Source organism: Gossypium raimondii, chromosome 10 (assembly GCF_025698545.1).
Source record: "Gossypium raimondii isolate GPD5lz chromosome 10, ASM2569854v1, whole genome shotgun sequence".
Lineage (NCBI taxonomy): Eukaryota > Viridiplantae > Streptophyta > Magnoliopsida > Malvales > Malvaceae > Gossypium > Gossypium raimondii.
In genome coordinates, this window is record NC_068574.1 from 17,567,673 (window position 1) to 17,711,851 (window position 144,179).

The following is a 144,179-nucleotide window of genomic DNA, read 5'->3' on the forward strand; positions in this document are numbered from 1 at the left end:
AAAACGTAAAGAGCATTAAAAACGGGGCTTGGAATCACTTACTATTGAGCTTGGAAGCTTAAAAACCCTAACTATGGCTTCCCCCTTGCTGATTTCGTTCACCATGAAGAAGATGAGCACATTTTGCCATCTTTTTCCCTTTTTAATTCTTTTTATTACTAAATGACTAAAATGCCCCCATTTAAAAAAATCTATTTCACCCATTTCTTATGTCTATTTTTGTCCATCAATTAACTAATGGTCTAATTAACATATAACCAATTTATAATTTCATAACAATTAGACACTTCTAACATGTAGAACTCAACTTTTGCAGTTTTTACAATTTAGTACTTTTGACTAAATTGAGTGCCCAAACGTCGAAATTTTCGAACGAAATTTTTACGAAAATCTTTCGTAAAATTGTAGACCATGAAAATATAATAATAATCATATTTTATCTCGTCGGATTTGTGGTCCTGAAACCACTATTCCGACTAGGCCCAAAATCGGGCTGTTACAGTTAAATATAATATCAGTGGTCTATCCGGATTAGGTGGTCACAGTACTAGAGTATTGGACAAGTACTATTTTATCTTGTCAAAAGCTTCTTGACATTCTTCGTCCCATACACCTGGATTATGTTTTTTCAGAAGACAGAATATGGGGTCACATTTCTCGGTTAGTTGTGAAATGAACCGGGCAATGTAATTCAGTCTTCTTAGGAAACCCCGAACTTCTTTTTGTGTACGTGGTGGGGGTAATTCTCGTATCGTCTTGACTTTATCTGGGTCGATCTCGATTCCTTTTTCACTGACTATGAAGCCTAAAAGCTTTCTTGACCTAGCTCCGGAAGTACATTTTGCTGGATTGAGCTGGAGCTGGAATTTCCTCAATCTTAAGAACAATTTTCTCAAGACTTCCACATGTTCCCTTTTCTGTTCTGGATTTTGCAATCATATCGTCGACATAAATCTCAATTTTTTTGTGCATCTTGTCATGGAACAAGGCTACCATGGCTCTTTGATACGTTGCTCTCGCATTCTTTAATCCAAATGGCACCACTTTATAGCAAAATGTTCCCCATAGGGTTACAAATGTGGTCTTTCCTGTGTCTTCAGGATGTATCTTTATCTGATTGTATCTGGAGAAACCGTCCATGAAGGAAAGAGTGAGTAGCCTACTGTATTATCCACCAAAGTGTCAATGTGAGGCAATGAAAAATTATTTTTTTGGGTTGGCCTTGTTCAAGTCCCTATAATCCACACACATTCGTACTTTTCCATCTTTTTTAGGGATTGGGACGACATTGGCTACCCATTCTGAATATTTGACCACTTGTAAGAACCCAGCATCGAATTACTTTTTGACTTCTTCATTTATTTTTAGCACAATATTAGGCCTTATGCTCTAGAGTTTTTGCTGAACTGGCTTGCAATCCTCTTTTATAGGAAGGCGGTGTACTACATTATCAGTGCTTAACCCGGTCATATACTGGTATGAGGTCTCGTTGAGGTCTCGTGGTAATGTCAGTTCCAATCTTCACCTATTTTTCTTCTTCCAAGCTCATAATTTCCATTGATTCCTTTTGAGGTAGGATTTGTTTATGCTCCTGTTCTACCATCCTCAACAAGTCCGGAGATAAGCCACAGTCTACGCCATCTTTAAAGTCATGAGATCCGTCTAAACACATGTCTTGTTCAAAAGAAAATTCTGAGTCTGTAGCAGTGTCACTCATGTCGTTGATATCTAGGGACCTATTGTAGGTAAAAAAGAATATACAAAAAATGTATGAATTTAAGAATAATTATTTGTACAATATAATTATGATTGTAATGAAAGAATGATTTGGAAGAAAATCTCCAAAAGAATGAAAGAATAATTACTCGTATGGAAAGAATGAAAGAATATTTGCTCAAAATGAATGCAAAGATGTATTTCATTAAAATAATGATGTTTAGACATGAGCCTATTTCACAAAGGGGTTCTTATCACTTCTAGGCTAAAAGTAATAAGAATGTTCTGAACATTACTCTAGGTAAGCTCTAAAAATTACAGGAATTCTTCTGCTGTTCAATTGTTTAGCACGCTCCCTGGTTCATGAGGGCGGATATCTAACAAGGTCCCTCATTTAGTTACTTCTTCGTATATGGCATTAATGTGAACATTTCCCAACATTGTGCATATGCTTCTCTCTTCTTTAATTTCTTTACAGAACTCTATCTCTTTATTGTCTATCATGCTTTGAACCAAGGCTCTGAATTCCATGCACTCTTGGATCTTGTGCCCCTCTTCGTAATGGAACTCACAGTAGTTCCTCATCTTTTTGTAACTTCATTCTGAAATAATTGACCCCTTTTTTTACCATATCCTTCTAGACCCATCTCAAAGGAGTTTTTATTTTTGCAATGTCTGTCTTGATTCTTCTCCCCATGTCTTCACTCATCGCATTTACCCTATTATCGATATGATTGGGTAATGGAATTTTTGCATTAGATGGGTCATCGAATTTGACAATGCCCATATTGATGAACTTTTCGACTAGATTTTTGAAAGCAGTGCAGTTTTCTGTCGAGTGCCCCGTGATTCCTACATGGTATGACGCAAACTACATGGTATTCGCATTGGGCGTTTACGTCATACCATTTGGGGTACAGGGGTTGTATTTTAAGTAAAAAAGAGAAACGACATGTGGATTGAATAAGCTCTGATACAACTCCCTATATGACATCGAGATTGGCATAAATTGGGGCTTTTCAGCGTTTTGCTTCGTGCCAGATTCTTTCCTTGATGAAATTTGTTGATCAGCAACCACTTTTCTTGGCTGATTTACAGTAATTGATTTTGAGTAACCCTTATTATACGCACTTTTGTTGTTCACCTCATTTTCCTTTTTCCTTAAGGCTGACCTTTTGTTACTCTCTCCTGCATCTATCTTTCCACTTCTTATGGCATTCTCGATCATTTCTCCATTCATGACTATATCTGAAAAATTTTTGTGGCGCTTCCTAACATGTGTGTGATGAACGGGGCTTTTAAAGTGTTGATAAAGAGCGTAGTAGTTTTTTTCTCTAGGAGCGACGACTGAACATGGATGACAACCTCCCTCCATCTCTGTGCATATTACCTAAAACTCTCACTAGGTTTTTTCTCCATATTCTGTAAAGTAATTCTATCAGGATTCATATCCGTTACATGACAATACTGCTTCATGAATGCTTGTGCTAGGTCCTTCCACGAACCAATCCTGGTACGACTCAATTGGTTGTACCATTTGGATACTGCCCCCACCAGGTTGTCCTGAAAGTAGTGTATTAGTAGTTGGTCATTATTAACGTATCCAGTCATCTGTCTGTAAAACATGGTGATGTGAGCTTCGGGGCAACTGGTCCCGTTGTACTTTTCAAATTCTGGTATTTTGAACTTGTAAGAAAGTACTAAGTCTAGGACCAAGCTTAGATCTTTAGCGTCAATTCCATGATGACTATCAGTGCTTTCCATTACTTTGAATTTTTCCTCCAACCATTTACACCTGTCCTCTAACTGTTTTGGCAGTTCTGCCTTTGCTTTTTACTTTTCTGCTACTTCATCAAAATCGGGAATAATGAGATTAGTTGGGTAATCTTCTAGGTATGAACCTGATCCAATTTGAAAGTTCGTTGGCGTAGAAGCACCAGTCTGAGATTGTTGAGGCCTAATTGTGACGGATGGTCTCCGAGGGTACATTTCAGCTTGGGTCTGTGTGTTTGGTGGAGTAAAACCTGGAGGATAGAGCAGTTCCTCATTATCCTCCCTAGGATTGGCCATGGGGTCTTTTCCTTTATCTATCCCCTCAGCCAATAATTGGGTCAACTGAGTCATCATGTTTCTTTGAGATTCTAGCATTTTGTCCATCATGTCTTCTTGGATCTTAGCTAGCTGCTCTTGCATTTGCATTTGTAGCTGGTCTTGCATCTCCCTTTGAAGTTGTTCAAGTCTTTCTAATCTTTGATCCATGTCTTTTGTCTTAGCTCGGGTACCGTAACAATGTTTGGTTGGTAGGTTTTTTGTCGGTTTCCAGATTAACTGAAATGATTTTAACAAATTAGAATTTTTTGGTGGACTTTAATGCATATGATGTAATGTAATGCAAATGCATGAAATGAATGTAAAAATGCGTCAATTCTGATTCAATTCCATTTAGAAAACTTTACTAGAAAACAAAATTCTTTACATAAAACAAATTAGATATATGGCTTTGCCTTAATACTCAAAACTTTAATTTTCCTAAGCAATGAAGCTAGCTCCTGCCCCCAGTCTGATTCCAGTTTGTACTTTACACTCAGTATATCGGCCTGTACTGCCAAAGTCTGTAAGTGATTAGCTACCTCCCGAATCTGAGTCACGACTTTTCCCATAATGTGATATATGTTTCTAACTTGGTTCTGAAAAAAATGAAGCTGTTCTTTCTGACGCTCTCCACTTGTTTCAAGGAGTTCAATCCGGATTTCACAGTTTTGTAATGTCGCCTCTAATTCTTCCACTGTCCTTTTCGTTTCCTCGATCTTGCTTAAGCTCGCTCTTAGCTCCATCACAGAATTACGATTTCGATAATGATGAAGAGATTTTTCCAGTTCAGCTACTCTAGCTTTTAGTTCACCCTTTTCATTTCGAATTTTTGACAAAACCTTCTCTAAGGCCTCGTTTCGTGTTTGAGCCTCTTGAAATTTCCTTTCCCACCTACCAGCCTTGTTTTTTTCCTCCCGAATCTCTTAATGCCACTGTTCTGAAGTTTTCCCTAACCCAACGATTCTCATCGATAAACGCAACTTCTTATAATTTATTTTCAAGCTGTCCAAATCCTTTTCAGCCTTATTTTTGCCCTTTCTCAAATTTTCGGTTTCTAGCTTCTGAACATAAACATCTAATCTCTAGTGTAGTTTTTCCTCCTCCAACTGTTCTATCTTTTTTCCTAGCTCTGAATTTCTCTTTTCAAAATCTTGTTTTATGATTTCTATCTCAGATGGGACCACTTGTAGATATTCCTCCATTGATCGAATGCCTTGTTGACTCGGCCCGGGAATGTTGTCATTGACCCTCTTACTCCACCGGTCCTACAACAAATCTTTTCATCTGGTGAGTTTGATTCCAAGCGTTAGACATTTCTTGAATCTTTTTTTTGTAGTTATCACCCTTATAAGAAAACTCACACTGAACCAATCCTTGTGTTGCCAGTATGAACTGTCTTGATCTATATCGTCTTAATACGAGCAAAGGAGCATATCCGACAGCTCCCCAAATTCCAAGTAAAGGGACCCAATCGTAGTTTCTGTATCGGTGCAGAATCTCATCGAGGACCATCCAAGGAGCTCTCCATTCGACATCTTCATCTTGAAGATTTAAAGGATCATTATCCATCTTTCCTCTGTAATGTCATCGCGCCTCGGTGTCGCCGCTAATTCCTTCAATGAAGAATAATTCTCAGAGAATACTCGATAAGAAACTTTATCTACTTTCCAGAAATGACTGTAGAACCAAGCTAACAAGAGTTGTGCACATCCAATGAATCTTCCTTCACCCGTTCTCTGACATGCATTCAAAGATCTGAATGCTTCAGCCAAAATTACTAGGATAGGCGTGACCCTCCTATCAAGTTAGTCGAACAAATCTGAAACTGCCTCTTCTATGTGTCCCAGCGCTTTAGGAAAAATAATTAACCCATAAATACTCAAAGCAAAAACATCGACCTTTTTCTTGGTACCAGGGTGTGCCAAAATCAGATCTCACAAATTTTTCCAGGGGATACATTTGCTTTCTCCTTTTTGTTTGATCCATGCCGCGACCCATTGCTCGCTCATTCCCGTGATATTCATTAACTTCTTTACAAAAGTCAAGGCATTGACGACTCTAGAATAGGCTTTATCTGCTTGGATCCTCGGGTAACGAAGTAAGGCTGTATACTCCTACATAGTTGGCACCAAGTCTACCCTCCCAAAGGTGAAAATGCTATAAGCGGAATTCCAAAATTGGGCCAGAGCTTGAAACAAATGCTTGCCTATATTGATATCAAGCAAATAGGGAAAATAACCATAATTACAATAAAACAACTGTTTGACTTCATCATCCCATTGGGATCATATCTCTTTCAACTCCTGGAGATTGTTCTGAGTTACGCTGATATAAGTGAAGTCCCATAATTCTGATGTGAACCCCTTCGTCAAACTATCACCTTTCTCAAGTTGCATTTTCTCTGACCATATTCAGACAACCGCATTATCTTCCATTTTATCAAGGAATTCATTCTCCATGCCAGGCTCTCTATTTAGTAATTGAACGTGAATCGACACCCTTTTTTATGATGAGAATGTCATGCAAATACAATTAAAAACAAACCAAGTCAGTACATTTAAGACTAAAATTTAAAGCAAGCAAAGAATAATAAACAAGGCACCTACTTGGTCGATTATTTGTGGTTTGGTGCAATTCTACCTAGGGTAGGTTCTTATAGTTCACTATATGCAGTTTGGTTTTAAAGAAAAGGTACCTGAATCGGTAGATTCCTTGATCCTCACCCATTATAGGCTCATACGGACCAAGTTCAATTCAGGGGAATGCACTTCCCTATGACTATACGGAGATGAAAATCTCACAAAGGCATAGGTACGGATGTATCCTGAAGGTAATCCGCTATCCTATACGGAGGTGAAAACCTGACAAAGGAATAGTTTCTTACTCCCACTTAAAGAGGGTACAATCGAACGATTATGCAGTGCAATATACAGTGATTTTAAAAACTTGAACTCACAAAGCAAACATACCATAATGATGCAGACCATAAAAATGCAATGAAAGGATCGTGGATTTAAATCGAATTTTCAACTTTCGAATAAAAGATAGAAAATAATCAATTTGTGGCTTGACTCTCAAAAAAGTCCTCAGTGGAGTTGCCAAGCTGTCGAAACCATTTTTAAAATCGATCGGCTTTTATTTTTTTTAAATGAAAATGGGAGTTGCCACCAATCCTTTTTACTTGGGTGTGATCGGATCACCTCATAATTTAATCATTTTAATAAAATTTTAAATTTACTAAAATGATAATTTTTGGTCTACAAAATCCAAAAAATGGGTGCGGGAGTCGGTTACGCTCAAGGAATGATTAGCACCCTTAATACACCCAAAATTGGCACCTAGTTGATTACATAACGTCTTAAGGTCGAAAGTTGAAATATTGAAAAAGATTTTAAAACACGATCCCCTTTTTATTGGTGTTAATTGTAAAAACTCTTGAATTAAATTGAAACGAGCATCAAAGGCCCACTCGTCCCGCGATAACAAAATGACGCATCCTGTAAGTTAGGATGCGACATTTGAACCCTCGAAAATAAGCTTGCCTTGAATTTTTATTTAAAACTTCGGTATTTTAAACCTTGAAGGATGCTTGGTTGTTTGGATTTAACGAGAAAATAGAAACCTCGTAAGTTAGAGTACGACTTCTTGAATCTCTAAACAACGAAACATTGCCTTATTTTGAGAAATTTTGGATGATAACAAGTGTTTTAATTAAGCACGATGTATTTTCATTTAAAACGGTGATTTATGAATAAAATATTGAACTAATGAACGACAATAATATGAAAATGCGAATAAATAAATTATGGTACACATGATGACAATAATCACGAGATACACATCACCCTAATACCGATATTTGCAATCAAAATAAATAATAAGATGAGTAACAATCAAAAGGAATACTAATAATAACAATGACATAAAAAATATCAACTCGAACACGAAGAAAAACATGAATAAATACATAAAATAATATTAAGGAAAATAAGTTATAAAATGTTTAAAATGGAGGACCAAATATTAAAATAAAAAATATGTGGGATATAATTTAATAAAACATAAAATAATAATGCATGATAATGCATGAATGCAATACATAAATATAATACATAATAATATATATATATAAATGTAATACATAAATATAACAAGGATAAGGATATTGATGTTTAAATAAATAAATAAGGTAAATTAAGTGGAATTGAATGGATAAATAAATAAATTAAATTAAATCAGGGACTAAATTGAAGTTGAAACTAAAATTTGAGTTAAAATCGCGCCTGAAAATACAGCATGGGACCAAATTGTAATGCGCAAAAAAGATAGGAGGGCCGAACGGGAATAAACCCATTCCTTGGACACGCGTCACTTCCCCAAGGGGTTAGCATGCCAGGGACTGACTTGAGAAGTTAAACAAATTCCATGGTCAAATTTAAAATAAATAAAAGAGTGCACCAAAGGACTAAATCAAAACAGACGCAAAGCGCGGAAGGGCTATCCGCGCAAATAGCCCATTTACCAGAAACACGTAGATCTCCCCCGGGTTGGGTCGTACGCGGGTCATAGGGCTGAAATGGCGATGTTTTTGTGCTTACCGTTTGGCCCAAAACGGCACCGTTTCGAGTAGGTTATAAATACCAAATATTTTTTAAAATCCTTATTATTCCTTCATTTCTAAAAAAACAACAAAAAAAAACTTTCTTTCAAACTCTCTCCCCTTCCTAAAAATTTTCCAGAATCTGGTCACTCCATCGTGAGGCCATCGTGGCGATCGCCATTGATTATCCATGACAGTCTGTCTTTGTCATGATGGTGAGAAAATCAAAAGAAGGCCATTTTTGGGGCTTTCGATTCCCTTGGCCTAAAAAACATTGTTTTTCATTGGAAATGACAAACCTCGTAGCCACGGCGGAGCAAAAAGGTATGTTTTCGCCTTTATTTTATTTTCTTTATGTCTTTAAAAAACAAAAACAAAAATAAAAAATGAATCTAATGAAGTAAAAGTAAAGACCTACCTTCAAAAATGACCTATATTTGAACTGATTTTTCTCTGTTTTTTAAATTCATTCGTAAGTAAAAAAACATAAAATCGGGAAACTTTTTATAGCCCGAAAATACCACTTATTTTCTATTTTTGTCTTATTTTTTACACTGTTACTAGATTCTTCTAGCTTGTTTGTTTTGCAGGTACAAGGCTGTTAGCCAGCTGGCGTACGATGCGGTGCACGCAGGGGAGGCGGCGGCAGTTAGCGCAGCGTCGGCTAGGGTTTCCCTCTTTTTTTTGCTGCTAAAAATGTTTAGTTTTTGGGCCATATTGGACCATTAGGGTTTTTTGGTTATTTGGGTTGAGGTTTGTTGTAGTTGGGCCTGGTAATTTGGGAATTGTAACTGGACTATTAGTGTTTGTTTTTTTATTTGGTTTTTATTTGGTTTTGTTTATTTAATCTGCATTGGCCTGGGCAGAAATTGGGTTTTACAACATTCATTTTCAAATGATTCCATTTCTAGCTCCATTTCAGAGAAAACCATAATCATTCTTGAATGTTTCTCGTTTCTCTTTTTCTATTCATTCCGTCCTTTTCTCTTCAAACACGCAATTCATTTCTGGTTTCAACGAGCTAGTAGAGGGACCGATTGGACATATGTAGTTAAGGCTGAAAATGATTTATAATTAAGTTCTCGCTTATTGTCTATTAATTATAAACTCATTTAGTCACAAAGTCAACCCACTATAATATCGTGACTAAGCTTTCACTAATGACATACCATTATGAAAGCAACTCGATCAGTGCTCGTCCAATGTCCTTGTCATAAGTGTGTTACCCTTATATGATATCCTTAATCTCTTTGGGATAAATATGTTTTCCCAATATGATCCTATTTTATCTCATGGTGGCCATTACATCTTCCTTTATGAAAAGTCAATTATTATCAAATAGTAATCAAATCATTCATCATAAAGACGAACGATTCATGGTCACGTTTACTTTTATCAACTTTGTAATGCCAATGAAATTATATCATTTACCCATATCTTGGGCTATGAATTCCATTGTTGTGAAGAACGTTACATCAAAGTATACGAGTCACACATACATAATCTATCATCCACTCAGGATTAAGGTATGTCACACTTTGAACGTCACAAGTGAATAAATCCATAAATTGATTCAGGATTTATTTTTCTTCGTCTAGTCCAATGTACTGTCAGTTCAGTCAGTCACATTTATGTCTCTATCTTCTTGGAGTCATCCACTGTGATACCCAAGATAAGGCATCTCCCCAATTGGATTTGATAGACGACATATTAGTCTTTCAATCGGTTTACTCATTTTCGATTAGACTAAGGACATGGTTAGGTTTTCCTACGAATATAAGTTGTCTTTTCGTATTACGATCTGACTACGTAATACCGCTTAGTATTAGTTTAAACATCAGACAACTAGTGAGCGAATATTTGCTTCTATTTTGCTTTACATACAAAAACCACATGAGGACAATTATACAAATTATATTAATATAATCCATGAATTATTTTATTAACCAGTTTGTTCGAGAAAATTATATGTTTACAAACGAATATACTATACTCAGGGAACTAGATCTAACACAATGCTAGTTATGTAAATTGAAAAAGTTTTCTTGCACTATATTGTGGGTATGATACCATTTGAGGGAATGGTGCTAGACACAAGCACCACAGATAGCTCACGAACTCTTTAATATGAGACATTCGAGGTTTCAAAATGTGGTTGAGAAGATATTTATTATTTTAAAACAGATATTTCTCATATTAACAATATCACCGTAGTATAGCATAAAAAAAAGGTTTAATTGTACTAGCATGTTGCATAATCCAAAAAACATGCACTAGAAAAATTAGATAAAGTTGTATATGATGTTGTATATGATGATTATTTTCTTACTATTCTTATTGTTAATCATATTATCAACTACTTTTTACACTAACATAATGCAAATTACGATTTGATTTAAAATTTTGTTACTTGTTTAGAAATTACTTTTATCATATTAATATTTTTAAAATATAAATTATATAATTGTGTAATTACAATTTGTACTACCAAACATGAAATAGGAAATTACGATGTGGTAAATAGAAAAATTTTAATATCAAGGCAACTTATAATATTCAAAATTATTTAAATCCAAATTTATCTTTGATTTTACTTGTTAGACATGTATGAACATGTTAAGAATTTCAATGTTAATACTCTATCCTTTTTTTTTTTGAAATAACAGTTGGCATCCATTAGTAAAATAATGGAGGAGGAAAAGCAAGGGGATCCAAAACGTTACCCCAAACAAATATTTGCTAACAACAACCAATAAAGAAACCCAAAACAAAATTTAAACTAAAACAGTTCCCAAAGAAAACAAAAAAAAATTAGCAGAAAAAGAAAAACCAAACAACACAGCAACTTCCCCCCTTGAAACCTCAAAGCCATGGATCCAGATGAAAGTCCTCTCTAAAATTCTTGCAACTACACAGTTGCATGAATCGTCTGTAAGTTCTCTTAGAGAGAAAATTTGGAAGCATCATCGGAGTAAAAAATAACATATTTCGAAACCCAAATAGAGAAATCAAGTTTATATCTTTGACATCCAATTGGACCAGTCCACAGTCGTCGTTCGTTCCACCACCTTCGGCACCTCTTCAACCCAATATCGTTCTTCCGAGAATCTACGTCCTTCCCTAGCCATACGTGAGCTGCAACATTTGCTTCCTTTTTTGCATGCAGAAAAATAATCTCGTTAAAAAACCCCCAAATTTCCTTTTACGTCTTCGAGAATCGGGCTTAGTAATGATCTATCAACTATTTAGGAATTCAATTTTTTGATAATCGTCAATGAACCCCCTTCAATTTGAACATGTCGAAACCCAAGGTCAATCGCAAAGGAGACTACTCGTTCAAATGCTCTGGCCTCAACAATAAAAGCATCTAGAATATCAACATGTGGGTAAGTAGAAGCACCATAATCTGACCCATTTCATCTCTTGTTAGGATTCCCGAGATAGAAGTTTTTAACACTACATTATAAGAGGCGTCGAAATTTAGTTTTATAAATCTCAAATCTGGTGGTTTCCAGAATGTTTGCTCAGGAGAAAAATTAATACAGTTCGCAAAACTCTAGGGCATCAATTTCTTGCAAATATATTGACATGAACCCTAATAACTCATTCACTGTTTGTCGGATACCCTCATAGACCAATCTATTTTGCATAAACCAGATAGCCCAGAAAGCAATTGCCAATAATTTTCCAATTCTGTTGTCTGCATTATGAAATGTTTCGACTAAACATGTTTTATAATCTGAGTATTTCCATACAGGGAGCAGTACAACCTTTAGGACGTTCAAGATTTGGCATGTAACTAAATAGAACCACAGCAAATGGTCAGCTGTTTCCCCTTCCTCCTGACACAGGGAAAGTATTTATAATATGCATGTTGCGTTTGTTTAAGTTACCAAATGTAAGAAGAAAATCATTGTACATTTTCTACAAAGCTATCTTTAGTTTTCCTGGTATTTGTAATGCTCACATTTCTGTATGGAACATTACAATAGCTTTTGTCAGATGGGTAGGATAGGCTCCCAACATTTGTAACTTTTCACAAATGAGCACCGTGTACCCACTTTTAACAGTGTAATCCCATGTCCCTTCATGCTTCCAAACCATAGTGTCTAGTGGTTTCGACTTAGAAATCGGGATAGCCAGAATTCCTTAGAATACCTTATATCAATGGTTTGACAATTATTCTTCCATCACTAGGCCTAGGAATCCAACGGTCATTCCAGATATTCACTGATTCACCAGTACCAATGCGCCCACCTAACCCCTTTTCAAGTAATCCCCTTGCGCTCAAAGTGCTTCTCAAAGTAAGAGAAGGGTAAGTACCCAATCACTACACCAAAATAGGCTTTTAGCGGCGCTTTTTTAGGCCTTTAGCGGCGCTTTTTATCGCCGCAGATACTTTTAGCGGCGCTTTGAAAAGCGCCACAACAGACGCCGCTAATGAATGCGCCGCTAACTTTAGCAGCGTTTTTAGAAATAAACGCCGCTAAAGGTGTTGGTCTATAGCGGCGCTTCTAGCACAAAAGCCGCTGAAGACTAAGACCTTTAGCGGCGCTTTAATGGAAGCGCCGCTAAAGACCCTGATATTTAGCGGCGTTTTTTGGAGAAGCTCCGCTAAAGATCAAGGTCTTTAGCGGCCTTTTTTTCTCAAACGCCGCAATAGACCCTAATCTATAGTGACGCTTTGACCACAAACGCCACGAAAGAACCTAATCTTTAGCGGCGCTTTCCCCTCAAACGCCGCAATAGACCCTGATCTATAGCGGCGCTTCGACCACAAACGCCACTAAAGAACCTAATCTTTAGCGGCGCTTTCCCCAAACGCCGCTAAAGACCATGATCTTTAGTGGCGCTTTTTCACAAACGCCGCTAAAGACCCTTATCTTTAGCGGGCTTTGACCAAAACGCCACTAAAGGCCAACACCTTTAGTGGCGTTTTTTAAAAACGCCACTAAATTTGGCGATTTGTAAAATAAAATTTTTATATTTTCACCTCAGTAAAAACAAATCAAGAAATCATATCTAAACCACCAAAAGTAATAAATCTATATATTAAACAAATAATATAATAAATATCAATAAATAAAATAAAATTCAGTATTATTCTTACAAAATGTTAAAAGTTAAAATGATAATTAAAAGTCAAAATCAAGTATATTTACACGATAGTCTAAGGAGTCACATTGCATGATTTGAAACATCTTCATCATACTCTGAAGTCTGTGCTGGAGTTCATCAAACTTTGACGCCGCTTCCTTTCTTTGTCAGAGCCTCTGCTTCCCTCGTTTTAGCCTCTCGCTTTCTCATTGCAACTGCATTCTCTCTCGCCGCCTCTTCTTCTCTTCTTCAGATCCGCTTTAAGTAAGTCATTGAGTTCTTCATACTTTCGTTGAACCTCAACTTCTCTCGCCTTGATCCGCTTTCAGTTGTAGTGGAGTTCTTCATATCTTTTTGCACCTCACTTCTCTCGATGTTGCCTCCGCTTTAAGTTGTGTAATTTGCTCAATTGTTGTCGCTTGCATCCGAGCCATCCGGTCTCTTAACCTCGAACTTCACTTCGGCCGACTCTCAAGGCATATATTGTTATGAGCTAGATCCAAAATATTGGGATGGGTTAACAAAAGATCCTTGAAATCAAACCCGACCATACCTTTCAGGACCCAAAACTTCAGTGTTAATCCGGTTACCAATGTCGTCAATATGAACAGAACTATCACTGGAAGCAATCGCTTCGTACTCCGCCTTTTTATCCTTTAATTTTTCCTAAAAAATAAATCAAATAGTTAGGAACGCAATATATATTAAAAAACCCAATGCAACATAACTTAACAATATTTGCATTACAATAATGAAATAAATCATTAGAAAATAAACACTATAAATAATTAAAACAAGTGAAATTGTATTAATTAAGCAAACATACCATAATTTCTGCAGCTTCAAGAGTCATAGGGTTTCCATCTTTCTTCCTATGTGTAATGTCAAAAAGTTTAAGGCATCCAACTTTTTGACCGGACGACAGTTCCTACAATACAATAGTAAAAATATTAATGTAAGTAAGTAATAAATATCTGCCAATATTAAAAAATTGAAAATACCTCTGCATGAGCTACACATGTAAAACTTTTCGACCCAGCTGTGTGAGTGAATTTTTGTTGCTGCCTACTTTTTTTTCCAACTTCTTCACGATCCTACATTATGAAATTATTAGTACGTTAATTAAGAAATACTATACACCAAAATAATTACAAAATTTTATAAGTTACACATACCTCTCCTTTCTTCGAAGTCCAAAATCTAACGACCTCTTCCCACTGGTACCTCAGCATTCCCGGCGGGACATTTTGTAATCTCTTGTCGAGTGTTGTTTTTGTCTTAAAATAGTTTTTCTTTAAAGTGCTCTTATGGTCTCTCCATCTTTTTCCCAATGCCTTCTTTACATAAGCATCGGAGACCTCTAGAGCAAATCTCACCTACAAAAAACACAACTTAAGAAAGTAAATGTAAACGAAACTTAAACCCAAGTATTATAAATGACATACACGTTTTGTTACCTTAATGTTATCGAGAGCTTGGTTATTGTTACTCTCAGGCACTTTATGCCATGACTCGAAGTTAATTGGCAACATATTTGCATTCCGTGCTAGAATGCCCATGTATCCTCGCTAAAAGCGAGCTTCGATCCAACAGTGACCAAAGCTATTATGGATACTTGGACACGCTCGATTGGATCTAGGTCGATAAATCGCTCAAGATCTGCACGTCCGCGACCTCTCCACGCCCCACCAGTTTCATCCGAAAAATAAAAGTATTGTAATATACGAAATTTAAAAAAACAAACAAGAAGTCAACACACATGTAAATTAAATGTTAAATTACTTTGAACTTCTATAGGTTCCTCGTGTAACCTAACATTCAAGATCCAATAGCGATCTGTTGTTCGGTCTTTGTTTGTTTCCACGAGTTTGGAGTACCTTGAACAATGCGGTGCGATCGCACTTTTCTTCTAGGCATTTTATCGCAATACAAATAAATTAGTTGAAAACTTAGTATACAATTACAACAATAATATCATATATAAAATAGTTGAAATATCATCATTCGTAGATGTAATTAGATAATCGTAAAAGCTTACTACATTATAATTCGTAAATCTCTTCATCCGTATCCTGGCGGACCCATTGAAATTGTGTACTAGTACTAGGGATGTTTTCGTTTAAGTTCTGTTCTGGAAATGGCAAAGTTTGTGTTCTGTCGTCAATGTCATCTCTACTTCCACTGCCCATGTCAAACAAGTCTCTAGGGATGTTACGGAGTACAACGTACCAACCCTCATCAGTTGGGTCTTTTGAGTAAAAAACTTGTTTGACTTGAGAAGAAAATACATACGACTCATCAATCAATTGTTGTCCTGTGTGAATCAATCGAGCGAAGTTTACAATTGTGAAACCAAATTGATCTTGCTTGATTCCACGTGCAGATTAACATCGCCCAATCACCTCGAAATAAGACAACTTTCCATTTGCCGTAGTAATCCAACTCAATTATGTCGAAGAAGTCCAAAATATTCCACATTTCCTCCACAGGATTATTGTCCCTAGCACTAGCATAACTTGTAATTGAGGAATTAACCTCTATTCCACAATTTTATGTTCTCCTCAATCTCTCGCGATATTTTGTATGAAATCTGAATCCGTTTATGAGAACGCACTATATCTTTTAACCACCGATTTAGACCTTGGGAAAGCCATTTAACTTCGTCGGTGACGTTCTTCCCACTCCAAACCTATTGAATGGAAAGTAAACCGAGTAATTAAAATGTTTTGAGTAAATATTATTATTTGTCGGTGAAAGCTCCAATTACATACCGCTTGGCTTAACCATTCATGAAAAGATTCGTAAACAACTTATTGATATCTCGATGTTGTGTTCTTGGGAGAGCGAACGAGATCTCAATATTTGTTTGTACTCACTATGTTAAAAATATGTTCGATTGGTTAGACTATAAACAATTTTTAAATGATGAATATTTATCAAATTTCTAGAACTTACTTGCGTAAAGGTTCCATTGATAAACAGAACATATCGATGTGCTTGAACCCACGATAAATCATCTAATTCTGCAATTTCAACTTTATTGATTGGTTCTCCAAAACTTTGGAACAAATAATTATCGGCAAAGTTATGATCCGTGAGTCCAGCATTTCTATTTGGTCTGTTCAACCTTGTTTCAACATCTTCCAAATATCTTGAACAGAAGGTTATACATTCCTCTGCCAAGTAGCCTTCAGCAATCGATCCTTCTGGATAACGCTTGTTGCGGCAATAAGACTTTAATTTGGATAGGAACCTAAACACGATATACAACATTATCAAAAGTTGTAACTAAAGGCATATAGGTGAATGAAGGAAATTTTTAAAAATTGTAATTAACACCTTTCTATGGGATACATCCATCGATAGAAAACGGGTCCGCCAAGAATTGCTTCATGCGGGAGATGGATTATCAAGTGAACCATAATAGTGAAGAAGAAAGGTGGGAAGATTTTTTCCATGTTGCATAAAGTTAAAGCGGCTCGATCCTGTACCTTCTGAAGTTCTTGAACATCCAAAACTTTGCCACAAATGGCTTTCATTATATTGGATAGTTCAATTATACAAGACGTCACCTTCTTCGAAATACAACATCGTAGAGCAACTGACAGTAAATCTTGCATCAAGATGTGATAGTCATGTGATTTTAGCGAATATAGTCTTCGATCTTTAACACTAACACATCGAGATATATTAGATGCATACGCATCCGAACCTTTATATCCTTCAACACCATGCGAACACTTCTTTCTCTGTCTTCGACATTGAGAAAATAGAAGGCGACAATCGATATTTACCATTTGGAAGTGGATTCGGATGAAGATCGGTCGAATTCCATCCGAACTAAATCAAGTCGACTCTGAAGATTGTCTTTTGATTTTCCGTCTACATTCAAAATTGTACAGACAATGTTCTCGCAGAAATTTTTCTCAATATGCAGAACATCAAGATTGTGTCGTAAAATGTGGTGCTCCCAATAAGGCAACTCAAAAAAAATACTTCTTTTTTTTCCACAAGTCCGCCTCATTAGGATCATCCTCTTCATCGGAGTATCATCAGCTTCATCATTTGATCTTCTATTTCTTTGCGTGTTTGCCGGTTGATTCATCTTCCCATAACTGAAATTCATATCTTCCAACATTAACAAGATTTCAGATCCACTTGTCTGCGAAGGAGCTTCTCTGAACTCTTCAGTACCGTCAAATGCCGAACTCTGAGATCTAAATCTATGATTTTTCGGTAACCACCGACGATGCCCCATGTAAGAGAACTTCTTCCCATTGTAAAACCATTGCGAACATGTTTGTGCAGCACAACAACGGCACGCATAACGACCCTTGGTACTCCAACCGGATAAATTGGCATAAGCGGGGAAGTCATTAATGGTCCACCTCAAAGCTGCACGTAAATTAAAGTTCTCCTTTCTCAGCACATCGTATGTCTCGACACCAGCCCATAATTGTTTTAACTCTTCAATAAGTGGTTGTAAATAAATGTCGATATCATTCCCGGGCTCTTTCTCTCCAGGGATAATCATAGATAAGATAAGGGAAGATTGATTCATGCAAATCCACGGAGGCAGATTGTAAGGAACAAGCACTACTGGCCAAGTATTGTATGCAGTACTCATGATCTTGTAAGGATTAAATCCATCAGATGCTAGGCCAAGCCTCACACTCCTGGGATCGCTTGCAAAGCTTGGAAATTTATTGTCAAATGATTTCCAAGCTAAAGAATCTGCCGGATGCCTTAATAGTCCATCATCGGTTCGTCCTTCATGGTGCCACGTCATTGACTCCGCTGTCTTCGACGACATGAAAAGCCTTTGAAGCCTTGGTATCAGCGAAAAATACCGCAAAATCTTGACCGGCTTCTTTCTTGGCTGTGCATCATTTTCATCGCTGTTCCCATCTTCTGTGTTTCTATTCATCCAATGGGATTCGCCGCATACATGACAGCACTGTTGGTTTCTCCGATCGCCCCAGTACAACATGCAATCATTCGGGCAACTATGGATTTTGTTGTACCCAAGACCTAAGTCTTTTGTCATTTTCTTCATATCTTTGCATGACTGAGGGATTTTTGCAAACGAAAACATTTCTCTCAAAAACTCTAACAGCATTGTCAATAAGTTCCCGGTCCACCCTGCCAAACATTTTAACTGGAAAAGACGAATGCAGAAAGACATTTTTGAAAATTTCGATCCCTCATATAGTTTTTCGTTCATCTCATTAAGTAGCGCGTAGAACTTTGCCGCTTCTCCATTCGGCTCTTCATGATGTACACTTCTTCCAGGTTCGGTAAAAGCATTTCCACCGAGATTACAATCATCAAATGGCACAAAGTCGGGTGGGAACGACTGATGGTAAGCAGTACTATCATAAGATACATCCATCCTTGAAGAGGAAGTATTAGGCGGGCATTCTCCATGAAAAAACCATTGTTTATAACCACGAACAAACCCATCAACAATTAGATGCTCGTATACAACTTCATGATAATGCCAGTTTATGTTGACACACTTCTTACACGGGCAAAGAATCATGTTCTCTTGGCTTGCATATTGAAATGCAAAATTTTGAAAAGTTTGTACTCCATTTCGATAACCGTCGCTTACCCTTGACAAATTCATCCAAGACCGGTCCATTTCTTATTTCTTGAAGCCTAATCTTGACAATAAATTGCACGGGTAAGTTATGTATTGTGTAAGCTATGTAAGTTGTGTATTATGTAAGTTATTATTATGCTTTAAGTTATGTAAGTAATGTATTATGTAAGTTGTGTATAATGTTAGTTATCAAAGTTATGTATTATGTAAGTTATTTAAGTTATGTAACATGTAAATTATGTAAGTTGTGTATAATGTTAGTTATCAAAGTTATGTATTATGTAAGTTATTTAAGTTATGTAACATGTAAATTATGTAAGTTGTGTATAATGTTAGTTATCAAAGTTATGTATTATGTAAGTTATTTAAGTTATGTAACATGTAAATTATGTAAGTTATGTAGGCTATGTATGTTAAGTAAGTAATGTATTATGTAAGTTGTGTATAATGTTAGTTATCAAAGTTATGTATTATGTGTTTCTATTTAAGTTATGTAAGTTGTGTATTATGTAAGTTGTGTATTATGTAAGTTATTAAAATTGAAATGTAGGATATATATCCATACCATATATGGGGTGATATATTAAAATATAGGTTTTAATATTTAAAAATAACATTTACAATTATTTTAAAATTATAAAATTCATTTCTAATAAAATTGAAATATAGGTTATATATCCATACCATATATGGGGTGATATATTAAAATATAGGTTTTAATATTTAAAATAACATTTACAATTATTTTAAAATTATAAAATTTATTGACAATAAAATTGAAATATAGGTTATATATCCATACCATATAGCTAAATTTTTAATATATATATATATATATATAAAGTTTAAGTAATGTAATATATTTAAGTAATGTAAGTTATGAATTTTGTAAGTAATATATTTAAGTAATGTAATATATTTTAGTAAGTAATGTATTTAAGTAATATATTTAAGTAAAATTTAGTAATCAATATATTTAAGTAATGTAAGTTATAAATTTTAAAATATATATTAATAATTCATTGACAATCATTGACAATTCAACGACATCAATAAATTAATCGATCAATTTATTGAATAATCATAGATTATTAAACATTAACATTCAATCAATTAATCACATATAACGTCGATAATTTATTCATTGACATAAAATCGAAAATCGATAATTTATTCACATTAAACCGAATAAACTAATCGCCCATAATTTATTCAATTACTCAAATATAAAAAGTGATTTAAGAATCATAATCTGAAATTTAATAATTTGTGTAATTTTTTTTCTTGGGTAAATGATACGTACAAATATAACAAGCATAATTTAAAACTAGCATAACTTGTAATAAGCGGCAAAGTTACACGTAAATTAATTTGAGCTAGCAACATATAAAGCAAAGATGATAATTAAAACCGATACCCACAGCTTTAAAACCAAAAATCTTAATTAAAACTCCGCTTTAAAACTAAAAAAAACCAACTCAATTAAACGATAAAGTGAAATATAACCAAATCAGAAATTTAAACATTTGGAGGTGCTTTTTTAAGAAAACTATCTAGGAAACATAGAAATAAATACCTCAAATTTCCTCAACTTCAAGCAAACTTCGCAAAAAAAAAAAAACACACACAAACAAGTAAATTAGTACCAACAAAAGCAGAAAAAAATAATGAAGGAAACAAAAGAATATTTAACTAAATTAAGATACAAATCTAAATTTGAATTTTAATTATCACAACAATCGAACAATACATAAAGACCAATGCGTAACAAGACTCTATATTTCTTCGAATTACTGTATGAAATATTTCCATATCAAATTCACTTAATTATTCATACCAAATATTAATATCAAATATTTAACAACTTTGATTCAGATGAAATATCTAATATCAAATTCACATCAAAGAACATTTGACAAGAGCCTCAATTAAGCAAGACTAACCAACCATTCTTTTACAAATTATGAACATTTGACAGTAGCTAAGCTGCTGTCTACAGCCTGTCTACAGTCACAATTTCGGCAAATTGCAGCATTGAGTCTCATAACCCACAAGATATAATTAGTTACATTTAACTAAATATGAATAAAATCTACTATTAAATAATATATGTTGCTATCGCAAAACAAGGTAGAAAATAGAACATCTATTTGCATATTCATTCAGAAAATCTCGCAAAACAGACTAGAAATCAAACTAGATCCCTTTTGTTCAAATTGATTATAAAACAATCAAAATTGGTATCGATTTCTCCGCACTCAAACCACAGGTGTGAAACGTATTTTAAACATTTATAAATTTCATAGCTTTATTTTTTTATATATCTGATTGACCTCATGAACAACATGATAACAGAAATGAGTCTTATATATTTTGTAATCAATTTTTGTAGGCATTGAAGGCTAAATTGGCGAGAAAGAGTGAACTTCAACTCATCTGCTTCAGCTTGTTTGATTTAGTAAAGCGGTTAGTCAATTCTCTGCAACATTTATTCAGCAAATTGAATTTTCTGCTTTTCATTTGCATCTAGTTCATTCTAAGCTATTTTGGTATATGAGAATGGGATTTTAGTTTAAAATACTCAAGCATTCGATCCTTACATCGGAATCCAAGTAGCATAGATTAAAACCGGTTTTATTTTTTCTTTTCTAACAAAATCCTAACCAAATAACGACATTTATAATCAAAATAAATCATTAAATAAATAAAATACCAATAAAACATAAAGCACAAAGAATGTTATTGTCAATGAACATAACTAAAATTTAAAGAAAAGAACAACGAAATAAACAAAATGAAGGGAGAAACACGCAAATCCCCAAACCCTAGACATGCGAAATCCCCAAATTCCCAAACAAACTACCAATAGCTTGGTGATTGAACTTGGAATCTAAACCCCAAATTCCCAAATTACACTGAACCAAAACCCTAAATCAAGATACAGTATTTCGAAAGGAAAAAACGCTTACCTTTTAACCACAAATTCCGCAGCTTTGATAGTATCCTCTGAAGATTGACTAAAACTTTGCTTCGTTTGTGATGATTCTGAGTTCTCCTACACCTTTTTCTTTCTTTGTATTTTTTCACGATTTCTGGGGAAAAGTTGGGGGGCCTTTTTGGGGACAAAATTCGTTTTTCGGCTAAGTGATGGGATGAAATACAGAATGAACAATTGCGACGTTTGTAATATAGCGCCACTAATACCGTTAAAGTGGTAGATAAACGACAGCGTTTTCTTAAAATTGGAAAGCAAATTTGCGGCGCTTTCGTGTAGCGCCGCTAAAACATACCTTTACTGGCGCTTTTACAATTGCGCCGCAAAAGCCAGTAAATTCCCGAACAAAAACTACATCGTTTTGCCCAAACTATTCATAATTTTTTGCGGCGTTTACGAATAAAACGCCGCTAATGCCCATTTTTCTGGCATTTTTTTACAAAAATGCCACTAACAAATTAAATTCTTCTACTGAAACGGCACCGTTTTTAGGAATTTTAAAACATTGTTTTTTTAATTCATATTTAAAAAACACAATATATAATTACAAATTGCGGCGTTTACTAATAAAACGCCGCTAATGCCGTTAATATGCAATAGAAAACGACAACGTTTTGATTAAACTACAGAGCAACTTTGCGGCGTTTTCTTCCTAGCGCCTCTAATAACCAACTTTAGTGGCGTTTTTGCCCTTGCGTCGCGAACACCGTTAAATTCTCAGCCAAAAACTACATCGTTTTTACCAAATTATTAATAACTTTTGCGGCGTTTTTGCTCAAAACGCCGCTAAATCTCACATATTTTACTTAGTATTATTTGTTTCTTTCTTTCTTCTATGTTTCATTAGAATTTTAATTAATTAATTATTAAAATTTTAAGTAATGTTTAAAACTATCTGATAAAATTAAAAATTTTAGTTTTTTTATTTCATTTTATATTTTTATATTTTTTATTCCAAATTAAATATAAGTAATTACTATATATATATATATATAAAATATCGAATGGTTAACTTAACAATATTTTTAAATATAAATTTTAGTAATTAAATGTATCATTTAACAAGTCGTCTAAAATAAACCAAAACCCTAATTAATTTAACCATTAGGTATACATGCATATACAAAGTGATCTATATATATATATATATATATATATATATATATATTATGATCTCTAATTAATTTAATAATATATACTATACATATCTTTGAAATATCTTAAATGATCACCGAATCGGCCTCCACCAATTGTAGGATTCTTGACATGTGCTATTGGTGCCCTAGAACATTGCCAAAATACCGAAAGGGGCATCTGCTAGCTTCCAACCCTCCAAATCCCGCTGCTCATCAATAAATATTTTAGAACGATCCTTTCTACTATAAATTAGAAGGTGAATCGATTTTGTAGAGTAGTGACAAAATTTGGAGAAACAAAACCGACGGTCACTACTTAATGTTAAATTTATTATTATATATTTTACAAACCTATAAGAACATATTTAATATATAAATTAATAAAACTAATTAATCTAAGCAACCATGATCCCTAACTTGAGTAGTACCATTAATTGACACCCTAAACCCTAAACCCCTAACCCCTAAATCTACTAGCCCCTAAATTCCTAACCCCTAACTCCTAACCCCTAAATCCCTAACCCCTAACCCCTAAACCTTATATCCCAAACCCTAATAATCATATATACCCCCTATATATATACCTTCCAAAAAATTCCCTAAATCTTTAATAATCATAAAAACAGTTAAAATCGATTAAACAATAATTAATAGTTAAAAATTTTGTATTAAGTAGCAATAAACAATATTATTCTTTATAAAATTTATTTTTATATAAAGTATGGAATTTTAATATTTTATTTTATTGATAAATATTGAATAAATTTCTCTAATTAACAAATTTATTATATTCTTAATTTCTCAAATAGATATATAAATGAAAACAAGAAGGACGAACAACTATACATATACATGGCATTTTTCTTAAATATTGATGAAGTGATAACAAAAGGAATGATAGCGAGTTAGGACGATATATATGCATATATTTTAATTAATTAAATGAGGTCAATTCAAATTACAATTTATGACGTTTTTATCAAAACGCCGGTAATGTCTATTTTTTATGCGTTTTTGCTGAAAACGCCACTAAAATTTAATTTTTCTACCCAAACGCTACTGCTTTTGGGAAATTTTAATACATAGTAATGGCGTTTTTTTGAAAACGCCACTAAAGCTCACATATTTTTTATATTCAATTATTGAATCTTTCATATAAATTTTACATAAAGAATTATTAAAATTTTAAGTAATATTTAAAAGAATTAGAAAAATTATAATTTTTATTTTGTATTTTATTTTTCTTATAATTTGGTCCTATCCAAATTAAATAATTACCTATCTATCCATATTAAATATATCAAATGGTTTAGATTAAATATTTTTAAATATAAAAGCATTAATTAATTGTATAAAATTGTATCATTTAACAAATCTCAAATAAACCTTAAATCTTAAATTAACCATTCAATATACATAAAGTCTATCTATTATATATCTCTTAAATAATATAAACTATACTCATAATTTCAATATATTAAATTTATTATTATATCTTTTACAATTATATAAGAACATATTTAATATATAAATAAAAAACTAATTAATCTAAACCTTAAACCTTAACCCGACCCTTAAAACCCTAAATCCCTAGCTCTTAACCCCTAAGTACTCCCTAACTCCTAACCCCTAAACCTTAAATCCCAACCCTTAAACCATAATCCCTAAATCCATATATAATCCCCAAACCTTAAAATAGTAACTCCTAAACTGGCCTTAAATATTAAATTAACCATATACCGTAAGCCATATAAACCCTAAAGTACTATAATGATAATTAATTAAATATTTTAAAATTAATACTATCTTATCTTTTTCAATTATATATGAAATTATTTAATATATAAATTTATAAACATATTTAAAATATAAATTAAAAATTAATCTAAACCCAAAACCCTAACTCAACCCATGAAACCCTAAATCCTAAATTAACCATATATATATACTCTAAACCATATATATTAAAACCTAAACTATAATGATAATTAAATTAAATATTTTAAAATTAATACTATCGTATCTTTTACAATTATATTTGAAATTAATACTTAAAATTAATACTCTAATTTCATTTGTCCCTTTTCATTCATTTTAGTTCTTACTCTTGAGTAGGTACTATTAGGTCATTGTTGTGTTCATGTTTGATTAACTAAATATAAAATTATTTTTGGTAATAAAATTATCAATATATAATATTATTTATCACCATATTTATCAATATATAATATTATTTATCACCATATTTGGTGTTTTATATTTACTTTATTTGATTTATTTATTCGAACTACCAATTTAAGTTTTATGATATTTTATTTTACTCATAATTTAATATATTTTTCTAGTAAAATAGTTTAAATAAACTGCACGTGATTGAAAAATAATAATAAATAGTTAATTAGGATTAGGACTTTCTTTAATAAAAACATTTTGTATTAAACAATATTATTTGTTATCATTTAAATGTAAATTTGACCAATATATAATAAATACAACGAAATATCAATTTTTCAACTTATAATAAAAAATATAATTGAAACATTACTTGAGAATATATCAAAAATGAGATAATTGAAATGGTATTAGATTTTATTATTACTAGCGGCGCTTTTTTAAAACGCCGCTAAAGGTTACAGAATAATGGCGCTTCTTAAAAAACGCTAAAAGATAGAGCATTAGCGGCGCTTTTTCAAAACGCCGCTAAAGGCCAGAGCATTAGCGGCGCTTACTCAAAACGCCGCTAAAGGTTAGACATTAGCGGCGTTTATTCAAAAACGCCGCTAAAGGCCCCAAAAACTCAGAAAACGGTGTCGTTTGGCTTAGGCTTTTTGTGGCGCTTTTCAGAAAACGCCGCTAATGCTTATTTTTAGCGGCGTTTTTGGATAAGCGCCGCTAATGCTCTACCTTTAGCGGCATTTTTTTAAAAGCGCCGCTAATGCTCGATTTTTAGTGGCGTTTTTTGTCCAAACGCCGCTAAAAACGCCGCTAAAAGCCTGTTTTGGTGTAGTGAATCTAGCTAATTGAAACTCTGTATGTGGGTAATATCTTGCTTCTAATACCTTAGCTAACAAGCAATCTGGCTGAGTCAATATGCGCTAGTATTGTTTTGCTAACAAAGAGAAATTAAATGTCGTTAAATCACAGAAACCTAAACCCCATCAGATTTTGGAAAACATAAGCGTTGTCAAGTACTTCAATGAATTCCTTTAAGCGATTTATTATTCCTCCACCAAAAATTATTAATGACGCTTTCTAACTTATTACACAATGTTTTTGGCAAAAGGAAACACTATATAGCATAAACTGGAATTGACTGTAAGACAGCTTTGATAAAAACCTCTTTCCTTCCCATTGATAAGAACCGCATGTTCCAACTCTCAAATTTATTCTGAAATCTATCCACATAATACATAAAGGCCCATTTTTTATTCTTGCCTACCATCATAGGTAAACTCGCTTTTCCGGGTTCGTCAACACACGAACCCCAAGAATGTTTCCCAGTAGATATTTCTCATCATCACCTATGTTTACACCAAAGTATATAAGCGACTTATCAAAATTCAGTTTTGTCCAGAAGTTTTCTCATACTCGGAAACTACTTGGCGGACACTTTCAGCTCTTTCTTTCGATGTAACGCCAAAGAGGATACAATCATCAGCAAAAAATAAATGGTTAATTGCTAGTCTTCCTTTACCAATCTGAACCCCCTTATTAAATTCGACTCCCTAACCTCATCCAAAAATCATGGAAAAGCCTTTTGCACAATAAGAACATGTAAGGACTTAGTGGATCACCCTGACATAAGCCTTTTGTCGAAATGAAACTTGCGCTACTCCTTCTATTGATTCTGATCATGTAAGAAACCGATGCAACATACCTCATCATTAATGTCTCCCAATCAACATGGAGGCCCAAACATATCATCATCCCAGCCAAAAAATCACATTCCACCCTGTTGTACGCTTTGCTCATATCAAGTTTGAAAGCAAAGTTCCCTTTCTTACCTCATCTTCTAACTTTTAGCAAATGCAAAATCTCATAAGCAACTAATACATTGTCAAAAATTTGCCTTCTTGGTATGAAAGCCCTTTGAGACTTGTTGATACAACAATTCAGAAAACCACTCATTTTGTTCACTATCACCTTGACAATAATTTTGTTCACTAGTCATTAACTTATTAATTGTTAGTTTGGGAAAAAGAAAAAGAGGAGAAGAAGAACGTCTTATTTAAGAAAGTGGGGTTTTGGTCCCCCTTCAAGTATTTTGTAGAAGGAAGAAAAGAGAAAAAAAAAACTAGTGAGTTATTTATAGTTTGTATTTTTATTTTATAGTTATTATAATAAAATAATTAATTATATTTAATTTATGTAATTTTTTAAAATTATGCAGATATCAAAATGTCTTTTAAAGCAAATATGGATCACACTTCATCGAGAATCAACGAAATAGTAAAATTAATTATAAATTAAATAAAAATTTGTTTTAATTTCTCGTTTTTTCTTGCTAAGCACTACTTTGCTCAACGTGTTTTGATTGCATGAAACTAATCTCTATTTGGTTGTTATTATCCTTTTAACTCCTTTTTGCATGAAATTGATCTCTCACGTGTTAGTTATAATTTTTTTAATTTATGACACATTCATAAATTTATATATTAATTTTTAATATGACGACCATTCTCGCTTAATTTTGCATTGTTACTATGCTTGGTTTCATTTGTGGGTACAAAAAGTTACATTTGTCTTTAACGAGTAAATATATATTTTTAATAAAAGTTCTCGTATGTAAGATAAATTTTCGAGTTTGAATATGCCTAGTTTATATTATATGTAAAACTCTATGTATTATTATAGATATCGATTCAATAAAATAAGTCTTTTTTATTTTTATATTTACTCATACCACCTATTTTTTTGGGACATTATTGGTTTTTTTTTTGTTTGATGTACTTTTTGTAGTTATATGGTTGTCTTTTGTTTTAATGCTTAACTATGATTAGGACAAAATAATCACATTTGATCTCTACGTGTTATATTAATATTTTATGACAAATCTTCATTCTATTATTAATATTTTATTACTCATTTAATTTAACTTAAATAAAAATATTTAGAATGGCTATGTTGGTATAGTATAAGTGTGATGTTTTTGTTTTCTCAACCTTTTAGTTTTACTCTTCAATATATAATTTTATGTTTAAATTATTTAGATAATTGATTTATCATTTTTTTATAAAAATTTTACCATACAGGATGGGTATCGGGTTTTGAGGTCGCGGTTTCATTTTCCCAAGTATGATCCGGATGAGCAGATCATGCCATACTTACAGTTGGCAGGATTTGGGGATGTCGTATTGATCCAAAGGTTTGACCTGAGGACGAACTTAATATCTGCCTTGGTTGAGCGGTGGTGTACGGAGACCCACACCTTTATTATGCTGTGCGGGGAGTGCACTATTACATTCGTTGACGGTATGCAACTTGGGTTATGAGTTGACCGTGCTGAGGTCACGGGCCGAAGAAAAATGTTGGAACCTTCATTACTATGCCATATATTGCTTGGACGGCCCCCTAGTGATGGGGAACATAATTTTACATGCTTGACATTGGCACGGTTGAGAGTAAATTTTAAGGAGTTATCAAGCACCGCCACTAAGCACGAGGTGATGTGTGTTGCTCGAGCCTATATTATGCAGCTGATCCGGGGGTACTTATGCCGGACAACACATCTAATAGGGTCCTCTTAAAGTACTTGCCTCTATTGGAGGATTTCTCTCGTGTCGGTACTTACAGTTGGGGATCAGCAATGTTGGCCATACTATACCGTGAGCTTTACCGAGCAACAAAACATGGGGTTAGTAACATGGCTGGTTGTATGGGTCTATACAAGATGCCATTTCTAGCGACTGTTAGGCACCAACCATATTCGTGGCCACTTGTAAATAGGTAAAAACAAAATTATACTTAACATTTAATGACTCATAAGTGTGGATAATATTTTCTCAAGTTTAACTGCTAACGTGTTTGTTTCAGGTTCAGAAGGGCCACATATCTGGGAATTGGTGCGAGCCAAACAATAATCATTTACCGTAAAATGATAGAGGCATCCGTTAGAGAGAAAGTAATATATATTAATATGGTTTAAGTAACATTGATTTAACTTACCCACTTGCAGTATGTGATGTGACTTGACTTATTATGTTATATTGTGCAGTTCTTGTGGATGTCGTATTCTACACCGAACATTGCAACATTCACGCCGAAGCCCATGCGTGGTGCATTAACACGCTGGTGCTTAACTTTTCAATCGTTGAGTGGTACAACACCATTTGAGTTATGCAACATTTTGGGTGTAGACAATTTATGCCGATCGAGCCACAACAATTTGCTAATGTCCACAGTAAGACCATGAGGGGAAAACATACAACAGATTGGAGCGTGTAACATCAATGTTATGTAGTACTATGGAATGCCCAGTAAAGTAGGCAGCTTGAGATGCACTCCTACATGTTTGACTTTAGTCCCTCGACTAAATACATGCAGTGGTACATGACTCGATGACGCGTTTATTTATATGGTGGGCAACTTATGATAGTACCGGATCACGGCTACAGATGTGGAAGTCAACTTATGGGGGAGCTAGGGGATCAACATATGGAGGAGCCTGACTCAGAATACCAACCTTTGAACACATCGGACTAATGGGTTGACGCTTTTTGTGATGGGTCGTAGAGTAGTTCATATTACCCAGACATAGGCAGTTTGAGTTCATATCACCTAGAGCAACCACTGATATCATTTCATATGTTTGGTAATAAAATGTACTCCACCTCGCCTCAGGTCACGTTTGATTCAGCTGTCGGTCCTCCTGATGTATATTGTACACCCTAACGTCCACCCCGTTAATGAATGCCTGTAAATTGTTATACCCCAATTGACGATACCACTCCCGGTTCTTTCCAATTTTTATTTATGTAAATTTCAAGTGTTATGTAATATTTGTTGTACTGGTTTATATCCACAACTTCTGTATTAGTCTTTTTTGTATAATTTTATAATATCTTTTAAAGTATTAAAAGTTGCAACTATTAATTTTAAATAAAAGCTTAGCACTAAACAATACAAACTTTATTTCCAAAAGATCATAAAATGCAAACATCGGGTACAACATTTAGTTTCCTTTAGATTGTGAATATTAACTTTGACTTTCCTGTTCTCTGATATCCATGTCGTTCCGAATCCTCGTTGTTATCGGTCAACCTTTGACTTTCCTACGTAGTGACTGATCTGAAAACATCTCGAACTAAGGCGGTTGCAGTTCCCATGTCAATACATCCCTTAATACAGGGAACTAGTTACCCCAAAAACGCAACATATGTTCGAGTGTGTACACATTGTCAATATATTGTTTGACATTCAAACTGTAGGTAGCACATGTGCACATGGGTACTGTAGTGTTTGGAACATCTTGACTGACAACTGATGTACTCTGCCACTCAAAAAGTTTCCAAGTTTCGAGAATATAGTTCTGCATTCATCGACATATCCCTTTGAGTGTTCTTTTTCATGGTGTCCCTGATATTTTCGACGTGCGTGTGTTCTGCCTCCAACTATTTTGCTTGTTTCAACCCTATTTTTGGCATTAAGGTTACTAGCTTGTAAAATATGGCTGAAAAAATCATTGAAATTAGCAAGTGACACGTACACCTCAAGACGAAGTTAACGGCCTCAACGAGGTTGGTCATCATATGACCGTATCAATACCCCTTGTCAAAATATTGGGCCCATTGCCACGGCCACATGCTACCCAACCACTGTCTGAGAGGAGGTTTGGACCCCGCCGTATCAGTCTCTAACCTCTCCAACTTATGTCTGAACCGGTGTGCTTCAAGCTCATCTCCTACGTAAGTATTTTGATAAAACACATTACCATTCCAATTAAGAAATAAACTTGAAATATTTACAAATACGAATTTAAATACGATATTTTTACCCATGTTCACGATTCTTTTGCGCCAGTCTTTGTTCTTGTACTCATTGTGAAAGTTGACAACGATGTGATGAATATAATAGACGGACCTCTATGGAACCTCGGATTGTCGAATCGCAGCAACAAGGCCCTTCGATCTGTCAGAGATAATGCAAATGTTGTCTTGTCTGACAACATGCCTTTGTAAGTTTCGAATGAAATATGCCTACGATTCGGAGTTCTCTGACTCCACGATGGCGACAGTGATCGGTAGTACATTTCCATTAACGTCTTGTACAACCGCAATCAGAAGTATCTGTGCGTATTTTCCATAAACTTATGTTCCATCAACTTGTACTAACGGTTTGTAGTGGGAGAAGGTCCTAACACAAGGATCGAAAGTCCAGAATAGTCGTCGAAAAACTCTTTTCCCAAGTTCTAATTGTCCATTCGGGCTTTTATAAGGCAAGGTTTGCAAGTCCACGACAGTTCCTGAGACGTACTCCACCATCGTTGAAATCCAACCCTAAAGTTTATTGTATGACTCATCACAGTCGCGGTGCAATTGTTGCATGGCTATTTGTTTCACCCACTATGCTTTCCTGTATGACACTCTGTACTAAAATCAGGCTTTCATGTCCGCAATCAATGCCAACACAAGAATGATTGAGTTATATTTCACTAGTGGCATGATGCAGTTGTAAATACTTTTGGCATCCAATTTCCGGTGGTCTTGAGGCATACGTGCGACAGTGCATGTATGACACCCTTCTAATTTTCGTATTTGCCATTATTGAGTCCTCTGTATAAATACAACCCGAACCCACCAACCACACCCATCGCCGACTCTCTAACATTCCCCAACATATAATGTTGATGTAGACTTGGAAACCTTGTAATCAATCGACAAATTCATGTTGTACTGTTTGATGGAAAACACACAGTCCGTATTGTTCTCGAACCGTTGCCCAATGAACAACTCCTCTAACTGCGAATTTGACGCTAATTTATGAGCAGGTACTATACCGGCATACTCAAGGAACTCGAATGCATGCACTGCATCTAGATCTACATTCAACATGTCGCACCCAGGTTCATTTCATAAAATAATACCATGACTCGGGTTACTGAATGAAGGGCCATGAACATCTTTAACCTCCTCTAGGCCTTTATCATCGATATCGTCCGGAACCTCATCAACATCGGGGTCACTAAAATCTTCAACCTCCTAATTAGAAACTTCACCATTATTGGTCCTTTCTTCGATGTCTGCTTTTGTACTTATTATCACCTCTAGATGTATTTGTAGACGGGGACTGAGGGTAGGGTTGTTATTCGAACTCCCACCATAATTTGGATTTTCGAGTATCTGCGATGTCCCTCTGCTTTCTAATTGGTTTGTCCATCCGACATTAAGATCAAAGTTAAATTTGCGATGTTGACTTATTGGACTAACATTCTCAACAAGTTCTAAGTCCGCTAACTCAGCAAATAACTCAACTGGTTGGGGGTTCTCACTCCTATTCGACCACCATATTTCCATCATAATGCCCAAGTCATCATCATCTAACAGTTGCATCTCACAAAATTTCAACAAAGCTATAAAGATTGGAAACTTGTAAAATAACCTGGACATCGCTCTTCCACAACGGATAGCTATTTTCGCACGAATCTTCCTTTTCATTTCTGCTAGCTTCACATTTTTTTCAACCGCAACCTTACTCTTTGCTGACCTTGAAATACACAACCAACATCACCTTCTACAATTTCACATAAAAAAGAATGTACACTAAAAACATCTCGTGATTCACCTTCAAAAGAATTTTTGAACTCTCCTGCTAAATACAACAATTTCACCATTCTATATATGCTAGAGAACCAATAGGTGGAGAAGAATGGCTCCACCAAAATAAAATTTTAAATTTTAAATTTTTATATTAAAAAACATATTTTAAAAAACTACACTTATAATAAAGTGGTGGAGCCATTTTATTATTTTTAAATTTTAATATAATTTAAAAAATGTTTGAATATCTTTAAAATTAAAATAATAATTTTTAAAATAATTTTAAAATTTTTAAAAATAATTTTAAAATATTTAAAATATACATTAAAAATATTATAAACCAAATAATAAATTTGAAAGGTCATATCTTTAAAATAATATATTTTAAATGTTTTATAATATTAAAATATATTTAAAATTTTAAAAATAATAGTATAAAACATTTAAAATATTATAAAACCAATAATAAACAAATAAATAAAACAAATAAAGGACAAATAAATAAAAAAAGTAAAAAAGTAAATAAAAGACAAAATAAAAAACGAAAAAGGACAAAGAAATGAAAAAAAGAATCAGAAAAAGGAACAAATGAAAAAAAAAATTCAGACTGTTTGCATAGGTAGCAGAATAGGATAGGGTCTTGGAATTTGGTGGCACCAAATTATTTGGCTCCACTAAAAAAGGTAAATTTACTTAAAGTCTCCTATTTTTTAAAAAAATAGTAGTATTTCTGTAGTATTTATACAAGTGGCGCCATTCTAGATGACTCTACCAAAAAATTGATTTTTTATGTAGATTGCTGACGTGGCATGTTGGTGGCGCCAAACACTTTGGCTCCACCAACTTTTACTGTAGATTTTAGGTTATTTTCGTATTTTATCAAAAAAATAGGTTATTTATGTAATTAATTAATTTTTTTGGATTAGTTTTACAAAAAAGCCCTATCTCATCTTTAAGCACAACAAGGCAATACAACACGGCATCTATTCCAAAAATATGCCAATATTTTTTATAAAACAAAGTCAAGAAACCATCAATTCCTGGAGCTTTAAGAGGAGCCATATCCTTGACAGCAACCCATATTTCCTCCTCTCTAAATGGGTGCATTATATTGTCACTCAGCTCATTTGAAATTCTCCTTTTAACAATACCGTATATTTTCGATGCAACCCCTGCTTCTGAAGTCGTGAATAAGTTACGGAAATAGCATATGGCCAGTCTCATGATCTCATCTTCTTCAGAAATCTAGCGCCCTACATCATCCTCAAGGCCCCTAATAGCATTACGTTGTTTCCTCTCTGTACCCATCTTATGAAAAAAGGTAATGTTCCGATCACCATTAGTAAGCCAATTGATGCATGATCTTTGTTTTTAAAAGATTTCCTTCTTGTCCGTCTCTAGATTCAAACCAAGTTGAATTTTCGTCAATTCAACAAGAATATTTTCATCCGAAATTTTTGCATATAACTCTTTCACTCTGTCCTCTAACCTTCTTTTATGGGCATCTTGTTCTCTCTTAATTGTACAACTCTAAATTTGTAGCTTCTTTCCCAACCCCTCAAACTTTGCAGACAAGTTTTCTGTTACTGATGCCTAATAATCCCGAATTTTATTCTCACACGACTCCTCTAGACACCAGCCAGCATCGAATCTAAATTTCATTTTTCCTTTCCCATGCCTTGTGTTACTTCGACCTCTTGTATCCATCAAAACCAGGCAATGGTAAGAAAAAGAATGGTTCAAATGTGCAATAGAAAATTCTAGAAACTTACTCCACTGCGACGAGTTTGCAACCCCCTATCAAGTCTTTCCCGAATATTGTTTGCAGCAAATTAGCCTCTCTCCCAAGTGAATCATCTCCCCGTAAAACCCAAATCACTAAGATCATAATCAAGTAAAGCAATGCGAAAAGCTTCCATATTTTTCTCCGTATAGATACAAACACCCTTCTTCTCAAAAAAGAAAGCAATCTCATTGAAATCCCCAACAACTAACCACATGAGAGCTTTATCTTGACCCAACTGACGAAGAAGCTCTTAAGTGTTACTCTTGAATCTTTCATCTAGATGCCCATAAAAATCAGTAAAATGCCATATCAAACTGTCTTGTTCTTCATAAACCACTACATCTATATAGTGCTGCGAATAACTCTGTAAAATGACCATATCATGTTGCCTCCAACCTAATGATAAACCTCCTTTAGATACCTCAGCTCCTACATCGATACCATTTGGAAAACCACGTTTCATCCTAACACTTTCCATCCTTCTTGTACTGATTTTGTGTTCCATCAGAAACAAAAGTTGGGGATGGACTTCTATCAGTTTATTCCTAAGACGATGAATTTTCTATGCTTCCCCAACCCACAAACGTTCCAACTAAAAGTTTTCATTGTGGCTAGCTGCCCTGCCTAACAGATCCAGTTGATGCCACTTCATTGTCGTTTGGCACTGCGGTTTCTCTTGGAAGTAAAACTTTGGATGTGCTTCCCAACGTCCATTGTCTTTTCTTCCCGTCTTCTGCTTGGATAGGTCTAGTTTCATCATATGATCATATCTCCATAAGCCCAGCAATAGATGGCTCAAAACCACTAGGCCCAAATCCCTTCGTAGTAATGCCATGGATTCCCAACAATATCCCTTCATTAGTGGAACCTGATTGATTATATTAGGATAAAGATTCCCTAGAAAATCCCCAAAATTGCACAAGATAGGTTCCTTTTCCTTATCCAGACTTTGACTCCTCGTTCTATCTAATTTGCGCAACCAACAGCTAACTCCCATCGGACCCTTTCTTGTTGGAGCTCGCAAAGTAATATCCCATCTGAAAACAATCTGTGATGAATCCACCCTTACCCTCACCAGATAGAAACTTTCACCGTGACCAAGTTTTCCACAGATGAAACAAAACATGTTAAGTTTTTCATATTGAAACCTAGCATAAAACTTTCAGTCACCCAACATAACCTTCTTTTTCTGTTTAAAGGCCAATCGCACATCTAAGCAAACCTTTAGCCTCATGTACTGCTTCATCCCTAGAGAAGGAACCCTTGTATCATAGACAAAAAAAATCCCCCAAGAAAGATCCAAATCGTCGTGCCATTGTTTCTGACATAAGGCCCGGTGGCAAGTCATGGATTTGGACCCAAAACTCAACATTGTTGAGAGGCAATGTTAGCGGATCCTCTCCTGTCTGTAACTTGTGCATCATCAATAAATGGTTATTGAAAAACCATGGCATTCCTTCTATAACCCTATTCAGATAAACTTCATAAAAAAATTTAAACAAATAACGCTTCTTGCCTAGATCAATAATAGCAATGCCCCCAATAGGATGCTATAAATCAGTCATGGTGTTTCTCAAAGACGAAAAATGGACCACACTATTTGTCAAGCAATTGCCAACTAAACAAAAGTGAAAATCTTCTTTAGATTCCGTCGTTTCCTTCTGAAAAGCCTCTTCCTCCTCGTCATTAAGATTCAGATTCGCCATCTTATCCTCCATTGATGTACTATCTCGATTTGAAAAACCAAGCAAAAACTAGAAAACCGTGTCAATAAAGACAGATGAAAAAACGTGCCAGAGAACCGCAGATGAATTTAACGGTTGTTTAGAAAATATCACTTTTATAAACTTTATCGTTGTTTAATCATTAAATCCATATTTTTAATCTTTTAAATAACAAAAAATATTTATTCTATAAAAATTTCCATTAATTTTATAATTATTTTGGGGATTATATATTTATATTTTTATCTTAATTGATTACTAATACTAGGAGAGTCTTAAAACAGATGTAACAGCCCAGTAGTGTAGAAGGAAGCCCAAATGATGAGAGACCGTCGGTTCCCTTCAGATCAAGGGACGTCTGAGAACGATAATCCGTATTTCAAGAAACCTTCCCCCAAAGTTTCTGCCTTGATGTTGACCCAGTTCCGGTCCAATTAAACTAAACCAGAAAGTCCAAAACACCACTTGTGTCCTTCATCTTGTTGGCTTCGGTCTATCTCAAAGCATCCTTATAAAATGTGAAGCATAGCTTCTCTTATCTTTCTTTTTTAAGTTTAGAACTCTAGGTTTATTTTGGCGAATGGAGAGGGAGCTGGTGGATTTGTTCGAAGCTGCCAAGAAAGCGGCTGATTTAGCCGCTGCCTCCGACGCCGTTTCCGAGGTTTCCCGATGCGTCGATGCCTTGAAGCAGCTCAGGGCTTTTCCTGTCTCTTACGATATTCTTGTTTCTACTCAGGTTTTTTTTTTTCTCTTTTCATCCGCATTCCATTAATATAGATTTCTTTATTTATTTGAATTCTCATGAATCAACATTCTTATAGCTGGGCTTTTCTTTGCTTTCATTTTGTGACAGTAGATTAGGAGAGAAAATTAATTCCTTTATCTGCATGGTTGAGAAATTAGCTTTTTCTTTTCTCTTGAAATGGTAGCAAAGGAGGAGTGCAGTTTATAAATATTTTGATTTCGGCTTTTAGATTGTGGGACAGATGAATGGCGCTGCTGCATTTGCTAAATGTAGGAGCATTTAAGATGTATATGGTTATTCCCAGAGGAAGGCTCCTCTTTTATGGTAGAGAAGTGTAGGGGATAGGGTTTTCTCAATTAGTCAAATATATTATTTTTAATCAAAGATTAGGGAGGTCATAGTGGGAGGATTGATAGTTAAGTATAAAATAACCAATCAAATCAATCCTGGCTTGGTGGGCAAATCACACGCCATCACATTTCGTTTCTTCTCACTTTTCTCCCTAGGGGCGGAACCTCATGCCCCCAAATTTCCCAATTTTTTTATTATACACTTTAAAATTTTCAAATATTTTAATTAAGCTTTCTCAAATTTTTTATAAATTTTTAGTTCAACCTTTCAAAAGTTTTAAAAAATTTAATTAGAGCTTCCAAAATTTTTGAAAATTTTCATTCATCTTCAAAAAAAATAAAAAAAAATAAACCCCTAAAATTTATAAAAATTCTTATTAAGCCCCTAATTTTTTTTTGAAAATTTTAGGTAGGCCCTCAAACTTAATGTTAGTAAAGTGTTTCTTTCCTTTATTCTCCATCCACCTTTCTACCATCCTATTTTGTTAACTATTGAGCCTGTTACAAGCTATTCTGTCTTGTAATTTCAGAATTTTAATGAATGAAAAACAGGTTGTTTGATAGCTTTACGATCATGGTTTCGATATAACCTTCTTCTCCATGTTGTTACGTATCTTGTTATGTGTATGTCGTTGAATCTGTAAACTTAAGAAAAATTGATCCCCTATATATATTACAGGTTGGGAAAAGGCTTCGACCTCTCACTAAGCATCCCAGGGAGAAGATTCAAACTGTGGCTTCTGACTTGCTTGAACTGTGGAAAAAGGTTGTTATCGAGGAGACTACCAAGAGTAAGAAAAATGGCACCAGTAGTGCCATTAAGTCGGAGAAACTTCCAAAGCCAAGTGCCGTGAAGTCTGAAAAGCTCTCCAATACAGAAAATGTAAAGGCTGAGAAAGTATCTAAAGATAATTCAGTAAAATCTGTCAAAGTTGAGAAGAGGGAAGCAAATGGAGATGTTGCAATGGCCAAGAAGACAGATCGGGGAGAGATGGGTAAGGTTGAAAAGATTTGTAAGGATGACAGACAATCACCGAATGTAAAGAAATCATCGCAACCACCTGCTGGTCCACCAAAGCTGACATCAATGGTCAAATGTAACGATCCTGTGCGTGACAAATTTAGGGAGATTCTTGTAGAGGCCTTGTCTAAAGTCCCGAATGAGGTTGATGGGGGCATGCTTGATCAAGTGAATGCTTGCGATCCCATCAGAGTTGCTGTGTCTGTAGAATCTGTGATGTTTGAGAAGATGGGTAAATCAAATGGGGCTCAGAAATTTAAGTACAGATCTATAATGTTCAACATTAAGGATCCAAACAACCCAGATTTAAGGAGAAAGGTTCTTCTCGGAGAAGTGAAACCAGAAGGGCTTATTACAATGACCCCAGAGGAAATGGCAAGTGAACAAAGGCAACGTGAAATTAATGAAATTAAAGAAAAAGCTTTATTTGATTGCGAGCGAGGTGTTGCGCCAAAGGCCACGACAGATCAATTTAAGTGCGGTCGTTGTGGTCAACGCAAGACCACTTACTATCAAATGCAGACAAGGAGTGCAGATGAACCTATGACAACCTATGTTACGTGTGTCAACTGCAACAACCATTGGAAATTCTGTTAGTGAAATCCAGAGATGTAGTGTTGATCATCTTGGTTGCTTCACTCTGTTTATGAGGAGTTTGTGGTCATTAACTTTAGAATTCATCTTTCATTCATATTTTTCTGCTATTGGGACTTTGATAGGGATAACTTTGAGGGATGATTGTGCAAAAACCATAACTCAGCTGTTCCACAACTTAGGTGCTTCCATCTCTCGCTCATCTCAAAAACCGAGGCTCAACTGGTGGAAAGATGAGCTTGGATGGCATGAGGCATTCATTTCATGTTAAGTAGCTAATGCTTGTTCTTTTTCTTTTATCAAAACAACTCCTGTAGTTTTTATTTGTTTCTAAAGGGTATGGAGAATGGTAGTTGTAGAATTAGGCCTACTTAATTTCTTATCGTACCAACAACAATGTTGTAAATGGAGGCTCTTATTTGTGGTTGTTTTTATACCCCAAAGGGTTTTGGTATCATTTTCTTCCGCTTTGGCAAGTTGTTTGTTTATGTGGCTTTATTACCAGGAACGGCTGTGGATTGTGGAGCCCTAACCAAAAGAAAAAAAGGCTAAAAAGCACAATCTTTAAGTCAAACTCAAAGAGGAGCGCCTCTGAATTTGAATTCCCATCAATAATATTAGTTTACATTATAGTATTTCCTTTCAAAATGACAAATAAAAAGAAGTGATGAAAAGCAAAAAGCAAAACCATACAGCTGAGATAGCTTTGATTTGGTTTGGAAGGACATGATTAATCATTATTATTCTCTTCAACAAACTCAGATGAATCTGATGGAGTTGGGCTCTGCAATGTGTTTTCATCCATGGATTCTGCCTCCCATTCTGCAGCAGCTTTTATATCCTGAAAAAGAAGATTGAAAGATATCACATTCTGGGTTTCATGTTTATCGTTTACTCTGTTCAATTGCTAGTTTTAATCAAATTCAAAACAACTTACCAGTGATTGCACTTCATTGTTCTTCCTGCCACCCTGTTGTCTCTCCCTCAGTGACTTTATTGGAGATATCCTCTGTTTCAAAATCAAACCATGAATTTGCAAGGAAAAGAAAAAAAGAGAACTACTTGTTTTGTTAATTTCTTTAAGGCTGCCTTGGTTTAACTAGTTACCATGCAATAAGATTTGAGCTCCTTTAATCTGAACAATCTATCAACCTCGATTTCGAGCTGTTTCTGAAATTGACCTCTGTCCTCCATCTCCTTCAGTTGTGAATCCAAGACAGCTTCCCTCTCTTTCAACATCTTCTCCGTCTTCTCCTTATCCAACCTCAACCGCTCCAGTCTCTTCCTCATGGCGCTGAGCTCCTCCGCCAACGACGAATCTAAATCCAACGCCGCCTCCACCTTCTTCTTATTCGTGGGTGTAGCGTAAACGGTCACGGGATGATGATGGTGGTTCAGGTTCTCCTTGTTTGAAACATCGTCCAGGCGGTGCTCTTGCTTGGGCTTTGACTTGACTTGCTTAGTCTTTGAGCCTTCCTTCATCACCACCACGAAATTGACATCGGCGGCAGCTGTATTCTTTGGCTGGAGAGGTTTACGTGCGCTGACATGAATCTCAGGCGTCGCCATTCGTAGAGATTAGGGATTTTGTTTTACGAAAAAATGAAAGCAGCAAATGGGAGTGGTGAGAAAAGGAAAGGGAGAGGAGACAGATAAAAACAAGGAGGGTTTGAATTTGAATAGAAGCAGGCGCTAACGGCTATTACTTTATTTACAAATATAATTAATTGGTAAACTTTACCAATGGTATACAAATTATGTCTGGTTACTCTTAACTTTAAAAATTTTCAATTTAAGTATTAATGTTTAATTTCGTTCTTGTTTTGGTCACTCATCGTTAAATTGATAATGGAAATTATTTTTCTAATTAGTATAATAACACATTTAACTCTTAATACTTACATATTTTATTTGATCCTAATTCTAAATGATTCAATAGACTTAACCTTCCATGTTTATAAATTCTATTAATTTGATCTTCAAATTTCTTAACTAAAGTTTTCACTTTTAAAATGTAAACATTCCACATCTATAAATTTATAAACCCGCTCGCCCCAAAAAAATTTCTCCATTAAAACAAATGGTAAGAGGCTCTATATTGGTATCAAAGTAACCTAATAAACCTTTTTTTCTTCTAATTTACAATACTGGAACTTAAAATTTTATATATTAATTGTTTTATCACTTAACCTAATAAGTATTCGGTTGATAAGCAATACAAGGGACATCTCCAAGAAAACAAAGACACCCTTTTATATCTTGTACGACAAAATATACTTCTGTTTTTATTACTTTAGTATTTTAAAAAAGTAAAATAAGTTATTTGAAATGTGAAATTAGACAGAACCCATGCCTTGATTTGAAATTATTTTCATATTCACCTCTAATTTGAATTTGTTTTTGAAATGAAATCTGAATTTTAAATAAATTGCTGCGCAACAATAAAAAACAAAGAGCGCCTAATTAGATGTATTTGTCTGCCTCTCCCAACAGAGGGAATGGAATAATAGTAGGATCTGATAACGACAAGAATTCATTCTGTTATATGTAGTAATTTGAAAAATTGAAGCAACTGGCCTATTAGCTCAGCTGGTTAGAGCGTCGTGCTAATAACGCGAAGGTCGCAGGTTCGATCCCTGCATGGGCCAACAATTTTGTTTTTTCCTTCTTTTTTCAGAAATCAGAACGTGGATGCACAAATGCATTAAACACCAAATAGCAATAGACGTTTCCCACGATGCCTACAACTTAGGAGTAGTTATTTCTAAAGGTCTCAAAAAGAAGAACAAGTAACAACCAACTCATGGATCAAAACACATAGTCATCATATGGATATGGGATTTTTATACTCTACATATATGGACAACCCGATTCAGTTGGTCAAAGACAACAGAAGCTACATTGTCCCAGCAGTAGAAAAGTTGTACGGATATATTAAGCTTTCTAGCCTGATATTACTGTATTAGCCATAACCTCCAGCACATCCTCAACAAGCAATGCCTAAGTACTGCTCACCAGGAATCGTATCTGATTATGACAGTGAAATTACAGAACTTGAATGAATGATCGAAAGAATCCAACTCAAGAGATTCAACAGCCCCTGATTTAATGTTGAAAGTATAGCCCCGCACCTAGAGACATATGAAATAATAAGATGATATAAAGCACAATGAAATAAGCAGAGAGCTTCTAGTGCATAAAATATGTAGTCCCCCCTTCCCAATGTTTTGATGTCCTGGAGTTACAACTTTGTATCCCACCTAACAAACATCAGAAATTAAGCTCTCAGATATATATAATCTAAGATATAAAATAAAGAAAAGAAAAAGCAATTCCTAATAACCATAACAAAGGGGAAATTTTGATATCTGATGAGAATTTAGCATATCAACCTCATTCATCCATAAATCAATAAAACCATGGAAAGGGTTTCTAGTGCACAGTCAACAGTTGCAAGCTGGGCTCAGATTGCAACTCACGTCTCTATATCAAGGGACCATGTTCTAAAGCAACTGAAACTTGCAAGCTGAAACAATACAACTCTATTTCAAATGAGCAACTAGTCATGAGAATTTCATAGGATCAAACAGCAGAAATTTTGCAAAAAAGCACAATACCAGGCAAGAAAATTGCAACTTCAACATGGGGCAGAATAATAAACAACTTATACCGATAAAAATGATGAGATGTACATCGAAACAGTGAAATAAGATATTTGTGGAGCAAAACCTACCAGAGTCTCAAGTCCAATCATTCTCTATCACTGTCTCATCTTCAACAAGCCCAACATCACCAACCTTTAAAAGCAAAGAAACATAGTTACATACTATCTGAAAAAGAAAACTGCTAGTGAAGAATTACAGGGCAGGGAAAGTAAGTTGAAATAATAGTAAAAGCAAGCATAACCCTTGACCTACAGACTCAGGCTCTATTTTGGTTAAAGACAGACTTATAGAGACATCAAACATGAGCCAGAGACTTGATTGTGAATAGCAGTATTTAAATGCAAAATACAAAAAACATAATCTATTACCTTGTCAACATCTTGTCAAAGAAACCTTTCTGATTCCCCAGAAAGCAAGCTTGGCCTCACCTCCACAACCAATACCGACCACGGGAACAACAGCATATGTATTAACAACTTGCACAAATAACCTTGGTTCACTTCTGGTTGTAATTTTTGATACATACTTTTGTTTCCTGAAAAATTGTTAAAACTCAACAAGGCAAATAATAAAAAGCCCCTAAAAATTAAACGAATTGGCTAAAATGCAAATCATGTTCAAGCACAAATTTTCCATATGAAAAAGAAAATACATACTTTTTGGCATTCAAAACGTTAAAATTTCAACTTCTAATTCCACACAAAATAGTACTTGCTTTTCTTATAGAAGTTTATTTTTTTGGCTTTATGCTTTATGGGACAAAAATGTGAATGGTAAAAGCAATATTAACAAAGGAACTCAGCAGTAAACTGAGATACTCCTAGAGATGAAATATTGAAGGATATATAATCAACCCCAAGATTCCAAATTGAGCTGAAAATTGGCATTAAAACAATAATAATAACAAGAATGTGAAGAGCAAAGTACTGACAGAGGTGGTATCTACCCATAATTGAGACACAAAGCCTAAGCTTTAAGCAGATTGGATGCTTATTACTTGCTTTGCCACCATATTTGACCTCTTCATCACTTGCCTCCTCCTCCTCCTCTTGCTTTCCTTTTTAACCAATTGCTCCCCACTTTTGTCACTCCCCTTGTCGTCGTTAATTTTGTCCAAGCCAGTATGCTAATTTTATGAAGATTTGATTTGCTTTCTTAGAGTCAGATTCACATGTACTCTTGAGTATTGCTGTCCATGACTGGGTTGCACTTCGGGTTTAAAAAATAGCTCAATTAATTATTTCGGACCGGACTTATTTTACTGTTGATAATGTTAATATAAAAATAGAAATGCATTTTTATATTAATATTCATATATTTTTAAAATTAAATATATATTTTGAATTCTTTTAATCAAATTTGTCTGAGTTGATTTAAGGCAAGAAACTTTTTATCCTTTACAGGTAATTTTACTTGTTGGGATGATGAGGTCACGTTGACCTTGGAGATTTGAAAGGCTTGTTGCTTGAGGTTTTAGTCAGACGTTGTCTTGCTTGTCTTAAAAAATTTCATATCTTACAAGTTAAAGTAGAAAATAATTATTGTGATAATGTGTCTTTTAAGTAGTTATGCACGAATAAATTATTTTATGAATAATTAGATAAGTGCATTCTTTTTCGATTTTAAATATTGTTAAAATTGTAAGTATTTGATCTAATTAACTCACTCAGTAATTATTGGTATCAAATAAATTTCGTGGATTAAGAGTGTTTTTGAATGGACGGTAGCTATAGTGGGGTGAAATCTTTTACCTCATAGTCACGATATCTAATTTTCTATTGTTGCATTTATCTTTACAGAAAGTAAACGCATTTATATTTAAAATCACCCGTTTAATATAAAAAGTTTAGGGTTTGTGACCATTGTTTTCATGCCACGGCTAGTGGACTTCGATTCTCTTCTGCTGTTCAATGTTCTTAGGTAGTAGACACTCCTCATTTGACGTGAGATCATTGGTGAATGCTTTCTCACATTTCTTGTGTTGTGTTGGATGAATATTATAACGGATTGGATGGATGAACTTGTGCATTCTTTTTTCACTTGATTATCTCACCATGAGTTTGCAAGTTGGAAGAAAGTTTTTAATTACACACAACTTTCTTTTTCTTTTTAGGAAAAATAAATAAAAATAAAATACCGATATTAAAATCAACCCAAACCTATTCCAAATATTAAAAAGCAATCCCCAGTGCTTGAGAATCTCAATTTGGGGTGTTGAAGTAATACTCTCTTTTCCCACATAATAGATGTTGAATACGACTTTCCCAAGATTAACTTTTTTAGTGTTTGTTTTTCCTTTAAATTAACACTCATAAAATATTTTAGATTTTGATTTATTTCAGATCAGAGCTCTCAATTATCAATATATCTTTATTTATGTGCTCACATCCATTTATGACTTTTTTTATTCTTGTTTTCCTAAAAATTATGGAATTCCTCGAATTTCAAATCGTGGGAGTTGCGTGTAAATTAAAAATATATACATTTCTATAAAATTTTGTATTAAAAAATATGTTGAAATTAATAAAATTTGATCCGTGAAAGCTGGTACATATAAAAGAATAAACAGAAGGGGGTTTGCGGTGGAATTGGGGTAACACTGACGGCTGCCACCCAAGAAGGAACGCAAAAATTTCGTTATGCCAATCATAAAGTATATAAATAAAGCATATTCGTGTTTGTATGAACCACTCAGAAGATGCGGAGAGTTGTATTTTATGCAACGCAAGTCTATTTACAGCACATTATTAATATTATAATAAAAACGGCGGCGTCTCCTTGTTTCAACTGTCAACTTAAATTCTTCTATCTATCTATGCTTCCGCTTTGCCTTTGCCCTTCGCCATCCTCTTCCTTCTCCTTCTCTCTCTCAGGTAATTTCTTTTCACGTAAACCTTTTCTCTCTCTTTCCAAATCTTTTTATAATCAATGGCGCTTTTATTTGTTAAGATACATCGTCTTGAATTATTGGATTTCCTTTTTTTTTGAATTTATCAATATTTCGATCGTCAACTACTTGATTTCTCTGCATGCTTTTCTGTTTCTTTAATCTTTATTATCAAGTTTCACTTCATTGATTCATCTTAGATATCTATAACCAACGATTTGTTCATTTTTCAGAATTTTAGTTTTCTGGAGAATGGGACAACTCTAAACGTTTTCTCTTTCCATTATTCCTTTTTTTTTTATTCATCATATTTACGGAAAACGTTAAAAGCAGGGATTTCAAATCGTAAACATTTTCCCGTTTAAGCCCCCGCCCCCCCCCCCCAAAAAAAAGGACTTTTTTAAATGATTTGGCATGCTTCGGAATTCCAACTCTGTTTACATGCCGAGTGTTTTGTTTTGATTTTTTGATCTGGTAATTTTCTTTTCGTAAGTCTTGATTTTCGTTTGTCTTTATCATCTTTGTTTCCAACATTTATAATTGAATCAATTGTTTGATAATAAATACTTTTTTATTATTTTGTTGTTGTTGTTGTTGTTGTTGCTGCTAATTTTACGATCTTCTTGTGAATTTGAGTAGCAGATATTGTTGTATGATCTTCATGAGTTCAAGAACCACTGGAGTCTTCACTGTTTCCTGCAAACCAGGAAACAAGAGCAGCTTCTTCTTCTGGCTATTGTTTTGCTTGCTTCCCAAGTTTCTTGGAACTCCTATCGCCTTTATCTTGTTCAAGGCCATTGATAGGAGTCCTGCTGTAGTCATCACTTAGGTGACATTTCAGGGGGGTCATCAATCGTGTTTTTTTCGGCCAATTTGCTTCTTTGGTAACATGGTCTCCTCACAGTTATCTGGTTTGACCAAGGGTCGTACATGTAAACCATTTGATGCTCGGTTACTATTTACTGCAAGCCCACTGGAAGCTGTTTTAACTGACCAGGTTGAAGTAGATTTTTCTGATGTGTTTGGCCCCCTGCCAGTTCAGGTTTCAATAGAAGACAGTGGTGGTGAACCAGAGAATACTGTTTCAGCTGCGGATGTGACTGAGATTGTTTATGATGATCCAGCTATTGTTTACAGCCGATCGCATTCTTTGCTCGGCCCTTCTTCACGTGTCAGTCAATCCTTGAAGCTAAGCAAACTCAGTTTTTGCGAGGTAGGCGATTCAGTGGATCTAGTAGAAAGTATTAAGGAAGAAAGTATCAGTGAAGTTGAGGAGCTCTCTGTTGGAGATGATGGTGATGATAAGAAGTCCCTTAAAGATGTTAATGGAGATCACATGAAGGTCATCAGCATAGGCATTGAGGATTTTGAGGTTTTGAAGGTGGTTGGGCAAGGTGCATTCGGAAAAGTATATCAGGTAAGGAAAAAGGGCACACCAGAAATTTATGCAATGAAGGTTATGCGGAAAGACAAGATAATGGAGAAGAATCACGCAGAGTACATGAAAGCTGAGAGGGATATTTTAACAAAAGTTGATCACCCTTTCATTGTCCAGCTCAGATATTCATTTCAAGTAATTCTAGCTCTTCAATGAATCTAATCTTTGGAATTTATTTTTAAATGCTTGTAACAGACATCTAAGGAACTAAAATTTTTTAATGCCTTAGAGCTTAGGTTAATGATTCTTATCTGTTCTTTTACAGACCAAGTATAGGCTGTACCTAATTCTGGATTTCATTAATGGCGGGCACCTCTTCTTTCAGCTTCACCATCATGGTCTTTTCAGGTATCATTGTAATCTTTGTCTTTTGTTATTATAACATGGCCAAGAAATGGTTGATTAGTAGTTTTCATTGTTTTTCAGAGAGGATCTGGCTCGTGTCTACGCTGCTGAGATTGTTTCTGCGGTTTCACACCTTCATGCAAATGGCGTAATGCATAGGGATCTTAAACCTGAAAATATTCTTTTGGATGGTGATGGCCATGTATACATTTTCTCCCTCTCTATCATATATATTTATTTGTGCTTGCTGTAACAGGAACATTAACTAAATCTTTATCGTGTATCTTCATTTTTTTTTTAGGTAATATTGACAGATTTTGGCCTGGCCAAGCAATTTGACGAAAATACAAGATCAAATTCATTATGTGGAACAGTGGAATACATGGCACCAGAAATAATTACGGGGAAGGGCCATGATAAGGCTGCAGACTGGTGGAGTGTTGGTATTTTATTATTTGAAATGCTTACTGGAAAGGTAAGTGCTTTTTAAATATATATATATATATATATTTCTGCTTCCTTCTCTTTGTATCAAATGTCACTTTGTTGAATGTTATAATGCTTACTTTCACTGGTTTACTTACCATTTATTATTTGCTCTTTATGTTCCTTTAGTTTCTTCTACAAATTTTTGGTACACTGGGTTTCTTTCGGGTCCTTAATGTTGACATTAATGAACTTAATCATGATGAATTTTATAAAGAACTGATGGTATAGAGTACACATATATTGCATGTTTCTGATGTTGGTGTTAGATGATGCATGGATCTGTACAGCCTAGTGCCTACATTAGAAACTAGATGAACATTTAGATATTTTAGATAAGCGTGTCAAGGTATAAGGATAGTGATTTCTTTGGTTGACTGCTGAAGCTAAACTTATTGTGAAAGTTGGTAGCCAATGACTTTGTAACATCTATGTATGACTTCTTAGGCCTTTATATGGGATTGCAAGTCTCTAAAGAACATATCTCAACAACATAAAAAATATATGTTTAAACATTTTTAGGTGCATCTTGTGAGCTTTCTTGTGACCGCAGTTGTGGGAATTAAACATTAACTTCTGGTGCTTTCTGTTCTTGCAGCCTCCTTTTACTGGTGGAAGCAGAGACAAAATTCAGCAAAAGATTGTTAAGGAGAGGATGAAGCTGCCCAAATTCCTTTCTAGTGAAGCACATTCTCTGTTGAAAGGGGTAAATATTCAAAGCCTTAATTTATGTTTTGGTTCTTGAGTCTCAAAAGTTATTTGCGTCTTTCTGGTTTAATTCATGATTATAAACCAGGTTGTTAGAATCTCCTTCCATAAAAAATTCACATAGCATGGAATGAATGTTCATATCCGGTCTAGATCTTTCCCTTTTATTTTATGATTCAAGATGAAACTTGAATGGCTGATCCTTGCTAACCCTTATTTTGGTAACAGGCGAATTTTTTTTTAGGAACTGATTATTATTGATAATTGGTTTTCTGCTGTTTTAGCTGCTGCATAAAGATGCTTGTAAGCGCCTTGGAAATGGACCTGGTGGAAGCGAGGAAATAAAGCGATGCAAATGGTTCAAGTCAATCAACTGGAGGAAACTAGAGGCAAGGGAAATTCAACCCAGTTTCCGTCCCGAAATTGCTGGGAAGCATTGCATTGCCAACTTTGACAAACGATGGACTGACATGCCGTTGACGTTTTCTCCAGCGTCTAGCCCAAAGACCAATGCAAACCCTTTCACAGATTTCAATTACATAAGGCCAGCTGCAACCCTTCTGTCAGAGTAGTTCCTTACGTTAGCTTGAAGGCTCAACGCTCAGCATTGTACTGGAATCATGATGTTAACTTCACTTCAAGTATTTCCTTAATGATCATTTTAGTTGTACTCCTATGGTTATTTTAATTAATAGTTATTATACATGAGCATTTTCAAAGTTGATTTGAAATAGCTGGCCATAGAGTTTGCAGGTGAAGGAACTAAGTAGTGTGATTAGCTGATATAATCTGATAATCATGTTGTGCCACCACACTTAACAAATATATTACAACTCCACAAAGATCTTATTTCTTGTTTTCTATTTCGTTTCTCATTTAGCATGTATAATAGCAGCTTCCGAGGTCCCTTTGCCGATAAATAGTTTTACAGATCATCATGGTAGAGGAATGTCTCCAAAGAATTTTTCTTCCTGCAACCCCAACGGCATTTCCAAGAACACCTGGAGTTAAAGATTGCGACTCTTGTAGAATGAAGGGATATTAGGTTTGATGTTGAAGGAGACTTTGCAAGGACAATTGCATAGCCGTCATCCATGTAGTCTGTCCCATCAGGGAATAGCTGCCATAAGAGGCTCCCAGCTCCGCTCCCTCCTTTCTTTGTTGAGTTCAAGAGTGTCTTGTACACTGTCATGATAAGAGTGTCTCGGTATGATGAGTTGTAGCCAGGGTCTTTTCTCGATACTCCAAACTCGGAAAAGATAACAGGCATTCCTAGGTATTTCTCAGCATCTTCTATGTGAGCCTCCATCCATGATTTTGTGAATTCGAGATGAGCATCAGATATGGTTGGCGAAATCCTTCACAAATCATTTAAATAATCTATTAAGAAGTCGCTATACGTATAATATGGAGAAGAGTGGACAAATGAGCAAAATCACAAAAGTATATATTATGATTAACAGAAGAAAAGTGAGACAGACATGCGTATGCTGGAGTTTTTTAATATGTCATCAATGTTAACATGCCTGTTGAATTTGCATGTCTGTATTAATTTATAGCAAGTATAAAATGTTCACTGTACTTCCAGAACAGGTGATAAATTTTACCAGGAATCAGCATAAATGTGAACAGATGCGAAATCAACGCCAAGTGCCTGATGGTTTCTTATAAAGTCTGTTCCAACTTGAGTTGCATATGAATTTGGGTTGAACTGAGTCCTTGCAGGTGCTGAGGGTCCGTAAAATCCTTCTAGTCCGATTTCAACCATGTGCTTTGCATCAAGGCTCTTCACGTATGCTGCCATTTCCGCTATCCATGACTAGAACACAATAGTATAGAGGCTTAATATATGATCACATACAAAGCTAATTTCATTTGTCACTACTTTTTACCCAAAAAAGGCCAAACCTGCAATGTATCCCCAGAGGGATCTGAGGTGCATCGAGGTTCATTCATCAGTTCCCAAGCAAATATTGTAGGGTCATTCTTGTAAGTTATGTTTGTGAACGTATTGACTCTATTTAGCACTGCCTACATTGCCAAAAAATTAACAGAGAAACAGAAATGTAATTGCTTAAGTAGGAGTTCGTAACATGCCGATACAATATGCATGCAAAGAGATGCACTGTGTCAAACCATTGAGAATGTATATCAGCAAATTGAACAAACAAAACTGTTAAAATATAGTTGAAAAGAACTTACCTTAACATTGGACTTGTAGTAACTTCTAAGTGTTGGATGAGAGAAGAACTCGTCATCCGAAGTCAAGTTGAGGCCGGACGCATTCCCCCACTTAACATATTGTGCCTTACCACCATATGCATCCCAGTTATTAACCAATGACAGTATGAGCCTGATCTTGTATTTCTTTGCCTCACTCACCACAAAATCCAATGCCTGCATTAATTTCCAAAGGAAAGTATTAATTATCTGATTATGATGAATGCCATTGCCATATGCCACTAGTTCAAAGCTGACATTTTGTGGTGAAAAACTTGGTAACAATTTGGACAGCAATACCAACATTCAGAGTGAAATTAGTACCTTAAATACTTCCTCGTCATAAACCGAAGGAGACTTTTGAAGAGCTCGCCATTGGCCATCGTTGAAAGCCCAAGTCCTGCATACAGTTAGTCCTACTGAAGATGCTTGTTGAAACAATTCAGAGACCTTTCCTCTTGTAGATTGATCAGCTGCGAATACCATCAGCCAGTAGGTATTGAATCCGTTGACATAGAAAGGTTGACCATTAACAACAAACTGGTTCCCTTTGGCCCGCACCATTTGCCAGTCATCATCATCATCTCCCACCTCTTCCACATCATACATCCTGAACACAATGAACCATGAATACATTAGATGTGAGTGTTCAAACTTGAAGAATATTAGGAGATTCCTAAGAAAAAAAAAATTGTATGCTATCGAGAATGTTTACCCTTGTGTTGTGGTAAAATGCGGTGAATGATCGAGGAAATCCTCCACCGCGGTTTCAATCTGCTCTTCCCCTTGAAAACCATGGACATTGGTCCCCAAATCTTCAAAGAAAACCATGAAAAAGACCAAGGAAAGAATGAAGCATCTCTTGCAAGTATCCATGGCAGTGAAAACTAACCCAAAAGCCGCATTTTGAATCTTCCGAGGATGACATATTTATACACGTGGCTTGTGCTACAATGTCCATGACCACCCAAACATACTAATTAATGCACTAATACTCATTTACAAATCTGAAATTGTGAAACAAGAAGAGTATGGAAGGGGGAATGATATCTCTAGCTTTGAAGCCAAGAAAAATATTGTTGCTTTGGAAATGCATTCAGCCATTGCCTTCCCTATATGATATGCAGATAGGGTAAGATCATAGGCTGATATGGAAGCCACTAGAAACTGATTTTGAGGATAAGTTTGAGCTAGGATATTTAAAATTTGCAAGGACATGGGATAGAGCTTAAAATTTGTGACTCCCAAGTTAAGTTATTGAATTGGGTCCAACCAGACTTTGAGGGTTGAGAGACCGACAAGGATTAGTTGAAATGTGAATGTCATGGGATTGCATTTCTTGGGGTACAATCGAATGAACTATCGTGTCCATCAATAAAACTAGAACTTCACAATATAAAGCAAGCAATAGAGAAAGAAATTGGCACTCACTGTGTCTGCAAATATGAAAAAGTAAAGAGTCTTCAGCATCTGATAAATTATAAGAAGAGAAGAGAAGAATCCAATCGGTTTGCTGGTTCAAGTGACTGCAGGTATGGAATTTAGTCTACCGTTGCCTTTCAAATTCGCTTTCGGAGCAAAAGCATTTTTGGCACTACAAATAAACAACGTAGAAAAAAAGAGAGTTGATTTTCACACGATCTCAGTGGGAGGTTGTTATTTTGGTTTGGTTACAAAATAAATTATCTGTTTTGGTATCCGTAATTTGATCAAATTACTCAATGCTTTTATTTTTTCATTTTCTAACTCAAGAACCCTAGGGACCCTTATTCTGTCACTTTTGTCATCGTTCGTCTTTTCCGACCTTAAATTGTCCATTCAAAACCTTGATTAGATTTTTTTTTTTAAATTGCGAGCTCACTCCAAAAGTTTTAAAATTTTTATGCTCTCACCTTCTAATCCTCTTATTTATATGGTTTGATTTTGAGATGTCTTTCTAAAAGGTCGACTAGAGTTCTTAAATTAAAAGGGAGAAGATGGAGAACAAAAAAAGAAAGAATTTTTTTTAATTATGGAGCTGATTGAGTGTTAGCGTGATTGACGTCAATATTATTATCGGTGCAGAAAAATGTGGGTTCGAGTGCGCTGAAGCGTATTATCCTCCTATTTAAGTGTTGGGGAGAGGCTATGCCTAATTCCAAGCATTGTATCAAAAAGAGTAGATATTATAAGAATCTATAATGAGATTAAAATTAAAAAAAAAGTTAAGTGACTAATTTGATCAATTTCTTTAATAGTAACGATCAAATTAACAAAAAACTTGATTACTAAAATAAGAACAACCTAATTTTAGAGTGAATAATAAAGAATTTACCTTAAATTTAAACTCAAAAGCTGAAAAATATGCTTTTGGCTTTTGAATATAAAATTATCAACCAATTAAAAGTTTAATGGATTATTCTATAGTATTTATTTTTACATAGCAATCAAATATTCTTTTAGCAAACAAATATATATTTCTTAAGTTTTAACTTGCCACATAGTAATTAGCCTACAGATTAATAAAAGAAATCTTAATTTTCTCTAGTTTATTTTATCTATTAAATTAAATTTTACAAATAATTTATATTAATTGCTTAAAAGGTATTTAAATTTTATATTTCAAATTAATTAATTTTTATATTTAACAATATCTTTTATAGCAATGCAAAACAATTAAATTAACAAACTACAATTTTTCACATAATTGAAAAGAATTTTTCAACCCCAACCATAATAGATAATATACCTTAAAATTTATTACAGATTTCATCTTTTAAAATAGGATAAAAGATAGCTTTTACTAAAATTTGATAAAATAATATTTTTATGGAAATAATAAAGTTCAGATATTAAAAGTAATGGTAATTTGGGTTCAAATTCTATCACGTTTATTTTTCTAGATTTTACAAAAATATAAAATGATAAAATTAATTTTGTAATAATATTTTTATTTTATAAAAGGAATAGATTTTTATAACTTTTCACCTTAGTATAATATCCGATTAATTTATGACACCAGTTTAGTCAACCCTTTAAATAATAAGTATAGATTAAACAAATAATTTTTAAAATTAAATGCATTTTCAAATTGAGAAAATACTTTTAAAATTTTTAAAATGTAGCTTTTATTTTTAAAAGCTAAATTATTTATTTCTCTTCATTTAGTGCCACTAAAGTTACTTTTTTTAAAAATATTATATAGTATTACATATTTAAGCTAGTTTTGTTCCTCGTGTGATGTCTAGATTTAATGTGTGTAATAAATTATTTAGGATATAATATATATGTAATATTTTGAATATGTTACATGCACGAAGATTGTGGAATACAAATATTAATATTAATCAAATTAAATATGCGGAGATGAAATTATAACCATACTTTTTATGTCTAAACCTTACTTTAGTATATACATTGTATGTAGGATGTATACGATATGAGTAATTTAAATAAAATTTGGTACAATTTTAGACTTAATTGAAAATATTTAGTAATGAATAAATATAATTATTTATTGTTGTCTGAATTAGATAATATTTATAGAATTTGATTGGTAAGAAATATGATAAATGCTTACATTATTGTCTGAATTACTTTTTGCACACTCCTTGAAGGGATTGTTTTTTGGACATTTGAATATTTAAGCATATTCCTTGAAGCGAATATTGCATATAATTATTTGGAAATTATATTTATTTTATTGATTTAGTGGCATTATAGACTTCACATTGATTTAGACATTTCCAATAGTAAATGACAAAATAGTACTTATATGTGAATACAAAGTATAAGGAATGACAATCAAACTATCGGTTTGTCCCCATTTATATTGACATTATTAGTACAATTGAAATGCATGTTAAAGTAAACCAAAAGTTTACTGATACAAATACATTTACTACTTGACATGACAAGTTAGACCATCCTAGATCATATATAATGCCAAAATTAATTGAGAATTCATATGGGCATTCATTAAAGAACCAAAAGATTCTTTAATTTAAAGAATTCTCATTTGTTTCTTATTCTTAATGAAAATTGATTATTAGAAACTCACTAGCTAAAGTTGAGATATAAAGACTTGCATTTCTGAAATGAATATGAGCTCATTCATCCACCATGTGGATGATTTTGATATTATAGGATTTTGGTAGATGTATCTACAAAAAAATCACATATGTGTTATCAACTTGCAACCTGTTGTTTTGCAAGATTGCTTATTTAAATAATTAATTTCAGATTATGCAATTAAGACAATTCATCTTGCTAATGCTAATGAGTATATATCTCAGTCTTTTATTGATTGAGTTTGAAATTTTTTTGTAAAAGCTTGTTATTTATGCGTATAATGGTTTAGAGAAATTATTGATTGAATGCCTCTTATTAGTATCTAAACCATTACTTATGAGAACTAAACTTCCTATTTCAACATGAGATTATGTTGATTTACATGTTGTACGCATCAAGCCAATAAGTTATAAATACTTCCCATTACAATTGATTTTTGGTCAAGAGCTAAATATTTTCCATCTTTGAATTTTTGTCTCTGTGTATAAGTTCCAATTGCTCCACCACAACGCACAAAGACGAGTAAATCCTCAAAGAAAGTTAGGAATGCATATTAATTACGAGTCTCATTGTATTATTAGATGTTTTGAATGTATTAGAGATTCAATTATGACATGATTTGTGATTATCATTTTGATTTGATAGTTTTTCCGACATTAGTGGAAAAGAAATAATAGCTAAATGAAATCACTACTTGTAATGAGTTATCATTATCGAGATCCTTATAGAGAGTAATTTGAACCAGAAGTTCAAATATGATAACTCATTGTTGGATCTAGTGCCCTGAGTGTAGTATTTTTGTCTAAGTACACTTGTAATTTATTCAAACAGATTGGTTAATAAAATTGTTCATGAATTAAACTAATACTTTGTATATTGTCCTCACATGGTTTTTTCATACAAAGCAAATGTGCTCATTAGTTGTCTAATGTTTAACTAATAATTAACGGTATTACGTGGTCGGATTGTAGTACAGAAAGACAACTTGTATTAGTATACGAACCTAAATATATCCTTAGTCTAATAAAAAATGAGCAAGCTGATTGAAAGACTAATATGTTGTCTATCAAGTCTAATTGGGGAGATGATTTGTCTTAGGCATCGAAGCGGATGAATCCCAAAAGATAGAGACATAGATGTGACTAACTGGATTGACAGTACATAGGACAAAACCCAAGAAGAATAAATCTTGAATCCGTTTATAGATTTATTCACTTGTGACATTTGTAGTGTGACTCGTACACTTTGATGTAAGTAAAACTCTGAGTTCAAATAGATAAGGAAATGAAAGTTAGTGCGTTAGGTGCACGACTTTTGTAGTATGTGGCGTCATTAACAATAGTGGAATTCATAGCCGAAAACATGAGTAAATGATATCCTCTCATTAGCATTACATGGTTGATGAAAAGTAAACGTGGTCATGGACGTGGTCATGGATCGTCCATATTTGTGATTGATGACTTGATCACTATTTGATAGTGATTGACATTTCATGAAGAAAGATGTAATGGTTACCATAAGATAAAATAAGATCGTATTAGGAGAACGAATATTATCCCAAAGAGATCAAAGATATCCTATGAGGGTGACACACTAATGACAAGGTCATTGGACAAACATTGAGTAGTTGTTTTCCTAATGGTATGTCGTTGAGGAGAACTCAGTCACGATACTATAGTGGAATGACTTCATGACTAAATAATTAATAGGTGAAAAGCCAAAACTTAATTATAAATTATTTAAGCCTTAACTACATATGTCTAATCAGTCCTTGTGCTAGCTCGTTGAAACCAAAAATGAATTGCGTGTCTGAATAGAAAAGAACGAAATGAATAAAAAAAGAGAAATAGGAAACATTCAGGAATGATTATGGTTTTCTCCAAAATGGAGAAATGGAATCATTTGGAAATGAATGTAGGTTTCCAAAAATAGAAATGAAAATGGAAATGGAAACTTGCAATCCTATATAGGATTACTTAAAAATTTATGGAAGAATGAGTTTATGTTTTTAGACTGTTTTGAAGCTCGAAAAAGAAAATATACAATTTGGTCATAATGAACATGTTGAGTTGTGACATATTGAATGAATTTTCTCCAAATTTTATCGAGGGTAAAATCATCAAAATTTTATTGAAGGCAAAATCATCAAAATTTTACTAGGGGTAAAATTGCCAAAATTTTACTGGGGTAATGTAGCGTCCCACACCCGACCCTTGAGGAGGATCTAAGAATGGCACGTTACAACCTTACATCCTTTTCCTTTTCTCCAAACACAATTTGAAAACACTAAACCATGAAGTAAACCATTACAAATCGAGACCATAAGCGTCATTACAACAGTTAGGGAAAAATTTAATTTGACGAATACAATTTTAGTTACAAAATATCGTTCTTCAAAATCCTAAACCTTAGCGCCACCCTCATTGCCATGCATAACACAGAACCATTAGAGGTCTTACAACATGAAATATCCTCTGGCGTGGTCCTTAGTGATGCATTTACTTCTTAAATGATCTTGAGAAGGAAAGGTAACGGAGTAAGTTCATAGAACTTAGTGAGTTCTAGAGCAGACACTAAGATGACAATACATACGTTAAACAAATAAACCTTCCCAACTTAGTGGAACACATAGTTCGCCCATTGGCGAATACAATACACAAGTAGACTTCATACAACTCGCCCATTGACGAATATTATACACAAGCAAACTTTATACAACTCGCCTATTGGTGAATACTATACACAATTAAAGTTTATACAACTCTCCCATTGGTAAATATTATACACAAGTAAACTTTACAGCAGACTTTGTTCCTTTGGCGCATGCATTACGCTAATGCATTTATGGAGACAACTTTCTTCGTGTTGGCCAAAAACTCTAGTCCGTGTTTAGAGATCATATAATTCGTACATTTTTTTCCTTTGTCATGCTCTACCAATCTATTTTGCAATTATGCTTGCCTTACTAGAGGCCACATAATTATTCTCATGTATCACGATCTGCCAGTTCAATGCTTATATCATTAAAGGTAACGTCATGATTTCATTTCCTTTTTGTTCAAACTAAATGGTTCCTTTCAAAGTATGCAGGTATTAACTCAACATGAATCAATGCCCTCATAGCGTTTATGTAGATATGTCAAACAAGACCTTTCACAATAAACATTCGTTACTTTGGTGCAAACACTTTACCTTTACAGGACAGGTAAACTTACTTTGTACCAAACATGAACAAAAACATAACGCACTCATGAAGTATGAAGGAACTCACCAAAAAATTTGCAAAAAAGCTCAGACAACAGAACCCTTGCCCTTATCTCGGAAGCTTTTAGGAGTTTCTTGATCTATAATATCAAGGGTTATCTTGTCAGTTCATTTCACAAAAAGCTAAGCAAGTTTTAACAAAAACATTAACAGGAAACCCAGAATCTGAAAGTTTCCTCCTTGTTTCCATTAAACTAACCCTAAAGCAGAGTTTTATCGGTATTTACTAGGTACCAATCGTTGGTAAAGTTTGTTGAATACAATGAACTTGGTCTTTCAGGCAAGTCTTAGTTATTGAATTTTTCGAGAAAATGTAGAAAAAGTTTTTGGAAAGAAAATTTTAAGTTTGACAAAAAAAGTACAAAACTTGGTTAGGACACCAATGTTGGCTTTATACAAGTGCACACGAAAAGAAAACTTAGTAGGCAAGCTTATCCTCCTACTACCCTTCCTTCGGTACCCGTGTCTAATAACAATCTCTCTCATCTTAAATGCATATCCTTTCAATATCAGAGATCTTGTCCCATTCTAACTAGTACTCTTTAAGCCAACTAGATGGTTCCAAATAAAATAATAATAAAGTCAATCATTTTTTTAAACTAAGGGCTTAGCACTTAAGGAATAAACATCAAGATTTATCATCTGGGGTGGCGTATACCCTGTGAAGGAGTCTACCAGACCACCAAGCTTGCCTTAATAAAGACTTCACCCAAAGGTGCATTCTATAGTCTTCGAGCATTTAGTCATATCTAGTACCATATTCACTAAGAACCTATTTCATATGTCTTACTTCTAATAACAGTACTCAAATACTGTGGCTTCGTTGAGTGGGATGTTACAGGTAAAATTAGGGTGAAAAAATTATTTAATATGTAGATATTAAAGTTTATTTTGGGAAATAAAAAAATGAATCGGGTTGGATCATATTACAAAGTACTGGGTCAAAAATGTCCAAGAAGTACTCGTAATTGGACCCAACGTAAGAGATGCATAAAACCCATCATTTAAGGAGGTGGGACGACAAAACCCTAGTATCATTAACTAGGGTTGCCACCCCTTATATCCTAGATAAATTAGGATATTGTTTTTCTAGTGGAAATAAACTTCTATAACTCTATAAAGGTTCTACCTTATCTTATTATAAATATATGGCATTAGTAGAACTATTTACACAACTTTCTAGAGATTGTTATTTTGTCAAAAAATAGAGAGAATTTATTCTCAACTTATAAACATATTTTTCATAATAACAATTTTACCAGTTTTTATTAAAGAAGAGAGAATTTTCGCTTTCACCCCAAAAGGAAAAAATTTTCTAGTTCTATGTTTTGATTCAATTGATTTGAGTATACACTCAAAGCAGTTTGTGGTACGAGAATAGCGGAGAAGATCGTTTAGTTAAAAGCCAAAAAAAATCAAGGATCCACTTATCCAAAAACACAAGTACGAATTCGGTTAAGGTTTATTACTATAAATATCACAAACCAGGTCGATTTTCTAATTTTTAATTTCCCGCTGGGCAAGAAAATCGTTTTCAAATCGGATTTTTCCCAACACTCACTTTATGACAAGTTAACTATCAGATGTATTTACAAACTTAATAAGAATAACCAAGTGTTATATATCATCTAATATTTTAATTTGAATCAAAATCAAATAGGACAATCGATTAGAATAAATGATAGATTAATCAGTTCCAAATATGAGATTTCTTCTAGATGATCATATAGTGGAGGTGGGTACTCTAGAAGAGACCTAAGACATAACTAAAACTCTAGAAAAGATTCAGGTACCTGAAGCTGAAGATTAAAATAGTGAAAATAAAGAAATCTTGATAAGTTATGTCAATTTGAGAAAATGTGGAACCTATAATAAAAGTTGTCAACAATGATTTTGCATGCAATATTATTGTTTAAATAATGAAATAAAAGGAGAATCTTGAATAAATCCATTGAGAAATATAAATATGGAATAGATCGGTCAAAATAGAAAGACGCAACTCAAGTGCAATTAAATTTGTGGAGTTTTTGGACCAATAGTCCAAATATCTTCAGGTATAAAGCTAGTGAGGGTACAAATGAAGTGGTTTTGCAAAAAACGGAATAAAATATGAAGTTTTTCACTAAGTCCTGGCATTGATTATGAAAAGATATAATATTCTTTTGTGATGGATACAATAACCTTTAGATATATTATTAAACTGGCAGTTTATAAAAGATTTAACTTTCGTCTAATTATTGTTGTTACAACCTTTATGAATCACTATATAGTAAAGTTTATATTAAAATCCTTGAAGGATTTAGAATGCTAGAAGCATATTGCAATTCTTGGGAAATTGTTCATTTATATGAATTGAAATAATTTGAGCATATGTGGTAAATTTGATTTAGTGAATAGTAGTTGAAGGAGGATTATAAAATGATCCAAAATACCTATTTGTATTTTTATAGAAGAATCATGATTAAATTTTGCTATGATTATTTGATTATTGAAGGGTGATTATAAAATGATCCAAAATACCTATTTGCACTTTTGGTAATGCATGGCAATGAATGGACCAAAGTTAATTGTAATACCTCAATTTTACCCGGCTTATATGAAGAAAATAAAGCAGTCCAAATTACAAGTGGGCCCAAACTGAAATAAACTAAAAGACGGTGGCCCAAAACAAATGGCCCAAAACAAAATCAGAAACCCTAGGGTTTCTCAAGATCAACAGCGCCGCAAACCAGGCCTTGCCTTCCGAATCTCCCTCAATCTTCATACCTGCGCATCAAGGAAAAAAACAAAAAAAAAGAAACACAATCAAAGATTCGAAGATCAAATAAAGAAACCGATTTGTTTCTTCTTTTAATTGTTTCATTCGGCTATAAAAAAGCCACCAGTACACTGTAATAGGGATCCGGAAATCAATAAAAGAAACAAGTATTTTCACAACAAACCGAGAGTAAATCGGAACCAAAGGTTGATATACATTTTCGTTTTACTATTTATTTTCTTTTTTTATTGTTTTATTATATACTGATATAAAACGAGATAAAAGGTAAAGAGACTCGCCATGATTCGCTTTTGAAACACCGCAAGCGGTTGAGGTAACCGTCTCCGAGGATAGACGGTCGGAAGCCGAAGAGTTTCTCGAAGTTTGGGGCTTTTCTGGCCATATTTCAAAAGATTTGAACCCAGATTTGGGGTTTAAAAGGTTAGAAGGACCAAGAAGGGATTTTTCCCCTTTTTCGTCCACCACAGACGGCGGTGCCGATGCCAGAGATAGGCGGCCGGTGACTGGCCGATGACCGGACCCCTGGCCGGACGAATGGGGGAGGAGAGTTTTTGGGAAAATTTTTTTGGTTTTTTTTAAAAGGGGCTTAAAATGATTTTTTTTTTGGTGAGTTGGGGAGTTTTTATAAGGTACCAAAACGGTACCGTTTTGTAAGCCCCCATACGCACAAAACAGAGTCGTTTTGAGTACTCGACCCGAATCCGACCCGATCCACCTCAAGATCTGTGCGTTTTTATACGGAGGGGTAAATTACGCTTTTAGCCCCTCCACCTTTTAATATTTTTATAATCAAGTTTATTTTATTTTTTAAAATTTGCCTTTAATTTATTTTTTAATTTCAATTTGGTCCCTATAGAACGATGCCGTTTTAGAGGAGAAGGGAAAACTTCCCTTCTAGCCCCTCTATATAATTCGCGCATTTAATCTAGTCCTTTGGGCTTTATTTATTTACGGATTTACCCCAGATTTTTTATTGGCAGTTCAATTTAGTTTTTTTATTTTAAAATTAATTAATTTTAATAATGTAATTATTTTTATTTTTTTATATGTAATTATTTTTTATAATCTATATGTATATATTTATTTTAGTATATATATGTATGTATACATATTAATATTTTTAACCAATTTTATTTATTTATATATATATATGAATATATTTATTTTAAAAATGCAAATGTGTGTATTTTTTTATATACTTTATAATGTATATTTTTTTCCTTTATTTTCATAAATGCATCATGTATTATATATGTATAAGTTACATAGCCCAAGATTTCATATGTAAATTATGTGTATGACTTTTAATTTCAATGCATATATTATGTGCATTTTATTCTTTATATTTTGTTTATTTTCTTCATTCGATTATTAATTCATGTTTTCGTTTATATGTTAAAAAGAATTGTTTTTTTTATTTTGATCATTTATTTGATATTTTGTATGTGATTATTTTTATTATGTATATTGATTTTATTAGGCAATTTACCAGAAAAAGGCTTTTTTTTTTCAAAATTTACTGAAATGGGCCGATTTTTTTATTATTTACCGGAATGAACCATTTACCTTGACATCGCGCTGACGTGGGCACGATTTCGACGTTGATTTCACGTTTGGGTTTTCTGGCTTTTAGGGTTTAGGATGCAGGCTTTTTAGGGTTTAGGGGTCCGGGAAAAAATTATTTCGAGTTGACGTCTCTGGTCAAATAGTATAAAATCGCTTCTACCAGGATGCTATTAGAGAAGAAATTGTGAAATCGCGCCCTCGTGGACGCGATTTTGCTACAGTAGGTCATGTAAGAAATAAATTTTTTTTCTGATGTTTCTGAGCAAATAGTATAAAATCGTTTCTACGAGGATGCTATTTGAGAAGAAATTGTGAAATCGCGCCCTCGTGGATGCGTTTTTGCTATAATAGCAAGTTTGGGCCGAGGCTATAAATTAGGCAGAACATGTTGTTAGAATTCATAAGTCATAGCAGAAACAATTTAGAGAGCCTAAGAAAGTTAGAGTTTCAAAATGAGTGAACGTATTAGTGCTGCTATTTACTACAATGGTGAGGTTTGCCACACCGAGAATGGTGTTGTCTTTTTGTCGGAGAATACAGTGCGCCTGTCATTTAACCAGAACATAGATTTGACAGAACTTCGTAAAAGAATTAGGCGTAAAATCTTCGGAACGACGCCAATGAAAGTTCTGTCAATCACGTATCGATTTTGTTCTTGTGTTGATCCGGTGACATATGACTCGTTCAACATAAAAGGTGCTCGTAGCTTGGAGGCAATGGTGCAGACTCATCTTGCTAGTGGAGCAACTTATATTGAGTTATATGTACAATTTACGTCGCCAACTGATGTACTTTCGTCCGGTGTTCGAGATGTATACACGACCCCTGGCCGACACTCGGTAACCGGGTTACAAAATACGGAACAACCCATGTTCGGTAGAGGTCTCGAATGCACATCCCCCGCAAGACACTCTGTTGGTGGATGGGACATGTACGTCGGTGGCTCGACGTTTGATGCTGGAAATACGTACTGGGGAACTGCGTCAAGTTCTAGTGGATGGCAATCTACATCCAATTGAGGACGTTATCAAATGCCCAGAAGAAGGGATGACGTACTACCTACGACGTCAACCGGTGAGGGGACATCGTACGCTGCAGATGATTGTGCGTTAGAAGATGACTCCGATGTGGATCCACCTCGAGAGCCTGGGCCGGATAGTGCAGAAGTGGGATTATTTTCTGAACCGGAGCCTATTCCAACAGAAGGTGAAGATGCTGAAAGGAGTATCATAGGGAAAGGCGGTTGCGTGGGTATCATCTGTTGAATTGCTGCGTCAGGTGACTGCGTCGGTGCTCTCGTTGGGGCTAGTGATTGCATGCCCGCTGATGATGCGTCGGGTGACTGTCTGGGCCTCGTTGAGGGGCTGCCTTCGAAGTCTTCTCCTCTTGGATTTAGAGGCCGCGCCTTTCCCTTCCGAGACGTAATTGCCGTTACCTCTCCTCTGGCGTAAGTAAATACGGCTTGCCATGGATCCTAAACCTTGGCATGTATTCTGGAACACACGCTAACTCCGGAACGATGATTGCTTCCCGAGTAGGTAGATATTCATGCCAATTTTCCCACATTTCCATGTACTCGGACCAGTATCTAGTCCAATCCGTACCTAATTGCCGAAGGTCGATTTTGTGGTGCTTGTCAAACTCCTCCGGGTCCGCAGGAATCGGTTGTCTACATCCAAACTGTCTTAGCACTCTGTCTGTCTGGTGGGGCTCCATGGTTGCATAGTTGATCAACACCACTTTCACGTGCCAAGTGTTCGGATTTTGTAAAAACTCTTCCAGAATTACTGCCCAAATTGCCGGATCCTCGTATGGTGTCCATTGAAACTATATGAACATGATAGAAATATTAGTTATATACATAATACTAAATACTAAATACTAAATATCAATCGACTAGAAAATGTATGGAAATATCTATTTGCAATAATACTTACTTCTGCTTCCGACCGTTGGTCCAATAGAAGCCGTATATCTTCAAGTTCAGACGGTAATCCACGAAAACTTGCCAGATGGTTCCACCTAATTAAATAAATTTTTAGCATACTTTTATTGTATAAATCTACATAATAATTCAAAAATGTAATATAAAATTTACCTCGTTACAAGTGGGAATGTATATGGGTGGTTCACTCGATGACGTAGAAATGAAAAGCGAAATAGTGCCCATGATTGCAGTAGTGAAAGGCAACCTCCGATGTTTGCTCTCCTGGGTCGCGTTGCCCCGCACATCTCTCAATATAATGTTGCCAAGACAGCAGTCCCCCAACTAAATTCACCGGCTCCTCTAAAATCAACGAGTTTTAGCAGCCACCTTAGATGTACACGGCTCCGTGACGTGTCCGGCATCAGATAACCTCCAATTATTTGAAGAATGTATGATCGAGCATATCGAATTCTTTCGATTTCGGTTGAATTTACATTCGGATCGGGGAAGGTGGCACGTAACCAGCCATCTCGACCTTACCTCAATCCATTTTTTCCGGAATAGCGCCCAAAAGCTCGTAGCACACCGCCTCCCAATTGCTAGATTGGGCAGACCCGGTGACTGGGTGCCCTTCCACCGACAATCCCAAATGCATGCTGACATCTTCTAGAGTGATAGTGTGCGTCTTGGGTCTCCACCTCTCGATCAACGCACTAATCAGTTTCGGGTCCAACTTGAATCCCCGGCCTACCGTCGCCACGTGCCAAAAACCCGCTTCCCGCAGGTAGTTCTCTACTAACGGTGATGGAGGAGCATGCATATTCCGGATATGGCATTCCAATACCCGATCTTTAGACTTTTATAACAAACAATAAATTAATAATTATCTAAAAATACATAAATAAAAAAATCTTAAATAATAATTACAAATTAAATTTAATACTTACCATTTTCATTTGCTCCACCGATATGTGATTGCTATCAAGACGAGTAAATGATTCGGCCATTGATGAAAATATAAAAAATTTAAAATTATTTTAAAAATTATAAAAAATTATAATTATTTTAAAAATGGATTTGAGAGAATTTTGGAAGGAAATTAAAATTAAATATGAGTTTGAGAGAATTTTGGAAGGAAATTGAGAGAATTTTGGAAGGAAATTGAGAGGATTAGAGAGGAAAAATTAGATAGGATTTGTTTGTGAAAAAATAAAGGGTGGGGTATTTATATATATATATATATATATATATATATATATATATATATATATTTGACCGTTAGTACTGTTCACTTGTGGAGAAGGTCGCGTCCACGCCAAGAGATCGCTACCGACGTGGGCGTGACCTCCGCCATTTACTACGACATCGCTACCGACGTGGGCGCGATTTCCCGGAAAATGGTCCATTCTAGTAAATAATCAAAAAATCGGCCCATTTCGGTAAATTTTGAAAAAAAAGGGCTTTTTCTGGTAAATTGCTCGATTTTATTTATTCATTTATTTATATTATTTCTATGTCATTGTAATATTTATTATTGCATTGTATATTTAATGTAGCATCACATCATTTTTTTACTCGATTTCAAACTTTTCAAAATTGAGAGAAGGCTTGTATTTAGGATTTTCAAGGAAATTGAGCCCTAACGTATTGGGTTCCGATTTTCTTCGTTAAATCTAACAGTCCAGCATTTCTATTTAATCAAAAAATAAGAACTCATTATTGGGAATTCAACACGTTGTGTCCTAACGTATTGGATGTGACGCATTGATTTCTCGAAATGAAGATTTTTTTTCTAAAAAATAATAAAAGAAATATTCCGAGTTTGGGATTTTGGAGGAATTGTGCCCTAAGGTATTGGGCCGCGATTTCTTAAATCTTGAATAAATGGATATTCTTTTAAATTTTTATTATACGAGTATTTTGGCCTAATTCATTTTTGAGGAAATTAGAATGTCGTGCCCTAACGCATTGGGTGTGGCATTTTCTTTCTCTGAAATGATAAGGGTCTTAATACGTAACGTTTTTAAGTTTTTGCTAAGGATTATATTCTTCAAATTTTCGACATTAAGACATTAATCAATTAACTAGGTACCAATTTTTGGGCGTAATGAGGGTGCTAATCCTTCCTCATACGTAACCGACTCCCGGACCCGTTTTTCTAAAATTCGTAGACCAAAGTTGTTTTTAGGTGACCCAATCACACCTTAAAAAGATTGGTGGTGACTCCCAATTTTTCCAATTTTAATCGACAACTAATTTTTGTTTTTTTCCAAAAAAAAAAGTTGGTTTCGACAGCTTGGCGACTCCACTAGGGAGCATTTTAAAAAATAAGAGAGTCGAGCCACAAAGTTGATTAAATTTTATCTTATGATTGAGAAAGTTTTCTTAACAAAATTCATGATATCTTTTGCATTCATGTATTTAAGTATTGTTTGCATTACGCATTACATGAGTTGAATGATTTTACCTTTTTAAGTGGGAGAGAAAAATTAGTCCTTCGTGAGGTTTTCACCTCCGTGCAGGGTAGTGGACCGCTTCCGGGATACTTCCGTACCTATGTCTTCATGAGATTTTCATCTCCGTGTAGCCATAGGGAAATGTATTCCCCTGAATCGAACTCGATCCATATTAGCGTATAATGGGTGAGGATTGAGAAATCTGCTAGTTTGGGTACCTTTGCCCTAGAAGCCAAACTTCATATAATGAACCTTAGGAATCCACCCTAGGTATAACTATACTGAACCCTAGTGGACATCCGATTAGGTGTTTTATTATTTCTTGATTATATTTTAGATTATTATATGACACTGACTTTTTGTGTTTTATTTTGATTGCATGACATGGCATTTCATTTCATCATAAAAGGCGTCGGTTCATATTCAGTTGCTAGATAGAGAGCTTATCATGGAAAAAGGATTTCTTGATAAAGTGGAAGATATTGCGGCTGTCCGAACTTGGTCTGAAACAACACAGCAAAAAAAGGGTGATAGTTTGGTTGACGGGCATGTATCGGAATTATGGGACTTTACGCATATCAGTGTAACGCAAAACAATTTGCAAGAATTGAAGGAAATCTGGGGTCAGTGGAGTGATGAGGTTAGACAGTTATTTTATAATAATTATGGGGATCTGCCTTATTTGCTTGATGTAAAGGTAGACAAGCATTTGTTTCAAGCCCTCGCCCAGTTCTGGACTCCTGCTTACAATTGTTTTACATTTGGGAAGGTCGATTTGGTGCCTACGGTAGATGAATATATGGCTTTACTCTGATGTTCAAAGTTTCAAGTGGACAGGGTCTACTCAAGAGCAATAAATGTGCCAACCTTTTTAAAGAAGCTGATGAGTGTAACAGGAATGAGTGAGCAGTGGGTTGTTGCACGGATTAAGCAAAAGGGGGATAGTAAGTGCGTTCCTTGGAGAAGCTTGAAAGATGCAATTCTCACACACCCAAACGTAAGAAAGAGGTTAGATGTTTTTGCTTTAAGTATATACGGCTTGGTTGTCTTCCCTAAAGCCTTGGGGTATGTGGATGAAGCAGTCACTGATTTATTCGACCGGCTCGATAAGAAGGTTACACCGATTCCAACAATTTTGGCAGAAACTTTTAGGTCATTGAGTGCATGCCAAAAGAAGGGTGAAGGTAGATTTATTGGATGTGCACAGCTTCTACTCGCATGGTTTCACAGTCACTTTTGGAAGGTGGATAAAGTTTCGTACTGGGTTTTCTCTGAAAATTATTCACCACTAAAAGAGATAGTGGCTACACCAAGGAGAGACGATATTTCGAAGGAGAAGTGGATGGCAATTCTTCAAAATCTTCAAGAGGAGGACGTTGAGTGGAGAGCTCATTGGTTGCTTCCAGATGAGATTTTGTATAGGTGTGGTAGTTTTGATTGGGTTCCTTTGCTTGGTATTTGGGGAGCTGTTGGATATGCCCCATTATTGGTGCTAAAGCAATATAGGTCAAGGCAATTTATACCTGCGACTCAAGGGATAGCTGATTGTGAATTTTCGTACAAGGATAATGGTTATAGAAAGAAGATTCAAGTGATGTCTAGTACGTGGAAACAGACTCGTCGAATGAAGAGGTTAGCTGTAGGTCCGATGATAACTCTTGAGTATCATGAATGGTGGGCTAGGAGGATTAATGATAATACACCTAAGTTAAATCAAGAAGACAGCCAGTCAATAGAAGAGCATTTGCGAGTCATCCCTTCTGAGTTGGAAATCATAAAATGAGATTTTGAGAGAAGAAATACGGATTTAGAGAAAAAGATAGAGCAAATGGAGGCAGAAAAGACAAACTTGAGATTGGACATAGACGTTCAGAAGCTTGAAAATGAGAAGTTAAAGAAAGAGAAAAACAAGGCTGAGGAGGAGCTGGGTAGTCTGAAGACGGATTATAAAAAGTTACGTCTGTCAATGAGAACTGCCGGGCTGGGAAAAACTTCAGAACAATGGCGAGCAGAAATTCGAGAAGAAAAGGACAAAGCCGATAGATGGGAACAGAAATTCCAAGACATGCAGCTGCGAAATGAGGCTTTAGAAAAGAGTTTGTCAGAAAGCCAAAAGGAAAATGGCGAGTTAAATGATAGGGTGATCGTGTTGGAAGGATCTCTTCATCAGTATCGAAATCGAAATTCCGCAATAAAGTTGAAAGCAAGCTTGAGCAAGATTGAGGAAATGAAGCAAAGAATCGAAGAGCTAGAAACGGTGTTGCAAAATTGTGAAAATCAGATCAAGCACTTGGAAGCAAATGAAAATCGTAATAAGGAACAGCTACATTACTTTCAGAACCAAGTTAGGAGCAGTCTCATATTATGGAGGAAGCTGTGGTCCAAATCCGAGAAGTAGCTGATCACGTACAAGCTTTGGCCGTACAAGCAGACATGCTGAGTGTGAAGTATGAATTAGAATCAAATCGGGGGCAGGAGTTAACTGTGTTTTTTAGGAAGATTAGAACGCTGAGCAATAGGGCAAAGCTTTATTTGTAATTCACTTTATGTAAAGAAATTTCCTTTCTAGTAAAGTTTTTTTAAATGGAATTGAATCAAAATTGACGCCTTTTTTGCATTCATGCATTGCATTACTTCATATGTATTTAAAAATATTAAAAGATCTAATTAATTTAAATCATTCCTCAGTTAATCTGGAAATCAACCAGCCTACTAAACACCGCTACGGTACTCGATCAAAAACTAAGGATATGGATCAAAGGATTGACAGGCTAGAACAGTCCCAAAAGGAAATGCAGGAGCAACTTCAAAAGCAAATGAATGACCAGCAAAAAATGATAGACAAAATGATGGAATCTCAAGGGAGTATGATGGCCCAGTTAACTCAATGGTTCAACAAGGGAACTGATAAAGGAAAAGGCTCTGTGCTCAATGTTGAAGAATGAGACAATGAGGGACTTGTCTATCCTCCAGACTTTACCTCCCAGCAAGTTGAGATACACTCGCGTAGGTCCTCTGTTACCATTAATCCTCAGCAATTTTAGGGTGACGCTGCAACGCTAATGAATCTCCAGGCAAGATCAGGCTTTAACCCCGGAGCCAACCTTGTTAATCCTGTTATCCCTGATTTCGATGAGACAACTGGAAAGGAGAAAATGAATAATGAGTTGCCACAACAGTTAGAGGAGAAGTACAAATGGCTGGAAGAGAAATTTAGAGCGATGGAATGTGTGGAGAGCTACTATGGGATAAATGTTAAAGAATTGAGTCTGGTCTCAAATTTAGTACTCCCTTACAAGTTCAAAATGCCATAGTTTGAGAAGTACAATGGAACTAGTAGCCCCGAAGCTCATATTACCATGTTCTGCAGACGAATGACCGGTTATGTCAATAATGACCAACTCTTGATACATTGCTTCCAGGATAGCCTCACAGGGGCATCATTCAAGTGGTACAATCGATTGAACCGTACCTAGATTAATTCATGGAGAGATCTGGCACAGGCGTTCATAAAGCAGTACAACCATGTGACTAACATGGTGCCTGATAGGATCACTCTGTAGAATATGGAAAAGAAACTAGGCGAAAGTTTTAGGTAATACGCACAAAGATGGAGGGAGGTGGCCGTACAAGTTCAGCCATCTCCTCTAGAAAGAGAGATGACGATGCTGTTCGTTAATACATTGAAGGCCCCATTTATTACACATATTTTAGGAAGTGCTACTAAAAGCTTTTCTGACATAGTTATGAATGGTGAAATGCTACCAGAAGCGGGAAGATAGATGCGGGAGAAAGTAGTAGATGGTCGGCCTCGAAGAAGAAGGAAAATGAGGTCAACAATACAAGTTCATATTCAAAGACGATTACGGTGAATCAACCAGGAAAAGTGGCTGTTAACCAACAAGGATCATCAAAACGAGGATCCGACACAAGGCAAAATACGGAGAAGCTTCAATTTATGCTGATTTCGATGTCGTATAGGGAATTATATCAGAATCTATTCAATGCACACGTGGTTTCCCCTTACCACTTGAAACCTCTGCAGCCTCCGTACCCCAAGTTGTATGATGCAAATGCACAATACGATTATTATGCAGGAATCGTGGGCATTCTATAGAACATTGTACGGCGTTCAAGAAGCTGGTAGAAAGACTCATAAGCATGGGTGTTGTTAAAGTGGATGATTCACCCAGTACAGAGAATCCGTTACCTAATCATAATGAAAATGGAGTGAACATGATAGGAGGTAACATGGGTAGGAAAATCAAAGAGGATATCACAGAAGTAAAGATTCCTTTGAGATAGATCTGGAAGAAGATAGTAGGAAGAGGGTTGCTGGTAGTGGATTCAGAAAGAAGCTTTGAAGAGAACGAAAACTATTGTGAGTTCCATCATGATGAGGGACATGAGATTCAAGAATACACAGAATTCAGAGCCTTGGTTCAAGGCCTGATGGATAATAAGAAAATGGAGTTTTATGAAGAAGCTAAGGAGGAGGGGAGTATTTGCACATCTGAATCCGCAAAGGTTCCAAGAGTAACTCAGCCTGTGGTCATCATCTTGCGGCCAAGGAATGATGAAGTGAGAGCACCAGTAATGCCAAGAATCATAATAAAGAAACTTGCAACCTTTTCTTACCAAGATAGTAGGAAGGTTCCGTGGAACTATGGTTGCAATACAACTGTCCCTGGAATGGAAACTACAAAGGACCAGGATGTGAGTGCCGATCCAGAACACGTGAAAGGAAGGGCTATAATAGTGGAATAAGAGGGGGAAATAACTAAGCCTGTGTTGTCTATCAACGAGCCAGTGAAGGAGGAAGAAGCCGTGGAATTCTTTAAATTCTTGAAGCACAACGAGTACAATGTTGTCGAACAGTTGCATAAACAGTCGGCTCGCATATCCGTACTAACCTTGCTCTTGAATTAAGAAGTACACCGAAGTACGTTGATGAGGATGTTAAATGAGACCTATGTGGCTGATGATATTTCTGTCAGCAAGTTAGATCGGTTGGTCAATAATATCAGTGCTGATAATTTCATATTCTTCAATGATGATGAAATACCTCCTGGGGTGTGGGATCTACTAAGGCTTTATATATCACTGCACGATGCAAGGGCATATTTTGCCAAGAGTGTTGATTGACAATGGATTAGCTTTGAACATGTTGCCATTATTCACACTCAACAGGCTTCCCATAGATAATTCACACGTGACAACATGCCAAAATATGGTGAGGGCGTTTGACGGTACAGAAAGAAAGGTCATGGGAAGAATTGAGATACCCCTACTGATTGGCCCAACAGTTTATGAGGTAGATTTTATTGTGATAGATATCAAACCTTCCTATAATTGTTTATTAGGAAGACCATGGATACATTCGGCGGGGGCAGTACCGTCATCATTATATCAGAAGCTGAAGTTAGTGTCAGAAGGTCGGTTAGTGACAATTAACGCCGAAGAGGATATAATAGCAGTTGTATCCAATGAGATGCCATACATGGAGACTAATGATGAGTCAGTAGAATGCTCATTTCGATCTTTGGAGTTTGTAAACACGGTATTTGTGCCTGAAGGAAGTAAAATTTTGGTGCCTAAATTATCCAAAACTACGGAGATGGGTTTGCAGTTGTTGGTAGAAAATGGAGCTTTACCAGGAAAAGGGCTGGAGAGATATCTTCAAGGGAGGATTGAGGTGCCAGAACTGAAAGGAAAGCAAGATCACTTTGACTTAGGATATAAGCCAGAAAGAGGACAGAGAAAGAATGAGCTAGAAAAAAGACAGGAAAGAAGAAGTGCGCGTCTAAGTGGGGAGGAAACCAAATGGGAGCTAATGATAATTCCACACGTATCCAAAACCTTTGTATCTAGAGGAGTTATTCATGCTGAGAGAAGGATACCAGTTGAGGAAAGCATTGAAGAGATATTGGGAAATATGCACATCAATGCCATTCATGAGCATGAGAATGAAGAGATGAGCTGGTTAGATATTCGTCCTTATAAGCCTGGGAGTGTTCTGGACAATTGGACTGCGGAAGAAATACCGAAAGTCTTTAGAACTGTCTCAAAGTAATATTCAGAACAAACTTGTTGTTTTAGCCTAGAAATAACAAGAACTCTTTTGTGAAATAGGCTTATGTTTGAGTATTATTATTTTAATAAAACATCTTTGCAATCGTTTCGAGCAAATATTCTTTCATTCTTTCCATACAAGTATATATATTCTTTCATTTATAATCATTGCACAAGTAATTGTACATAAATCCATACATTTTTTGTAACTATATTAGGTCCCTGTATATCAACGACGTGAATGACGCCGCTACGAACTCAGAGTGTCCTTTTGAACGAAACATGTGTTTAGAGGGATCGCACGACTTTGAAGGTGATGAAGATTGTGGTTTATCTCTGGACTTGTTTATGATGGTAGAACAAGAGGAAAAACAAATCCTACCTCACAAAGAATCAGTAGAAGAAACATAATCCTGATGACTGGAATGAAGAATGCTAGAAAGCCTTTGAAAAGATAAAGCAATACTTATCCAATACTCCAGTGCTGTCACCGCCTAGCCCAGATAGACCCTTGATTTTGTATTTGACAGCGTTCGATAACTCTATGGGATGCGTGCTAGGTCAACATGACACGACTGGAAAGAAGGAAAAGACTATATTCTATCTCAATAAGAAGTTCATTGATTGTGAAATGAGATTTTCGCCTATCGAAAAACTATGTTGCGCCTTGATTTGGACAACCAAGAGCTTGAGGCAATACTTACTCTATCACACGACTTGGCTAATTTCAAAATTAGACCCTTTAAAGTATATGATGGAATCAACGGCGTTGACGGGAAGAATTGCTAGATGGCAAATCTTGCTTTCCGAGTTTGATATAGTATATGTAAGCCAGAAGGCCATCAAAGGGAGTGCGATAGCAGATTTCTTAGCTAGCAGAGCTCTAGAAGATTATGAGCCTCTGGACTTTGATTTCTCGAATGAAGATTTGATGTATGTGGCAAATGCTAAAGAGGATCCCCAAGAAAATCATTCTTGGAGATTAAACTTTAACGGAGCATCGAATGCACTAGGCAATAGGATTGGGACAGTCCTGGTGTCTCCAAATAGAGATTATCATCCTTTCACCAGTAAATTGGACTTTGATTGCACTAATAACATGGCTGAGTATGAAGCTTGCATCATGGGTATACGGGCAGCCATAGAGCGGAAAATCAATACATTAGAAGTGTACGGAGACTCAGCATTGGTAATATATCAACTAAGAGGGGAATGAGAGACAAGAGACCCTAAGTTGATCCGTTATCGGAGATTGGTTCTGGAATTGATCGAAGAGTTTGACAACATTACCTTTTGTTATCTCCCACGGGAAGAAAATCAGATGGCTGACGCTCTTGCTACTTTAGCTTCCATGATTAAAGTGAATCAGTTGGAGGACATGAAGCCCATTCAAATTAGTATTTATGATATCCTGGCCCACTGTTACAACATTGAAGAAATAGATAATGATAATTGTCCCTGGTACCAAGATATATTACTATATGTGAAAAATCACGAATATCTTGATCAGGCAACGGAGAATGATAAGAGAACATTGAGGAGATTAGCTATTGACTATGTCCTAGATGGAGAGACCCTATACAAAAGGGGAAATGATCGAGTACTGTTGAGGTGCGTGGACACTGTAGAGGCTAAGGAAATTCTAGAAGAAGTCCATGAGGGTGTTTGTGGAACGCACGCCAATGGATTCACAATGGCTAGACAGATCATGAGATTTGGATATTACTGGTCCACCATGGAAAGAGATTGCATCAATCATGCCAATAAATGCCATAAATGCCAAATTTACGGGGATAAAATGCACGCCCCTCCTTCACCTCTTCATGTTATGACTTCTCTATGGCCTTTCTCCATGTGGGGGTATGGACGTCATTGGACCAATATCACCGAAGGCTTCTAATGGACATCGTTTCATTTTTGTGGTTATTGACTATTTCACTAAGTGGGTAGAAGCAGCCTCATATGCTAATGTCACGAAGTCAGCAGTCAGTAAGTTTTTGAAGAAAGAGATTATATGTCGATATAGAATGTCTGAAAGAATCATATCTGACAATGCGTTGAATCTAAATAATAGCACAATAGCGGAATTCTACAGTCAGTTCAACATTAGACACCATAATTCATCGCCGTATCGTCTAAAAATGAATGGTGCAGTGGAGGCGGCCAATAAAAATATCAAGAAAATTGTGGCGAAAATGGCTGAAACTTACAAAGATTTGGCATGGGAAGTTACCATTGGCTTTCCTGGCTTACCAAACATCTGTTAGGACTTCTACTGGGGCAACACCTTTTTCTTTGGTTTATGGAATGGAGGCAGTTTTACCTATTGAGGTTGAAATTCCTTCTCTCCTGGTATTGGCTGAGCTAAAGTTGGATGAGGTCGAATGGATCGAATATCGGTATGATCAGTTGAACCTGATTGAAGAGAAAAGACTAAAAGCTATTCGTCATGGTTAAATGTATCAGAAGCGAATGATGCGAGCTTATAATAAAAAGGTTCGTCCCAGAGAATTTCATGAGGGGGATTTGGTTTTGAAAAAGATCTTCCCTTTACAAAAAGATTTCAGAGGGAAATGGATGTCAAACTGGTAAGGACCTTATGTTGTGAAAAAGGCTTTTTTTGGAGGCGCTTTGATTTTGAGTGAAATGGATGGCAAAAATCTTCCGAATCCTTTAAATTCAGATTCGGTCAAGAAATATTTCACTTGAAGGAAAGGAGGAATCAAAGTGAAAACTCGCGAAAGGCGCTCTAGTTTCCTAAAAAAAAGGGGGAGAGGCCAAGGTGAAAACCCGAAAAGGGCGCCTTGAGACCAAAGGGGTTTGAGTTGAAAACCCGAGAAGGGCGGCTCAAACACTGTCAGATTGGGGCATATGGTGATCCTGCCACACTTAAGTCAACAAGAAAAGGATATACGACGTCTTGGGGCATCAACAAAGTACTGTAGATCCCCTAAAAACATGTTAAATTTAGAATGATTCTTGGTTTGCACGGAGAAGTTCAAGCGGTGATATCCAAGGCACCTAGTCTTCATATTACTTGTACCAAGTTTGTTTGTTCTTACTTCATTCTTTGATGATCTTGAATACCTTTTTCTCTTCAAGACACTTGTTATTAATAAATTATTTTTCTATTATTCGAGTTATCCCTTGAATTAATTCATTCCTTAGTCAGTATCTTGATCTTTGTGCAAGCATGTGCATTAGAATAATGATTGATGGACTAATAAATTTTCACAAAAAAGTTCTATGTATTACTCTGGGAATTTTTAAATAATTTAGTAACCTGAAGCAGGACTATTGTTTAGAATGCACCAAGTTTAAAAGTCTAAATTAAGACTGCTTTTTCGAATTGGGTTGTCTAAACATCGAATGAGATGGCAAGAAGTCTTGATTGAGTAGGAAGAAGTTCCCTCTGGAAAGAAAATCCTTCATTTATGCATGAACATTTGGTAGGACACGCTGGGAATGGTGTAAAAGAGTTTCATGATCTGCATACTTGAATTACAATAAGAGAGGATTGAGAAGAGTCAAATTTTCCTACCATTGGGTTATAGTGGAATGAGGATGGTACAAGTTCTGCATCCTAGTAGATTGAGCTTTGAAGTTCACAATGGGGGGCAATTTGATTGAGTGTTTCTCTGGTGATGTCAGCCAAGCAAAAGGCGTCAACAACAAAACCTTAATAAACTTTAAATGATAACTTGAGTGATAATTCTCGAAAAATGACATTCTGCATTCATTCAAATGTCATTCATACATGTCTAGTTAGGAGCATTGAATTCATTTTGATCATAACATCCTAATCGCTAGGCATAATTAAGTTCATAGAATAGATTTTTACAGGTCATGTTCCCTAGAGAACAGATCGGTAGCCAGCAAATCTTATCTCCCTGAAGTTGCAGTGGAGTGGATTAAATCACAGATCTTATCTCTCTGAAGTTGCAGAGAGCAGATCGCATCTAGTTTTATCTCTCTGAAGTTGCAGTGGAGCAGACTAAGCAAGCAAGTCTTATCCTCCTGAAGTTGCAGTGAGGCAGACTGAAGATGGCAAATATTATCTCCCTGAAGTTGCAGTGGAGTAGATTGGAGTCGATAATCCTATCTCCCTGAAATTGCAGTAGAGTGGATTAAATCACAGATCTTATCTCTCTGAAGTTGCAGAGAGCAGATCGCATCTAGTCTTATCTCCCTGAAGTTACAGTGGAGCAGACTAAGCAAGCAAGTCTTATCCTCCTGAAGTTGCAGTGAGGCAGACTGAAGATGGCAAATCTTATCTCCCTGAAGTTGCAGTGGAGCAGATTAGAGCCGATAATCCTATCTCCCTGAAATTACAGTGGAGCAGATTAAAACCTTGGATCTTATCTCTCTGAAGTTGCAGAGAGCAGATCGCATCTGGTCTTATCTCCCTAAAGTTGCAGTGGAGCAGACTAAGTAAGCAAGTCTTATCTTCCTGAAGTTGCAGTGAGGCAGACTGAAGATTGCAAATCTTATCTCCCTGAAGTTGCAGTGGAGCAGGTTAAAGCGATAATCCTATCCCCTGAAGTTGCAGTTGAGCGGATTAAAACCTTGGACCTTATCTCTTTGAAGTTACAGAGAGCAGATCGCAAGTCTTATCTCCCTGAAGTTGCAGAAGAGTAGATTGAAGCACTAGTGCCTATACTTCTAAAGATACAATAGGAGAGAATGAGGCTACTCGAAGAAGAAGAGTACTAAGTCCAACACGACCGAGCAAAATTGGGCATTTTTAAAGTCTTTGCTCCGTTTTCGTCACACGATAATGAGCAAAGAGGGGCAGCTGTAATACCTCAATTTTACCCGGCTTAGATGAAGAAAATAAAGCAGTCCAAATTACAAGTGGGCCTATATGGCCCAAACTGAAATAAACTAAAAGACGGTGGCCCAAAACAAATGGCCCAAAACAAAATCAGAAACCCTAGGGTTTCTCAAGATCAACAGCGCCGCAAACCAGACATTGCCTTCCGAATCTCCCTCGATTTCATACCTGCACATCAAGGAAAAAAACAAAAAAAGGAAACACAATCAAAGATTCGAAGATCAAATAAAGAAACAGATTTGTTTCTTCTTTTAATTGTTTCATTCGGCTATAAAAAGCCACCAATACACTGTAATAGGGATCCGAAAATCAATAAAAGAAACAAGTATTTTCACAACAAACAGAGAGTAAACAGGAACCAAAGGTTGATATACATTTTCGTTTTACTATTTATTTTCTTTTTTATTGTTTTATTATATACTGATATAAAACGAGATAAAAGGTAAAGAGACTCACCTTGATTCGCTTCTGAAACGCCGCAAGCGGTTGAGGTAACCGTCTCCGAGGATAGACGGTCGGAAGCCGAAGAGTTTCTCGAAGTTTGGGGCTTTTTCGGCCATATTTCAAAAGATTTGAACCCAGATTTGGGGTTTAAAGGGTTGGAAAGGCCAAGAAGGGATTTTTCCCCTTTTTCGGCCACCGCAGACGGCGGTGCTAGCGCCGGAGATCGACGGCCGGTGACTGGCCGATGACCGGACCCCTGGCTGGACGAATGGAGGAGGAGAGTTTTTGGGAAAAGTTTTTTAGTTTTTTTTTAAAAGGGGCTTAAAATGATTTTTTTTTGGTGAGTTGGGGGATTTTTATAAGGTACCAAAATGCTATCGTTTTGGAGAGCCCCCAGACGCCCAAAACGGCGTCGTTTTGAGTACCTGACCCGGATCCGACCCAATCCACCTCAAGATCCGCGCGTTTTTATACGGAGGGGTAAATTGTGCTTTTAGCCCCTCTTTACCCCTCCGCCTTTTAATATTTTTATAATCAAGTTTATTTTATTTTTTTAAATTCGCCTTTAATTTATTTTTTAATTTTAATTTGGTCCCTATAGAACGATGTCGTTTTAGAGAAGGGAAAATTTCCCTTCCAGCCCCTCTATATAATTCGAGCATTTAATCTAGTCCTTTGGGCTTTATTTATTTACGGATTTACCCCAGATTTTTATTGGCAGTTCAATTTAGTTTTTTTATTTATCTTAAAATTAATTAATTTTAATAATGTAATTATTTTTTATTTTTTTATATGTAATTATTTTTTATAATCTATATGTATATATTTATTTTAGTATATATATGTATGTATACATATTAATATTTTAACCAATTTTATTTATTTATACATATATATGAATATATTTATTTTAAAAATGAAAATGTATGTATTTTTTATATACTTTATAATTTATATTTTTTTCCTTTATTTTCATAAATGCATCATGTATTATATATGTATAAGCTTCATAGCCCAAGATTTCATATGTAAATTATGTGTATGACTTTTAATTTCAATGCATATATTATGTGCCTTTTATTCTTTATATTTTGTTTACTTTCTTCATTCGATTATTAATTCATGTTTTCGTTTATATGTTAAAAGAATTGTTTTTATTTTGATCATTTATTTGATATTTTGTATGTGATTATTTTTATTATGTATATTGATTTTATTTATTCATTTATTTATATTATTTCTATGCCATTGTAATATTTATTATTGCATTGTATATTTAATGTAGCATCACATCATTTTTTTACTCGATTTCAAACTTTTCAAAATTGAGAGAATGCTTGTATTTAAGATTTTCAAGGAAATTGAGCCCTAACGTATTGGGTTCCGATTTTCTTCGTTAAATCTAACAATCGAGCATTTCTCTTTAATCAAAAAATAAGAACTCATTATTGGGAATTCAACACATTGTGTCCTAACGTATTGGATGTGACGCATTAATTTCTCGAAATGAAGATTTTTTTTTCTAAAAAATAATAAAGGAAATATTCCGAGTTTGGGATTTTGGAGGAATTGTGCCCTAACGTATTGGGCCGCGATTTCTTAAATCTTGAATAAATGGATATTCTTTTAAATTTTTATTATACGAGTATTTTGGCCTAATTCATTTTTGAGGAAATTATAATGTCGTGCCCTAACGCATTGGGTGTGGGATTTTCTTTCTTTGAAATGAAAAGGGTCTTAATACGTAACGTTTTTTAAGTTTTTGCTAAGGATTATATTCTTCAAATTTTCGACATTAAGACATTAATTAATTAACTAGGTACCAATTTTTGGGCGTAATGAGGGTGCTAATCCTTCCTCATACGTAACCGACTCTCGGTCCCGTTTTTCTAAAATTCGTAGACCAAAGTCGTTTTTAGGTGACCCAATCACACCTTAATAAAATATTGGTGGCGACTCCCAATTTTTCCAATTTTAATCGACAACTAATTTTTGTTTTTTTCCAAAAATAAAAGTTGGTTTCGACATTAATAATATACTAAGGCCTAGTTTAAGAATGCTTCTTAAAAAAATTTTGGGAAAAAGAACTTTTGGGAAGAAGCTAAAATTTTCAGCTTCTAAAAAAAAGTGCTTTTGGCCAATTTTTGGCTTGGGAGAAGTACTTTTTTTTTAAATAGCTTGTTTAGAAATGCTTTTGTCCTAAAAGTACTTTTTTGTCCCAAAACCACTTTTGAGAAGCATTCCTAAACTAGCCCTAAATAATATTAAATTTATTGTAAATCCATTGATAAATGCATGTTCTTAACCCCCCAAATTTATCCTATTGTAACCCTTAAAAGATGAACGTTCATAACCCTTAATTTCATTATCTTATAACCCCTAAATCATTTATAAGGTACTTTAATATTGGTTCTTAATATTTTGTAACTTATGGTTTTTGAAACCCTATAAATAGAGGACATATACAAGCTTATTGGATGCCAATGTGAAAGTTGTAACGCCCCAAACCTGGCCTAGAAGGTATGACTGAATTTGGAGAAATTACACCGACTCGTTCGAAAAACTATTTTTAGTACATATTTAGCAACTAGAATCTGGCAACCAACCATTAAAACTAATTGCTCAATTACAAACACACTTACGAATTTAATTAATTTGCAGCGGAAAATCTTTTCAGAGTTTTCAATTTTGAAAACCACCAGATAATGTAGACATTAAACTACTAGAAACCTCATTCTTTCACATCATCCCAAACCTCATGCAATGTGTCATGGCAAGTATATTCAAAATCAGAATGACAAACATGTAGGACATGCCGTCATACAATAACAGAAACAGAAGGCTTGAGAATCCATGTTTTGTAGAACAAATTGATCAAATCTTTAATGAATCATGACAGATTTGTCATGAAGTCACATGCATGGTAACATAATAGAATCAATATCAACCACAACAACTTATTCGGATGTCACATGTTCACAACCAACAAGGTAACACAAAACGAACCATCGAAATTAACAGAGCACAGATCATACCTGAATAAATCTCATACCTTAAACATGTCCTAAACAAAAACATATTATACGCTAACAGATCATGCTTACTTAGCTTATATCTTGTCAGACATACGTACAAATAAATGATTATACATCAACAGATCATCAGAAATTAAGTTTTATAACTTGTTTCAAATCACACAGACCCCACAGTATGTTTGATCCGAACAACGATTTGGGAAGTCTAATTCATTTTAAAATAAAAATAAAAACCAACTCACATGTAGTATAAAAAATGTTTTCTTATTGCTTTCGTAGAGATTCAAACACAAGATCAAAAGGTATACGTAAGCTTAACCATTGGACCAATAGGCTCATTATTGTCATTAATTGAGCAAAAATAATATATATACCAGATGCTCAAGAATAGGGGTTTAGCTAAAAGTAGCAAAAATTCAAGAAAAATTATTCAAACCCAGAACCTCGCACACACAAACACAACGCTTAGCCATTAGACCAGATTAATTCACTTGCCACAATTCACAATCTTAACTCAAACTCAAGACATAACTACTCTTGGTTTTTTTAACCCAATTTCTTTTAACCCAATTTTTGGGATATTAAAAAAGTTGAATTATCCTTTCATCTTCTGTTCTTTTTCTTGTTCATTCTATATTTCTTTTAAGTTTTATAACACGTTATACGAGCCTCTACAAGTTCATAGTGAAGTTCATGTCATTGCGATTAATATAACTTGCTCGCAAATCTCTTGTTGAACTATATACAGTATACATATTTTCATCCTTGTTTTAATTTGTTCATCATATTTTTATAGAAAGAGAAATATTCAAAGCATACAAATCAATTTTTCTTCTTTTCTAAACTATTTTGGTTTATTCACCAATTTTTAAACGTTACTAAAAGAAATTTCATTATTTCAATTTGTTTTAAGTTATTGTTTTGATTATTTCTCTCTATGCCAATGTTTGTTTTACAAATTATTATTCCATAAATTTGGTATAAATAATTGTATTATTTTACTATTGAGAATGTTTATTATCATGATCTTTCTCAAAGTGATAGTTCTTTTATCGATGATCAAAATTACCTATATTATTTCCAAGATCTTAGACGACAAGATGCAAAGTTTTTCTTGGAAGTTTCTTTTATTTAATGTTTCATATTTGGTTTTTTTAGCTAATTCATGATCAATTATAATTGTTTTGATTAACTTATTTTATTTTTATGATCTTAGATGGATGGTGAAAGATTTATTATTTGTATGGATTTTGATTTGGTGCTCTTGACATTGGGGTGTCTTAGTATCATATAAGTTATTTTGAAATAAAAGTTTTCTATCGATGAGTTTTGAGTTTGATTACTTTTTTATAAAATCATCAAGATTCAACGTTGAACAAGAAAGTGCTATTAAAACTTTCAGAGAAAAAAGAAATTAAGGTAAATTTCACTTATCACATTACATGCTTATATGTACTTGTATTTTGTTCATAAAAAAATATTTTTCTTAATATATGCTATTTGATAATTACTTGGTAATTATATCGAATGGTGATAGATTAATTTTAATGTTATAAATTGATCAATTTTAAATCATGATTCATAATATTATCGGTCTTTTTATTAATCAAGGCCTAAGGTTCATCATAATATGCGACATTACATCGGTTCTTAGTCATCATTAAACTAGTTATTTTATATGTTTATTTGATGCTTTTAATTATATATATAACTTTTCTAAATTCTAGACATCATATGTTTTTGGATTTTGATATTGTTTAAAATTCTCTTAATCAAGAATGATTAAAGTTATTACATATATTAATAAGATCAAAATTCTTTCACACCAAACAATTAAATACTATTTCACATCAAACATATTGTTTGTTTAAAGTCATTTTAATGACAAATTTTGAAGAATGTCTAAATTGATTTTTGGGTCGATTCTAATATAGAATTTCAAGTATAGTTGTCATTTTTAATTCTTGAATTATTTTGGTTAAAAACATTTTATAAATTTAAAATAAGAATTAATACATTAATTTAACCATTGGCATTTCTATGGACCTTGTTTGTATTAACTGATTTTTGTTTGATAAGAAGCATAAAAAAAGGTTGTGTGGTTTGATTTTGTAAATGCCTTTTATTTTTCCAACTGTACAACCCTAACAAACTTGTTACTTTTGTAGAGATGTTAAAGGTAGTTCATACACTTTATATTATTCCATTTGTTAATTATTTAGAGAAACGATATGGACAATTATTATAAATGGAAAGGTTTTAGTGAACATGAAATGTATTATTTTGAAGTAAATTTCATGTATGTCTATAATGGTTTATGAAATTTTTGCTAGCACTAACATTTTATCAAGTTTAATATTTTAGATGTCAGTTTTATCCATACGTTTGATTTACAATAAACTCCATGCATGACTTGACTATTTCTTTCTAGTTAATTAAAGATGCAAAACTCTTGTGAAAAGGTTTTTTAAGTATTCCGAATTGATCACATGCCTTCTTACGGCTAAACAAGATAATAAGTTATTCGTTCCATTGGTTTGCTCCATTCCCCAAAGTGAATGTAGCAATACATAATAATTATAAAAATGAAACTTATTGTCATTATTGACGAATAGATAAAAAAATAAGATGGATGATTCGAAATGTTGTTACATGTTCATTCTTAGAATATAATGATCAATGATTTATACTAATTAATCAATCCTCAAACGAATGATATCTATATAATTTTATTGGTAAAAATATGATATATGCTTACATTATTGCTCGAATTATTTTTTCACATTCCTTGAAGTGAATGTTTGCAATAAATATAACAAATTTTATAATCAATTTTGATCATTAAAGTTAATTTGGACATTTAAATTTTTTGACATATTCCTTGAAGTAAATATAACAAATAATTGTTTGCAAATTATGTTTCTTTTATTGAGTTAATGACATTATGGATTTCACATCAATGTAGACATTTCTAGAAGTAAATGTCACAATATTGCTTATATGTGGATACAAAGTAAAAGAATGACAATAAAATTATCAATTGTCAAAATTTATATTTACATTATTAGTACAATTGAAAAGTATGTTAAAGTAAACTAGAAGTTTCTTGATACAAATACATTTACTACTTGGTGTGACCAATTAAACCATCTTGGATTATATATGATCGAAAATTAATTGAGAATACATATGGATATTCATTAAAGAACCATAAGTTTCTTTAATTTAAAGAATTCTCATGTATTGTTTGTTCTCAATGATAATTGATTATTACAAACGCATTAGCTAAAGTTGAGATTTAATGTTTTGCATTTCTGAAATGAATATGGGTCCATTCATCCACTATGTGGATGATTTTGATATTATATGATTTTGGTAGATGCATCTACAAAATAGTTACATGGTTATCAACTCGCAATCTGTCATTTCCGAGATTGCTTGTTTAAATGATTAATTTTAGATTATGCAATTAAAAAAATTCATCTTGCTAATGCTGGTGAGTTTGCGTCCGAAACTTTCAATAATTATTTTATGTCAATTGGGATAAAAGTTGAACATCCTGTAACTCATGCTCACACGTAAGATGGTTTAGCTGGATCATTTATCAAACGCCTTCAACTAATAGCTAAACCATTACTTATGAGAACAAAGCTTCCTATTTCAACATGAGATTGTGTTGATTTACATGTTGTATGTATCAAGCTTATAAGTTATAAATACTCCCTATTACAATTGACTTTTGGTCAGGAACTAAATATTTCTCATCCTAGAATTTTTGGATGTACGATATATGTTCTAATTTCTCCACCACAACGCACAAAGATGGGTCCTCAAACGAGGTTAGGAATATATATTGGTTATGAATCTCCTTCTATAATTAAGTATGTTGAACCATTAACTAGAGATTTATTTACTACACGATTTGTTGATTACCACTTTGATGAAACAACATTCCCAACATTAAAGGGAGAGAATACAAATTTGGATGTATAAAGTACTTGAAATGAATTATCATTGTCTAAGATCCTCATACAAAGCAATATGAACCAGAAGTTCAGCTAGTAATTAATTTTACAAATCAACAGTTAGATTTATTTACTAACCTAAAGAGAATTACAACATCTCACATACCAGTTGAAAATGCTCCAATATGAATTGATGTCCCAATAAGGCAAACTGTTAATACAAAAGAAAGTAATCCATGCTTGAAGTGTGGAAGACAAGTTGGTTCCAAAGATAAAAATCCTCGTAAAAGGAAATGAGCAAACATTCAAGATGGTCATATAGTGGAGGTAGGGGTTCCTGAAGAGACCCATGACATAACTAATTATAAAACTCAAGAAGAGATTCAGGTACATGAAAGTGAAAATGAAAATTATAAAAATAAATATATCTCGATAAGTTATGTCAATACAAGAAAAATATGGAACCGAAAAAATATAGTTGTCGATAATAATTTTGCTTATAATGTTACTATTGAAATAGCAAAAGAAAATGAGAATCCTAAGGTTAAATCTTTTGTGAATGTAAAATAGAAAAGGTTAACCAAAATAGAAATACGCAATTCAAGCATAATTGAATTTTCTAAACATGAGGATATAAATGGACATTTATATGAAAGCGAAATGAGAAAAATGAAGTCATAAGATATAAAACACGACTTGTAGTACAAGGATTTTCTTAAAGACATTAATTAGTAAGAGACATACTCTCATGTGGTACATGCAATCACATTTAGATATCTTATTAGTTTGGTAGTGAAATTTATATAAAAATCCCCGAAGGATTTAAAATCTCAGATGGATATAGAGTTCCCCAAAAAAATTGCTCGATAAAAAATGATCCAATTTGTTCATGTGTTTTTATAAAAAGGTCTAGATCAAATTTTGTGATCACTTCTGTTTATGTTGATGATATAAATATTATTGGAACTCCTAAAGAGCTTCAAAATGCAGTAAATTGTTTAAAAAAAGAATTTGAGATGAAATATCTTGGAAAAACAATTGTTTGTCTTGGCCTGCAAATCGAACATTTAAAAGATAAAATTCATGTCCATTAATCAACTTACATGAAAAAGATCTTAAAGAAATTTTACATGGATAAAGCACATCCAATGAGTATCTCAATGGTTGTACGATCATTAGATGTGAATAAAGATCAATTTATTCCTTGTGAGAATGATGAAAAGTTTCTTAGTCCTGAAGTACCATATCTAAGTGCCATAGAGGCATTGATGTATGTTGCAAATAATATAAGACTTGATATAACTTTCATTGTAAACTTGTTAGCAAGATTTCGTTCTTCTCCAACACGTAGAAATTGGTATGGAATTAAACATGTATTCGGATATCTCAAAAGAACCATGGATATGAGATTATTTTATTCAAATGATTCAAAATCCTTATTAGTCAGTTATGCTGATATTGGATATTTATTGGATCCACATAAAAGTTGATCTTAAATGGGATATTTATTTAAATGTGGAGGTATTGTCATATCATCACGTTCAATAAAGAAGACATTAACTATTGTCTCTTCAAATCATACAAAAATAATTGCAATGCATGAGGCAAGCTGAGAATGTGTTTGGCTAAGGTTATTGACCCAGCATATTTAGAAGATATGCAATCTGTCTTTACAGGAAAAGATGTCAACTATCTTATACGAAGATAATACAACATGTATAGCTCAATTAAAGGGTGGTTACATCAAAGACATTGCCAATCACAATGTTTAAAAGACTAGTATACAAGATTGAATGTGTCGACTCAAATATGTAATGTGATGTTGCCATTAGGGGGAGTCTAAAACACTGTTGTACTCTTTCCTTTTAACTAAGGTTTTGTCCCACTAGGTTTTCTTGGTAAAGGTTTTTAATGAGACAACTTGTAATAGGAGATTGTGCACTCTTTTTCCTTCATTAAGTTTTTATCCCATAGTTTTTCCTAATAAGGTTTTAATGAGACACATTTCATTGATGGACATCCAAGGGGGAGTGTTGTAAATCCAATGATAAATGGATGTCCATACCCCCAAATTTATCCTATTGTAACCCTTAAAAAATGAATGTCCATAACCCCTAAATTTATTATTTTATAACCCTAAATTACTTATAGAGTAGCTTAATATTGGTCCTTAATATTTTGTAACTTATGATTTTTGAAGCTCTATAAATAGAAGGTATGTACAAACTTATTAGATGCTAATGTGAAAGTTGAATATTTTTTATTTTTTTTGTTCTTACCTCTGGTTGATTCTATATTTCTTTGAATTATAAAATTTCAATAATAATATTTTTTGAAAGGAAATTTCGGTAATACTATTATTAATGATAATCTTACAAAGTACATGGGAAAAATTAAATATAACGCATGAATAATGTCTCACCAAAAAAAAAGAAAAATGCATTAATTGCAATGAAAATGCAAATGGATCACAGCTGAGGTGCATGATCTATGCACATACAAACAAGTTGGCAACGGAAAGGGAAAAACTGTAGAAAAGAGCGCCTTACAAAAAAACTCAATCAATCAATGTATCTGATCTTATCTCACTCTCATCCGATCTTCAAACCCTCATCTGTAATATTTAAACGCGTTCAAGGCTGTTCTTGTCCTTTCCACATGTGTTTTCATCACCTCCGCCAGCTGCCTAGCTGTAGGTTGTAGCACTACGAACTTCCCATTTCAGATACACACCATAACTCAAATGTTGGTTCACTCACCTACTATCTTTCTTTCTCCAATTATTAAACAAAATATGACCTAATATCTCTTCCTTACCATCTTCTCCCATTTCACTCACTCAGTTTCTTTCTTTCTTCGGCTTCCAGAAAAGGTAAAATGGCTTGAAACTCTCTTCATTTACACGGTATTTGACGACCAACTCTTTTTTTTGGGGGGTTGCCTTTTGAGGTTGCTAGCTTGTCCCTTGGATCTCAAATCTTTACACTCTTTTAGCTAAGGAATTCTGGGCTTGCATTCATTTTTTCATTGCTGCTCAAATATTAAGTCTTTTCTTTTTCTGTCTCGGATCCCGCATTATGAACTCATGAGGAACTCAGTTGATCCCTCCTTTCCGATGTCTGTTATAATTTTTTTGTCCTTGCTGTTGCTGTTGTTTCAACTTGTCTTAGCTGCTGATTATGTACCAACTGAGAAAATCCTCCTAAATTGCGGCGAAAAATCAGAGCTTACCGACAACGATAATCGGAAATGGACTCCGGATTTTGGGTCCAAGTTTCTGGTCGGAACTGGGAATTCCGTCATTTCCCGAGCTGCCACGCAAGATCCCGCGGTCCCCGAAGTTCCTTACTTGACCGCCCGGGTTTTCCGCTCTAACTTTACCTATAGTTTCCCGGTCGTAGCCGGTCGGAAATTTGTTAGGTTGTATTTCTATGCTAATTCATATGATGACCGGAATTCGAGCAATGCTTTGTTTTCCGTCACATCTGGTTCTTATACTCTTCTTAAGAATTTCAGTGCTGCTCAAACAAGTGAAGCTATGAATTACGCCTTTATTGTTAAGGAGTATTCCATCAATGTAGATGGTGACCGCTTGAACTTGACATTTAGTCTCGGTTCGACCCCTTCCAATGCGTATGCGTTTGTCAATGGGATTGAGGTTTTGTCAATGCCTGATATTTATAGTAACACCGATGGGATAACGATTGTGGGGCAGAACTCACAGTTCACTATCGATAACAGCACAACTCTCGAGAATATTTACCGGCTGAATGTGGGTGGAAACGATATCTCGCCTTCTGGTGATACAGGTCTGTTTAGGTCTTGGTATGATGACCAGCCCTACCTTTTTGGGGCTGCACATGGAGTTTCAGGAGCTGCGGATCCGAATGTGACAATCGATTATGGTACCATGCCGAGGTATATTGCACCACAAGATGTGTACACCACTGCTAGATCCATGGGGCCAAATGCTCAAGTGAACTATAATTATAATTTAACCTGGTTGTTCAGTGTTGACTCTGGATTCTCTTACTTGGTTAGGCTACATTTCTGTGAGTTTACGGATAACATTACTAAGGTTAATCAGAGAGTGTTTGATGTCTTCCTTAACAACCAAACTGCCGAGCAAGGTGTTGATGTGATTGCGCTGGCAGATGAAGTTGATGTTCCTGTGTTTAGGGATTATGTGGTCATCGTTCCTGGAGGGAATTCACAGCAGGATCTATGGCTTGCATTGCATCCAGACCCAAGTAGCAAGCCCCAGTATTATGATGCACTCTTAAATGGTGTGGAGATATTCAAGATAAGTGACCCAAAAAGCAATCTAGCAGGGCCCAATCCAACCCCTGGTCCAAAACAGAATGTAGTTAATCCATCATTGGCTTTGCCATCTAGCCAAGGTCATTTGAAGAACCAGAAAGCAATTATCGCTGGGGGGGTCAGTGGTGGACTGGTTCTAGCTCTTGTTATTGGTTTCTGTGTTGTTACTGCATCACGTCGTCGAAGGCATGGAAATTATACGAGCCCGAGTGATGGTCCATCAGGATGGCTTCCTCTTTCATTGTACGGAAATTCACACTCTGCAGGTTCAGCAAAGACAAATACTACAGGGAGCTATGCTTCATCCCTCCCTTCAAACCTTTGCCGGCATTTCTCATTTGCCGAGATCAAATCTGCCACAAAAAACTTTGATGAGGCTTTAGTCCTTGGGGTGGGAGGTTTTGGCAAAGTTTACAAAGGAGAAATTGATGGCGGGACAACTAAAGTTGCAATCAAGCGTGGCAATCCGCTATCTGAGCAAGGTGTGCATGAGTTCCAGACTGAGATTGAAATGCTTTCAAAACTTCGACACCGCCACCTTGTTTCGTTGATTGGTTACTGTGAAGAGAATTGTGAAATGATCCTAGTTTATGATTATATGGCTCATGGAACATTGCGTGAACATCTATACAAAACAAAAAAGCCACCTCTTCCTTGGAAGCAAAGGCTGGAAATATGCATTGGGGCTGCTCGCGGTTTGCACTATCTCCACACTGGTGCCAAGCACACTATCATTCACCGGGATGTGAAGACAACAAACATTCTTCTCGATGAGAAGTGGGTGGCAAAAGTTTCTGATTTTGGATTATCAAAAACTGGCCCCACATTGGATCATACTCATGTGAGCACTGTCGTGAAGGGTAGCTTTGGCTATTTGGATCCCGAGTATTTCAGACGACAGCAGCTAACTGATAAGTCTGATGTTTACTCTTTCGGGGTTGTCCTCTTTGAGATCCTGTGTGCACGTCCAGCATTGAATCCTACACTGCCGAAGGAGCAAGTGAGCCTTGCAGAGTGGGCTGCACATTGTCACAAGAAAGGCATCCTAGATCAGATTATGGATCCTTATCTGAAAGGGAAGATAACACCGGAATGTTTCAAAAAGTTTGCCGAGACAGCAATGAAGTGCGTGGCTGATGAGGGAATCGAGAGACCATCTATGGGTGATGTGCTGTGGAACCTTGAGTTTGCCTTGCAGCTGCAGGAGAGTGCAGAAGAGAGTGGGAAGGGAATTGGTGAAATGGACATGGACGAGGGGAGCTATGAAGGAACCTGTAAAGGGAAGAAAGATCCGAATGCATCCCTGGGGTATGATGGTAACATAACTGATTCTAGGAGCAGCGGGATGAGCATGAGCATCGGTGGTCGCAGCCTGGCTAGTGAAGACTCAGAGGGTTTGACACCTAGTGCTGTTTTCTCACAGATCATGAACCCTAAAGGGCGTTGAGATGAGAAGTGCACAAGTGATTGTTGCATGACTTGAGCATGGCATGGAATGGAATATAGGAATATTGAGTTTTGTTGTGGCATTCATTTCACTTATAATTAGTATAATCTGCTTTACATATTCACTCTGATAATATGTGTTATAATCCAAGTGGGGTTGTTGTAACTTGCATGTAAAAGAAATATAAGAAAAAGGGTGGTCCTATTATGTAAACCTCTAATGGTCAATAGTCCATGACATGAGAATCACTTTTATTCTTCCATTAGAAATGAAATATATTTGAATTGTGCTGAAAAGAAAGAATGAGCTGGCATTGGCATCGCAAGAAATTAGAGGGGAAGGCCCTCTGCCAAAGTGTTTTCAATTAAAATAAAGTGATGTGATAGGAAAGTAAGGATATTAAGGTATTTTAATTCAAACAAGGTTGACTCATTATGTTATAAAATTGAGGCTGTAGAATATTGTTTAAGGGTCCACACTCCACTATGGAATGGAGACTTGCCACCGAATGCCCCACTTTTTAGTATAAAGGCAGAAAAGGGTCCATCCAGGCTCTCCTCTGACACCATCCTAATTGGGATCATCACTTTTCCTTTAACAAACCAAAAACACCAAAGCATACATCACTTTCTTTTTAAAAAAAGATAATTACAATAAAATGTTGAAATCTGAAAATCTGAATAGTTAATTACAGCTACTTCACCCATCTGTCTACTCTACATCTATATGAAGCTATTTATTATCATACCTCATAAAAATGTATATTTCCGTACAGATTAATAGTTTCTTTTTTAAAAAGAAAAAACCATACACATCCACCTATAGTGGAGTTACAAAGTACTTGTGTTCGAATCTTTAGTTTGCCATCGATTTGATCGATAGACAATCCCTATCCCAGACCACTTGTCAAAAATATAAAAAGAACAATAGGAAGAGTAGTAGCATATCACAAATCACATGGACGTGAAAAAGAAAAAAAAAACCTTTGAAAAATAGAGTGAATGAAGCTGCACAACCTTAACAAGGTCATTGATAAACGAGGGTCGTTGATGCAACCAGGCATTGCAAATATTACACTTATATAACAAACAACAGTTTACAAATACACCCCATTCAACCAAAGCTCACAACAACACAAACACAGACACAAAAGAAGGTACTGCCAAGTCTTTGAAACTGGAAACCTCACAAATGTCATTTCCCATGATTCCCCACCGAATCTAGAACAGCAGTAAGCTTCTTCTGCAACTCTGGCTTGTTTGCTCCAACAAGCTTGTCTATTTGCTGCCCATCTTTAAGAAAGAAAAATGTAGGAGTGGCTTTAATATCCCGTGAGGTGCTGAAATCCTGTATCACCAATCAATTTGGCTTCTTTATAGTAATGATAGTAGTATAAATAATCAACTAAAATGTCACTTTTTTGCATATACATACATATATATAGATTTATCTCCCCTAGCTATATGTGGAGACTGACCCACTGCTCACTATTATACAACCCTAAACTTTTTCTGCCTGATTCGAGCCTGCGAGTTATCAAGATAAAGCTAATAGAATGCTTGCCCGCTTGGGATCCTATATATTTGCTACTAAACCTGTCATTGGATGGATCAGGTTTGCTTTGGGTCGAATCAATCTAGTTTGTGCCAATTCAAGTTTTAAATTTTTTGGTGATCTTAGTTCAGGTCAGTTTTAGGTTCAGATCAGGTCATCAAGGGTTAGAATCATATCAGGTTTTGGTCACTTTAGGTTTAGGCCATTTCGGGTGAGTAGTTGGCTCTTTATGGTCAAATTGGGCTCATGTTTGATTGATCACGTTGGCTTGATGGTCAGGTCCACATGAACAGGTCTATTTGCTACTGATAATTGAGTGAATGACTGCCACTCATATATATCGAGCTAAATTTGGTTTTTATGCAAGGCGAAGCTGTTGATAAGACAATTCCACTGACAGTACCAAAAGAGTAAATTGTCAGGATACAGTCCATATAGCAGACCACTCTTTTAATCACTAGACAAATGAAAAAGAATATAACGCATACAGAAACACACATGACATGCATATATAAAGTTGGAGGTGGCAGATAGACGTTTCAATACTTACAGTTAGTTCATCAACATCTATCAACAAGAACATCAGAGAAGGGTGCTTCTCTGAGAGTTCACAATAAAATGGTGCAAGCATTCTACAAGGCCCACACCATGTCGCACTGAAGTTTGCAATAACCTGATAAATCATTGGGCTTTAGACATTAGATAAATCAAGGGATTCATAAAAACAACAAATTCTCAAGTAAACATGCAAGGCTTATGAGTGAACTCAGGGCATGTAGTCTTTCCAGGAAAAGGCAAATTAAAGGAGAAAGGAATCCATAAAGAAGCGGCCATCGTAGATATAGCTATTCACATAGAATTTTCATGTGTGAGAACATATTAAAACGGATAGAGTTTTACTCCCAAGGGTATAGAAATTAAACGAAGAGAGGTTTGAGAAATGATGGGAAATCCTCTAGCATCGTTACTACTGCCCTGTTACCTTGCCTGAGTAGAAAGTAATAAGAAGCTTACAATCTTGCCATCTCTCTTTGCTTCAGACAACTTCTGATCCCAATCTTCTTTAGAGGTAACCCGGTGCACATTTCCACCAACAAACTCAACAGCCTGTTCTGAATCAGATCCGTCAGACTTATCCTACAAGTAACACAGGTATCAAACAACTTTAACCAGGTAGAACTGATAACCCACGCAGGATTGCAGTAAGTGTTGAGACAAAAAAAAGCCGGTAAAGACTAAACCATCATCTTTGTTAGTTAAAAGAAAACATCATTAACAAAACCATTGAATGGCTTTCTCGGACTGAACCCCATTCCCGAAGGCAAGACAGTAGAATCTTTAGGCATTAGACTTATCAGTAGTATGGTAAAATGTCTGTTTTCTTTTTTATAAATAAATGTTAAACAGAACTTTTACAAAAAATAAATGATAGTTAGTCAACAAAGAGGTCTAGAAAACCAGTTCACCTGAGAAACTATATAGCAAACACATGTATATATATTTAAAAAAAACAATTATGGCCTATTATTAGTGTGAACAGTTTGCAACAAACACTACCAAAAAAGGAACAAAATGCCGTAGCTATATAAGAACATATAAACGGTAGGATCTGCATATTCTTCAGCTCAGAGTTCTTGCATTTTTAGCTTTTTTATTTAAAGTTCTCGAACAATTGTCATCATGACTTTTGTTGATATAGGTCTAGGTTGTGCAGGAGAAGGGTAATTCACACAGTGATGCTAAGAGCTGCGTATGGTGGTTAAGAAGCTAGGAAAGGTGCTTTTGGGTTTTTGATGGTATTTTGGCAAAGTTTGGGCATGTAAGTGTCTTTCACAATTCCTATAAGGCTTGAATGGGATGGCCGTATTTGCTATCGATCCTCATCAATTTCATCATCTTCACAAAGAAATTTTTATATCCTCCCGCATCCTTTCTCCATTCCCAACATTGTCAAACCCATCAGTTTGCTTATCAACTCAACACCTATGTTTCATCGTAATTATTATGAATGGCCCTTTATCATCATCATTCAGCCCATTCCCACAATCACCAGAACCAACTCTATTCCCAAAATTGTCAAACCCATGAGCTCTAAAAATGCTTCCCTCATCAGATTTTTCTATGCTTATAAACTCAACACCCATGTTTCTTTTACCATCATCATTTAAGCCCATTTCCGCTATCACCAAAACCGACTTCCCTTGCCATTGTTGACACACTCATTCCTTTCATATTCACCATTTTACCTTCTTGCTTCTCTTCACTTCCACCATCCCTTCTCAAACATATGAAGTTGGACAATTCCTTCTTTGTCAACATAGCTTTCATTCTCAGCTGTTTGAACTTGGCCACTTGTTGCTTGTACCAACAATAAGGTCAATAGAATTTACCCATATAATCAAATTCGAGTTTCCAAGTTATGCACACCTCATGGAAAGCAATTGGGCAGCCATTTTTGCTGCAGACCAAAACCTAGCCACTGCTGCTATTGCATTTAATACAATACTCTCCTTTTAACCAATCACCAACAATGCAGTCTCCAGCATGGCTTCCTCCTGCACATCTATCCACCATGTTGACAGAATAAAGAATTAAAACATTATCACCATCATCATCATCCTACTCACCAACACCATCACCCACCTTGTCATCAACATCCGCATGGACATCACTTTCTTTGCTGTTGCTAACACACTTGCTCCTTTTAGGTTTACTATTTCATCTTCCTCTTCCTGCGTCCTTTCTCCATTCCCAACACTGTCAAACCTCTAAGCTCTAAAAATGCTAAGGATGCAAGTGGAGGAAGATGAAATAGTAAACCTGGAAGGAGCAAGTGTATCAGCAATGATAAAAGAAAGGTGAGTTTTGATGATTGTAGAAATGGGCTGAATGATGATGATGAGACTACTGATCGATGAAATACAACAGGGTGTTGAGTTTATAAGCAAAGAAAAATCTGATGAGGGAAGCATCACTAGAGATGATGGGCTTGACAATGTTGGGAATGGAGAAAGGGTACAGGAGGACCGACGGCAAATACGACTATCTAGTTCAAGTCTTGTAGGAAGTGTGGAAGACATTTAACTACCCAAAATCTGCCAAAAAAAACACCTTTTGAACCAGCATATCGGGCTGTAAGCACCACAATGTAAACCACACTTCTCCACAACCCAGACCTGTATCAACAAATGTCATGCTGACAACCGTTCAACAGCTTTAAATAAATGCAAGAACTCTGAGAATTTTAAATTGGATGAAAAATGTTTCAGAACAAATTTGCATGTCCAATAATGGACGTAAAATATCAGCAAACTTTAATTTTGAAAAGTTTCAGAATATTTTTTGGTTTATTTAATTAAAGATTCATTGCATCTTGGCCAACATAATTCTCTCATCAGATATATTATTAAGTCATTAAAAACTCAAAAGACCAAAGGATTATACCCTGTTCTTGCTGCAGTACAGTTACTAAACCTATCAAAATGTTATTCACTAATAGATAAATAAATGCAGAAAACCCGAGAACCAGAACGATAACTATTAGGCGAGAAAACCAAAATTGCATGCTATAAAATAAATAAAATGTGCTAAGAGCACTTACCTTAGAGAAGCAATGTCCCATATTTGAAAAATGCCAAAACGCCAACTGCAGCAATGTATCAGTACCCCTGAAAGTTGGGAAGACATCAAAGTCCAGACATTGCAGACTAAGTCCATGGTAAAGAAACAATTTTAACTATCAATTTATACACAATAATCAATCTTAAACAAGTTAAAAGTAAATCCACACTACTTCCACACAGGCAATAAACTTCAAAAGGCATAATAGCTGTATTATTTCCTAATAAACAATACTTGGATAAAACCCTAAGGGTATGTATTTACATTTCTGAACAAGTTACAGTCCATCCTGTTTTTCAAACCCAAAATTATGATATACAAAACCAAATCATGCTATTTGCTTTCTCAAATCCTTGCCAATAAAGCAAAAGAAAATCCTCCAAAAATGAAATTCTCATTCGATTGAACAAATAGTCAAAATGCAACAACAATTCCAACGACATTTAGACATAGCTTTTTCACTTGAATTATCAGAATTTTAACAAATAGCAAGAAAGGAAACAGAAAAGTAAAAGAGTAATCTGAAAGTACTCTACAAATGGAAACAAAGAGAAAAGCAAGCTAGGAATGCAAGCTAAGAAGATTAATAGAACACCCGTCAATTACCAACTTAGAACAAAGCGACGGCTAATTTACCTGTAAAGATTAAGGCTTGATTTTCCGATTAGATTGGTGACAATAAAAAGAATCCAATACTAGATGCGAAAATTAAAGTAACCTTGCGGTTTAAGGAATCTAATGAAGTAGAAATTAAATAAAGAATGAGTAAGCAGAAAATTTTGGGTATGAAAAGCTTCTGAAAAATCAATGAAGGAAACAGAGTAGTAGATTAGAAACCCAAAGTCTCCAACACAAACAGGAATAGAGTCAAGCACGCTCAAGCTTCGAAGGACTGACCTGTTCTCTGACTGTTTAGATCCTTGCCTTTTGCATCTCAATTTACTCATATACCCCCATGTTTTTCGCTGTTGCCAACAGGTTGAATTTTTCTAGTTTCTATTTTATATTTTAGAATAACTAAAAATTTTTAGATCAAAATATGCCACTAATTTCTAAAATATTCTTTTTCCGACTAATCCTTTATTACAATTATCGCAAGATTTAGTTATTTTATTTATATAATTAGTATTTTTTAATTAAAATTTACCTATTAAATACATTCATAGAAGCAAATTTGGAAGGAAAAAAAAGTAATGGGTCAATAATTGAAAAAATAAAAGATTTAATTTTTAATTTATGCTCCGTAAGTAAAATAATTAATGTTGTGGAACAAGAAATTTTCAGTGCTGAAATCCAGTTGTTCCATTCAAGTCTGTATAATTTAAAATTAATTAAAGAAATTCTTAAGCTTCAAGCTATACCAACAACCCTATTATGAGGTTGTGGTTAAAGAATTACGATTCGTTTTACCTAAAGTTTGGCAACTGTTTTCAGTTGCCCTAAGGGTTGGGTTGTCCATTTATGGATATAACTATTTGACATGATGGTTTCTTACCTCAACTCATCAGTCCCTGCACTTTTCAAAAAATTTGAAATTCAATCTCATACTTTCTATTTTTTAAATTTTGACCCTGTTAAATGTTTTTTATTAAACATATTAGTGTGAAATTTTGAAATAAAAAAAGTGATATTATAATAACTTGAATTTAATAAAAAAATTTAACAATTTTAATATAGGGACTAAATTCCAAATGTTGGAGGAGCACAAGGACTGATGGCATATTTTTAACTGTTAAAAATTTTGTAGTCAAACCATAATCCTCCATTTATAAGCATGAAAGTTTTAGGAAATGCTTCATCATATAACAAGCTATAAAAAGACAAGGAATGGAATGGCATTCTCTCTTACAACCATAGACCCACCTTTGATATAAGATGTCCACATAATTTAAATCCAAATCTAAGCACAATCACAAGTTCCTTCCCAAACCAAAACATATGAAGGTTTTAACACATACATGGCATCGTACAAAAGCCAATACGTATTACCCACTAACCACCATCATCCCATAGCATACTTCTGGGTCCAGCCACGTGCTGTAGCTTCATACTTTGCCCGATCAGTCTTATACATGTGCGCAATCTCCGGAACAAGTGGGTCATCAGGGTTTGGATCAGTCAACAACGAGCAGATCGAGAGCAGAACCTGGTTTTGCATTGGAGAACTCTTTTTTTACCATGTTATCTTATTCTAAGACAAGCTCTAATGATATTTAAGACCATAAATTACTTAAATTTCCAATCAGCGGCAGAAGCCAATGCAAAGAAGGATAGTAACAACAACAATATAATGGTTCATTTTCTAAAGTGGCTAAAGTTGGTGCGTATTGCCAATGATATTTGATCAAGGTTGGTCTTTCTCTTCTGATATTAATTATTCAATTCCCAGAAAGAATTAAACTCGGGGAGTAACGGTAGTGATTGTTCGTGTGTTGGAAATGCATACAAACTCGTAAAATGCAAGTCTAACTTATAACCAATAGAAACTAATTTTACCCAAGGATATTGAAATCATTTAAAAGTAACACCAGAGAAACTTTTGTGCAGCCATAGTCGGCCAAAAACCGAGATTCTGCATGTGTATGAAATACCATAAGGTTAGCAGGAGTAAGGTCAAACCTTGGAAATGGTTAGGGCTGGACTCCACTGTTCTTTTAGGATATCAAGACAAATGCTCCCATTGCTATTGATGTTTGGATGGAAAACCTTGGTCCTAAATGCAACCTAAACATGATGGCAGCATTATCCATGAAAAGAGGACGTACCACTCAAACAACATTTCACACACACAGAAAAGGGATAATAAAACGATCCAGGTGAAGCAAACTACCTTAGGGGGCTTGAAAGGATAATCTGGAGGAAAATGAATACTAACTAAAAATACACCTCCCGCATAAGGGCTATCGGAAGGGCCCATGATTGTTGCTTGCCAATGAAACATGTCTTCAGCTACAGGTCCTATCACAAAAAAAAAAGTGCAAGCATCCCGAGGTTAGTGACATAATAGAGCATCACATGACAAAGTTAGGTCTAAAGAATGTGAATCGAAAATTTTGTAGACTAAAAACTTAGGGACTTCGGACCCATGCTACATTGTTGAGGGTCACTAGCCCAAGCCGTACCCTGGCTCCCTCAAGGACTTCTATATAGTAGAGGTCTTGAGTTCGAGCCTTGCCATTAGCTAGCTTTTCGGCAACCATGGCACCATGTGCTCGCTCTTCAGTAACTCTGGCTCCTGCCTATTCAGGCATCCCGAGACGCGCACCTGCTTTGTGAACCCATCAGCGCTCTCGACAGAGAGACAAAACCTCGACATGTTGAGGGTCCGACCCTCAGCATCCATGGTTAAGGAATTTCAGCGATAAGCACTGGGGATGGACAAAAGCAAGCTTGCTTGAGCACAGGTTATAAGTATACAGCCAAATACATATAATCCTAAATGGAATTCAATACATTCATGGGTATATAAATGACACGTATTGTACATGAAACCAGAGAAAAGAAAAATAGACAAAGTGGTATAAATGAAGTTATTATCAGGAGGGGCATAAAATTTATGTATGTCCAGAAAAAGAAAAGGAACCTGCACTGCAAGAAGTGGGTGGATCCTTTTGCAAATCCTTGAGTTCCTTCAAAATCCGCTTCGAGGCCATGACGCTTTGAACAGACCACAAGAATCCTAAGAGGACAGGAAGGAACCTGAAGACAAAATCAGAAAAAAACCATCACATGAAGAACAATATATAGCAACCGCGGTGAAAGTAAAGATTGAAGAAGAAAGTTGTGAAAGAAAAAAGAAAATATACCTAGAGCAAAAGAGAGAAATTGGGGATTAGATATGAGACGGGAAAGTTTGAAACTTTGAAGCAGATTCTCCTTTTTATCTCTCTCTCTCTCTTCCTCCTTCCTTCCTTGGCCCTCAACGAGCGCGTCGTCTCCACCGGCAATCCCTTGATTTTGCACTCACAACAGAGGGAGAGAGATAACAGTTTTTTATATAAACAAGAGGAATCTTATCACACGCAAACATAATATTTAAAATACAAATATTAGATAAATAATCAGTATAATTTAAAATTAATTAATAATGAATATGTATAATATTAAAATAGAAAAAACTTAAATTGTGAGTAAATAAATTTAAATAGTAAATACTTCATATTAAAAAAATACTAAATGTATTATACGTGATGTTATTATTAGTTACTATTGAGTTGACTTTTGACACTAACTCAATTAGTAACATTACGAATATATATACAATTGATTAAAGTAATAAATTACTATAATACAATTAAAATGTAAATATCATAATATAATAAAAATTTACTTCAGTTATAAAATTAATGTTTTATTGACATGAATAACATAGGTTTAAATCCCACCATATACAATTTTTCTACTAAAGTATCTTGAATAATATAATTAATTTTAATAACAAAATGACATTTTCGTAATTTCACTAATTAAGTTGGTGCTCGATTGACTTGTAACACCAACTCAAATAAAAACTTAAATAATAGTATAGGTATACAACTGATAGAGGTAATGAGTGCATATAATAAAATTAAAATCTATTTCGAATCAAAATAAAACTTTGGTTGAGTGGTAAAATATAGTTTTATTAATACAATTAACTTGGTTAAATAAAAAGACTAAAGTATTTTTAAATAATATAATTTATTTTAAATACTAAAGGACATCAAAGCAATTTTCTTAATTAAAAGGTGCTCGATTGACTTGTAACACCAAATCGATATTTAAATTATGCCAAAAAAAACCCCGAGATTTAAATAATAGTATAGATATATAATTTATGATGTTAATAAAGTGTGCATAATGTAATTAAAATGTATACAAATATTAAAATAAAGCTTTGATTGAATAGTAAATTTAAGATTTTATTAATGGAATTGACATGACTTCAAATATCATCATATGCTTATTACTATTTTTAAATAAAAGATTAAAATACCCTTAAATAATATAACTTATTTTACATATGAAAGGATATCAAAGTAGTTTCGTTAATCGATTAGTGTTTGATTAATTTGTGACATCAGTTCTTTTTATTAAATTTTAAATAAAAACTAAATTACACTTCAATAATATAATTTCTTTAATTAAATTCTAACATAATAGAGATGTTTGAGTTAGACATGTACTCTACTTCAAGTAATGAGCTGATCTCACCTTCAAACTCAATAACCTTTTTGGATAATGATTGAGCGATTTAAAATTATTTATTAATTAACTAATTATTGTCTATTTTATATTTATATAATAATGATTGAGTTAATCTAAAAATTAAAATAATATTTATATAATAAAATCCCAATTTTAGTTTCTTCTTATTTGTATTTTAGCACTTTAGAAACGAAAGTATATTTAGGTATTAATTTAATCAGAATAGGCATATAACAAACATAAATAAAACTAGTTTTTTATACTGCATTTTATACGATAAAATTTTATTTAAAATAATTTTATATATTGCATATTTTATATATGTTAAAGGATATATTATAATTTAAAAAATTGAAGTCTATTAAAGAAAAATATAAATAATGTTATTTTAAGTAGATTTTATCAAATTTATTTTAATTTTGATCTTCACGGTTATACATTGGATAATTTTCTAAGTGTGGAAGTTAAAAAGTATAAATTGAAGAATTTTCACGTAATAAATTAATAAAACGTTTTATTTTAATAAACATCAATTAAAAATGAGACTCATTCAATCATGGAAGATGTCACTTGCATAATATAAAAAACATTCATAAATGTGTCTATATCTTGTATATAGTATATTAGTTCACATACCTTTCAGTATTATATGAATTGATTGTATTTATTAATTAAAATATTTTTATAGTAAGTTGTATTTATTTTTATAAATTGTACGTATAATACGATAAAAATGCAAATTAAAAAAATCATAAAAATACAACATGGCTGAGCATTAAAGATATCAATTAGAAAAGAAAAGAAAATAATTTTAACATGTAAATCATTTATTAGATTAAATGATAAATATAAAATTTTAATTATATTATTGTTAACAAATTTAATTTATATAAACAAAATTTTATTGTTAAAATTTAATTAATTTAAACAAAATTGAAATATAATAAATGGGACCCATATTGCTATTAAAGTCAATTTGTTAATATGTGAACCAATTAATAGTTAGAAAATTCAAAAAGTAAATTCATTAATTTATTCAATGAATGAAACCATATAATTTAGGGTAAAAAATAACAAACACTCGTCGTAGAGATAGTGAATGATAAATTCTATCAACACAACAAATACTTTAGCCTCAGCATCAATAAAACATCATTACAGGTTGACAATTGGCTTGTCACGACTCAAGCATAACATATATCGAGTGATTGCAAGCACTTAATATGATAAGAAAATAAACCTCGAATGGTCCAAAGCGGCAAGCCAAAATCGAAAAAAGAGTCGAGCAGTTACCAAACTATAGAGGACAACAATAAAACCATCCTTAAAATCACTTTTAAAACTACGGTTACATGCATCAATAAGACTAAAAAACGTGCTACAATAGCAGACAAAAAATTCTAAAAATGAAAACTTATTAAATAATGGGAAGACAAACAAAAAACATATAAAACTTAAGACAATATGAGTCTAAATCGACTCGTGAAATCATTCATTATTCTGAAATACTCTCAAAATAGAAATAGATTAAGAAGCTGACGAAAAGTCACCCACTTTCCAAGAAAAACTACTAGTGGCCGGTGAAGTTTTAGCGAACAATAGGTGATGTCATATGTCCATCACGACTTGTGAAAACAACAAAGATACCCACAAAATATATCTGCAAACTAAAAAGAGAGAAAACATGTGGAGTGGATAAGAAGAAGAAAGAAAAAAGGGTTAGTGAAATGGAAAAAAAGGCGGGAGATAACCAATCTGGAAGAATAACAAGAAATTACCTTAATTGTTTATATATATATATTAGAGAACTAGAGTGATAGAGCAACCGCAACCAATATATATATATATATATGCTAGTGGTAGTTGTTTATTAATAATTTCAATCAAGATATTTATATGTACATGTACTTAATAATAAGTTGGGAGAAAGGGAAACCAAAAAATAAAAATAAAAAAATAAATGCAATTGAAGAATAGGTATAGAGGTCAATACTCAATACACATATTGTCAATCATTCTCTACTAATCCTAAAATAATCACATCACACGTATAATGGACGGAGGCCCTGCAAATCACAATAACTAAGCCACTTCTTGATCTGATGAAGGCCGGTTCTCAGAGTCAGATGATCGGATTTCTTCAATCGTCCTGGTTACTTCCTCCATGCTAGGCCTCACGTCCGGCAACCTTGCCACACATGCCATTGCTATCTGAAGCATCTGTACCAGCTCTTCTTCAATGTCGTTGTATTTCATCAGCTCTATGTCGAACACTTCGGCAGTCCATTCCTCTCTCACAACTGACTGAACCCACCTCGGGAGGTCCACCACATCCTCATGCCCTGATGTTTGGACTACTGCTGCTTTGCCTGTCAGCATCTCTAGGAGAAGCACACCGAAACTATAGACATCACTCTTTTGTGTAAACTTTCGAGTTTCTATCGCCTCGGGAGCTCGGTATCCTACCGCTCTAGAAGGAACGGTTGGGGAACTCATTAGAGAAGTCAATCCGAAATCAGAAATGCAGCCATGCAAGTCTTGAGTGAGGAGGACGTTGGAGGGCTTGATGTTCCCATGGACGAATTTTCCACCTCCAGAAGCATGGAGATGGGTGATGCCTTTTGCTGCTCCCAAGCATATTTTTAACCTTGTATCCCAGTCTGGTAAGGGACGTCCACTTTCCCTGCTTCCTGCAATGAAGTTTCAAACATATCTAAATTTAACTTTGTTCATCAAATTAACATGATTGTAATGTGATGTATGGTTCAGATAAATGTACCATGCAATAATGAGGAAAAGCTGCCAGCTGGTATATAGTCATAGACCAGCAGCTTCTCGTCCTTGGAATAGTAATAAGCACGGAGAGGTACAAGATTTGGGTGGTGACCAAGCCTTCCCACATTTTCCATTTGTAGTTCAAATTCTCTTTTCCCTGCAACTACTTCTTTCAATCTCTTTACAACCATTGTTGTCCCTTCTTCCAAGATGGCCTTATAGGTTGTACCATAGCTTCCTTTTCCAAGCACTTCAGCAGAAGCTCTCAACAAATCCTCTAGATCGAAATTATACGAGCAACCTTCAAAGAAAACCAGCTTGTTCTTCTCTGCCTCTTGCACCCCACTACCGAAATCTTCCTTCGGTTTTTCGGTCCTTCCACCATTAGCTTTTGATGTAAAGCTGCCTTGAAAGTTCTTTCTAGTTAAGCACCACAGCACTAGGAACAGAAACAATAATAAAACTAGTGCTGAACCCCCAACTGATATGGCAATTATAGTACCTGTACTTAGTTTCTTATGAGAGTTCCCTGGTTTTGCTGATGGAGGTAAGTGAGTAGGGGAAGGAGAAGGTGAAGAAGGGTTGATTGTAAGACACTGGTTCAATGGAGGCCCACATATATGGTTTCCTACAAAAGAAGAAACAGGGAAATTGTGGAGGGAAGATGGTATGGATCCATTTAAATTGTTGTAGCTCAAATTCAAAAGCTTAAGCCTTGGAAGGTTGAAATTGGGGATCTGTCCTGTAAGGGAGTTATTTTGAAGCTCTAAACCAGTGAGGTTGGTCAAGTTTTGAACTGTGGCTGGAATGGTGCCTGACAAGGAGTTGAAGGAGAGATCAAGGAAATTCAAATGGGGAGGGAGAGATGGAGGAATGCGACCTGAAAAGTTGTTGTGCTGAAGGTATATGTAACGGAGAGAAGGAAGAGAGAGTACATCCGTTGGAAGGTTACCGCTAAGACTATTCAACCGGAGGCTGAGGATCATGAGAGCATCCAACTTTCCAAGTGTATTGGCTGGAATTGGACCATGTAGTCCAACACCAGGAAGATGGAGAGCCATCACACGGGATTGATCCTTGGTGCAGTTGATGCCAACCCACGAAGTGCATACCGGAGTAGCAGAGCTCCAGTTAAGTTTCCGACCATGAGGAACCCTGGCAGAAAATCGCAGGAGGGCTTGCTTATCTGAGTCTAAGTCGGCAACGTTTACTGAAAGGAAACACAGAAACAGGAAGGCAAATGTAGCAAAATAGGAAGGCAGCTTCATCTCATCAGTCTTCATTCATTCCCCTGGCAAACCAATGAGAAATTTAGAAAATGTACTTTTGTTAATAATGGCAGAAATGAAAGAAGTTGTGTTATGTAACACATGCAGTATTGGTGTGACACAAAGAAGTAAATACATGATCACGACAAGTAGATCCAATGCCTCACAAAATTTTCATCATGCATTTAGTTAAAACATCAATTTAGCCTAAAGCTTTCTCTTGCTCTTTCGCTTTCGCTTTCCTTTTGCTTTTCTTCTCTTTTCTTAACAGTAACAATGGCTTTTTTTTCCATGACAGACAAAAGATTTAAATTTTCAGAGAGAAATATAATTATGGGAAGGTCTAAACTTGAAATCTGGGAATTAGCAAGATTAAAAGAATGATCACCTTTTTCCATACAGAAAACAATCATATTGAGGCATCAATGAGTCACTAAACAAGGAGATGAGCAGAGAGGGTAACATATCTTAGGGAGATTAAAAAAGAAAAAAAATTGTAAGCATAACGTTATGTAAAGTGAAGTCGTCACCAAAAAGGGTTCAAAAGCATAATCCTTTTTTCAGTAAAGCGAAAGCAATGAATTGTAAAGCTAGCAAGCAAGGAAGCGATACAAAATCGTAACACCATGGCATTTTCAAATTTTAAAATGTATATATATCCATCATCGTGAAAACCAGTCAATACTTACATCACAGGGAAAAGAAATAATAAGAACAATTGAACAAATATGCGTTTACCAAACTAAATTAAAATTAAACAATAAAAGACAATATTGGTTAGTCAAAGTCCTCTTTTTCAGCTCAAAATATAGGCAAAAAAGAACCCAATGTCAAAGCTATTTACTTTGAATTAATCTGAGGTTATTGAGTGAAGCTTTTTAAGTAGGTGACGGCAGTTTATCATAAGCGGTTTTGCTGCCTTTTTATGACCTTTAACTACAAGTAGTCTTTCAATGAAATGCTAATTCTATTCCTTGATTCCAAGGAGTGGTAGTATTGTAGACAAAGGACTCGAATTTTTTTAATTAAAAAAATTATAATCATTGGAAGCTCTAAAATCATCATTTATTGTTCATTCTTTTCAAAAGGAAAACACAGAAAACTTGAGGTTGAAGAACATAGTGCCGAAACAACTATAGAATGGAACATATTGGAAACCGTAAAGAAAAAAACAGAGCAAAGCTAAAGAATGGAAGATAAAAGAAGACCCACTTCCAGAAGTTGGTGAATTCAAGGAACAAAAGACATGGAATTGCAGCAAATACAAATGCTATAAGAATATAATGAATGGGAAAGAGAATAAGAAGAGAGAGGTGAAAGAAACAAACCTTTAGCAATGGGGAAAGGGTAGGAAGCTGAGAGAAGAAGGGATGAGGGCGGAGGGGGTTGAGAAGAGAAGAAGAAGAAGAAGGTAAAATGGCAAATCTTGGATTCCTTTTAACGGCATTTCGTCACCAATACGCTTAACTAAAGAAGAAAAGAAACCAAAGCTATGTAAGTAAAAGTAGTTAAGTTGTCATGTTTTATGATATGGGATATAATAGAGGAGCCGACAGGTGAGGCTTGTCCGTTAAGCTAACGCGGTTCTTAAATCTCCGAATTGCAGATCTCGAAGATTCATATCTACGTCCCGTTGCTGCCTGCAGTCGTCTTGATCTTAGATTCCCAAGCAGGCACCCACACTCAGTGGACTAACAAAAACAAAAGGCAAAGCAAGATGAATATGAGCTGAAGTGACGCAGAATCTTATTCAGGGAAGCACAATAAATGATGGTTGTTCTCAAAGTTTAATTAATTATTATTATCACGAAAGCAAAAGGATTAGCGTCCATTTAATTCATAATAAGAAAAACTGACCGAGAATATGATACCCTATCTCGTTCATTAGTATTAATTGAAGCACAAGAAGTGATGAGCTAGTGTCAATGTTTTATTTAGATTGTAAAACAGACATCAAAAATAATTATAAATTATATTATTTCTTGTAATTATTAATTAAAGGGTAATATAATTTGGAATAATATTTGATGCAACATTAATACATGAGTCTCATGCACTATCAATAAATAATAACAAAAATATATGAAAGATTTGTAAATAAATATTAATAATTTTATTTAAATATAATTAAACATTAATCATAACTATTATATATCAATATTAATAACTTTTGGATTTAAGATCTTGAGTTTAAGGGTCTAGGGTTTCGAGTCACGAGTTTTAAGGTTTTATCATTTATTTATAATTAATTATTATTTAATTATATTCGAATAAAATTATCAGCATTTATTTATAAGCTCTCTACTATTTTTTATTTTATTTAATGATGATGTGTCATATTATTAGCATTAAATATTCTCTCATCTAACTTTTTACTTTTGAATTTGGCAACTAAGTTCAGTTTCATAACTATACTTTTTATTTGATAATTGTACTTTTTTTATCCACTTTGATATCTAAACTTAGCAACTAGATTCATGTTGATTCCTTGACTTGAAAAGAATATAAAAGTATGATGATGTAACATTCTAAAATTGTGCCATATATTTACATGAAAATTTTAAAAAAATTATATAAATTTTTAGGCGATGACATTGTACAATCTTACAGTCTCATATACAGTGTTCTTTCTAATAATCGAATCAATGGTTGCAACGATCAGACCACTGGTTCCCAAATCAATCATTTGATCTATTCAACTTATAGACCATCAATAATTAAATAAATAGTTAACAATTATAAAAAATATAAAAAAATTATTAAACAAGTTCAACTATTAGTTTTTGTCCTAATTTTTTATTTTTACTAGTTTCGAGTAGTTTTCAATTCAGTATTCAAGCCCTTTGTTTGGGCCAATATATCGGTCGATTCTCAATCTTAACCAACCAATCCAATCATGTTTCAAGAACATTGATCACATCATCAAATTTTAACGGAATCCAAATTCAAGGATCAAAATGAATTTAGTTGCCAAATTTAAAAGTGAATCTAATTGCCAAATTTAAAAGTGAAAAAAAATTACATTACCCCTTTTAAGAAAATAAAGGTTTTGGTTGCTTATTATCATATTTTAAAGTTGATGACTTAACCACGGGGGCTAGATGATATGGCAAGGATATCTCCTACTCAAGGGCAAAACTAGGAGGGTGTTGGCAAGGGCCTCAGCCCCTCTAAAATGGAAAAATTTTTATTTAGGCCCTTTAAAATTTTTAAACTTTTAAATTAATAAAGGTAAATTTACACTTTGGTCCCCCATAAAAATATAAAAATTTGATTTAGTCCTTTAAAAATTATAAAGATATAGGCTATTAAAATGGTGAAATTATATTTTTGCTATCGCAAAATTGCAATTTATATAACATCCTTCGTCCCGTCTCGTTATCAAATTAGGGTTAAGGGATGCTAAGACAAATAAACAATCAATAATATGCAATTTAAATCCAAAAATTCAATTTAATCATTCATTAATAGATAAACATTCAATAGTTATACTATTCATATAAAACGATACTTAAATCAAGGTTTTGAAACTCTAAAATCAATTTGGAAATAAGTAGGGACTAATTCGAAACAAAACAGAAAAGTAAGGTCAAAACATAAAACAAGGGTCATACGGCCGTGTATACTATGGGACATAGTCGTGTTGTTCAACCGTGTGTGAGGACTAAAATTGTGTGGAAAGAGACACACGGTCATGTCTTCCAACTGTGCAACTAACAGTGGTCGTGTGTGCAAAATGAAAACAAAAATTACATAGATCACACAGTCGCGCCAAGAACACATGTATGGAACACGGTCGCATGTCAAGTCGTGTGACCTGAAATGTATCTTCAATAGCAAGTCAAATATTTCATGCTTACTTAAGCTACAAGCATGTCATTTACCCATCATTCAACTTGTTCAAATTACACCAAAAGCATATCAAAACATGTCATTTGCCTAGTTCTAACCAATATGCCATAGGGCACCATCACAAACAACAATCCCAACTAACATCCAAAGTTATTTCCTAATCAATTCAAGCTTGCCTAACAATATTATACAAAGTGTCAAAGACACCAATTCATGCACATCCAACAAACCGTATATCAAAGTATATAATTAGACATGTATTCAACAATAGTTATACCAATTCACCTAATCAACAAAAATATCCTAAATCAACAATTAAAGTACCATGTCATATCTATTAATCATTAAACAAATAACCATAGACCAACTATATATATATGGCTTTCAATAATCCATCAACCATGCAGTTTAACTTTCAAATCCATTTCCACCATTTTAGCATCACATACCACATTAACCATAATCAACCACATCATTATATTAACAAGTTTACATGGCTAGAAAGTCTCAATCATACTCTAAAAATATCAAACACTTATGTATATAACTTCACTCCTATCGCATGCCATATGTCCTAAAATAAACGTTTTCAAAATCTATCGAAAGATAGTTGGATAGTGTGAATTTTAATTTGATCCGATTGGTCGGTTTCACAAAATGATATCTACAAGAAAACATGAAAAAACAACACAAGTAAGCTTTCAGAAGCTTAGTAAGTTCACAGGTTGAAACGATATAACTTACCGAATTCATTACTTAATAATTAACAAACTCTTTAACTAATATTAACCCTGTCAACCACAAGCATTCAACAAGCGAAAATCATATACACAAGTCATTTGATCATCTCATTTGAACGATATCAACATTATCAAGTCACAATATAGTACCAAAAATCATGAAAATATATACATGTCATTAACAAGGCATCATAACCAAATGTCAATTACATATCATCACCATGTCATTTAACCATTGAAAATTTGCCCGATGAACGATATAAACAGATAAGAATACTCGGTTATCCACCCAAGACACGCCAAAATGCTCAACTAAGCCAATCCAATTAAGAACACACCTGGACACCAAGTGTCTAGCCCGTAGGCTAACATCCCTCCCGAAACACGCTTAGGCACCAATTACCAAGCCTGTCTTTACATCCACCCCCAGAAACATGCTAGAATCACTATAAATATAACTCAATAATTCGCAACAAATACTAGACTCCGGTATATTCAGTGTATAATAACAAGTCAAGAATCATCATCTCATCACAAGTCAATCCAGTTATAACATCCCACCTAGTGAAGTACTACTCGAGTACTTTTAATTGAACTAAGGCTTATAATGTGACCCCCGAGTAAGGAAAGTGTTAGAAATTTATTAAATATTTAAGGTCTACAAATGTGCCCTTGGGCGAAGCCTTGATTAAAGCGAGCTTTGAGGTTTGGTGGACCCTTCGATAGAGTATATGCCTGATAACTCTTGAAATGAGTTATATTTTATGCCTTTAGACTTGGTTAATTGCCTGTACTTAGGTGAGTTTAGTTGCATTTTAGGATTTTCTATTAGTGCTTTTAGGAAATTACATTGAGGAGTTTGGACTATGCTTATGTAACACCATATACCCGGTCTGGTCGCCAAGCCCGAATACGGGATGTCACACCACCGTCTCATGTCACATACATCAAGTAGAAAGCTCATTGTAAATAAAACGTCCATCATTTTATTGTTTATATAGGTTTTAAGTAAATCATTCAAGATAGATACCATTGCTACATGCTAAATTTACAATAATTAGTATTATAAACAATTTTAAACATGCATAAGGTCTATTTAGCAAAATTCTCAAAACTTGTCCCTAGGTATCGATACTGACACTAGGGTATTGATATTTTCTCTAAGTGGTATCAATACCACCTAGAAAAACGATATCAGACTTGCATTCTATTTTTCGATTAAAAACCTAAAGTCTCAAAAATTATCGGTACCTATCATGAAATATCGATATTTTAACCCCGAGTATCGATACTCGAGCAAAGGTATCGATACCAAATCTCTATTCTGACTTCCTGCACGTTTTAAAACACAGAAATATTGATTTTAAAACTTGATTATCGATACCTTTACTCCATAGCTCAAAAATGTAGTATACATAAGCAATTAATCCTTTCCAATTTAGTTCTTAAACATCATACATCAATTACTTCAACACATAATCATTCAACGACCTAATTAACAGTTCGATATTGCAAAATAGTTTTTGAGCAAGTAACGCCAATCCATCCACATGTTCATGAACCCAAGCATAACAATAACATGTAATCATTATAAACCGAACCAAAAACCAGCAAAATGTTTAGGAGTTAACATGGTTATAACAAGTCTACCACATTGCCTCATTTTCTAAAACGTAAATAAATATAAAACACCTACGAAATAATAAATAGACTTGTTTGGATCACTTTTTGGAAACCATACTGCTCACACCGACTTCCTACTAATCTGCAAGGGTTTAAAAAGAGTGAGTGAGCTTAACAAGCTCAATGAATGCTCAGAATAACCACAGTGAAAACAATTCATCAAGCATTAAAGAAACAACCATATAATATAACCTCAACAATTCCAACTCTAGTGTCATATTATACCTACTCATCCATTATTACTAGTTCTTTTACATGGTAAACATATTCACTTTTAAGCATATATCACATTACACATATAATTACATAATGTTCAAGCACATATAGCATTAATACTCTTATAACGTATAACATTCAAGTGTATATCACAATACTCAAAAACATGTTTATAGATAAATTGCATAATGGTCACATTATCACAGTACACACGTATTCATAGTTTAAGATAATTTGGCACTTGAGCTATGAAATATAAAAGTGAGATCTATCATCAGTCATCAGATATGCAAATCTCCAACACACCAAACATAGACTTATAGAGTCAAACATGTTCCAAAAGTGAAGCATAAAGCTAACACTCTCTTTATTTCCCCTTACATGTCCCGTTGAATGGAGCTTAACTTACATTCCCTTATCCCTCCAACATGTCCCAGGGCCTTAACACCCAAAATCACTGTACATATAGGTGAGTATTCACAATCATATGGCATGCCAACTATATTCAACGGTTTCAAGATCATAAGGCCAAAATATCTGAAATCAAACACATATCACTTACCGATTATCCATGCACTATCACTGCATATTTGTATCTTTAGCAAAACATTGTCACTAACATTTAGCATATACATATCATGTACACATTTGCACTTTCACAATGATTAAGATAACCACATATCACATGTTATACCATCCCATCTCAATTCACATATTCATAAACACATAAGCACATTTTTCACAAGATAACATAGGTATGAGAAAGCTTACACTCAAAATTTAGAATAGGGGTTTAGAATACTACCAAATTTACAAATAACACATTGAATCATGTCCACAAACAATTATTCCAAATACTTACCAATTACGCTTTAGCCGAAAAGCCAAAAGCTCAATCTAGCTTTCCCTTGCCTTTATCTCTACTCGTAGAAGGTCCTATCGAATTTGAAACTTCAACACAACAATGCATTCAATAATTAGCTAAGAACTCACCACAAGCAATGAAAAACATAAGCCTAAGCTATGTTCCCATGTAACCGAAACTTATAACATAGCAAACTTTAAATTCGAATATCTCGATCTATACTTAATCTTTTCACTTAAAACCAATTATGTTCACCTTATGATTCACCTACAACTAATTCTTAACTTTTAAACTATAATAAAATACTTAATTCATAGTATCGACTTTTTCGACATGTTTTATGGCTATTTTTTGAAAATTTATTAAAATTCAAGAATTCTTTAACAAAACTTCAAAGTAAGTTTAGAAACCCCTTAGTCATGTCAAAACTAATTGAAAAACACTTTGAAACCATATTTTTACTCAAAATCCTGAAATTCGCCATTAACGACCCAATTTTTGGTTTTATTTAAAACATGCAATTTAATGGCTAATAATTCAGTTTTTAAAGACGAAATAACATTAAAAACTCATAAGAAATCGAACCATTACCTTTGATGACGAAAAATGGAGCATTTGACAGAAAACTCAAAAAACTCGAAAGCTTAACAATGGAAAAAACTATGGTGTTTTGGGTTTTTTTCTTGATTTTTATAGATGTTTATAAATAAGGAGATGATAGAAATTAAAATGAATTACGATTTGGAGTTCAAAATTGATTGGAATAGCAAGAGAGAACAAGGGACGACAAGAACAAATTTTGGGGGTTATTTTTACGTGAAATAACTTGGAGAATGGAGGTAATTTAGCTTGGATTTTCAAATATGGTTAAATTGTTTCATAAAAAATCTCAATTTAGAATATTTTACAAATCAGTCCTATTTTCAAAGTTAAATGTATTTAAAACTTATTTTCAGAAATTGATTTAATTTTCTAAAAATCATAATTGAAAACATTATCGGTATGCCATGTCACAAAATTCCAAACACTTTAAAGCTAAAATACCTAAAATACCCATAAAATTCTTTGGTCCTATTTTAGGGTGTTACAGCTTAAATGTTATTATATGTTACTTTGTTGTTTGTGGGAAGGATTTATTTGTTGATTGAGTGGCAGGTGCAGATTGAGGAAAAATTAATAAATGATTGAAGGTTTGTCGTGGCAAGAGGTTGGACAGTTTGCCAACACGAATGCCATGGAAATTCTAGGAAGATTCCCAGTCAACACTAACAAGAAGCCAAAAAGAAGGAGGAAAATCAGCCTAGAAAAGAGGAAAAAATCATGGGATCATGAGATCATAAGATGATGGGCCTACTCTAAAGGAAGAGGTATAGACCCAATAAGAAGGAGGAAGAAAATAGGGGTAGACGGTTAGAGAGACAATTAGGAAGTGAAATCCTTTAGATGAAAATTGAATGTAGCAGTTGCGATAAGGGCAGAGATGCGAAGGGGAGAACGAAGACAGTCTCTTCTGATTACCATAAGAAATTTCATAGCCGAAATTGTAGGCTGGACAGGCAAAAACTATCTTCCTGAGTTATACATTTAATTCTTTAGTTTTTGTTCCGCAATTTAATTTAAGGAAATGATGTTGAATGCTATTTTGAATCTGGACTTTATTCACCAACCCATGAGCTAAATCTCATAGTGTTGGGATTACTTGATGAAACTTTTATTTCCATTATTGGCCATGGTTTAGATCAATGTTAATTTACTATTTCATTCAATGGTATTTATGAATAACATGCGCGTAATCTCTAGACATAGGTGAATATGCAATAGGTTTATAAAATTAACCTAATTCTGACAAGGTTAGGTTAGTTAGATCGAAATTGAATGATATGAGCGAGTATTCAAAAGAATACTTGTAGCAAACTTTAGACATAGAGCAATGTTCTGTACCGAAGGAGAAGAACAATAGTAGGAACCAAACTCAAAGCCTATAGACATATAGTGCTCTAGGTGAGGTAACTCAAGGCCTAGCTCTGGAAAGAAGCAGACTAGAGTAGAACTATTCTGAGCAGTAGAATAAGACTGAACTTGCCGAGACATTATTGGTTAATGAGGGTAGATTCTTGGTAATCACAGCCTTACAATTCAACATCGTAGACCCTTTAACCTTTGCTGTAGCATATCTATTTTCACATCCTTAGTTGTTACTTATTTACATATTATTCACGTAATCATTCTCGTAATTGCCATTGCATTGTTACTCTTGTCTTGCCATTGCATTTTCTTTTATTTGTTAGAATTCACATATTACATAATCAGTATTCCTTAATTATCTTTGCATTCTTATTATTGTTTTTACCATAGTATTAATCACACTCCTTTATAATAACTTGACCAATTTATACCTAACCGATCCCTGTGGAGACGATCTCACTTATCACTTTATTACTTGATCCGACGTGTACACTTGCACAATTTGCTTAGCATATTCACACACGAAAACGCTGCCCCAGCGGATAAATGAAAATAGTGAGTCCTATTGTTAAACCCCTAGTGTGATCGGAACGATAAATATATTGTTATCTTATTCTCTGATTAAACTATTTAGTTGGCCTAATGAGGACTAGTCAGGATTAGACAATGTTTCTGAAAATGAAAAGACATGCATTTATGATGAGAGAGAAAACTATTAGTCACGGGTACCAAAGGAAAGTTAGTGGAGGGAAATAAGCTTGTCCACTAAGTTTTCCTTTCGTGCGCACCCCTATAAAGCCAACCTTAGCTTCCTAAACAAGTTCTATACTTTCTTTGGCAATTCATACTTCCTTTCAAAATTCTCTCTGCATTTTCTAGAAAAGTGTTAGGGCCAAGGCCTGTTTGAAGGATTAGAGTTTGCTATAATTAGTTAACTTCACTATCGTAAAACTTGGTAACAATGAAAATTTAGCTATTTTCGTGATTATTTACGGGACCCTAGGGTTTCATGCTTTAGGGACAGACTAAAGATTAAGGGAAAGAAACTTCCAGATTTTGAGTTTCTTGATTAAGTGTTCTTGAAAGCTTGTTTAGTTCTTCTGAAAAACATGATTTGATAAGTTAACTATTTATGTTATAGCTCAAGAAACTCTTGAAAGCTCTCGAGACAAGGGCAAGAGACATATTGTTTAGTCTCTGCTACATTTTCTAGTGAGTTCCTTCATACTCCATTTGTGTGCTACATGTCTGGTACAAGGTAAGTTTGCCTGCCTAGTAAAAATTCTGGTTTTGCATGTCTATGTAAGAAATCAAAGGGTTTCACTTAATGTTGAGTCATTACCCACATTACTCTGAAAAAGGAACCAAATAGTCAAAACAAAAGAAATGAATTCATAGCATTGCCTTCATTGCAAAGAGTATTAAAATGGTAGATTGTGATACATGAGATGTTATGTAGCCTATGGTAAGGCAAATGTAATGCAAACCAGATTGGCAAAACCTAACAGAGGAAAAAGAAACAAACAAACCATACAATCTTTGAACAACGAACTGGGGTTTTTAGCTAGCACGAAGGAGGTTGTTTGCATGAATGCATGGGCATAGTGTATACGCCAAAATAAGTCCTATTCTATTAAAGTTTGTGTAAGTTTGGTATTCGCCAATAGGCGAGCTACTTGAAGACATTTTTTGTGGTGTATTCGCCAATAGGTGAACTGTATGTTCCACTGAGTTAGGAAGAGTCTTTCTGTTTGTGTGACATATAGATACCCTAACGTTCGCTCTGGAACTCACTAAGTTCTATGAACTTACTCCGTTTATCTTCCCTCCTTAGGACCACCAAAGAAATAAAGGAACCTTCAAGGACTATGCCAGAGGATGCATAATGTGTGAGGCTTCTACTTATTTTATATTATGCATGACAAATGAGGGTGATGCCAAGGCTTGAAATTTGAAGAGAAATATTTTATAACTAAAATTTGTATTTGTCAAACTGTGCTTATTCGTTAAACTGTGCTCTTTCCTTAAATCCTTACAATGAAGTTTTATGTTTTAAAAGTGTTTGGGTCATTAAGTTTAAATGTTTCATATATTATTGCTATAGCATATACCTAGCTGTTTTTGCAAACCTGAGGATCAGCCAATTACATTTCTATAAGGAAAAGACTTTAAGGCTGTAACACACCATTCTTGGATCCCCCTTAAGGGTAAGGAATGGGGTGCTACACTAGTACAACGCATAAAATAACCTATTGGCATGTCAATTGTATCCTATCTTATGTTCATCCGGGCTCGATACATGTCTCGGTATAACAATTTATATTTCAATCCATTTTTCTCATCTTATACTAATTATAAAATTTAACACTCAAAATATATATCAAATTCAACAAAAACATAATTAACATACACAAAACAGTACTGTATGAACTTACTAAGGCTAAACTGCAGAGATAGTAATATCAGGAACTAGTCAGCAATTTTCTCTTTTCCATGATTTTCTATCGATTCTTGATCTATACGATGATTTAATTCAATTATCAGTCCCAAATACTTTATAATAATTCATTTAATGCATATGACTTCTTTATTGACATTTTTCACAATTGCCCTAAAATTTTCATTTTATTCAATTTAGTCTATAAAATCAAAACAAACTTATTTTTACAATTAATCCATAAACTCATATTCCTGAATTCCTAATCATTCATAATCAACCTCTAATCTTTGGAATTTCACAAGAAAATCCTACCAATTTTAACATATTTTTAATTTAGCCCTTAAACTTAAAAACTATACAAAATCACTTTGCAAAATAGTTATAATTCTTCATCAAACTTCAAACTAAACCATTGAAAACAAAAAATCTTCAAAAACATATAGAAAGTTTTCAAAACTTTGGCAGAATCACAAATTAGTCGCTGGGTTAGATAGATTAAGTTACAACGATTTCAAAAACATAAAATTCATGAAAAAATGACTAATGAAACACTTACATGGAAGGGAAAAACTAATTGAATGCTTCAAGCTTTTCCTTCCATGGTTTCAGTCACAAAATGAAAAGAATAAGATGATGTTTTTGTTTTATTATTATAATTACTTTAACCTTAAATTTTAATTAATACTTTTAATTATAAAACTTAATTAATAAGCACATGACTGACCATTAACATGCATCATGGTATAATTACTACATAAATCCTCCTACTTTAATTATTTAAGCCATTTAATTAAGAAAAATCAATAGCAATAAACTTTTGCAACTTTTACGATTTAGTCATTTTTCTTTAATTAGCTATCAAATCGCTGAAACTTCTGGACCAAACTTTAATATACCTATATAGTAACTCCACAAATATTTAAATTCTTACGAACTTGGTTTACAAAAATGAGGTCTCGATACCTTATTTTCTAAAACCACTTGACTTTAGGGACAACCCACTTGTACTTAACTATTTGTTCAAATAGAAAAAATTATAAGTTCAAAATTCAAAATGACACAAATGACATTGTAAATATTAAACAATTAATATTTATGGACTCACTCATTGGATTCGTGGTTGTGAAACCACTATTTTCGACAGCACTGGAAAACAGGTTGTTACAATTTAATTTTGGCCCCCTAAAAAATTTTTCTAGTTTCACCCCTGCTCCTACTTTAACCAGTGATAAAGGGTTTGATCCTCGTCCTAAATATAAAGTAACTTAAAACTTGTGTCCAACGCCTATCCTTTTAATGGGCCCACAAAACGCAAAGGCTTAACATTTAACTGCCAATAAAAAGGTTACTCTCTAGTCTTGCTAGTTCATTAGCGCAATGATTCACTTTTTTAATGGGCCCACAAAACGCAGAGGCTTAACATTTAACTGCCAATAAAAAGGTTACTCATCCTAAACGTCAGGGCTTTTTGACACCAACTACTTATTGGATAAACTCTCTCATCTAGTCATATCACTCATAATCTTATACCCCAATCCACAAAGGATTCCTGATCGCCAAGACTCATCTATAGTATTTCTCGTATCAAAGGGATTTATTCTCACACAAAAGCATTAAATCCTTCACTTTCTCTCAAAAGCTCTTCCTAAATAGCTCTTAGTACCATAACCACAGTTTTAATTGCCTTCAACCTTTGACATAGGATTCTTGATATCGTTACTCCTACAGACCACATCATACATTAGGGAACTTTAGGTTCATGCGAAGTCCCTTCCGATACTTCCCACCTTTAATTATCGGTAAAGAGAAAATAGTAGTAGTATTTTTTAGGGTAAACTATACGATTGATCACTCATTTATGAGACTGTTATTATTTTAGTCACTCAACTATAATTTTTTCAATTTAGGCATTAAGGTTTTTGAAATTGGATTTTTTGGCCACCCTACTATTAAGTCAATAACAGAAGTTGGTTTTTCTTTATTGACATAATAATAAAGTTATCCCTGTAATGCCCCAAAGTTTGTATATTTGTTTCCGTGTATTTATGACATAACTGTGTATTTACTTCAGTGGTTAAGTGCTCTGGGTGTGTGTGGGAGGTCTTAAGTTCAAGCCTTGTCTTGGGAAAAATTTTGTATTTTTCTAAACAAAGCCCTATCACTAGTTAGTAGGCTTACAATTAAATGTTGGAAAAATATGTCAGAATGGGCTTGCTGGTCTGGTGGTTCAGTGGAGTGTAAATAAGCTGGAAGTCTGGAGTTCGAGTACTTACGCAAACAAGGGATTTATTTTTGCTAGTGGTGCCGTGAAGTGTTTGAACTGAACTGAAATGCCGAAGTGGTAGAGGTGTAGTGGGAAGTGTGGAGAGAAAATTTAGGGATTTAGATAGTGGGGAGTGGTTGGACGGTTTTAGGAGAAATTTGAGGGATTTGGGGATAATGGGGATGAATTTATTTTATTTTATTTTTGTTTTTGTTATTTTGTTGTTTTCAAATTCCCAAAGTTCCTCCATCATTTTGTCGTTTCTTCTTCCCCAGCTTTGCTGAACCTCTGCCAAAGTTTCTTTTTCCTGCTCCATTCTTTCCGATTTTGGCCATTGGTTTACCTTTTCTCTTTTCGTTTGCCGGAGTTGTACTAAGAATTTCTCCCTTTCTGTCATTGTTCTTTTTCTTCTTCGTTCATCGCATTAAGTTCTGCCGAAATCAAGTCTCCCAATTTCGATTGTCAAGGTTTCGGTAAGTCTTAGTAGGTAATTTGTTTCTTTTTGATAACTTCCCTTTTGATGTGTTTCGTATATGACTTTAGGGGGAGGTTGTCAAGCATCCGTGGTCACCAATCGGAGTTCTTTATCGTGTGGAAAATTATGTTCATTGATCGAAGGTGAGAGGTTAGTCGTTTTTGGGTTAAACCTTGATTCGAGTTTGTTATGGATCGTTCTTTTTAATCAATATGCTATCGTGGATTTCGTAAGTGCCATTGTAGTTTGATTTTTTTATTCGTATTGTCTACTCCGACTGATTAAATTTGATAGTAATCACTCAATTGTGGGATTAATTGTTAGTGTTTTTGTTGGTAGGGGTGAATCGCTTTAAACACCCAGTCTTTCGACGTGATAAGTGTTGGGGTGCATTGAATCGTCTAAGATAAGCACTTTGGAATTGGAGGAAGTAGTATGATTATTTGTTTTTAGGTCTAATTTAGTGTTTTAATCGAAAATTAGGTGCTGGTGTTCTCAGGATTGCGTTGGCTGTGAATTGAAACCAAGTGTGTGTAACCACAACATTAAAAACGGTAATCGATGAAAAGCCAAAAAAATAGGGTTATCAACACCACACGGGCGTGTGGCTGCTTGTGTGGTAGGCTGTGTGATGGAACACGGGCGTGTGGTCGACGAGACAGGCCGTGTGCGATACACGAGCGTGTGGGCCTACATGGGTGAACCATACAGAAGTGTGGGTTTTTTGGGTTAAGCCATGTGATCTACACAGCCAAGGCCATTTTGGGCCGTGTGAACCACACTGGTGTGTGGGTCCACACGGCCGACAACATGGGCGTGTAAGCCTATCTCCACTATTTTGTTGCTAAGGTTACACTGGTCTCCCGAGAAGATTGTGAACCTACCGTATGGTCGGTAAGCTTATGTAGACTCTTAATTGACTAAAATGACTGTATGACTGATATATATGTTTACATGTTATCGAGCATGATTATATTTAATTAATTGATATTGTATGCACTGTTGCTATGATATAGCATGTCATTACTGTATATTGCATTGCATTGGGTTGGGGTTTGGTATTATTCGGAGGAAGTGTACTAAAAGGCCTCAGGCCTAATTTACTGGCAACTCAGCTGTAAACCACTGTTTAGTACTACATTCGGTACTTTTTAAAGTGTAGGGATGGGTGGGTTGATTATATCCCCACAAGAAGTGTAGGGTTGGACGGAGATGGTGTGTAGAGGCTGGCTGGGTAGGATTTTTTTTACTGTATATCTGTTACTGTACTGATTATTAATACTGTAATGGGCCAAGGCCCTAATGCATGACTGCTTTTGTATTGAATTGGGCTAAGGCCCTAACTGAAACTGAATCTGGTATTGAAAGGGCTTAAGCCCAGACTGTGACTGCATTTTGTCTGCTTGCTCTCTATGGGGATTACACACTGAGTTTTTGTAAACTTTCCCTTCTGATTTATCTGTACAGGTAATCCCTAAGCTTGGGCGGATCGGTGCTGCGGAGGACTCAGCGGTGCCTACACAACCTTATTTGACTCTGTTTCGCACTTAAATGGTTATTTTAAATTTCATTTGTGAATTTTATTGTAAATATGACCTCTATGAATTTTTCTTAAATTTGAGATTTTTATTAGTTATGGGTTATAACTACTATTTTTAGGAAAATTCAAGTTTTCAAAAGAACCAAACGTCTTAACAAAATACTTACGAATATGCAAACTGTTTTAAAAGCTTCCACGTAGAATAAACATTTTGAAAGCTTTCGAATGATTAATTAACATGATATTAGAATTAATAAGTGATAATGAAAAGATTCTAACGGAAAATGTTTTAAGCAAAGTTACGATTTTTAAACACTTTAACATGTGACACCATCAGATTCAGCTATAACGATCAGGCCGGGTTTGGGGTGTTTCAACCCCTTCCAACATTTACATATTTTTATCAATTTGGTCCTACTTTTTTTAAAAAAAATTTAACAAATTTAGTCCTTAATGTTTACAAAAATTTTCATTTTAGTCTTAATTTAAAATAAATTAAATATAAGGATTTGTCATGACTGGGGGACTTATAGTCAAATGGAATAAAATTGTAGTGTGGACTAAGGATAAGTTTGAGATACATCTAATCCCTTATTCTAATTATGATGAGCTTAGATGGTGTGAGTCTCAAGGCCTAAAACCAGGCTCATGAACGTGATGGGTTAAAATTTCCTCAAGGCCCAATAATGAGATCGAAGGCTAAGCAAATCCGAGCAAGATTGAATGTGACCATCCAAGACTTCGTTACCGAGACCCTTGATGTACACACAACTGAAAAATAAAATCAAGATTCACTTCCTTGTTTTCAAAAAAATCAAGAAAGCAAATCTTGGTCCAATTTTTTTTTGGACAATTTCAAGAATCAAGAAAATCATGATTTCAAATCTTGGAAATCTTGGTCCAAGAAACCGAATCTTGCAACCAAGGAGCATTGGATTTCATGTACGAGCTTGAACGAACCAATTTCGAGAGCAACCAGATCACACGACCAAGTTCTTGAAAAAATGGCCCATTAAGATATCTACAAACTCATCCTGAAGTTTGGAAAGTAATTTAATTGAATATCAGACCAAATTATCAAAGTGGCCCAAATTATAAAATATTTAAACTATAAGTCCAATTTTATTTTAATCGGTGGATCATCATACAAGAATTCAGCCCAAGGAGCCCATTTAATTCCTTTGGTTGAATTCCCATTAAAAGTCCACACTTAGAATTATTTTGTTTTTTTTATTTGATGAGTTGTCATGTTAGTTATTCCATGAAGGTTAGGAAAACTTATTTTGGGGGCCTATAAGTAGCATGGATGTCCGCCCTTATAGAAGAACAATTGATTTTTGTTTTTTTTAAGTTACTAATAATCCTCTTTGAGTTTTTCCTCAACAATTGCTCTTGAGTTTATTTTAGAAGTTGTTTTAACAATCTTTTAGGTTGTGGGAATCATCTTCAAGCATTTTCTTGCAAAGATCACTTTCTTGGAGAAGGAATTAGAACCATTGAAAGGAGTTGTGAATTCTTAATGTTTCCAAGACTTCTTAGGATGCCATCTTCTCTTTTCTAGCATTACTTTATCGTTTCTTATTTATTTTAGTTTAGTTCTTACTATTTTGGCTTAGTGATTTTATTGATTTTCGTTCTAGGTTAAAATTGTTTCAAGAGAGACGTTCTCCTATCTTGTTCCATCAGGAAACACATCAAAATTTGGAGTTTTAATCTTTTCTTGTTGTTTCAAGCATTCTTGCACAAAACAATTTGTTTTTGTCTTTACAATCACTTCTAACAAATCTGTTTTGTGTTTTGTTTTTCCAGATTTGGTTGGGCATTTTCTTGAGGTCTAAGGACGGTTTCTTTCCATCCAAGAAACTCTAATTTGTTCTCTATTTGACTCTTTACCACCCATCTCATCTTTTTTTTTGTTTTAATTTCGTTTGACTCTCATTTCTGACGACTAATTTGTTTTCATTGTTTCTCGTTTCAGTTTACATTCGTCTAGAGATCTAGGTTAAACCCACAACTTAGACATGCTACAATCATGTTTCGCACGCATGCCGTATCATTCTCTATCATTTGGTATTAGATTTGGGCGTTTTGAGTGTTCGTGGTTTATTTCTAAACTATTTCCATTGCAAAATAGCCTATAAGTAGTTTTTACCTAGAATTTTAAAAAAAAATTGAGTGGGTAAACATTTTTCAATTTATTTGAAATTTTATATATTGATTTTTGGCACTATATTACAATATAAAAAAAATATTTTCCAAGAAAAAATACAAAAGAAGCACGAAAAAAAATAAAAAAATTCTGTGGGTTGAATTTTGTATCGAAACTTTCCAGATCAGATCTAAATTATTTGAGGAGGCTCCGGTTTAAATTTTTTGATTTTTGGAAATTAGGAACACCTCGAACGAAGTTTGTCAAGTTGCTTTGCAATTTTTCGAATTTTCGAGTTTTATCAATTTTCATTTACTCTTAGCCTTAGGTTTTCATTTATTTTTTTGTTTTTTATTGTTCCTTTATGCATTCTAACACTTTATTGTTTATTGTTTTAGTAGGTTAAAGCACGTTACACATTCCTTCCTCCATGCAACATAATTCTTTTGTGTCTAGCCACTTTTGGACTTCTAGTGCCGTTAGGATATTTAGTAGCTAGATTCTTTAACATTCTGATTGATTGTCATAAATACTTCTAAAGGACTCACAAGATAAATTCTTACCTCATTGAGAATTCAATTTTATTTTTGAGTGCATAATAGTGAGATTTGTTTAATTTTTTTCTTTTTGAGTGCTGTGTTTTTTTTCAGATTTATCACAATGTCTAGTAGTGGCAGAGGAAGTGATGACCAATGTGACACACCACTAGTGACCATCGAAAATCTTGCTAGCTTCGCAATGAAATTACAACGTGACCTTAATGAAGTCAATGATAAGTTCGAACACAGGTTCGATAGGTTGCAACGAAATCTAAAGGATCGAAATGCTTGAGATCAGAAATGTGACACTATTTTAAACACAATCAGCTAAAATTTGGAATGTCTAAGTACCAAAATTGAGTGTCAAAATCGTAATTAGGGAGATAAGGTTGATCAGTCTTGTCTTCGTGCAAATAATGCTCGATGTGTCTCTCGTGCAAATGATGAGACTTTGGTGAATAATGACCATGGGCAACATTTTTTTAGCTAAATCAAAGTTCTCAATTCCAGAATTTCATGGAAAGAATGATCAAGAGACTTATTATGATGGAAAAAGTGATCATAAATTAGTTTGTCGATTCAAGGGGAGATGGCCAAATGAAAGGAGGAATACGATTGAGCTATCACCTTTTGTGCAATGTTATTGATGTAGTTCAAAAGATCAAAAGGGTTTCTAATGTCCAATTAAATATCCAACTAGAGAAGAAAGTAAGTATGACTTTGTACCTTTTGTTGACTCATACTCTAGTGGAAAAGAGATTTGTGATGGCAAACTTTATGAACCAGAAAAAGATGATAGTGTGAATTTTTTTCCTTGAATCTATTGAGTTAGATCAGGTAGAAACGTCATGTTTTCCTACTGAGATGTATTGTACAGAATTGAATATTCATAATACTTGTGAGGGGGATATGAGAAGTGAGGCAGAATCATGTGAAAAGACTGAGAAAAAAGAAACCTTGAGTGATAAAAGTCTACTTGATGGTCCAAATTTGGTGAGTGAAAACCCGTATGAGGTAAAATTGGAGAGTTCTCAAGTGAAAAAAGAAAAATAAAAGTAAGAAAAGACCCATACAAAAGTGAGGAATGATTATGTTTTAACTATCTCTAACTCAAATTCTTTTAGTGGTGTTTCTTTATTACAGGATTTCAAGGATTCATTAACGGACTTCCACTTATATTACTTTACCATTGATAGACAGTTTTACTTATGGGAGAGAGGTAAGTTAAACATTGATGCTTCTCCACAAGTGCTACAAGGTAAGAAAGGTAAGAAAACATTAGAAATTGATATAAGAAGGCATACCTTGAATGTTTTTGATAAGTATGCTACTGATTTTGTTTGTAAAATATTTCCTTACAACATGTTTTGTCGTTGGTCAAATTTTATTAAACCTTGGTCTGAAAGTTCAATTGATTTTATAGGCTTATTTAGGTATGTTAAGGTTACTTTTGTTGCATTCGATAGGTTTATTAAAGAACTCTATGCATTTGATCTTGCAACAAAATTTTCTACCTTAGACTTCAAATATAAATTTTTAAATAATAATATTAAACTTCTGAATTTTGATTATTATGCAAAATTATTGACTAATCTTTGGAAATTCTTATGGATAACCATACATATTCAAAGAAAGTTACAATTTATTTTTTACTTGAACACTCATGTGCCTAACATTTTTTTGTTTAGTGTTGATACATTCTTTTTAAAAGAGACATCCATGATCGAATCTAATATGAAAGATCGAAATAATGTCTTTGATCCTGATGACAGTTTTGGCGCACAAGAAAGCTTCGGTAAGTATTTTTTTATTGTTATTTATTCTAATCCCTTTTATTTTTGTGCAGCTAAAGATTCTAGGATGAATCTTCTTAAGGAAGAGGGAATGATGTGAGTCTTAAAGGCCAAAATCAGGCTCATGAACGTGATGGGCTAAAATTTCCTCAAGACCCAATAACGAGGTCGAAGGCCAAGCAAATCTGAGTAAGATTCAACGGGACCACTAAGACTTCGTTACCAAGGCCCTAGATGCACACATGACCAAAAAAAATCAAGATTCACTATCTTTTTTTCAAGAAAATCAAGAAACCGAATCTTGGTCCAATTTTGTTATTTCAGACAATTTCAAGAATCAAGAAAATCAAAATTTCAAATCTTAGAAATCTTGGTCCAAGAAACCGAATCTTGTAGCCAAGGCGCATTGGATTTCATATATGAGTTTGAACGAGCCAATTTCGAGAGCAAACGGATCACAAGACCAAGTTATTGAAAAAATGGCACATTAATATGTCTACAAACCCATCCTAAAGTTTGGAAAGTAATTTAATTGAATATCAAGCAAAATTATCAAAATGACCAAAATTTTAAAATATTTAAACTATATGTCCAATTTTATTTTAATAAGTGGATCATCATGTAAGAATTCAGCCCAAGGAGCCCATTTAATTCCTTTGGCCGAATTTCCATTAAAAGTCAACACTTAGATTTATTATTTTTATTTAATGAGTTGTTATGTTAGTTATTTTGTTAGGGTTAGGAAAACTTATTTTGGGGGCCTATAAGTAGCATGGACGTCCACCCTTATAGACGAACAATTGATTTTTGTTTTTTTTAAGTTAATAATAATTCTCTTTGAATTTTTCTTCAAAAATTGCTTTTGAGTTTCTTTTAGAAGTTGTTTTAACAATCTTTTAGGTTGTGAGAATCATCTTTCTTGGAGAGGGAATTAGAGCCATTGAAAAGGAGTTGTGGATTCTTAATGTTTCCAAGGCTTTTTAGGACATCATCTTCTCTTTTCTAGCCTTAATTTATCATTTATTGTTTATTTTAATTTTAGTTCTTGCTGTTTTGGCTTACTGATTTTATTGATTTTTGTTCTATGTTAAAATTGCTTCAAGAGAGACGTTTTTCTATCTCGTTCCATCAAGAAACACATCAAAAATTGGAGTTTTAATCTTTTTTTGTTGTTCCAAACATTCTTGCACAAAATAGTTTGCTTTTATCTTTAAAATCACTTCTAACAAATCTATTTCGTGTTTTGTTTTTCTAGACCTAATTGGGGCATTTTCTTGAGGTCCAATGACAGTTTCTTTCCATCCAAGAAACCCTAATTCGTTCTCTATTGGAGTCTTTACCGACGGGTTCATCTTTCTTTTGTTTTAATTTCGCTTGACTCTCTTTTGTAAAAACTAATTTGTTTTCTTTGTTTCTCATTTCAGTTTATGTTTGTCTAAGGATCTATGTTAAATCCACAACTTAGACAAGCTACGATCATGTTCCACATGTGTGCCGTACCATTCTTTATCATTAGATCATATGTGAAGTTTTTGAAATTGAAGGTTCTTCCTACAATTGGTATAAACATTGAGAAGCTCTGAAAGTAAATATGCTAATAAACTGAGAAAACAATTTTTGGGCTGATTGAAGAAATGGCCAACATGACAGACTTGTTGATGGGTACATTGTGGCAACTGCGAAAGTGTAGAAAAACATTGAAATGGATGCCAATGAGGAAAGGATCATTGAGATAAATACAAATATGTTTGAAATAAAAATAGTAAAGAATAATGACATATATATTTCTTTGAATGATACATTTTATGTGCATAAACAGAGGTGGATCCTTGTTAGGGTTTAGGGGGTTTGAGCCCTCAAAATTTTTGAAAATTTTAATTAGACCCTTTAAAATTTTTTGAAAATTATTATTAAACTTTTGAAAAATTTTAAAATTTTCAATTAAACTTTTGACTTTTTTTTTTAAAAAAAATTTCATAAAACCTCTAATTTTTTTTCAAAATTTTAATCAGACCTATCAAAATTTTGAAAATTCTCATTAAATTTGGTTAGCATCTCAAGATGGAATATTGTTGAACCAGTTTCTAATTTTTATGAACATGAAGTTGAGTTCTACAAGCAAGTCTATGCGTTTAGAACTTCTAAACCTGCATCCCATGCCAATTCATCGAACAACCCTATATCACTATGAAATTCAAGACCTTTTCGAAGTAACAAGGTGTATTCTATTCGATTTTTAGACAAAAGTTAAACTGAACTGCTCCATTCAGTTTTTGAGTTTTGAAATTAAAATAATATTGAGTAAAAATCGAAATATTCGACATCAATAATTCTTGTTTGATTCGACAATTTTTGACAAATTTGGGCTTTGTTTATAAAAACACAATATTACCTTGTTTTAGGCCCAAAAATTCTAATATTGCAATGCAAAATTTTTTTTCACATCAATCACAATAAGTGCTTTAGATTCATTTCTACATTGATAAACTAAATTAAATAATTAAATTTATATCATAACAATTCACAATATAATTTTTGTAAAATAATTTTAAGTTAGGTTATTAAGTGATAAATCATTTAAAATTGTTAAAAGGAAAGTTAATATATAAATAATTAGTATATATAATGTTTTACTATGTCGTTTCTTTTAATTAATTTAATTAGTTGTTTACTTTAATTAGTTATAACTTTAACTTAGTCATTATGATATCTCATATACTCGATTAAATTCATAACTATCAAATATATAATTGACAATTTGTGATTAATTGCTTTATTTATAAATAAAATATTATAAAGTTTCACAAACTATTTATTTAAAATTATAATTTTGCTTATAATTATAACTATTATATTTAAGAAATGATCCACTTACACTAATATAAAACTACACTTTCATAACTTTTTTTTCGAAACACTTCCAAAACTTTAACTTTTTGTGTCATTACATCCTCCTCTATGAAAATTTAATTACTAACAAATAATAATTAAATCATTTATCTTTAAGACAAATGGCCCATTGTAACATCCTTAAAACCCCTTAAGCCGTGAAGAGTGCTAATACGAGACTACACGTGTTAAAATTTCTGAAATTAATAAAATAGGAATTATTGATGTTAAATAGGAAGGTAGTTGGATACAAGAAGGAATTGAAAAGAATCGTGCATTGAGAAAAATAAATTTGAGGTATTGACTAAATTGTAAGAAAGTGAAAAGTGTTGGGGAAAAGGTGGGAAAATTAAAAGTATAAAAGATTAAATTGAATTGAAAGTAAATGGAGGAAGGATAAAAGTGTAATTATACTAAGAAAATGTAATGGATTAAGGATGGGATTGTAGAGAAAGTTCAAGGGCAAAATGGACATCTCATAAATAAATATTTATGAAAAAAATCATAAATTGTGGTATATTCTAAGCCCTTGTTTTTGATGAAAATTGTGAATAAATATGAGCCATTAGATGAAAATGATTATGTTGAGATTTTTATGATATATTTTAATATTTTAATTAATTAATTAAAATAAATTTTACGAGAGAATATGATAGAATTCTCTTAACCTTTCTTTTCTTCCAACGCCACCATCATTTCAAGAAAGGAAAGTTTTCTTTCTACTACAATTTGGTTTTCTTCATCATTTTAAAAATTTTCATAGATTTTTAGTGAAATCAATAGGGAAACCTTATAACAAGCTTGGTTTCATGAGAAGAGAGATTATGTTCATCTTGGAGGAGAGAGAAAAGTGGAGAAAGGGTTTGAAGTAAAGAAACAATGTAAGGATGGTGAGATTTTGTCATGGATTCCATACTAGTTTCATTCAAAGTGTAAAAAAATAATATTTAATCCTTGTTTTAACATTAAAATTTGTGTGTATGTAGTATGTTAATAAACTGAAAGAGGAGAACTGGTTGTCAAGGGGTTGATGAAGGAACAGAGGTAGCAAATGAGTGAGAGAAGGAAAAGAAGCAAATCTAAGCATTTAAGTGTAAGTACTTCAAGAATTTTGTTTTACCCAATTAAATCTAAGTGTAAGATATATTTAAGTTGTTACAAAAATAATTGTATGATTAAATTATTTAATAATATGATATTATTTATTATGCAATTGAATAAGAAGTATTATTGAATTGAAAACAATTTCAATCATAAAGTGAATCTATTAAGTGTAATGGAATTTTGGGAAAAATTGACTAAATAGCTAAGTATACAAAAGAATTTAAAGGTAAAATAAAATAATATGTTAGCTGATTTAAATGAAGTGTTATAAGGTAGTGAGTTAAACTCAAAGAGATATTGAAGTGGATTTATAGTTGTTATTGAATTTCATATTGCCAAGGACTAAATGGTAAAATATTCAAAAGGGACCATGTGCACAAAATATTAATAAAATATTTACATGAAGCGATATATGAAAGTGAAAATGTACTTTGAAGTGAGAATATAATGATTATTGAATTATATGAAAGCAATGACTAAATTGAAAAGATTGTAAGTTAAATGTAGTGAAATTGATGTAAAGAGGACTAATTTGCAAATAGAGTAAAAAAACTAGAAGTGTGAAATAAAAATACTTGAATTGAGAGTATGAATGAAGTATTTATGATAGTAAATTTATTTCTAAGTGATATTAAAGTGATAATTTAGTGAATATTTATTTTCATGAAAATAAGGACTAAAGTTTTATATGTTATTAATTGATAAGCGATGGTGATGAAAATGAAAATATAAATTCCCAAGTAGACAAGATATGAACATGTTTGATATAGATGACATGCTATTAGGAAACTTTCAGCGCACATAGTGTTAGTGAAAATTCAGTGCAATTAAATGATAGTGGCGCTTCGGTGCAATTTAGTGATAGTGGCTCATTGGAGCATTTCAATGATTCTGTGCTTAGGTGCATTTCAATATTCTTTCCGCATATCCTGCTTGTTCTACTATGGGCAAAACGAAAAGGGTTAAGTGAAATCGATAGTGAATCAATAAGTGAAATATGGTAAGATTATAAGTGAAAATAAACATTTAATGATTATTTAGCTAAATTCAATATGTTATATTTAAAGTATTGACATGTTAAATTTAATTAAGGTAATGATGAGTTTAAATTATTGATGTACTTACTAAGCTTTCATAAGCTTAATGCGTTATTTTCTAATACTTAGGTGAAAAGATTAATTTGAAGCGCTTTAACGAGGATTTAATTTCAACATATCTCATCACATCTCAAGGTCTAAAATTAAGTATAAAATATTTCTTTTCGAATTAGTTATGGCATGTACATATGTATTGTTAGGTATATTTATAAGTCTTGGTGAAAATGCATAAATAAGCTTAAATAATATGATAGTGTAGGGAATTTAGTTGCGTTATGCCTTGAACATATGACGATATATATGACAATTTGAGATGTTTTATGGTTTAAATTGGTTGATGGATGTTTGGGAGTGAATTGGATTGATCCTGGCATGAAAATGAGTATTTTGGGCATGATTTATGGTCCCTTACAAAGAAGTATCGATACTTGTATAACTCGTACTGGTACAAGTATTCCAGAGAGAAAAAATGAACAATGTTAGGGGAGTTGTACTAAGACTTGGAATAGTGAATACCGGAAGAAGTGCCCAATTTGACCCTGTTTTTGCTTAATTTGGCCTAAACAAGCCCTAAATGACCTCTGATTTCAACCAAAATTTAGAGCAAGCTTAGAAATGGTTTGATAAGCCTTAAATAACCTTTAAAAGACCTAAAAGATGAATATAAATTGAATGTATAATTTATAACTAAAGTGAAGTGATCAATTTGTAAATGTAGCATTCCTTGGTCGGGTTTAGATGTGAGTTTGGGTAAAGGGTGTTACACCCGTGGTCATGTTACTTTCCATCTATCATATAATGCAAATGAGAGAACATCTTTGGCCATTTATTGGGCTATGAATTCTACCATTTCAATTGAAGCTATGTCATGTAGAAGTCGTATACCCAACATACGAATTTTTGACTCTATTACCAATTGAACATAGTGTAACACCCCTAACCCGTATCCGTCACCGGATTAGTGTTACGAGGCATTACCGAACAAGACACAATTCAGCACAGTCATTTATCACCTTTCAAACACCAAAAACTAACGATACATTTATAACATTATCAAACTTGAATATCCTCAATTCACTTATTTTAAATTAAAATATATAAATGATAATTACAATTCAAATGAATCATTCCTTACTAAGCATGTATCACAAATAAACACATTTCAAAATTCAAACTAATTCAATTTAAACATACATCAAAGCTCAATCGAACATATTCTATAATTAACAAATTCGAACCAAACTTGTATTCATCAAAATCATATTAAGTTATATAATACTTTCAATATTCGATTTCCTAAATCCATCGATTAATGACATTTTCATAATTAAATCATATTCAAGCATATATCTTCACTTTTCATATACGTAAAATATGTACGTACATAATTTCACTATCTAAATATCAAACATTACATTTCCTAACTTTTGTATATGTACATAATGAAATCAACATGTATACAACTTAATGTCCAATCACATATACAACATTAGTAACATTATATTATGGCTATACATACCTTTGATGTCATTATATTATACACATATGACCATTTCAATGAAATCATTCAATCATAAACTATACACACTAAATACAAATCAACTTATCCTTTAATCGACTAATCCAATAAATTTATAAAAGCTAAATTCAAACTTGTATTACTCACTTAACTATCATTACCCGAATTTGTATGTATCTAATTCATAAATTTTAAGCCTACTTTAAAATCATTTATATATATATATATATATATATCATTTAAAAACCAAAACATGCATATTTATCTATTACAAGTTTGCATATGAATACACCATTTTAGCCATATCCAAAAATCCATACAATTTATACAATTTTACAAATATAAAATCGAATATTAAGTCCACTTGCATAAGCAAATCGTACCTTTATTAAATACTCCACATTCCTAATTTATTTCATAACAAATTGGCATCCATAAATAACCTCATAAATTGTACAAGATTTAGCCATTAAATCATAAGTCAAAATATGCCATTTCCTAATCAAACCATATCGATTCAAATAATAAAATCATACATATCAATTTACATTTTCCAAACCTATATCCATACACCAATTTATAGCATAAAACACACTTCCAAAACAGGTCTAGATCATGACCAAATATACACATATTCTTCCATAACTTATAACCGTACATACATATGCACATTACTAGTTTCTTTCAAATCAATTTATTAATGCAAATATACTCTTACAAACCAAATTTAACTGTCATTTCATCTATGATTTACTTACCATTTCACCTATATGCCATAACCGATTTCACTTAATTACTAAATTACATAACAATACCTTAACAAAGCATATCAAACAAGATTCACATATATTTACTTATAAATAAACCATAGCCAAAACACCAAGACCAAAACCAAACATATCACACATATCATATATATATATATATAACACATAACCAAGATTAATTAAGCTTGAATATCATTTACCTTATTACCTAACCACATGACTAAAACACCATAACAAATATATATCAAACTCACTTCACTTATATGCTTTAGCTAAGCTCACCTATGCCGAATTATTTACCACCTTCTTAACAAAACATATCAAACATAATTCACTTAAATAAATATGCCATAGTCGAAATACCAAAATCAACATATCTATCACTTGATCAAAAGCATAAAAACAATGCTTAACAAAATAAATAAGCCATTTTCGCATGGCTCATATTTACAACCCAACAATCAAACATATTAACTAGACTATACATGCCATAAGTTTAAATTCAAACTTAGTAAAATACCGAAAACAGTCGATAGTGTGATAGACTTCTCTGATGATCCCCGTGCTCTTAACCAACTTCCAAATCTATAAAATTAAAAGCAATTACACACAGTAACCTATTAAAGCTTAGTAAGTCATAAGCAAATAAACATTTAATCATTTACGTAAATTAAGCTAGAAAATTAGTAATAAACCATTATAATTTCACATATAATTCAATTTATCAACTTATATATCAAAACTTATATAATTTGTAATAACTTCCCTTTTTATCGAATAATCAATTGAACATTAATATAACCAATCATCACTTTCCTCAATGCACATATACATCAAAGGTCGAATACATATATATTCAAATATGCAATCACATAATTCATATTTCACATAACTTCATATCATCAATTCAAGTATACAACTTACCTTATTTTCAAATAGGTAATCAACTATCACATACCTGGTCACTTAGCCTGATTTATACATTCGTACACAACTTATCTTTGCCCGTTGAACCATTCGGAATTAAAAAGGATACTCGGATAGTCGAAACACTCGTACAATGCCAACGTCCCAGACGTGGTCTTACATGTAATCACATATCGATGCCAATATCCCAGACGGGGTCTTACACAAATCAAATACGATGCCAATGTCCCAGACATGGTCTTACACGTAAAAACAAGTCGATGCCAACGTCCCAGACGTGGTCTTACATGAAAACACGTATCGAAATCCTATGTCGATGCCAACGTCCCAGACGTGGTCTTACATGAAAACACGTATCGAAATCCTATGTCATGACATATGTATCCTAACTATTCCTAAGGCTCATACGGGGCTTTCGGACGTCGTAACTCAGTCGAAACGAATTCATAAACATAGCTGCCAAGCTTGTACACATTCGGCTAATACATATATTTATTCACATATTCACTTCAGCACATATAATTCACATTTAATTAAAATTAACAACTTCTATTTGCTTATAAACTTACCTCGGATATCGACGGACGGAATAGACGACTATTCGATTATTTTTGTTTTTCCCCGATCCAAATCCGTTTTCTTTGGTTCATGATCTAAACATATTAAAATTAAACTTATTTAAACATAATTCCATTCAATTTAATCCAAAAACACATAAATGAGAAATTTACCATTTTTCCCCTGACAGTTTGCACTTTTTACAATTTAGTCCCCATTGCATAAAACACAAAATATACAAAATTTCATAATACCTATGCTTGGCCGAATATCACTCTAGCTCATCTAAGTCCATACATTTCATTTATTTCACATTTTAGTCCCTCAAAAATTTATTTTCACAATTTAGTCCAATTTACTCAAATTCATCAAAAATCCAAAGACAAAACATGATAATTTAACACATATATTTAATATTTCATCATCAAACAACAAAAATCTCAAACATTCATCAATGACACATTTCAAAATCACCCTCAATTCACAAAATTAAGGCATGGTTTTGAAGAACACGAAGCACCGATCTCAAAAACATAAAAATTATCAAAAACTAAAGTAAAACATACCTTGAATCAAGCTAGATAACGCCGAAACCTAAAGAAAACATGGATGGTTTCTTTCTTTTCTCCATTCGGCCAACAAAGATGAAAATATCCATCTTTTATGTTTTATTTTATTATATCTTAATTTATTGACTAAGTTACAAAATTAACCTTTTAGTAACAAATATTTATAACATATAATATAAGGCTAAATTTGACCATTGCCACCCACTAACATTAAAATGGCCTAATTTCCACATAAAACCTCCATTTTATAAAGACAACAACAATTAAGCACTTTCATTTTTAACCCTCAAATTTTTACTTTACTCGATTAAGCCATTTTCCCAAATTAAGCACACAAACAATAAAATTATTTCACGAAACTTTCACACATATAATTTCACACATATTTAACACAGAAAATAATATTAAAATATTTTTTAGACTCGAATTTTTGGTCCCGAAACTACTGTTCCGATTTGGGTCAAAATCAGGCTGTTACAACTTTCCCCCCTTAGGGATTTTCGTGCTCGAAAATCTTACCGGTGAATAGATTCGGGTATCGCTCTTTCATTGAATCCTCTGGTTCCCAAATTGCTTCCTCAACTCCGTTTTTATGCTATAATACTTTAACTAACGAAATTTTCTTATTTCGCAATTCTTTAATCTCGCGAGTCAGAATTTGAATAAGTTCTTCTTCATATGTCATATCGGGCTTAATCTCAATCTCTGTCGGGCTAATCACATGTGAAGGATCGGATCGGCATCTACGGAGCATCAAAACATGTAATACATTGTGAATCTTTTCTAGCTCAGGTGGCAACTGCAATCTATAAGCAACCAGCCCGATACACTCTATAATCTCATGCGACCCAATAAATCTCGGACTCAATTTGCTTTTACGATCAAATCTAAGTATTTTCTTCCACGGTGATACCTTCAAAAAGACTTTATCTCCAATCTGAAACTCTATATCTTTTCTTTTCAAGTCTGCATACAATTTCTGACGATTCAATATTGTTTTTAGACTATCACGAATCACTTTCACATCATATATTTCAAATTCACACATAGCTTCGAATTTCAAATCTCTTTAATCTCACAACTAAAATTCTGATCTGACTTTCATTGTACATCATCCCTAGCTAAAACTGCTTAACTGTATTAAATTGTTTCCATTTTCTACTCACATTCTCTGACGATTTTAATCCTGTGAATCATTTTCTCACAAAACTCGATCCTGAAGTAACAGAGTTCGATAACTACTTATAATAGCAACAGTCTTTCTTAGTTACTTTGCAATTCTAAAACTTAGTGACAAATAAATATTTCGAGAATTTAGTTTGCGTTTCCAGATTTCAATGCAATTTCATACTCATAGATTACTGTAATCTCTCTTAGAATTACCATATAAATTTCAGATCTCAATCCAAAACAATGATAACTGACACCACAGACAGATTTACCAACACAGAAACGAATAACTTAATTGTTTTATCAAAAGAGAAAATCTATACTTACAGAGAGATTTCTTCAGATAGTTAACCATATTTCAGATAACTCCATCTTTTTCAATGATAAAGATAATCCTGATACAAAATTCATTAACCCTCTATTTCTATAATCAACAAAGTCAGAAATATCACATTTCACACGCATCATCTATATCATATCTCGGACTGTTGTGCATCTTGTTAATCACATATGAACACCACTGAAAGTTTCTTGTAGCAGTTGTTGTATATTCGTAGAACTTTTTAGTATGCACACTCTATCTCGAAATAAAAAATAATCATCAATACCACATCCGAGGTTCTAAGTCAGAAATCAATTTATATTGAACTCCTTTTTAACTTATAATTTGCTGACACATTTCTGAATTTCACAACTTCACTATATAAACATTTATTTAGCCTTTACTTTAACTAATAACTGTTCATTACCTGATAAGGTTAATCACGTATTCATCGCCCAATCAAAACATTCGAAACTTTAATCATTTTCCTCGGATAAGAATCACTTACAGACTTAAAAGATTTTCGACGATTGAAACTAACTTTGCTGTGCCAAGTTCAGATCTTTCTCTGAAATTAAGCATTTTAAACTCTTATAATCATCAAATATTTCACATAACTCTTTTTATGTAGCTTTAACTGTATAGAATTATAAGATATCTTTACACACTCTTGTATTGAAATACATTTCGAACCATTCATTAACATAAGGACGAAAATCGTAATCTCTTTATTGAACTCAGACTGAACCAGAACTGATATTTCGGTTGACATTATCTTCGTGCAAAAGAAAACTTCAACAATCAAACTAACTTTAATTTATCACAACATTTCCCAGATAGGATCATTTCGATAGATATAATTCGGTATCAAGTCTTCAAGAATACGAGTTCTTCTTCCAGACTATCCCTTAATTCACACATGTTCATTCAAAGTTTATTTCCAATCAAATGAATAGATTCAGACACATATAACCCAATTATCTTTTCAAACAAATAATTCAAATCAGACTAAACCACTGAATCAGTCTTTTCGAATGAATCTTTTCTTCTCGTTGATAAGGATAACCCAGACATATTGTTTCATAGATTTAATATTATTCTTCTATCATTTTCAATTTTATCAATGTTAGACTTTTACGAGAACTAGAAAAGAGTTTATAATGAAGCTATCTCATATATTATTCATCGAAACTCTGAATTATACAGAAATCACCTTAACCAAATAGAAATCATTGTGCCTTAATAAGAACGATGTCTCAACCCTATAAATAGATATTATCCCGACTGTGAATGAAGCATTTGAACACAGAGAAGAATCAAATATGATTTAAATAGCAACCATTGCAGAAACACAACTTCTTTAACTCTGGGGACGGTACCACTGTACTCTCACATTTCAAGTCAAAAATTAAAATCATAATAGACATGTCCTCTCTGTCAAATAGAGATCTCTTGCAGATAATCACATGGAATCATAAGAAAATTGGAATAGAAAAATTTCAGCATATAGAGTCACACAGGATATCTAAAAAAATTACAACCCATATAGAATGATATAAGATTCCGATGATATCCCAGAAAATGTCCAGAAAAAATGATGTCATTCTTAAATATTGAAATTGACAGTAACAGAAGCAATATAATCTTCGCATATATTCAACAGAACGATAACCAGTAGAAACAGAATATTGATGTCATACAGATTTTACCGTTGACTTTCGTATCCACACAATGAAAAAAATTACTAGTGAAAGAGATAACAATGTCGAACATAACCCAAACAGATCAACCATGCTTTCATCTATTAGTACATTTAGTTAGCGTTCTCACACGATAAGAATTTTGTTTCTGAATTTAAACAGTCGCATATACTTCTGAAGATAAATGTACACATAGAATACCCAGAAAGAATCATAGTAACTGCCCAACTATAACCATTGTACTCAACTATCAACACAATTCAATCATTATTCCACTGTCTAATTCTGTCATCAGAAATTTTTCACATTATCCTATCACAAACAGAAATCAATTAGGAAAACTTCCAATTAATACTTTCTTTAGATAAAAACCTGAATACGTCATTTAGTCGGAATTAACTTCATATTTACTAATGACTCTGCATAATCTGAATAGTCTTTAGAACTATCTAATATCTCTTTTAGTACTGTCTTTATTTGCTGATTCATTCTCTTTTCTGACCATATTACTAATCTTTCAAACACGAACTTCTATAACTCCACACTTGTGAGCTTATTCAATCCAAATCTTACAGATTTCATTATAACCTTTCATTGATAAGGGGGTGAGGATAGTAAAGCCTCAAATTTAATTTACACATACATGCACATAACATATATTATCACAAATAGCCAATTCATTTTTAAAATTCACATTCTCAAAACATTTAATAAACTTTTGCTTTTAATCACTTTTATTCTTAACACATTGTTCATATGTCAACTCAAATCACTAATTCACAACCAGAGCATTTCAGATAACAATCATAACTCAAATACCATATCTCATATGCTCATATAATTACAACATTTATCAATAAATATTTGTCATACAATTTGATCCTTACCTTTATGAGTCTCAACTCATCACCAACACATTTCCATTCAAATATTTAAGTATTTACTTCTGTACTATCAGAATTAGCTCGGTTGGAAAACTTATCAATCTCATCAAAACAAATTTTCGTCAGAGTTGGAAGATATCACACTATCGCAGATTAAATATGGCATGTATAGCTAGACTCACATACGCTATGGTAGTCCTAGAACCGACAAAACCATAGCTCTGATACCAAATAAAATGTAACACCCCTAACCCGTATCCGTCTGGATTAGGGTTACGAGGCATTATCGAACAAGACACAGTTCAGCACAGTCATTTATCACCTTTCATACACCAAAGAATAACGATACATTTATAACATTATCAAACTTGAATATCCTCAATTCACTTATTTTAAATTCATATATATAAATGATAATTAGAAATCAAATGAATCATTCCTTACTAAGCATGTATCACAAATAAACACATTTCAAAATTCAAACTAATTCAATTTAAACATACATCAAAGCTCAATCGAACATATTCTATAATTAACAAATTCGAACCAAACTTGTATACATCGAGTCATATTAAGTTATATAATACTTTCAGATTCGATTTCCTAAATCCATTGTATTAATGATATTTTCATAATTAAATCATATTCAAGCATATATCTTCACTTTTCATATACGTAAAATATGTCGTACATAATTTCACTATCTAAATATCAAACATTACATTTCCTAACTTTTGTATATGTACATAATGAAATCAATATGTATACAACTTAATGTCCGATCACATATACAACATTAGTAACATTATATTATGGCCGTACATACCTTTGATGTAATTATATTATACACATATGACCATTTCAATGAAATCATTCAATCATAAACTATACACGTTCAATACAAATAAACTTATCCTTTAATCGACTAATCCAATAAATTTATAAAAGCTAAATTCAAACTTGTATTACTCACTTAACTATCATTACCCGAATTTGTATGTATCTTATTCATAAATTTTAAGCCTACTTTAAAATCATTTATATATATATATATATATATATCATTTAAAATACCAAAACATGCATATTTATCTATTACAAGTTTAGCATTTGAATACACCATTTTAGCCATATCCAAAATCCATACAATTCATATAATTTTACAAATATAAAATCGAATATTAAGTCCACTTGCATAAGCAAATCGTACATTTATTAAATACTCCACATTCCTAATTTATTTCATAACAAATTAGCATCCATAAATAACCTCATAAATTGTACAAGATTTAGCCATTAAATCATAAGTCAAAATATGCCATTTCCTAATCAAACCATATCGATTCAAATAATAAAATCATACATATCAATTCACATTTTCCAAACCTATATCCATACACCGATTTATAACATAAAACACACTTCCAAAACAGGTCTAGATCATGACCAAATATACGCATATTCTTCCGTACCTTATAACCGTACATACATATGCACATTACTAGTTTCTTTCAAATCAATTTATTAATGCAAATATACTCTTACAAACCAAATTTAACTATCATTTCATCTATGATTTACGTACCATTTCACCTATATGCCATAACCGAGTTCACTTAATTACTAAATTACATAACAATACCTTAACAAAGCATATCAAACAAGATTCACATATATTTACTTATAAATAAACCATAGCCGAAACACCAAGACCAAGACCAAACATATCACACATATCATATATATATATATAACACATAACCAAGATTAATTAAGCTTGAATATCATTTACCTCATTACCGAAGCACATGACTAAAACACCATAACATATATATACCAAACTCACTTCACTTATATCCTTCAACTAAGCTCACCTATGCCGAATTATTTACCACCTTCTTAACAAAACTTATCAAACATAATTCACATAAATAAATATGCCATAGCCGAAATACCAAAATCAACATATCTATCACTTGATCAAACATATTAACTAGACTATACATGCCAAAAGTTTAAATTCAAACTTAGTAAAATACCGAAAACAGTCGATAGTGTGATAGACTTCTCTGATGATCCCCGTACTCTTAACCAACTTCCAAATCTATAAAATTAAAAGCAATTACACACAGTAAGCTATTAAAGCTTAGTAAGTCATAAGCAAATAAACATTTAATCATTTACGTAAATTAAGCTAGAAAATTAGTAATAAACCATTATAATTTCACATATAATTCAATTTATCAACTTATATATCAAAACTTATATAATTTGTAATAACTTCCCTTTTTACCGAATAATCAATTGAACATTAATATAACAAATCATCACTTTCCTCAATGCACATATACATCAAAGGTCGAATACATATATATTCAAATATGCAATCACATAATTCATATTTCACATAACTTCATATCATCAATTCAAGTATACAACTTACCTTATTTTCAAATAGGTAATCAACTATCACATACCTGGTCACTTAGCCTGATTTATACATTCGTACACAACTTATCTTTGCCCGTTGAACCATTCGGAATTAAAAAGGATACTCGGATAGTCGAAAGACTCGTACAATGCCAACGTCCCAGACATGGTCTTACATGTAATCACATATCGATGCCAATATCCTAGACAGGTCTTACACAAATCAAATACGATGCCAATGTCCCAGACATGGTCTTACACGTAAACACAAGTCGATGCCAACGTCCCAGACGTGGTCTTACATGAAAACATGTATCGAAATCCTATGTCATGACATATGTATCCTAACTATTCCTAAGGCTCATACGGGGCTTTCGGACGTCGTAGCTCAGTCGAAACGAATTCATAAACATAGCTGCCAAGCTTGTACACATTCGGCTAATACATATATTTATTCACATATTCACTTCAGCACATATAATTCACATTTAATTAAAATTAACAACTTCTATTTGCTTATAAACTTACCTCGGATATTGACGGACGGAATAGACGACTATTCGATTATTTTTGTTTTTCCTCGATCCAAATCCGTTTTCTTTGGTTTATGATCTAAACATATTAAAATTAAACTTATTTAAACATAATTCCATTCAATTTAATCCAAAAACACATAAATGAGAAATTTACCATTTTTCCCCTGACAGTTTAAACTTTTTACAATTTAGTCCCCATTGCATAAAACACATAATATACAAAATTTCATAATACCCATGCTTGGCCGAATATCACTCTAGCTCATCTAAGTCCACACATTTCATTTATTTCACATTTTAGTCCCTCAAAAATTTATTTTCACAATTTAGTCCAATTTACTCAAATTCATCAAAAATCCAAAGACAAAACATGATAATTTAACACATATATTTAATATTTCATCATCAAACAAAAAAAATCTCAAACATTCATCAATGACACATTTCAAAATCACCATCAATTCACAAAATTAAGGCATGGGTTTTGAAGAACACGAAGCAACGATCTCAAAAACATAAAAATTATCAAAAACTAAAGTAAAACATACCTTGAATCAAGCTAGATAATACCAAAACCTAAAGAAAACATGGATGGTTTCTTTCTTTTCTCCATTCGGCCAACAAAGATGAAAATAACCATCTTTTATGTTTTATTTTATTATAACTTAATTTATTAACTAAGTTACAAAATTAACCTTTTAGTAATAAATATTTATAACATATAATATAAGGCTAAATTTGACCATTGCCACCCACTAACATTAAAATGGCCTAATTGCCACATAAAACCTCCATTTTATAAAGACAACAACAATTAAGCACTTTCATTTTTAACCCTCAAATTTTTACTTTACGCAATTAAGCCATTTTCTCAAATTAAGCACACAAATAATAAAATTATTTCACGAAACTTTCACACATATAATTTCACACATATTTAACACAGAAAATAATATTAAAATATTTTTTAGAATCGAATTTTTGGTCCCGAAACTACTGTTCCGATTAGGATCAAAATTAGGCTGTTACACATAGACTATCAATACATCAAAGTATACGAGTCTTGCACACATAGTTAGTCACTTACTTGAGATTTTGGTAACTCACACTATGAATGTCTCAAGTGAATAAGTCCATAAACATATCTAGGATCTATTCTACTTCGGTCCCATTTGATGTACTATCAGTCCAGTTAATCACATCTATGTCTTTATCTTTTGAGAGTCGTCCGCTCCAATACCCAAGATAATGTATCTCCCTATTTGGACTCTAGCTTATTAGTCTTTTAATTGACTTGCTTAATTTCAATTAGACTAAGGACATGTTTGGATTATCTACTAACATAAGTCGTCTTCTCACATTACAATCCAACCACGTAATGCTGTTTAATATTAGTTAACGTTAGATAATTAGTGAGCCAATATTTGCTTTCATTTTGCTTTGCATGCAAAAATCTTTGAGGACAATATACAAAAGATAATAATGACAATGATGAAGTTTTATTAAACCAGTTTGTTAAAAAAATTACAAGTACATAGACATAATCACTACACTGAAGGCACTAGATCCCAACAAAACTTTCGTTATTGACTTAACAACAGAACGACTAAAAAAATCTAATTTCGAAAACCTGAGTGAATAAATAAAAACAATTTATTG

General features: G+C 33.8%; 9 protein-coding genes and 1 non-coding gene across 15 annotated transcripts; 4 read left to right on the plus strand and 6 right to left on the minus strand.

The window, feature by feature from the left end:
- Positions 1 to 2,611: 2,611 nt before the first annotated feature.
- Positions 2,612 to 3,480, minus strand: LOC128033896 (uncharacterized). Its single transcript, XM_052622390.1, has 2 exons — positions 3,107 to 3,480; positions 2,612 to 2,987 (listed from the first exon to the last, which is right to left on the minus strand). The coding sequence occupies exons 1-2, from the start codon at positions 3,478 to 3,480 to the stop codon at positions 2,612 to 2,614; spliced, it is 750 nt and encodes a 249-aa protein (XP_052478350.1).
- A 30,609-nt stretch (positions 3,481 to 34,089) lies between these two features.
- On the plus strand, positions 34,090 to 39,672 carry LOC105777278 (transcription elongation factor TFIIS). Its single transcript, XM_012600440.2, has 3 exons — positions 34,090 to 34,316; positions 36,790 to 37,241; positions 38,280 to 39,672. The coding sequence occupies exons 2-3, from the start codon at positions 37,086 to 37,088 to the stop codon at positions 39,216 to 39,218; spliced, it is 1,095 nt and encodes a 364-aa protein (XP_012455894.1). The 5' UTR covers positions 34,090 to 34,316; positions 36,790 to 37,085; the 3' UTR covers positions 39,219 to 39,672.
- Positions 39,673 to 39,778: 106 nt separating this feature from the next.
- On the minus strand, positions 39,779 to 40,895 carry LOC105777279 (uncharacterized). Its single transcript, XM_012600441.2, has 3 exons — positions 40,323 to 40,895; positions 40,153 to 40,224; positions 39,779 to 40,056 (listed from the first exon to the last, which is right to left on the minus strand). The coding sequence occupies exons 1-3, from the start codon at positions 40,782 to 40,784 to the stop codon at positions 39,946 to 39,948; spliced, it is 645 nt and encodes a 214-aa protein (XP_012455895.1). The 5' UTR covers positions 40,785 to 40,895; the 3' UTR covers positions 39,779 to 39,945.
- An 894-nt stretch (positions 40,896 to 41,789) lies between these two features.
- On the plus strand, positions 41,790 to 41,863 carry TRNAI-AAU (transfer RNA isoleucine (anticodon AAU)). Its single transcript has one exon. It is a non-coding gene; the product is annotated as a tRNA-Ile (tRNA).
- A 3,789-nt stretch (positions 41,864 to 45,652) lies between these two features.
- On the plus strand, positions 45,653 to 49,475 carry LOC105777876 (serine/threonine-protein kinase AtPK2/AtPK19). Of its 2 annotated transcripts, none has more exons than XM_012601370.2 (7): positions 45,653 to 45,753; positions 46,407 to 47,340; positions 47,471 to 47,553; positions 47,632 to 47,752; positions 47,852 to 48,025; positions 48,635 to 48,742; positions 49,029 to 49,475. In XM_012601370.2, the coding sequence occupies exons 2-7, from the start codon at positions 46,657 to 46,659 to the stop codon at positions 49,314 to 49,316; spliced, it is 1,458 nt and encodes a 485-aa protein (XP_012456824.1). In that variant the 5' UTR covers positions 45,653 to 45,753; positions 46,407 to 46,656; the 3' UTR covers positions 49,317 to 49,475. The 2 variants fall into 2 exon arrangements, with proteins under 2 accessions (XP_012456824.1, XP_012456823.1); XM_012601369.2 differs by having other exon boundaries at positions 45,669 to 45,753; positions 46,410 to 47,340.
- A 23-nt stretch (positions 49,476 to 49,498) lies between these two features.
- Positions 49,499 to 52,750, minus strand: LOC105777877 (mannan endo-1,4-beta-mannosidase 6). The gene is made up of 7 exons (XM_012601372.2): positions 52,396 to 52,750; positions 51,680 to 51,912; positions 51,289 to 51,574; positions 50,947 to 51,141; positions 50,653 to 50,775; positions 50,352 to 50,563; positions 49,499 to 50,102 (listed from the first exon to the last, which is right to left on the minus strand). The coding sequence occupies exons 2-7, from the start codon at positions 51,838 to 51,840 to the stop codon at positions 49,670 to 49,672; spliced, it is 1,410 nt and encodes a 469-aa protein (XP_012456826.1). The 5' UTR covers positions 51,841 to 51,912; positions 52,396 to 52,750; the 3' UTR covers positions 49,499 to 49,669.
- A 35,197-nt stretch (positions 52,751 to 87,947) lies between these two features.
- On the plus strand, positions 87,948 to 91,336 carry LOC105776187 (receptor-like protein kinase FERONIA). Its single transcript, XM_012598713.2, has one exon. It carries the CDS (start codon positions 88,442 to 88,444, stop codon positions 91,121 to 91,123), a length of 2,682 nt encoding a protein of 893 aa, XP_012454167.2. The 5' UTR covers positions 87,948 to 88,441; the 3' UTR covers positions 91,124 to 91,336.
- A 751-nt stretch (positions 91,337 to 92,087) lies between these two features.
- On the minus strand, positions 92,088 to 97,260 carry LOC105776188 (thioredoxin H9). Of its 2 annotated transcripts, none has more exons than XM_012598714.2 (5): positions 97,196 to 97,260; positions 96,279 to 96,345; positions 93,692 to 93,814; positions 93,228 to 93,350; positions 92,088 to 92,470 (listed from the first exon to the last, which is right to left on the minus strand). In XM_012598714.2, the coding sequence occupies exons 1-5, from the start codon at positions 97,243 to 97,245 to the stop codon at positions 92,318 to 92,320; spliced, it is 516 nt and encodes a 171-aa protein (XP_012454168.1). In that variant the 5' UTR covers positions 97,246 to 97,260; the 3' UTR covers positions 92,088 to 92,317. The 2 variants fall into 2 exon arrangements, with proteins under 2 accessions (XP_012454168.1, XP_012454170.1); XM_012598716.2 differs by lacking the exon at positions 97,196 to 97,260 and adding an exon at positions 96,935 to 97,189.
- Positions 97,261 to 98,079: 819 nt separating this feature from the next.
- LOC105776189 (ubiquitin-conjugating enzyme E2-17 kDa) lies at positions 98,080 to 100,293 on the minus strand. 3 transcript variants are annotated; one of them, XM_012598718.2, is made up of 5 exons: positions 100,105 to 100,287; positions 99,882 to 99,997; positions 99,129 to 99,256; positions 98,918 to 99,022; positions 98,080 to 98,444 (listed from the first exon to the last, which is right to left on the minus strand). In XM_012598718.2, the coding sequence occupies exons 2-5, from the start codon at positions 99,949 to 99,951 to the stop codon at positions 98,301 to 98,303; spliced, it is 447 nt and encodes a 148-aa protein (XP_012454172.1). In that variant the 5' UTR covers positions 99,952 to 99,997; positions 100,105 to 100,287; the 3' UTR covers positions 98,080 to 98,300. The 3 variants fall into 3 exon arrangements, with proteins under 3 accessions (XP_012454172.1, XP_012454173.1, XP_052477689.1); XM_012598719.2 differs by lacking the exon at positions 100,105 to 100,287 and adding an exon at positions 99,421 to 99,666 and having other exon boundaries at positions 99,882 to 100,003; XM_052621729.1 differs by lacking the exon at positions 98,918 to 99,022 and having other exon boundaries at positions 100,105 to 100,293.
- Positions 100,294 to 103,428: 3,135 nt separating this feature from the next.
- LOC105777737 (probable inactive receptor kinase At5g58300) lies at positions 103,429 to 107,200 on the minus strand. Of its 2 annotated transcripts, XM_052621728.1 has the most exons (4): positions 106,857 to 107,200; positions 104,763 to 105,551; positions 104,265 to 104,666; positions 103,429 to 104,175 (listed from the first exon to the last, which is right to left on the minus strand). In XM_052621728.1, the coding sequence occupies exons 2-4, from the start codon at positions 105,541 to 105,543 to the stop codon at positions 103,568 to 103,570; spliced, it is 1,791 nt and encodes a 596-aa protein (XP_052477688.1). In that variant the 5' UTR covers positions 105,544 to 105,551; positions 106,857 to 107,200; the 3' UTR covers positions 103,429 to 103,567. The 2 variants fall into 2 exon arrangements, with proteins under 2 accessions (XP_052477688.1, XP_012456590.1); XM_012601136.2 differs by having other exon boundaries at positions 104,265 to 105,551; positions 106,857 to 107,199.
- Between the last annotated feature and the right edge of the window lie 36,979 nt (positions 107,201 to 144,179).

Excerpts from the sequence above, each read along its gene's own strand:
- LOC128033896 (XM_052622390.1), bottom strand. The coding sequence starts at position 3,480 with ATGGAAAGCACTGATAGTCATCATGGAATTGACGCTAAAGATCTAAGC. Across the intron at positions 2,988-3,106 it reads AAACCTAGTGAGAGTTTTAG|GAAGCGCCACAAAAATTTTT; the intron begins GTAATATGCACA and ends CACACATGTTAG.
- LOC105777279 (XM_012600441.2), bottom strand. The coding sequence starts at position 40,784 with ATGGCGACGCCTGAGATTCATGTCAGCGCACGTAAACCTCTCCAGCCA. Across the intron at positions 40,225-40,322 it reads AGCTCAAATCTTATTGCATG|AGGATATCTCCAATAAAGTC; the intron begins GTAACTAGTTAA and ends ATTTTGAAACAG. Across the intron at positions 40,057-40,152 it reads ACAATGAAGTGCAATCACTG|GATATAAAAGCTGCTGCAGA; the intron begins GTAAGTTGTTTT and ends CTTCTTTTTCAG.
- LOC105777278 (XM_012600440.2), top strand. The coding sequence starts at position 37,086 with ATGGAGAGGGAGCTGGTGGATTTGTTCGAAGCTGCCAAGAAAGCGGCT. Across the intron at positions 37,242-38,279 it reads ATATTCTTGTTTCTACTCAG|GTTGGGAAAAGGCTTCGACC; the intron begins GTTTTTTTTTTT and ends TATATATTACAG.
- LOC105776187 (XM_012598713.2), top strand. The coding sequence starts at position 88,442 with ATGAGGAACTCAGTTGATCCCTCCTTTCCGATGTCTGTTATAATTTTT.
- LOC105777737 (XM_012601136.2), bottom strand. The coding sequence starts at position 105,543 with ATGAAGACTGATGAGATGAAGCTGCCTTCCTATTTTGCTACATTTGCC. Across the intron at positions 104,176-104,264 it reads CTTTTCCTCATTATTGCATG|GAAGCAGGGAAAGTGGACGT; the intron begins GTACATTTATCT and ends ACTTCATTGCAG.
- LOC105777876 (XM_012601370.2), top strand. The coding sequence starts at position 46,657 with ATGGTCTCCTCACAGTTATCTGGTTTGACCAAGGGTCGTACATGTAAA. Across the intron at positions 47,753-47,851 it reads TTTTGGATGGTGATGGCCAT|GTAATATTGACAGATTTTGG; the intron begins GTATACATTTTC and ends TTTTTTTTTTAG. Across the intron at positions 48,743-49,028 it reads CACATTCTCTGTTGAAAGGG|CTGCTGCATAAAGATGCTTG; the intron begins GTAAATATTCAA and ends CTGCTGTTTTAG.
- LOC105776188 (XM_012598714.2), bottom strand. The coding sequence starts at position 97,245 with ATGAGTAAATTGAGATGCAAAAGGCAAGGATCTAAACAGTCAGAGAAC. Across the intron at positions 96,346-97,195 it reads TCTAAACAGTCAGAGAACAG|GGGTACTGATACATTGCTGC; the intron begins GTCAGTCCTTCG and ends CCCAACTTTCAG. Across the intron at positions 92,471-93,227 it reads TAGATGTTGATGAACTAACT|GATTTCAGCACCTCACGGGA; the intron begins GTAAGTATTGAA and ends TTGGTGATACAG.
- LOC105777877 (XM_012601372.2), bottom strand. The coding sequence starts at position 51,840 with ATGGATACTTGCAAGAGATGCTTCATTCTTTCCTTGGTCTTTTTCATG. Across the intron at positions 51,142-51,288 it reads ATGACGAGGAAGTATTTAAG|GCATTGGATTTTGTGGTGAG; the intron begins GTACTAATTTCA and ends AAATTAATGCAG. Across the intron at positions 50,776-50,946 it reads ACTACAAGTCCAATGTTAAG|GCAGTGCTAAATAGAGTCAA; the intron begins GTAAGTTCTTTT and ends TTGGCAATGTAG.
- LOC105776189 (XM_012598718.2), bottom strand. The coding sequence starts at position 99,951 with ATGGCCTCGAAGCGGATTTTGAAGGAACTCAAGGATTTGCAAAAGGAT. Across the intron at positions 99,257-99,881 it reads ACCCACTTCTTGCAGTGCAG|GACCTGTAGCTGAAGACATG; the intron begins GTTCCTTTTCTT and ends TTTTTGTGATAG. Across the intron at positions 99,023-99,128 it reads ATCCTTTCAAGCCCCCTAAG|GTTGCATTTAGGACCAAGGT; the intron begins GTAGTTTGCTTC and ends CATCATGTTTAG.